Genomic DNA, 126,453 nt, shown 5'->3' with positions numbered 1-126,453 from the left:
TGGACACAGTCAGTGGACATGGACACAGTCAGTAGACATCAGTGAAACACATTTAAAACTCATTTCACTTCAGACACAGTCAGTGTCTCTGAATCACACTCTAGATCTGCATGAGAGGCTGATGAAGATGAGGATGAAGATGAGGATGAAGATGAGGATGAGGATGAAGATGAAGATGAAGATGAAGACGACACCTAAACATGTTTCTGCTGCTCACTCAGACTAAAACTAAGCACAGCACTGTTTCACTGCCCAGGGACAACCATGCAGAGACAGTGAGGACGAGGAGGAGGAGGAGGAGGAGGAAGATGAGGAAAAAGGATGCAGAGACACTCAGAGACGCTTGTCACTGAAGGACAAAACAAACATTTGTCCTTCTCTCTAGAAAGTTAACTAAGAGGTTTAGTGCAACACATCAAAGAGTGATTTTAAAAAATCATGAACGAGTGATTTCAAAAAAATCATGAAGGAGTGATTTTTAAAACATCAAAGAGTGATTAAGAAATCATGAACGAGTGATTTAAAAAATCATGAAAGAGTGATTTTAACACGTGAAAGAGTGATTAAAAAACATGAAAGAGTGATTTGACTTTGAAACAGAATGTTTACATGTGGGTTCAGGGGTCAGGGGTCAGATTTCTGCGTAAATCCGCTTTATAAAGCAAAGCACTCCGGAGATATCAGGCACTTAAAGCCATTAAGATTAAAAGCAGAGGTATTCACTAATGGAGCCATAGATAGTGACCTCACACACAGAGACACAGACAGACAGAAAGACAGAGACAGACAGACAGACACAGAGAGAGAGAGAGAGAGAGAGAGAGAGAGAGAGAGAACACCCTCTCATCTCCACTCTCTCTCTCTCTCTCTCTCTTAATCAAAACCATGTTAAGTACATTTCAGCACCAGGTCGTGAACAGCGGTCTGACAGACAGACAGACAGACAGACAGACAGACAGACTGTGAGGCAGCAGTAGCAGCAGCAGCAGGAGGAGGAGGAGGAGGAGGAGGAGGAGCTGGATTCACCGGCTCTCCTCACACACACACGGCCTCACGAAACATGGCGGCTAAGAGAGAGAGAGAGAGAGAGTGAGAGAGAGAGAGAGAGAGAGAGAGAGAGAGAGAGAGAGAGAGAGAGAGAGAGAGAGAGAGAGAATCTCGGCCTTTGATTTCGTGACTGAGTTCAAATAAAATCACTCACTTCATTTGTTTGACGATCGTGCTTTACCGGACTCTCCTCCTGCACACACACACACACACACACACACGGAGAGAGAGAGAGAGAGAGGAGCAAAATCAGCAGTGAAATCAGCACCACGGACAGCACCACCTCCACCCCACGCACTCCCACATACACATCCACAGTCACACCGAGTCCCGCGGATCCTCGCGCTCACCGAGCAGCAGCAGCTTGACGTCCTTGGCGGCCTCCAGTCCGTCCTCCTTCAGGTTCTTCTCGATGGCCTTGCTCCGGTCCAGAGCGGCGCGCTCCTCGGCGCTCAGCGTACATCCCATGATTCAGGCGAATGAACAACAATCCGCGCTCGGTTCTCCGCCCTGCTCTCCTTCAGCCTCTCTCTCTCTCTCTCTCTCTCTCTCTGTCTGTCTGTCTGTCTGTCTCTCTCTCTCTGCCTGTCTCTCTCTCTCTGTCTCTCTGTTATTGCATTAGGCCCAGGACTGAGCCACACAAGGTCCACGCACGCACACACACACACACACACACACACACTCTCTTTCCTCCGTGACTGTGGACAAGCTCGCGCTCGCTCGCTCTCTCTCTGGAGGTTTGGGGGGTGGGGTCGTTGTGCGCGAGCCTGCGGGGTTGTGGTTGTTGTTAGGCGGGGAGCAGGAGGAGGAGGAGGAGGAGCAGGAGGAGTAGGGGGAGGAAGATGAGGAAGCGGAGGAGCAGGAGGAGGAGGGGGAGGCCTCTACAGGGCGGCGCAGATGATGACAGCAAGCGCGAGCGATTCGATCGCATGTGTCCACGCAGGAAAAAGATGCAGGGATGTCCGATGTGCGCGAGGCTCAACTACCGCAGACAATCTGCGTGACGTCAGAGGGCCGAGATTTAATCACGTCCAGTGGGAGATTAAAGAGACTGTAGTCCAGACTCATGTCTGCGTGGACAGTCCTTTTAAACAGAAATAAACTTTCACTGACAGAAGTGACTCCTGACTCCGCCTCCTGACTCCTCCTCAGAGGTCAAACCAAATAATAATATTAAAAATCACTAAATATTTAAAAAATCCTTTCAACTAAATAGCATGTAGTTATTCTGCGCCCTCAAACCTGTGCTCCAGGCTCCACCCACAAACCAATGGCCAAAGGAAGAACCAGGAGGTGGCTCTTCGTTGTATGGTCTCCAGCCAGCCCTCATCCTGGCCCACAAAACTCAGACCAGCTCCTCTCCCATCTCTCACCTTGGTACCAGTCCCTCTGTTTGCTCTGGACCCGGGACTTTCCACATGCGGGTTGACTCCAAGGTGGCACCCAGGTTTATCGGGCCCTTTAACCCGGAAGATCATCAACCCAGCGGATCCCAAGATCCCTTGCTCCACGAGGGTCTACCCCACTTTCCACGTGTCCCAGGCCAAGCCTGTTCCAGAGAGTCCACTGGTCCCCCTGCTGGTTTTTGGAGGTTCTGTCACAGTTATTCATCAGTTCACACACTCACCTGACTCCACCCCACTCTACCTGCCAGGACACACCTCCTCATCAAGCCAACACGACTCACCTGTGACCACAGCCTCTCTTAGTTCTGAGACTCTCAACGTTTATTTGCAGACTGACTCTCGTTTGCAGACCCTGCCTGAACCCTGACCTGCCTCGGCCTGAACCCTGACCTGCCTCGGCCTGAACCCTGACCTGCCTCGGCCTGAACCCTGACCTGCCTCGGCCTGAACCCTGACCACGTTTGTGCCTCAGTGTCTCTGGTTTGTGTTCCCTGGACTTTCTGGTGAGTTTCTCTGCTGTGATTCTGTTAGAAAGTGTCCTGAGCTGCATGTGGGTCAACAGTTTGTTTACAGTTGTGATGAAATATGAACAATGACCGAAAACGGACTCAGTCTCAGTTTCTTCTAACGTAACGACAACTCTGTCACAGCCGACAGAAAACCAGGCGAAAACTGTGTGTGTGTGATTAAAGCTTCTAATCCACACATCACATCTGGATGATGGATGGTCAAATTGAGTAAAATGGGGGTTGGGATTTTTTTCCGGTGGATTCTGAATGAAACGAGCTGAGAAAACATCCATCAGTGAATTTACTCTTTCACAACCAGGCTGAGATAAAACGCCGCGCGCGCGTGCGGGCGCGTGGCGTGTGCGTGCGACAGGCAGCAGGATTAACACTAAATTATACCTGACGACAAAATGATGTTTTCACTTTTAATCACATTAATGCATCAAACAGAAAAATGAAGACTTTTTTTCCACAACCATTTAATTTGCTGTTGTTCGGTCATTAGTTATGAGACCAAATATGTTGACAAAGAGGAAAATGATAAAAAACAACAGTTTAAACAGTGCATTCAACATTAAACAGTGATGACTCATCATTTTATCTGGATGAAAAACATTAATAATCGTAACAACTCCAGCAATTCAACATACGACACACACACACACACACACACACACACAGTCACAGGAATGATTTCAAACGTGAAGATGACAGACGTCAATCAAGAAGAAACGTGCAGCGACAGGTGGGGCGACCCGTCCTCGTCCACTCGTCCACTCGTCCACTCGTCCGTGCAGGACACGCGTTACTCTCGCGGCTCCATGTCCAGAACATGCTCAGCCAGGCTGGTGAGTCTGCAGTCGTCCAGAGCTTTGACGAGCCGGCTCAGTTTGGCCGCTCTGCCCTCGGCCTGGATGAAGCGGTTGAGCAGCTGATAGGCCTGCTCGTACAGCCCTTCTCTCTCATACTCGTAGGCCAGGTTGTCTATGGCCAAACCCTTGAGAGCGCGGCAGCTCTTTGCCAGAGCTCGGCCCACGTGTTTCCAGTGACGACCCGCTCCGTTCGAGAAGTTCTGAACATCTGCTGCTGTCAGCATCCGGTCCTCTGACGAGCCGAAGGAGACCGGACACAAAAGTATTGGTGTAAGTAAGTGAAGTGTGATTATTACATAAATGAAACGTCCACACAACAATACAAAAGAGCACATGATGAAACTAGTGTGAATTACACAGTGAATAAAATAACTTTAGAAAAAAGGCTTTTTAAATCATGATTCTCTCCCTGGATAAATGACTCTGTAACGTCGTCATCAGTGGGAACATGAGAGCAGAGTGCACACGCTCTTCTTCTTCTTCTTCTTCTTCTTCTTCTTCTTCTTCTTCTTCTGATCGAACCAAACGCATTTCAAAACTAAATCTTTTCACGCTCATCGCTCTCTTTCCCATGTGCGACACAGAACTACGTACAAATCTCCGTCTTCACCTTGAAAACACGACCGCTACATGAAGACCTTTGTTTATAGAACCAGATTATTTGGAAAGATTGAAAGATTCTTTCCACCTGGCTGTGAACTCACCAAACACTTTATTCTGAAATTTGAAGGAGTTCGTGGGGACGGGAGTTTCTTCCTGTGTGATGATGGTGCACTGTGGTGCCGGACCGAGAGCCTGACGCTGCAGCTGCTGCTCCAGATGATCGATCTCCTCATCACGCAGGCGTTCTGGCTGCACAGTACACAAGAACGGAACATTATTTAACATCAAACATCCACAGGCAATAACAGATAGAAAACTCATGGACTTGCTCAGACTCTGACCTCAGGAAGATTCAGGCGGAGTCAAAACCAGTCAGTGAAAACAACAGACCTGTGAAAGGTGGATGTGCTGTAGGCAAAGTTCCAGCTTGTCCAGGTGGAGGTCCAGGATGTGTGTGCTGGCCTTCAGCTGAGTCTCCACCGTCAGCTCCTGTGTCAGAGCGAGCAGTCGACAGGCGTGCTGTGAGACAGACTGTCTCACCGCTCCAGAGCTGTAGCTCTCCAGGAACTGCCGACAAGCTGCCACGTCCACAAACTTCACCTCCACGCCCAGGAAGGGATCAGCGTCGTGGACCTTCAGGATCTCATAACCACCCAGACCTCCTGCAGAGTCTGACCATGGACAGTATTCATCACTGAGTGTGTGTGCAGGGATGGTGCTCACCTGTCAGTGTGTGTGTGTGTGTGTGTGTGTGTGTGTGTGTGTGTTGCTCACCTGTCAGTGTCAGTTTAATGACTTTGAAAACGATGAACTTTCCCTCTCGGTCTTTGAAGAGCGACAGCAGGTTGACGTCGGGACAGCGAGACTGCAGGAACAGAACTGCACATCCTGTCCACCATGCACCATCCACAGTCTTGTCCGCCATTCTCTGGACACACGTGAGACATGAACAGAGAGGTGTGTGTGTGTGTGTGTCATTCCGCACCACACACACACACACACACACGCTACAAACACACTAAACATCATGCGTTTGTGTGAGACGCTGTAAATGAACCTGGAGGAAACTGTGACCTACGTGTCAGAGTTACAGATGAATCTTTTTTCCACTTCAGTCATGTTTCAGTATCAGTACAAAAGTAACAGATCAGTAAAGTGTTAAACTGAGATTATAAAAAGTGACAGCTTTTTTTTGTTCCTTTCAATACAAACATTTAGAATCTTTGAAAAGTGCAATTATTATTATTATTATTATCATAGTGTTATGTTGTAGTGATGATAATAATAATGACTACAAGATAATAAAAGTGTTTTTATTTAGCATCAACACTGACTCAATATTAATGATTATGACTGAGAAGACATTTAAAACATTTAATGAGTTCAGTATAAGAAATCATTTTCATTGACTGCAGAGTTTCTGTTAAACATTGAAAATGAAAGTGCTGTAAAGTCAAATGTGAGAATGTTTAACTCTCACTGTGCTCACTGCTTGTGTTGTGGCCTCAGTTTCCCCTTAGCTTTTTTACCCCAACCTCCTTTTCAAACCTTCATTACATAAAAACGGGCTTAATCTCAGTCGTCCCCTCCCCCAGAACCACTGAAGCTCTCTCTCTCTCCCCCTGGTCTGTCTGTCTGTCTGTCTGTCTGTCTGTCTAGGATGCACAGCGCTGTGCGTGGAAAGAGCATCTCCTGAGCTGGATTATATTCATGTCCTCATATTTCACTAATACACAGTGTGCTGGCGACCGACTTTACAGGAATCTCCACAACTTAGCCAGTATGTAATTATATGTGATCCTACCCTCTGCTGCTGTGGAAGTAAACTGTGAGATTAATTCAGCAGCTATATGAGGATTAAGTGATCATCAGGAGCTTAAAACATATCATTTAGCTTGTGCTGCCAAAAGGCAACCTCTAGTATTCCATGGAGAGCTCGTGTAACATTGAGGTGAAACAAAAACAATCAACATATTTGCACTGATTATTGATTTGACCTCTTTTGTGCTGACGATCATGTTGTCGCCTGTTTGTTGAAAGCAACATTTAAGCAACAACGACGACGACAACTGTGTATCATCATTATTATTATTATTGTTGTTGTTCATAAACTGTCATATTTTACTAGATGGAGAAAAAAATGAAACAGGGAAACATTTCAATTCTGCCAACTTGACAACTTGACAAATTGACAAATCAATTCTTAGTTGAAATTAACTGAAACAAAGTCACGAGATTCTCCGTGTGATCAGAGTCTCAAACATCAGGCTCCCGTTCGACGGTATCACCTCTACATTATCGTCCATTTCCCTCTAGATGGGAACAGAAATCTATCATCATCTTCTTCCACTGCATCCTCCAGATGAGGATCATGGGTCAGGTCGTAGAGGAAAAGAAACTCACACAAACACCAAACTAGTGACTTTCCTTCTGTGAGGCAACAAAGATAACCACTGCACCACCATCATGTTCTTCCTTTAAGGAGCAGCAGCTCGCTAAGTTACCAAAAAGACTTCCATATAATCACAAGCAGATGTTTTGGAACAATTTTTAAATTATATATGTGTGTGTGTGTGTGTGTGTGTGTGTGTGTATATGTATATATATATATATATATATATATATATATATATATATATATATATATATATATATATATATATATATATGTGTGTGTGTGTGTGTGTATATATATACATATGTGTGTGTGTGTGTGTATATATATGTATGTGTGTGTGTATATGTATATGTATACATATATACATATATACATATATATGTATATTACTCGTGTGTGTGTGTGTGCCTCTGAATGAATAAGAACAGTTGTTTGTTGTCAGGGGAGTTACGGAGGACATGTCTCACCGCGTGAGACATTATTTTCTGTTAAAATGATCAAAAGTTGAAGGGAGTGTTTGTGTCACAGTTACGCTAACCTCACGTACGGCAGACGTAAGTGCCGTAAAACCTGCTGTAAAGAGTCAAACAAAGCGCTCAGAGATACGGAAGTGAACAGACGAGCTCCGTGATTTTCATTCACGAAGATAAAATCACTTTAAAACACAAACAAAGTTTTAAAACTTACCTCAAAACTTTACGTTCAAGTTTTCGCCGACGCTTCCTCCTCACAGGCCACACCCACTGACAACCTACTTGCCTCCCATTGGCTTAGCGCAAATCAAGACGCTCTCTGATTGGTCAGAGTAATCAGCACGAGGGGAAAAAAAGTCATGACAGGAAGGAAATGTTTTTTTTACTGTAAATATTCACATGAAGGAGAAACTGTTCAGGAACAAACACAAACACGTTCATTTAAAGATTACAGGAGGAGGGAGGACAGACAGACAGACAGACAGACTCACAGACAGACAGACTCTTTCCTGTGTTTGTCCATGTCTAAATATGTGTTTATCTCCATGTTTCACAAACATATACTTGTGAATGTTTCCATGTTGTTTCCCTTCTTCATTCACATATACTCATATACTGTGTGTATGTGTGTGTGTATATGTATATATATATATATATATATATATATATATATATATATATATATATACTACTACTACTTGTACTACTTGTACCTTTTGAGTAGAAGTAAATTTACTAGTATGTTGATTTGGAAGTATTGTACTTCATCTGTTACTGTTCAGACAAATAATTTGTGTTCTTTTTGCACGACACAAGACAAAAAACAACCTTGTTAAAAAGTAACTAAGTAACTTTACTCTGATTTTACTGTTTTACTTTAACTTACATTTTTACATTTAAAATTTTAATCAGTACAATTTTAGAGCAGTACTTTTACTTGTACTCAAGTAAAATGAGATCAGAATAGTGGCATTTTTACTTATTGAGTATTTCACTACATTTTTCTAAAATATCTGCTTATTTATTAACGTTAGATTTTGATTCATTAACATGTTTTTACTAACATGTGATGATTGTGTGGCAGTGGTGATTGTGTGGCAGTGGTGATTGTGTGGCAGTGGTGATTGTGTTGCAGTGGTGATTGTGTGGCAGTGGTGATTGTGTGGCAGTGGTGATTGTGTTGCAGTGGTGATTGTGGCAGTGGTGATTGTGTTGCAGTGATGATTGTGTGCAGTATTGATTGTGTTGCAGTGGTGATTGTGTTGATTGTGTGGCAGTGGTGATTGTGTTGCAGTGGTGATTGTGTTGCAGTGGTGATTGTGTTGCAGTGGTGATTGTGTGGCAGTGGTGATTGTGTGGCAGTGGTGATTGTGTGGCAGTGGTGATTGTTGCAGTGGTGATTGTGGCAGTGGTGATTGTGTTGCAGTGGTGATTGTGTTGCAGTGATTGAGTGGTGATTGTGGCAGTGGTGATTGTGTTGCAGTGGTGATTGTGCAGTGGTGATTGTGTTGCATTGTGTGGCAGTGATGATTGTGTGGCAGTATGATTGTGTTGCAGTGGTGATTGTGTGGCAGTGGTGATTGAGTGGCAGTGGTGATTGTGTTGCAGTGGTGATTGTGTGGCAGTGATGTGTGTGTTCATGTATGAAAAGAGCAAAATGAAGGTGTAGTGAATGATGTGTGTGATATTTATATTTAAAGTGTAAAGAAAGAACGTAAATAAAGCCACATGTTGGACAAATGTTTGTGTTTATTCAAAGTAAACAAAAGAAAAGTCATGAAAGTATCTGCAGCTCAAACTTCTGTGGTTGACATGCTTGACAAACTTCAGCGTCTCTTTGTCTCTGTACACGAGGGCCAGGGAGTTATCCTCTGGAGACATGGTCAGAAGCTGTGAAGAAGATGAAGAAGAAGAAGATGAAGATGACGACGATGACACAGGTATGACTGCATGACTTCACACTCACCTCTTCATCCTCCTCATTAGCAACATAACACGTGAAGCCTCCAAACTCTGACTGCCAGTCTGTGAACACAACACACTCACAACACTGACACTGTGTGTGTGTGTGTGTGTGTGTGTGTGTGTGTGTGTGTGTGTGTGCACACTTACCTGCACAGCCAAAAGGTAAAAGCAGATCCAGAGCAAACTCTGCACGAGCTGCTTCTGCATCATGTAACAGAGTGTAGCTGCCATGAGACCATCGACGCAACTCACCACAACATAGAGGTGAACTGAGCTCTGCACAAAACACACACACACACACACACACACACACACAGGTCAACAACACCTACACACACAGGTCAACAACACCTACACACACACACACACACACACACACACACACACACACACACACACACACACACACACACACACACACACACACACAGGTCAACAACACCTACACACACACACACACACACACACACAGGGTCAACAACACCTACACACACACACACAGGTCAACAACACCTACACACACACACACACACACACACACACACACAGGTCAACAACACCTACACACACACACACAGGTCAACAACACCTACACACAGGTCAACAACACCACACACACACACACGCAGGTCAACAACACCTACACACACACACACACACACACACACCTTTGTCTGTGCTCTGGGCCTCAGTTGCAGATCCTGTGGCTTCTCCATCTCCTGCATCTTCTTCATCGTCATCCTTCTCTTCTTTCTTCTCCTCCTCCTCATCCTCATCATCATCATCATCATCATCATCATCATCAGCAGGACACAGGAAGTGGAGTCGAAGGCCAGTGAAGTTGGAGAGTAAGAGGAAGAAAGCTTCTGAGCGCAGCAGCTCCAGGCAGGAGGAGACACAGTGAGGCAGTGCGTCCAGAGAAGCTGCTTCATAACATCTGACAGAAGGAGCAGGACATCAGTGTTTAGATGAGGACACAAGGAGCAGGACATCAGTGTTTAGATGAGGACAGAGGGAGCAGGACATCAGTGTTTAGATGAGGACACAAGGAGCAGGACATCAGTGTTTAGATGAGGACAGAGGGAGCAGGACATCAGTGTTTAGATGGTGTTACAAATCATCTGTGAACTGTCACCTTTTGTTGGGTGGACCTCTCCTAGTCCACTGAATGTGAGAGAGTCTCAGAGCTTCGTCCACTTCTCTGAACCTGTCCTCCTGAAGACAAACACATCATTTATCTCAAGAACCTGTGGAGAAATGAAGCGAACACGCGCTCTTTACCCTGAGGAAGTCTTTGAGCTGAATTTCAGAGCTGTCCTCAAACTCCTGCTGAATCTGCTCTTGATAGGAAACGTCCAGGTAAAGTGGATTGATCCACTCCAGCAGCAGAGTCTCCTGTCAACACGAGCAGCAGAGGAGGACACTTCCTGTTACCTGCTGACGTCAGTGAGGGTGAAATCACACACAACAACAAACAAACTCACGTCTCTTGGTAAATGTGGGCTCCTCAGGACGGGGAGCTCCAGGTGTCGAGGAGGACGCTCCAGTGACGCTCCATGAAACCAGCCGCTCAGAGACAGACGACATCTGTCCTGTGACAAAACCTCTGACACCTGGACAACAACAACAACAACACAAATATCATTTGTTATATCTGTATTATTGTATTATAACATGTTTACTGTATTATAACCTATCATGTTTACCTTATTATACCATGTTTACTGTATTATTATATAATAACACGTTTACTGTATTATTATAACATGTTTACTGTATTATTATTACATGTCACGTTTACCTTATAACATGTTTACTGTATTATAACATAACATGTTTACTGTATTATAACATATCATGTTTACCTTATTATACCATGTTTACTGTATTATTATATAATAACATGTTTACTGTATTATTACATGTCACGTTTACCTTATAACATGTTTACTGTATTATTATAACATGTTTACTGTATTATTATAACATGTCACGTTTACCTTATAACATGTTTACTGTATTATTATAACATGTTTACTGTATTATTATATTATAACATGTTTACTGTATTATTATAACATAACATGTTGTATTATTATATTATAACATGTTTACTGTATTATATTATAACATGTTTATTGTATTATTATATTATAACATGTTGACTGTATTATTATTATAACATAACATATTAACTGTATTATTATTATTATGTTATAACATGTTTACTGTATTATTATTACATGTCACGTTTACCTTATAACATGTTTACTGTATTATTATAACATAACATGTTGTATTATTATATTATAACATGTTTACTGTATTATATTACAACATGTTTATTGTATTATTATATTATAACATGTTTACTGTATTATTATTATAACATAACATATTAACTGTATTATTATTATTATATTATAACATGTTTACTGTATTATATTATAACATGTTTATTGTATTATTATATTATAACATGTTTACTGTATTATTATTATAGCATAACATATTTACTGTATTATTATTATTATGTTGTATTATTATGTTATAACATGTTTACTGTATTACTATAACATGTTTATTGTATTATTATGTTATAACATGTTTAACACTGTATTATCACTGACAAAAAGGCATCAATGTGAAATGAATGTTAATGTATTTCAATATTTTTGCTCTTACAGTATAAAGTAATAATCCCTCATACATGTATCTCTAACATGACGTGGACACATTCATGGGTTACAGGTGAAGTGATGTCATTGTTACCTGGTGAAAGGACACTGGAGAAACCTCAAAGAGGGCGAGTGTGTTCCACGAGGGCACGATGGACTTCACTATTGTCTGTGGCTGGAAATGATCTGAGGAGGAAAATAGATGTTTGACTGATTTTATAGAGAAACAGACTTTAACATAAAGCAGCAGAGTCACCATCTGTTGTAAAAAGGTCCAGGTTTCCTCCATCGCTGCTCTGCCACTGAGGCACCAGATAGAGAATGAAAGCAACGCGTCTTCCCTCCAATTCATCGTCATGACACAACAGAACATCTGTGTGGGCGACACAATAATGAGCTCACCAGTCAACACAGATGTTTATTCCTCACAGGGAGCATTAAAAAGTCACCTGTGTATTCATATTTGGCACAGGAAATATCCACCGTGGGTTCCAGCTCCACCCCCAACACTTCACCAAGCCAGGAGCGGAACGGTCCGAACAGAGCCGTCCTGAAAACAGAGGCACAAACACTGCTCCACTGCCTCAAAGCACACTTTGACATTTTGCTGTGACCATAAATTATCACTGATTCATCCATGATCATAACAGAGGTGAAATCTCCTCCATTCTGTCCGTCTGTCTGTCTGTCTCCGCTGTGGAAATCATTTCATGTTCATCACCTCATTAAGAGACAGACGTCACATGATGTCAGAATTATTCTATCATAATGTTCTCATAAACATGTTTATTCAGATTATAAACTGATGCCTTCAGTGAGCGAGACCTGATTCTGCGACGCGGTTTAAAAAAGAAACGATCGATATGACCGACCGACCTCACTGCAGACTCACAGGTGTGAAGAATAACTTCAACAATGGCTGCATTCCACTAAATATCTCAGTAATCACAGCAGTGAACATGTCCTTGTTCTGACTCAGGGAAATGGAATGCAGCCATTGTTGAGGCTTTTAAGAAGAACTGTGAACACTGACGACGGTGGACCCTAAAAACATTGAAGGTCCAGGACGTAACATTGAAGATAGATCGAGAGAAAACTTGATTTGTCCCCGAGGGGAAACTGGGTCATCGTAGCAGCGGTACAAAGAAATCAAAAATACAAAAAAGACAAACATCTCACCTGAGTCCTGCGATGTGTGGCTCTGTCCTCGTCTTCAGGTCGTCTGACTGGACCAACACAACAGAGACCATAAATACACAAACCCTTAGCAACACTGCTGTTATTATTATTATTATTATTATTATTATTATTAGAAGTCTGGTTTGATAATTGCCTGTTTAAATTTGTAAAGATCATTTGATTTCTCATGGAAGTTGAGCCCCAGAAGTTCTCGCTGCAGGTTTTCTACGAAGGCCTCGCTGCCCAGAAAGTTCTTGATGACGCAGTGAGGGAAAGGTTGAGAGTCCAACTCCAGATCCCCTGCACAAGTTTAACAAAACCTGTTCAAAGGTTCTAGCTGGACTTATGTCCTCGCAGTCAAACTGCTACATTCACAGATCGACATTTAGAAATGTACTTGTTTACTTGTGTTTAATCACTTTATAGAAGTTGTTCTGTTTCTGCAGCGACTCTTGTTTGTGAGTTTGATTGTTGACCACGCCCCTCCTTACCCAGAATGCAGCTGCTCTTGCGGCTCCACGCCTCCTTCACGCGCTTCTTCACCTGCTCGTCATCCACCACAGAGCTAAGTTGTGCTCTCTCTTCGCTCCGCTTGTGTTTTTTCTTCGTGTTCGCGTTGCTGCTCTCGTCTTGGTTTCGCTTCGACGCCATTGTGGTTTTAAACTGCCGTCAAAAACCGAGAGAAAACGCGTTTCAAGCGTTTTTAACAACATTCAAACCACGCAGACGCGTGCGCGAGGCAGCGAAACACGGACGTCGCAGGAAGATGACGTTGCGCTGATCGGTAGCGCCCTGAGTACAAACTGACAGGCGAAGCTAACAGTTTAGCTGAGAATTGAGATTAGAGCTGCAACTAACGATTCTTTTATTTTCATGATGAAAGTAATCGTTTGGTCCATAAAACATTCAACATGTTGATCAAACCTGGAAATGATGTTCTCAAATGTCTTGTTTTTGTCATCGAATGATGTCTTTGTTTCTATGGAGCAAAGAAATGAAGAAAATGTTCACATTTAAGAATAGGAATTAGGAAAATCTTGTTTTAATCATGAATAAACCTTCAAAACGATACATCGGTCATCAAAATAGTTGACGATCAATTTAGTGATCAATTAAGCGAGTCATTGTTTCAGCTCTATTTGAGGTCATTAAAGCTGCACTCATCCATGCAAGGTTAGAATAGTTTTAGTCTTTAAAATTAGTTCAATTCAATTTTTAGAGCAGGTTTGCTCGTTTTTAGTAGTTTTTTATTTTAGTTTAGATTTTAGTGTTAGTTTGTTGTAGTTATGAGTCTTTTATGCAAATAGTGTTGTGTAAACAAACCCCAACAGAAGATGCCATTTTAAAAATGTATGAGGACAAATGAACATCCATCCCATAATCACATACAGTCTGTGTATAATACTGCTGAGGTTGATGTAGTTGGTGTGAAAGGTTTTGGTTATTTGGTTACTTTTGGTTAACTTTAAACTATAATTATTGCACTCATGGAGGACAAATATGTGATTGTGATGGAAAGTGATTAGATTTCTTTGAGGAAATGGAAAATGTACAGGATCACTGCACACTGACGTTCAGTTCTAGTCATTTACTTTTAAAAAGGCACAAATCATTACATTGTTTACAGGAAATCAAATCTTGGTTGGTTTCTATCCTGCTCCAACTAAACAGCCTGAAGACAGAGGTTCTCAACCTCGGTGTCATGGACTCAACTCGCATCAAATCCGTAAATTCCAGATCATCTTCAAGCTTCTCCTCCTCTGCTAAAAGTCTCTCCATTCATTTGCTCCACATTATCTCTCCGACCTCCTCCATGTGCACAGTTTATAGAAACAATGGATAAATCGTACAGGCTACAAACACTCTTTAATAAAACTACATTAGACACATGATCTTAAGTCTTAACGCTTGTGAAATGTCTCTTTTACAAAAGCCTTTTCACCCCCACTTCATTTCAGTGACGCGTCACAATCAGGACGCGGTGTGAACTTTAGCTTCACTTTTCAGTCTCGACAGACTGTGATGGATCTGAGCACACTGCAGGAAGTGACTCTATCACAGAACTACCAAGGCTTATGTGACTGAAATACAGCACGCATCCAAAAATAATCGAGAATCATGTTGACGAAATGTTGAACAGTTAGTGTCAACTGAAATCAAGTTAAATCTTAATAAGATAAAGTTAAAGATGTACATCACATTACATTACATGTCATTTAGCAGACGCTTTTATCCAAAGCGACTCACGATGGAATTGGGTACAATCAGCCACGAACGATGTGGTCGCACACAGGGTACCGGTCTTAACCACTGAGCCACTCATATAAAATGACTTAGTAAGTAAAGCAATCAGTCAATCACTCTTTGACACACTGAAAGATTGATTTATTTAAAAAAACAAAATGGCATCGTTACAGGTTAAAACGACAGGAAACTCAATGTTTGTAGTTTGTTTAATCAAACACAGACTTCCTGTGAAACAACATAAAATCAGATTGTGGACTCAGATACCGAAAAACAGCTGTTTCTTACAAAAACAACAACAACAGAGAAACGTACATGATACTTTCATTTTCTTCTAACAGTATAAACAGCGCTCAGGACGTCCGTAAATCTGACGACAAGCTTTTCCTCTGTGAACGTCGAGCCAGAGAAGACTCTTTGACCTCTGTTTGTCATGGGCTGCACTCACAGAGACAGCCACACTCACAGAGACAGCCACACAGACAGAGACAGCCACACAGACAGAGACAGCCACACACACTCTGCTTCAGCACGTTAGTTGTAGATGAAGTTGAACCTGTGAAAAGACATTTACACTCTTTAGTTACACGTTAGGCACTCGTTGTGTTCTTCGTTCATTTCCTCTCACTGTCATGAAAGGACGGACTGTTAAAGAGTGTGAGACAGACAAACAGCCATGTGCTTTCACTGACAGAAAAGAGTAAGAAAATATCAATATTTCAATTTCAGCTACTTATGCATGAGCACAGGAGTCAGATATAAATGTCTCCACCAAACTTCACTGGCTAATAATGATCTTTTATACGTAGCATCATATATAACAATAATAACAACAAAGCAAAGCGGACCTGCTCAGTAGCTGGGGTAGACTGGAGATGATGGGTCCATATCCAGGAGCGTTGTCGTACAGTTCGAACAACGGAGCCGCAACCAGTTTATAGTTCTTGGGAACAGCAAACAGCGCTGGAGAGAAAAGAAACAGTAAGTAACTTTACTGGTGTTAACGTTTGAATGAAACCATTTAGAGAATGACGTCGTAATAACCTTTTTCTTGCAGCTGCACCAGAAACAGTTTCTTGTGCTCCTTTGGTTTGGTGATGTGAGCTGGAATGTACGGATACTGCAAACACAAGACAAGTCACATCTGTGTCTGTTTTCTACTGTCAGTCATTTCCGTCCATTATCTTTATCTTCACAGGTAACCAATGAAAGCCGGCGACTTCAGCTCTGATCACGATATGGAAGTTTATTAAGTAAGTTCTCTTTGTGGTCTACAAACCTGTGGAGGCTCAAAGTTGGGGCGCCACCAGTTACCAATACAGTCGTCGATCACCCAGTCCTGCTTCACCCCGTCCTGTCGCCCAAGAATCTAAAGTTCCAACAAATGTTTTAACAAATGTTTTAACAAATGTTTTAACAAATGTTTAAAGAGCTCAGTCAACACAGAAACACTGTGGTGTGCTGTAGTTACCTCAGCCATCAGGCGTTTCAGACCCTCCACCTCGTCCTCTGCAGGATTCAGTTCTCCACCAGGCCTGCACAGAGCAAACACACGTCAGACAACTGTGGGGCGTTAAAACCAGGAGCCTTTTATCTGCTGTCAACTCACAGTTTAAAGAAAGTGGTGCCGAGCTGCAGCAGCAGCACGTGAGGCAGTCTGTGTTCATGGACAATGAGGACGCCTTCCACTGTCCTCCGCATTCCCATTTTATCAAACTCTTCCCGCATCCTCTGGAAACGAGCCGCCACTGAACTGTCCTTCTCATACAGAGGCTCTTTGGTCCCAAATGTGTAGTTGGTGAGAGGATATCTGGAAAAACACACATCTGTAAAATGACTAAATAAACTGCCAACACATTTTGGCCACAGGGGGAACAAGTGAGGTTTCTAACACCGTGAAAGTGGGCAGACTTTATGTTGAGTAAACAAATGATTCTATTGTCAGACGCTGCCAGACAAACCAAATGAATTCATGACTCATCTAAATGTTTTATATCCACATTTGTCTTTCCTTCGTCTAAACATGTGTGAGCCACGATCACAAATCTCAACGTAAATGTGAGTTCCGGTCAATTTCACTCTTTCACTCAGACACAGCGAACCGAGCCCCTTCGGCGTCGGTCGACGCTGCGCGGTAACTACCGGCTCGTTGTATGCGGGTGTGTGCGGCAGGTGCTGGTGGACTCACAGGTTGATGGGCCTCTCCAGTGTGAGCGGTTTAGCGGGCCCGCTGATGTATTTGTTCCCAAACTGAACGGCACCACCGCGCGGCCACCCCGCGGCCGAGCGACTGGGAGGAACCACGGACATCGTTCACCGAGAGCGCGACGAGCACAACGAATCCTCCGGGAAACAGGCGCTGGCGGCGGCTTCGGAAATCGGTGAAATGTCGATGAACAAGCGAGAAATTTGAAAATGTCTGAGAACGGTGCACAACAATCCCGTCCCCGTCGTTTCCCTCTCCTCCTTTTCCGGGTGAGCTTCGCTCTTCCGGTCAATGTTTTCTCGACAGCGACACCTGCTGGTTTATTGAACAGCAGCAGTCTGAGCTCCTGAAATGTAAGGATTTCATCTTCACAGTAAAAATGTACATTTTAAAACTTTGTTTTATTTCATATAGTTGATGAAAATGTGAAGACGTTGGTCCACATGTTATCAGCTGACGGCAGCACCAATAACACACAACACCACACTTTACTATTTAGTTATTGTTTATTTATTTCTTTATATTTTAGTTGTTAAAATGTTTAATATTCCATATTTATTTCCATGTCAGGGTTCAGTTGAACAAAAACTGTTCTACTGTTATAAACAGTTCTTACATCTTGACCCAGATACCTTCACACTTTGTTCACGCTCCCTCTTGAAAGCGTTGTAGCACCTTAAGTTTAGATTTTCTGTTAAAACAACAAACATTTGCATCACACGTGAATCACTCAATCAATTAATTATTCCATTTAATAGTCATATCTATATCACTTATCATCTATATAATGTAAACATGGTGTGGTTTAGCACAGTACTCGTCTTATGGTACATGATCATACAAAGACACTGCTGGATATGTTGATGACATCACACCGTGGATCCTCGGCTGTACTGTGGCCTCTCCTGCTCCGTCACAGTAGTTGGTCCCGTATTTAGCGATTTGTGAAATTACTTGTGGCTGAGTGACCTTTGACCCTCCTCTGCTCTCTCATCAGTGTCACACTCTCCTCTGGTGTCGTCACTCTTAGTTAGCGTTGGTTTTCCATCATTAACAACTCCTCGACTTTCATCCACCTCCGTTTGCTGCTTCTGTTCCACGTCAGGCTCGTCTTCTGCTGTCAGGAGACGAGAAAAAGCACAAACTCCTGAACTCTTGAAGCACATCAACGTACACAGTCAGAGGAACACTGCATGTGACACATACCCTTACCCTGCTCCGTTGGATCCACACTGGATGTTTGGTCAGATCTGGTCAGGACAACATTATTTTCACCTGGGCTGACGGTAGAGTGTGCTGGACTGCTCAGGTGATCAGAGGGATCATTTGTGGGCTTTGTTAGACCAGAACAAGTGGAGGGAACAGAAATATCAGTGTCTGGCTGAGTCATGTTGGGAGCTGAGATAGTGTTCATGCAATCAGTGGCTGTTGGGCTTCTAGTGGAGCTGCTGCTGCTGCTGCTGCTGCTGCTGCTGCTGCTGGTGGGAGGAGGAGCGGCAGATATTGGGGTTGAAGAGGTGGCATCAGGTGAAACTGTGGCTTTAATGGTTTCACTTAAGGTAGATGAAGATGTCGTTTCAGAAACTAAAGTCACGGAGCTAGTGGAGGTGACCACAGAGGAATCATCACAAGTTTCACTGAGTGCATCTGTAGTGATGACCGAGCCTGAGGGCATATCTGATGTGCTAGTGGTGGGCCAAACAGCTGTGGTGACAACAGCAATATTTGTGTCACCTCCAGCAGCAGCAACTTCAGCAGATTCAGCACCAGCAACAGCTTCAGTAGCAGCAGCAGCATCAGCAGCAGCAGCAGCAGCAGGGGTAGAATCAGACGGGAGAACAACATTAATCTGTGCCAAAGTGGATTCAGTTGACAGATTTGGTAATATTGTGGAAGGTGAACTTTCACTGGTGACAGCAGAAACCGTTTCCATGGTAATGCGAGGTGTAGTTAGTGTTAAAGTGACCGGGAGGCTGTGAGGGTCTGAAGTGTCAGGAGGCTCAGTGGCTGTGTTGAGGCCTGTCGGTGTTGTCGTTGTCGGTGTTGCTGGGACGGCAGCAGTCAGCTGTTGTGTTGTCGTTGTGTTTGCTGGGCGTCGGTTGTGTTGCTGGGGCGCAGTTCAGCAGTCAGCTGTTGTGCCGGTGTTGCTGGGACGGCAGCAGTCAGCTGTTGTGTTGTCGTTGTCGTTGTCTGTGTTGCTGGGACGGCAGCAGTCAGCTGTTGTGTTGTCGCTGTCGGTCAGCTGTGCTGGGACAGGCAGCAGTCAGCTGTTGTTGTTGTCTGTTGTCGTTGTCTGTGTTGCTGGACGGCAGCAGTCAGCTGTTGTGTTGTCGTTGTCTGCTGGACTGCAGCAGTCAGCTGTTGTGTTGTCGTTGTGGTGTTGCTGGGACGGCTCAGCTGTTGGCGTTGTCGGTGTTGCTGGGACGGCAGCAGTCAGCTGTTGTGTTGTCGTTGCCGGTGTTGCTGGGACGGCAGCAGTCAGCTGTTGTGTTGTTGGTGAACGACCGTCAGAGGCCTTGCTGTCGGCCTCTGTGACATGTGTGTGTGCGGCAGCTGCAGCAGGAGTTGAGTCAGGGTCTGAATCAGAGCTGGTCAGTACAGCAGAGGTGATGATGGTGGTTGGACTGTGTGTGTTGTGGCCTGATGCTGACGATGTCGTGAGGACCGGACCGGGTTTGATCACTGGCTTTGGAGGCAGAGCAGGTTTTCCAGCTGACTCGTGAGCCGACACACTTGGTCGAATTTGATGCCTCGTGTCTAAAAGAAAACGTGCAAACATGTAGTTAGTGATGACTGCACATGTAAATGAGAAGGTGTGATGTTTGCATGCTTTTTACCTGAGGACGCAGACATTGTTCGAGGTTTAGAGAAAGAAGCAGACGCCTCAGGTTTACTGTCAATGATGGTGCCTGTGGCACAGAGATAACACACTGATCTCAACATTGACTGTTTTTCTATTAGAATGATGAAGAGGTCATGACATGATGAAAATGATGTGAACAGATTTCATTTTTGTCTAAGTGCTGTAAAGGAAATGATTCAAACCTTCAGACTCTGCCTTTTTCATTTCTCCCTCCTGATTCTACAAGAATAAAAGACGTCTTTAACACTTTTGTCATGTGACTGCAGCAGCAGTACACACACACACACACACACACACACCGGAGTTTCTTCTGGTGGTGGTTTGGAGACTCCGATGCGTTGAAGCATCAGATGGAGCTTCTGTTCAAAGCTGTGCTGGCCTTCAAACTGTTTCTGAAATCAGTAAAAGCAGAGTAATGAATGAATGCGTGTGTGTGTGTGTGTGTTCCATAAACTCTGCTCACACTGACCTTTGCAGTGTTCCTGGCATTAGGAGTTCCTGTTGCTGCTGATCCAGACAGCAGAATGAGAGACTGGGACTTCCCCTCTCTGAGAGCTCGGCGTGGAGGCACCGCCTCGCCTCTGAGTGGAGGTGTCTCCTGAACAGCTGACTCTCCAGCACTGGGACCTTTGTCCTTTTCATTTTCCTTGTCATGTTCCTTCACTCTGTCCTTCTCTTTCTCTTTCTCAGCTCTCGCGACCTCCCTGAGCGGGCGTATGAAGTCGGCGATGGAGGCCTTTTTGGGCCGGCCCTCGTGGCTCGTTTCTGATTTCAAACCTCGTCTCTTTCTGAGCGTGAAGAAATCACCGAGCTTCCTCCTGAATGTTTTTGTTGGTGGTGGTAGAGGGATGGAGCTGGCTGGAGACACTTCATGAACTTTGATCGATTCTTCATCTTCTTTCTTCCTACATAAAGAAACATGTATAAACTCATGGACATGACCTACATATGAAGTGTGTGTGTGGCTGTGGTGGAGCTGTGGTACTCACAGAACATCTGTAGGCAGGACTCTCTTAGTGAAGAACTCTTCTACTCCCTCATCCACTCGCCCCATGAGCTCAAGGACTTCATTCTCACTCTCAATGATGGTCTCCTGATAACCACACACACACACACACACATATTTAATAGTGAAGATCACACAAACTTCACATCACACACCTCTGCAGGTGTCATGTACAGCCCCGCCTCCTGGGGTTCAGTTGCTCAGTAATGTCCTTACATCTGTCCAGATCGTGATTTCACCGTTGCATCAGCCTGATCATGTTAACATCTGAGCCCACGATCAAAGCCAGGAGGCTGATGCAGAGCACACACTCAGCACAAGTCATCGTTACATGACCCGCTGTCAGGGGAATCGCTCGGATTTGGTCTCCCTGGCCATTTGTGTCTACAACAACATCAGCTCAGTGGAAAATGGAGATGATCTTTGAAAATGAACAGATGCCACAAGCTTTTGTCAGTGGAGGAAAGAGAAGACATCCAAACACACAAAATACCAAGTGTGGATTCTTCAAACTGCCGGTGTTTGGTCCAAAAGCTTTGCCTTTTTCAAGCTGAGACCAGGCGTCTTTTACACAACTCCCCCTCCACCCTTCCCTTCCCCCTGCCTCTCCCTTCTGTTACATCTCTCCCTCTCTCCCTCTCTCTCTCTTACTGTTCCACCCCTTCATCTCTTTACAATCCATTTGAACAAAAACCTGTCTGAGTACCTGTGGTCTGCTGGGACGGTAGTTGAGTTTCTGTCGATGAGGTCTGGGTCTGCTCTGGGTGTAGTGCCTGAGCGCTGGTCCGCCCAATGGCAGCTCCATTGGGGAGACTCGGCACGCTGTTACCGTGGAGCTCTGTTGCCGTGGTTCTGTTGCTGAGCACCGTTGCTAAGAGCTCAAGCAGCAGCAGTATGTAATGCCCCCACAGAGGTGGGAGGGGCCAGGCTAGACTGACAGATGTGACAACAGAGCCTCGCCTTTCTCTGCTCCCTCCCCTCTGAGAGGAAAACCATGAGAGAAAGATAAAATAAGAGGAGGGTGTTTGTTTCATCTATGTTTCCTCATACAGATGCTAACAGTTAACACATGGATCATCTTCAGTGGACAGACTCACATAAACAAAAGGCTCTCGTGTTTATGTAATGAATTAATCTTTTATTTCATATGCAGAAAATGTGCAGTGTCAATTTGTCCTGGTACGTTCTTTAAATGCACACACACACACACACACAAAAAACAAAAACGGTGTGAGCCCTTAAGGATGGGTGGACACCTCGATAATGAGTTGTAAGTCTTACTGAAAAACAATCACACACCCACAAGCACCAGCGTCTGAGGATCTTAATTAATCTCCTGACTCCTTCTGGAAATCTTGTGCAGGACATATTATGTTTCACTCTTTCTCAGAATCATTTGCCTCAGGTAATTATCAATTAGTTACAAACAACAGCAGCAGTTGCTGCAATGAAACAAAGCAACCATTCAACATGCCATACATGTACTATATATATATATGTATATATATATATATATATATATATATATATATATATATACTTATAGTATGTATAATATGTATATATACTATATATATAGTATATGTATGTACACCCAATACCAGTGTATTACTGTGACTGTAAGTGTATTTTATTTTGAAAGAAATATCAATGAGATGATGTCTTTATATAAGGTTTATAAATATTTGAGGGAAATATGACCAACTCTTTCTTTTCTTAGCTGTTCAATACAGAAATAACTTTTTCCTCTTACATATGAGATGATGATATGACATCAGCTGTTCAGGATGAGTCACAGCTGTGAGAAACCACACGGGAAAAGGCTGATGTTTGGATCAGTGGTTTTGGTTTGGATCAAGTCAGAAACTAAGGAGCAAATGTTTGGAGTCTCCAATGAAATGAATGTAATATCCGCGTGTGTGTGTCTGCCCTCCTGTGGTTTGTTTTATGAACTGCTTTCTTTCTGTAATGTAACTCATTTCTAATGGAACTAATTTACCTGTATTTTTTCACCTCTTATTAATATATTTCATTATATATAATTAAACAAGTCCTGAAAAACAATTCAAAGGACAAACAGGGAGGATAATGAACGTTTAAAATGGATAAAGGTTTTTAAATATTCATAGAGTAGCATGCTTTTGGTTTGGTCAGTGTTTGAAAGTAAAGTCTCATTTCATTTTTAAACTGCTTGGTTGTGTACAACTGTGAGTATAACTGTGTACAACTGTGAGTATAACTGTGTGTATAACTGTGTATAATTGTGACAATAACTGTGAGTATAACTGTGTGTATAACTGTGTATAATTGTGAGAATAACTGTGAGTATAACTGTGAGTATAACTGTGTATAATTGTGAGAATAACTGTGTGTATAACTGCAAGTATAACTTTGTTTATAACTGTGAGTATAACTGTGTGCATAACTGTGTATAATTGTGAGAATAACTGTGTATAACTGTGAGTATAACTGTGTATAATTGTGAGAATAACTGTGAGTATAACTGTGTATAACTGTGAGTATAACTGTATAATTGTGAGAATAACTGTGTGTATAACTGCAAGTATAACTTTGTTTATAACTGTGAGTATAACTGTGAGTATAACTGTGTGCATAACTGTGTATAATTGTGAGAATAACTGTGAGTATAACTGCAAGTATAACTTTGTTTATAACTGTGAGTATAACTGAGTGCATAACTGTGTATAATTGTGAGAATAACTGTGAGTATAACTGCAAGTATAACTTTGTTTATAACTGTGAGTATAACTGTGTGCATAACTGTGTATAATTGTGAGAATAACTGTGAGTATAACTGTGTATACCTGTGAGTATAACTGTGTATAACTGTGAGTATAACTGAGTACAACTGTGTACAACTGTGTACAACTGTGTACAACTGTGAGTATAACTGTGTACAACTGTGAGTACAACTGTGTATAACTGAGAGTGTGACTGAGAGTGTGACTGAGTAGAATCATAAATCTAAAATGGAATCTTTCCGTTGCTTCGTTGTTGTTCCTCGGTCCGCCATGTTTCCACGCCCCCTGGTGAATTCAAATGTGGCGCGCTGATCCTGGCTCTGCTCCTCTTCTCCTCAGCTCGGCTCCACCACGCCCCTTCACTCCCTCCACCACGCCCCTACAGTCCCTCGAGCGCTCAGTTCGCGCAGCCGCGTCAGCTCTTACTGACCGCCATTTTGTGTTAGGCCCACTCTTGCGGGAGCGGGAGAAAAATATTCGCCCGCCGCGCACCACCAACGAGAAGAGCGGGACCGACGAGGCGGACTGCTGCAGCGGGACACCGAGCTAATATCACGGGGGAAAGAAGTCGCCAGTCGTAAGTAAAGTCGCTTGTTTGTCCCCTAACACGGAAACGTTTTTGTAGGAGCCGTCGCCGGCCTCTAGGTGTCACGGTAGGGCTTACCGGCCAGGCGGTTGGCGGGGGGTGTTTGTCTCCCTCTATCGTTATCCAAAATGCACTAAATTCATCTATAAACTGCAACTGCACGTCCCAGTCGATAATGTCGGCGTTTTGCGGCAGTTATGGGGTGATATTTGCTCAGGGATGGTTGGATTACACATGTATCTGTTTAAAGTTAGTTGGGGCCTGACGTCCATCTTATCGTGCTCTTTGTTTCCTGTTTTCACTCAGTCGCGCCTGCCGAGTTAACCAACTATCACGAGTCAAGTAGTTTAGTCCAGTTTACTACACACGAGCATTCAGACTGCGTGAAATACTCGGGTTAAACCTAACATGTTTTTATGGATGAAGAAGTTGTAGAGGCGCCGAGTGATCGATCGACTGCATATCATTTCTGATATAAGCAGAGTTAACCCAGTCGATATCGAAGGAACACATCAGTTGTTCAAAGTTGGCCTCGTTGCTGAACATTATGGGATTGCACATCTTAAAAGTAATGAGTACGTTAACTCGGTTTCTATGCTCATTGGAGCGGCTGCACTTGAGGAGTTGCAGGAGTGTGAACTTAAACTAACGATGTTAGGCCGATCCACGCTGTAGACATTTGCGACGCCTGTGTCATGGCTTCTGTAAAATCAACACACACTAGAGTTTAAAGTGTAATGTCTTTGTGCCAACATGGACCCAGACAGTGTGATAATGTCCTGTTAAAAGTTTAACCCGAGTTATTGGCCAAACCAAACTAGCACAAGGATAAACATTTATGAAACCATACATGTACATTTCTGACATTACAATTGTCCGACATTGGTATCAATTAGAACGTTAACAGAAATAACAACTGTTTCAATTATTAGTTCATTGTTTATTTAACAAAAGGTTTGTCACAGACCGTTTGTGTTATGTGAGAAGTCATTTTATATATTGATGAATGACGGTGCATTTTGACACGTTGACATTTACTTGTTGGAGTCGATTATTTATTTTTATATATTCGGTTCAATACAAGTACAAAGTGGCATCAAATGGAAATATTAATTAACAGTACGTGACAAATGTTTATATGATACCTCTGGTTAAGTTGCACTATTTCCTCTTTGGTATACTATAAGTATGTTGTGTGGGAGATCACGCTTTTAGTCACCAAGTGCATTTAACATCAGAAATGGGAGTTTCAGCCAGTTTGAAATCAACAATGTTGCCAGAGGAGGCAAATACACATGAAACTAATAAATGGCCCACAGTGAAGTATTGTGTTGCTGTAGTTTTTGTGTTGATAGAAGACCATGATGGGCAACCTCAGTCTAGGTCATTTAGAAGTGGATTGTTGCTCTGTTTTTCTCTTCTCTGTTGACACCGCAGGTGTGTGATGTTTGCAAACCTTAATTATTACTGCTTCTATTTGGACATTAGAATACTAACACGGTGCATTGGAAAGTTTTTGGCAATGTGTTACAGAATCCAATCCAAATGGTACATTTTAGTATTGACTGATGTTGATAGAGCATTAGTTAAAATATAATGTCCCTAATTCTACCACCATAGGCCTTGCTCACCTCTTTGTTCAATATTTGTCTGTTTTTATTAGGTAATTTGGCCCGTTGCCATGGAGGGCGAGGTTGTTTCCATGGATACCCCTCAGACTGCTGTCCTGACCTCGGATGGAAAGGTGCTGTCAGAGGATGGAGATGCCCTGACAACCATAACTCAACAGGGGGAGGTGGCTGGTAACATGGAGATGATGGTAATGGACGCTCTTGACCCGACTTTACTGCAAATGAAGACCGAGGTGTTGGAGGGAGGTGGCACAATGACGGTTACCAGTGGAGACGAGGGACAGATCATCACGCTCCAGGTTGGTACAGATTCAGAAATATTAGTGTGTGTGTGTGTGTGTGGCTGTAATGTTGTGAAATATGATTGCCAGTTGCTCAAACTGAAAGGATTAACCTGTTCTTTTGTAGGTGGTGAATATGGAGGAGCAGGCTGGTGCAGCATTAGGCCTTGGTCAGCTTCAACTGGTTCAGGTACCAGTCACCACGACGACTGTAGAGGGGCTCCAGGCCACCTACGTCGACGCCTCAGCTGCTAACAAGGACTCAGAGCCAGTGATCTGTCACACTCTTCCCCTGCCTGAAGGCTTCCAGGTGAGAACATGTAGACTGCGTTCAGCAAGAGTTTTCCTTTTTTGTCATGTAGTGAAAAGTGTGTTCAAAAGAGGACCTTTTGATGTTCTGTCTTCAGGTGGTGAAAGTGGGTGCTAATGGTGAAGTGGAGACTGTAGAGCAGGAGGAGCTTGGAGCAGCCCATCAGGAGCTTCACACAGTAGAAGAGGAGGAGATGGAGGAGGCAGTAGACGTAGAACCACCTGTGGCTCAGGAAGAAGACCCAGAGTGGTCCAAGGACCCAGATTTTCAGCCCATCACCGCTATCCGGAAAGGAAAGAAAGGAAAGAAGAGCCGCCTGCGCTATGCAGAGGGCGATCGCGACATGGATGTTTCCGTGTACGACTTTGAAGAAGAGCAGCAGGAAGGGCTGCTGTCAGAGGTTAATGCTGAGAAGGTCGTGGGCAACATGAAGCCACCGAAGCCCACCAAGATCAAGAAAAAAGGTTTGATTTTAATGAATTTAATTTGATTTTAGAAGGTTAGTTGTTACACTTGTAAAGATGTACCTCTCCAGAGTTTTAAACTGGTTTTGTCCTGTTTTTGTGCCCAGGTGTAAAGAAGACCTTCCAATGTGAACTGTGCAGCTACACCTGTCCAAGACGCTCCAACCTGGACCGACACATGAAGAGCCACACAGACGAGAGGCCCCATAAATGTCACCTGTGTGGAAGGGCCTTCAGAACCGTCACCCTGCTGAGAAACCACCTGAACACTCACACGGGTAATTATTACCTTTCACTTTAGACTCTGATGCACTTATCATTAAACATGAATAACCGCAGTCACTGTTTTTACTTTAATTCATATTTTCCAACATTTTTAGGCACTCGGCCACATAAATGCACAGACTGTGACATGGCCTTTGTGACCAGCGGTGAGTTGGTGCGTCATCGTCGTTACAAGCACACACACGAGAAGCCCTTCAAGTGCTCCATGTGTGATTATTGCAGTGTGGAGGTAAGTCATTTGCACCGACCTACGAACCAGTGCATCCCTGCGTCTCCCTCGCTAATCTTTCTGTTTTTCTCTTACCAGGTGAGCAAGTTGAAGAGACACATCCGTTCTCATACTGGGGAGCGACCATTCCAGTGCAGTCTTTGCAGTTATGCCAGCAGAGACACTTACAAGCTAAAGAGACACATGAGGACACATTCAGGTTAGGTCATGTCTTTAGGTCAAAACGCCGTCGCTCAGAGAAAACGACAATAAGCCCGTTTATTCACTGGATCTGCTAAATGACGTGTAATGTAATGTAATGTAATGTAATGGATCGTTGTGCTGAGGCATGTTCATCTGTGTGTTGGTAACGTCTTTCTAGACTCACGCTTGGTGTCACATGTGATGGAGGTTCAGTCTGACGTTATTTTAAAACGTTATTTTGTACTTTCTACATGTTTGAGAAGTAATTGTACTGTATGGTCATGATAGCATTGCGTAAAAAAAGCTCAGTACTGTATATTTTCTGATCGCCGTTGTAGGTGAGAAGCCGTATGAGTGCTACATCTGCCACGCCCGATTCACACAGAGCGGCACCATGAAGATGCACATTCTGCAGAAACACACGGAGAACGTGGCGAAGTTCCACTGCCCACACTGTGATACTGTCATCGCTCGCAAGAGTGACCTCGGTAAGTCCAGCATGATTTAGTTCTGTGCGTTCATAAATCTCCTCTGGTACGTGTGCGGTAATGTCGGTGCACCGCTCCGTACATTCATCGTGCTCATGCAGCTCCCTCTACAGACTCTAGTAAGACAAGAATGACAAGAATCCATATTCTTCGCATTAGTGTGACTAATGTTCACGTCTTTGCCGTCTCTGTCGTAGGTGTTCATTTACGAAAGCAGCACTCTTTTATTGAGACGGGGAAGAAATGTCGTTACTGCGACGCAGTGTTTCACGAGCGTTACGCGCTCATTCAACATCAGAAGACTCACAAGAATGAGAAACGCTTCAAGTGTGAACACTGCGACTACTGCTGCAGACAGGTGTGTTGTTGTATTCTGAGGATGTTGCAAACGTTATTATCATTTAGTAACGGCTTCATTTATCTGTTGTCTGACAGGAACGCCATATGATCATGCACAAGCGTACACACACAGGCGAGAAGCCGTTTGCCTGCAGCCAGTGTGAGAAAACGTTCCGGCAGAAGCAGCTTCTGGACATGCACTTCAAACGCTACCATGACCCTCACTACATCCCCACGGCCTTTGCCTGCAGCAAGTGCAACAAGACGTTTACCCGCAGGGTAAGACTGAGCTCAGAGCTGTCAGCTGGTTCTTCTCGTGTGCGTCACTCACTCATCAAAGTTGTGTTTGTGCTCCACAGAACACGATGCTGCGTCATGCTGATAACTGCACAGGTGAAAGTGGTGGGGAAGAAAATGGAACTCCAACGCCCAAAAAAGGTCGTCGTGGCAGGAAGAGGAAGATGCAGACCAGGGCTGACGATGACGACGACGACGACGACACAGGTGCTGGTTGGAATCACGCGGATAAATCAGATCAAGTGTTCACTAAAGCGGCGTCTTTAACTGTCGCGTGTCACACACAGTAAATGCATCAGCACACTTGGTGTTGGTTTTGTTTTATTCACTGTTTAGTTTGTGTGGTCGTCATTAAGCTTCAAAATGTTTTCAAAAGGCTTCAATGATTTTAAAAAATGAGCTTCAAATTCTGCACTAAATATTCAGCAGGAAATGTTTTTGTAAATGTGAGGAGTGGTTTTCACTCATGAATCCTGATCTTTCATTCTTTACTAAAGTGTTATGGTGGTGTAAAAGATTTTTCAAAGGTAAGCTGATTTCACGGAGTTCACGTGTCCTCTTTCAAATGTAGAGGGTGATGTGGACGAGGAGGAAGAAGACGAGGAGGACGAGGAGGACGAGGAAGAAGAGCTGTTGACTGAGATGTATGTGGAACAGGCGCCACCTGTCGTCCCCATCCCAGCACCTGTGGAGCCTCCAGTCAAGAGGAAACGTGGACGACCTCCCAAGAACAAACCAGCCGGTAAGACTTTGAGGAGATCATTGTCTCTTCTCCAACATCCACTTTGTGTCCGTCATTGTAAAATGATTTTTCCATTTAGAGGAAAATATACAACAGTCAGCAGGTGAACTTGTCACGGCGTCAATCAAAATGCAAATGTTGAGAACGTGTTGAGAATTATTATCATCATCATCATCATCGTCATCTTCACAGTCCTGACCTGACACTTTCTCAGCAGCTGTCGCTGCCGCCATCATCCGCGTCGAGGATGAAGCCACCGGAGAGGTCGATGACATCATCGTAAAGAAGGAAGTGGGAGGTGAACAAGATGACCAGGAGGACGACGCTGAGGGCGCAGTGGAGGAGGTGGTGATCGGTGGAGAGAAGTCCACCATTGAGATGGAGGAGCTGTCCCAGGAAGCAGGAAGTGCAGAGGTGGTGCAACTGTCAGAGGCTCCGCCCAATGGAGATCTGACCCCCGAGATGATCCTCAGCATGATGGACCGGTGATGGACTGGTGATGGACCTGAAAACTCAAACCCTCGACCATGTCTTCATTTTAATTCTTTGCGTTTAGAATCACGGACATTTTTATTGTTCAGCGAAACAAACATCACTCTTGTAATTTAATATTTTGATTTTTAATCCTGTATCACAGCAAAGACTTAATCGTGACCTGAAAAGTGTGTGTTGTTTTTTTTTTTCAGAACATGTGACTTTAAGTGGCTTTGATTGACTTGTGTTTTTTTCTTTGTGCTGAAGAGTTTTTCATTCCTCTCAGTTTGTACCTAAACATAAATGTTAGTTCCTGTGCGCAGGACCTCGCTGACGTGAGTCACAGCCACTTAAAGATTTAAAACTGTTTGAATGTTTTTTTATTATTCTTGTTTGGGGGGTTCTTTTCTGTGGTTAGTAGATCCTTTTTAAGCACATTTGTTTTTCAAAGCTTAAATAGAGTGATTATCCTAACCTCCTTAGATGATGCTCATGTACTAAACATTGTCTCTGATAAGTGCAAGAAAAACTCATGTATTGCTCCTTTATGTAGCCATTCCACTTTGGGTTGATGTTTTTCTTTTTTGTATGATTGGAAATGCAACATAGCAGCTTTTACCTGTGACAAACGAGAGCAGATGTGTGAATATACAACCAATAAAAAGTTGGACTTGAAGGTTTCTGCAGGTTTCTGCAGCTCTAATCTTCTCAGACGTGGAGTCACAGTTACACAAAGATGACTTTGCTCACTCTTAACCCAAATCGGCTGAATTATCAGTGTATTTTGCTTGCAACTATATTTTATTAAATTGGGGATTCGACATGGTATCGAACGACTCCTGTATTTACCTTCGGTCAGGTGTGGCTCAGGTACATTCAGATTCAATGAACAAGTCGCTCATTTTGGCTCGTATGAATAAACTCAGATATATGTAGATAATAGAGGAGGTTCATGTCCTTTATTTGGTTGTCTGTGGAGACTCCAGCGGCGGTGGTGATTCGTGCAGTTACTGTGTGATATAAACACTGTTGCCATGGTTACAGTAGATGCTCTGATGACAGACTGACATGATCTCAGGTGGTTGAAAATTGATCATTGAAGTGGAGCAAAGTTAATAAACTTATTGATCCTGTTTGAACTCCACAAACTGTTTAATATTAACAATGTATTTCTTTTCATAGCTGTGAAGTCATTTAGTGTAATAATAATATTCGTATGAACATGGTGATTCATCATCTCACATGAGTTTGCGTCATGTGACGTGCTTTGTTTCATGATATTCCATTAATCTCCATCATATTCAGTATTTTTTATTTGTGTCAACAGATGAGCAGCAAACAGCTGCTCTGTCTTCTCCAGTCTGGCTTTTTAACTTTGAGTGATGAACATTTCAACAGCTTTTCTTTTCTGTGCAGAATCAGCAGCAGCGTAATATGAACAAGGCTGCAGTCAGTGGTTTTTCATCAGTGTGTAAAGTATCATCATTTATGATTATAACAATAGTACTAATATCTGGTTCCTTTATTGTCTATGAATGAGTGAATTCATGTTTATTTTGTCCAAATATAAATTTGACCACAGTCCATAAATCTAAAGGTTTCATATCTTTCAAATCAGACTTTTAAATGAATTGTGATCGATCAATAAATCCATCACATAATTACATTTAGACTGCAATAATGCTTTAGTTCATAGACTGTTTATTCATGTCTTCACAAGGTAAGTCATAGTTATATGTAATATGTATATATTTTAGTAATAGTTATGTGTAATATGTATATACTTATGTGTTAGTAATAGTTACTGTGTATGTGGTTACTGTATATACTTATGTGTTAGTATGTAGTTATTGTATATACTTATGTGTTAGTAATAGTTACTGCGTATGTGGTTACTGTATATACTAGTTATATTAATATAATAAGTAAAGTAATAATCCCAGATTATTCTCAGTAGAACATTAAAAGCTCTTCTTTTTCAGATGTAACTTCCTGTTAGGATGAAAAACGGGAGAAAAGCGCCACATGTGTTCCTTTCTTCACCTCCTACTCCCTCACCCCCTCACCCCCTCGTTTCCTCCAGATCGGTCCGACCCCGACAGTCGCCCTGGCCTCAGCAGCAGCAGCAGCAGCAGACTCATGTAAGTGTCCTCCGTGTGTCCACCGTGTGTCCTCCGTGCTGTCTCCTCAGTTTTTCCTTCTGTCTCAGTTCAGTTCTCAGTGGTTTGATAAAATAGTGACAGAGTGCAGGGACATCCCTGTTGCCACAGCAACTAGCAGCAACACGATTTCCGGTCCTTGTAACGACGTTTCAAAATGAAAGCAGCTTAAAAGTTGTATTTAAATGTATATATGTTTATACTTTGAGTTGTTTTGTGTTGGAACTTGACTTTAAGAATGAGTGATGTCATTGATTTAAAGGTACAGCAAAAAAAAAATCAATACAAAATGCAGTCCCGTCCCCCCCAGTATGTAATGAAGATCAGGAGTTTTTGATCACATGCAGAACATCCCACAATTGATCCCATAATGTCCTTAAATCTATCCCAGAATATATCCCAAAATGTACAGTATCGCAGAGTCAAATAGATCCCAGACAGAGTGAAGGTTTCACAAATCAGAGACTGTGTTTTTACGAATCTTCAGAGTGTAGGATAATCTAGTCCAGTTTTGAGAAGTCTAGGTGCAGTGGTTTTTGATCGGGACCTGGTCTAATGAGGTCTAGGTATAAAACAAAAAGGGTGAAATCTCCCTTTTAGCATGTTTCACAAATACAATAGTGACTGTCAGGTAAAGTTAACGTCTAAAATGTTTTCACATCAAGAAGTTTCACAGAAAACAGTCAGTGGACAGTCGGTTCATTTCCCCTTAACTTTCCCCTTAACGTAGTTTCCACACACACACACACACACACATGCTAACATCAGCATCGTGTTTAAAGGTTGACACAGTTAACATTTATTTATTTACATTAGTTCCACCACAGACGATTGATGTTGTTCAGTGAGGGAGACTTTTGTTTTGAAATCCGTCCACCGGAAGCGCTCTTTGGTCACTTGTGCTACTTTGATTGTGGACACAAAAAACTGCGAAATCCAGGAGAAGAAGGACAGCGCCCAGAAGAAGAAGAAGAAGAAGAAGCGAGAGCGCGCGTCCGTGGATCTGTGTGGAAATGTTCGCTCGGTCACGCGGCGTGGAAACATCACGACACACGTAAGACTTTAAGCTTTTATCGTCAAGGTCACAGCGGGAATCCTGTGAATGTGTCTTTACATGGACATGAGGAGGAGGATGATGATGATGATGGTGGTGGTGGTGGTGGTGGGGAGTTTTTGCTGTGATGTCGTCGACACGTGAACCCACGCAGACAGCTGCTCACACACTCTGTGTCCGTGTTTTCAGCGCGAGCTGTGCTCGTTTGAGGGAGGAAAGGAGGTGAGGCTCGTGCTCTGGACTGTTTTCGTGGCCTGTGGCAGAGATGAGCTCCGTGATGAGCTCCGTGATGAGCTCCGTGGGCTGTGGTGGGTGGGATTATGTGTGGAATACTAAATCTGTGTCGACGCGGTTTCACGGGTTTGCTGTTTTCAGAGTAAAGAGCAAACGTGAAGAGTGAGTGAGTTAATCCCACGCATGGCCTCCTCCTCCTCCGTTAGGATAATCCACTAATCTGGAACAGAGGCGGTTTCTTCTTCTTGTCTTGTTTTACAAAATGATTCCCCAGATGTTTTGCTTGAATTTAGAAAAACACCAGATTATTGTCAGAATGACCTGATTACATCCCGTTGTACACTTTTACATGTGCGTGAGTGTGTGTGCGTGAGTGTGTGTCTAAGTGTGTGTGTGTGTGTGTATAGTCAGAGTAAAATGGGCTCTTGATTTACTGCCATTACTGTTTCTACAGTGGCCCAAAGTGGACAAACCAGAGTGTGTTTAGTGTTTTGAGGTTGACATCACAAATGAAGGAGAATAAGATGTTTTGTGGTTTGCAGAGGCCACCGTAGTTCCACACACACACACACACACACACACACACAGTCGTCGGATCTCACATAGTGAATCTTTAGATGTCAACGTTCATGTGACAAAGAAACAATTAAAGAGAATTGTTTGGTGTGTGCGTGTTGTGAGTCAGGACGTTGTTTTGTCTCATTTACACGATTGACAAAAGTAAGTTGTAGAAGATTGATGAATATGAATGGATGAATTGTGAGTCTGTGTCTGTGGTGAACATGCGATGAGTGCATGAAGAGAAAACTCTTGTCTTGTGAGGTGATGAAGACAGTGTTGTCTTTGTTCATCCAGTCATCTGTGATCAAAACATCTGACAGAGACGAAACTTTATTACCACAGTACAACAGCTATTTTTACGTGTGTGTGTGTGTGTGTGTGTGTGTGTGTGTGTGTGTGTGTACCATTCTGACTTATGTGTGAGTCCAGCACTTGTTTTTTCCTCTTGCTCCACTCACTCTTCCTCAGTGTTCAGATTACAGACTCATATTAGCTCAGGCTCAGATTAGTCTTGTTCTGACTCGAGTGTTGGTTCTGTGCGTCGACCAAAAACCAACAGAACCCACAAACACAGCATGGTGTTTACAGATTACCACAGATGATCCCAGATTACCTCAGCAGATGATACATGATAGATGATACCAATTATATTGTGATACAACGACTTTGTGATAATCTCATCTGTGTCAAACAGAAGAAACAAAACGTGTTTATTGACAACAAAATAGCAAAAAAGTCAAAGGTCATGAACACGCATGATCGTCTCTTAAAATCCCGCCGTAAACTCACTCTTCTTCTTCAGGTCACTTCCACACAAGTTTCACTCATTCATTGAGGAGACATGAAGTGGTGACTGTTTACTTTAGAGCGACTTCATTTGTCATAACGATGAATGAGGACGACCACAGATCGTCTCTATGTTATTATTATACTATTATAATTATACATCATATTATTATTATTAGTATTATAATAATTATCATTGTTATATATCATATTATCATTATAATATATTACTATTATCATTATAATTATCATTATTATATATCATATTATTATCATTATAATTATCATTATTATTATTATTATTATATATCATATTATGAGAGAGAATGAGCACATGATGACAGAGACAGACAGAGTGAACACATGATGACTGACAGACAGACAGAGTGAACGCGTGATGAACATGAGGACAGAGGACATGGGAATATGAGGACAGAGGACATGGAGACGACAGTGTAGTTGCTGCTTGAGAGTCAGAGAAAGCTGAAATGTCTCATGGCTCTTCAGTGACGAGGCTCTCTGACCAATCAGAGGCCGGCAGTCTGATGACATCACGTCAGAACCTCTTCAGAACAGGAACCAGGTTCTATGACTGAAACATTTATAGCTGTGATCACACATCATTTACATCATTTAAACCTTAATCTGTGTGTGATATTATTATGGTTTGACGGATTGACTTTGGTCTATAATCTCTATAATCTCTATTGTGACTGAGTTCTCACTCACCCTCTCACTCTCAGTGGAGGCATGCTTTTATATTCTGGAGCCAAACTTGTGTAGGGTTTCCTGTCCAGAGCCATGAGACTTCCTGTCCTCTGCTGTTGATGTGGAGGGGGAGGAGACTCAGGGAAGGAAGAGGAAAAGAGGAACAAGAGACTGAGCAGCTCTCACACACACACACACACACACACACACACACACACACACACACACACACAGCCAACTCAACAAAGCCACTGGTTCCTGTCCTCTGTCCTCTGTCCCCTGTCCGCTGTCCTCTGTCTCCTGTCCTCTGTCCTGGTTGATAATCACAGTGTAGGAACAGGTCCAGTGAGACCTGACGTCAGGACACTTTGTCTCTAATGTCTCTCTCTGGTATAATTACAGGACCTCTTTTGGTTTGTTAAAGACACAGTGCCACACTCAGATCTCCCAGCATGCAACAGTAGTGACCAGCAGGTGAGCAGCACTCACTCACTCACTCACTCACTCACTCACTCACTCTCTCTCTCTGTCCAGTTTCTTTTTTATTTCACATAATCAGGAAACTGATCCCATGCTGCATCTCGCTCCTGTCTGTCTCCTGTCTGTCCCTCTGTCTGTCCCTCTGTCTGTCCCTCAGTCCTCTTTGATCCCAGAGCCTCGAGCCTTGTAAGGAAGCAGGATGTTCACAGGATCCACTAAACTTCCTCCCACTAAAAGTCCTCAGCCCGAGCGTCTGGATGAAGTTTACGCCGCCTTACGCAGAGGCTTACAGTGAGTGAACACACGTGATTCCTCATGTGATTCCTCACGTGATACCTGACTGTGTGTGTGTGTGTGTGTGTGTGTGTGTGTGTGCGCGTCAGGTCGTACCTGCAGGTCCACCAGCTGGAGCTGGACAGTCTTGGTCAGCAGATCAGAGAAAACAAGAGGAACGGTCGTTTGGTGAGTGTTTGTCAAACCTGTGTGTGATTCAGTGTGTAATCCCAGTGTTTGTCATGTAAATGTTGATTCTCTTGTGTTGTCGTTGTGTGTTTGTGTTGCAGGGCTCGTTGTATGAGTTGGACAAAGTGAGTTTCATTCACACCTTTGATTCACGACATAGAAACTGAAGCACTCACACAATCATTGTTCTGTGTTTTATAGCAAGTGAAAGCCATCGAGAGATTCATGAGACGCCTGGAGTTCCACCTCAGCAAGGTCAGTCACACGTTCACGATGAACGCATGACACTAACCCCATCATATGTGTTTATTATTGTAATAAAATCTAAATGTGTTGACAGCTGTGCTGTGTCTGTGCAGGTTGAAGAGTTGTACGATGCTTATTGTATTCAGCGGCGTCTCCGTGACGGAGCGAGTAAGATGGTGGCGGCGTTTAACTCGGCCACCGGCAGCAGGGAGGCCAGAGAGAGTCTGAGTGAAGCTAACAAGGGCTACAGGGAATGTACGGAGGTCAGTGACCCGTATACAACACTATTGACCGGGGGCTTGTTTCTGCTAACGAGGGCTACTTTTATTTTTATAATAACTTGTGATATAAGTGTTTGTCCGTGTGTGTCTCTGCAGCACATGTGTTCACTTGAGAGTGAATTAGAAAGTCAGATGGGAGAATTTCACATAAAGATGAAAGGTGAGTCACTTTCTGTCATTTGTCGTTCCTGATCTGAGTCGCGTTGTCATGTTTTCAATGTGTTGTTCCAGGTCTTGCAGGCTTTGCTCGCCTCTGTGCTGGTGACCAATATGAGGTAACAAACACCAACGTACACGCCAAACACGTACGCGCCAAATACATATGTGCCAAACACGTACACGCCAAACATTACCTCATGTGCCAAACACGGCAAGCACCAAATACATATGTGCAAACACGCGCCATATTATCCAAACACCAGCCGCCAAATACATGCAAACACCGCCAAACACGCACGCCAAACAAACCGCAAACAAACGAAAACACGCGTCGCCAAACAGCTGAAACCAAACCGCAAACACGATCAAAACACGCGCCGCTTAAACACGACGCACACGTAAGCACGCGATGCCAACACGTCAAACACGTACACGCCAAATACATATGTGCCAAACACGTACAAGCCAAACACGTACACAGCAAACGCATACGCGTCACACACGTACACGGCAAACATGTACACGCCAAACACGCACGCGGCAAACACGTACACATCAAACGCGTACGCGTCGTACACGTGCTGTTTTGGCTGTTACGTCACCACAGCTGTTTTTGACCACGTTGAGGTTCTGATGCGTTACGGACGTCAGCGCTGGAGGCTACGAGGTCGTGTGGAGGTCAGCAACAAGCAGATCTGGGACAGTGAAGAGTATATTTTCCTGCCTCTTGTCACAGAGCTGCTGTCAATCAAGGTGATGAAATCAGCTTGATTTTATATTCATAAAAACATGTTCTGCCATCAGTGAATTCCCACGGTTTCTCTGTGTCCTCATGTCTCTGGTATTTGTCCTTTTCCGTTGTCAAGGTGACAGAGCTGAAGAGTTTGGCCAATCACGTGGTGGTGGGCAGTGTGTCCTGTGAGATGCTGGATCTGTTCTGTCCACTCCCACAGACGCTCGCTGTGGACATCAACGACCTGGGGACGGTGAAGCTGAACCTGGAGGTCACCTGGAGGTTTGTGTCTCACACACTTTATAACATCATCACCTGCACTGACTGTTGAAGCATTAACGTCTTTTAACGTCTTTTAACGTCTTTTAACGTCTTTTCTCTTTCAGTCCGTTTGATAAAGACGACCAGACCTCGTCCACCAGTACGGTTTCTAAACGGCTGCTGTCCAATCAGAGCCCTCCGGACACGCCCTCTATGCGGGAGCAGGTGTTTTATGTGAGTCTCACTTCACACACACATCACGTTTACCTTCAACGTTCACTTTAACCATATTTTCTACAAATGTGTGCTATGTGACTTTCTATACACTGATATTATGACTTAGTTCGATCAGCTCTGACAGACGGACGGACAGAGTGGAGGACACATGTTTCTAAACATCGTCCACACAAGCATTTACCTCATACGCGACGTTTTCCACTCCTCTTTGTTTTCAATGCACAAATAGAAAATGTGCACAAAAAACAGTTTATTTACATTTATCTCATGGGCTTGTTCTATTTCAGCTGCTCGTCCACTGCTGTGTGTGTCGCTGTAGCTCACGTGTGTGTGAGACTATTCACACAAGAGTGTGTGTGTGTGAGGACGTGTGTGTGTGTGTGTGTGTGAGGAGAATGAATGACTGCAGTGACAGTTGCTCGACCAAGGCTGTGGTCTTTGTAGCTGTTAGATCGTGGTCTAGTAGCTCCTTCATGTCCCTCCTCCTTCATGTCCCTGCTCCTCATGTCCCTGCTCATGTCCCTCCTCCTTCATGTCCCTCCCTCATGTCCCTCCTCCTTCATGTCCCTGCTCCTCATGTCCCTGCCCTCATGTCCCTCCTCCTTCATGTCCCTGCTCCTCATGTCCCTGCTCCTCATGTCCCTCCTCCTTCATGTCCCTGCTCCTCATGTCCCTGCCCTCCTCATGTCCCTGCTCCCTCATGTCCCTCCTCCTTCATGTCCCTGCTCATGTCCCTCCCTTCATGTCCCTCCTCCTTCATGTCCCTCCTCCTTCATGTCCCTCCTCCTTCATGTCCCTGCTCCTCATGTCCCCTCCTCCTTCATGTCCCTGCCCTCATGTCCCTCCTCCTTCATGTCCCTGCTCCTCATGTCCCTGCTCCTTCATGTCCCTCCTCCTTCATGTCCCTCCTCCTTCATGTCCCTGCTCCTCATGCCCCTGCTCCTTCATGTCCCTGCTCCTTCATGTCCTCACCCTGTCCCTCGTGGTCGGTCCAGAATGAGGAGCTCAGAGACGGTGGAGACGTCCACCAGAACATGAAGGACAGGACGGCGATGTCGGTGTGTTGGGACATAGCTGTTAGCTGTTAGCTTTAGTTTTTAGTAAATCAATGAACAAAAGTGACAAAAGGACAACATTTATATCTATTATTATTATAATAATAATAATAACAATAATAATTGATCTTTTATTCAGTTACAGTAGTCGATGACTTAAAATTAAATATTAACTGAAATGGTTTGATGTTTGTTTTAAATCTCACATTTAGAATAAAACCAATGCCAATGTTTTACAGAGTTCAACAAATGCATTCATAGTTTATTACATTCAAATATTCTTAGTGTGACAGACACTGACGCTCACACGGACTCAGACGCTCACACGGACGCAGACGCTCACACGGACGCTCACACGGACGCAGACGCTCACACGGACACAGACGCCACACGGACACAGACGCCACACGACACAGACGCCACACAGACACAGACGCCATACAGACACAGACGCCACACAGACTCAGACGCCACACGGACACTGACGCCACACGGACACAGACGCCACACGACTCTGACGCCACAGACACAGACGCCACACGGACACAGACGCCACACAGACGCCACACAGACGCCACACAGACGCCATTATCGGACTGACGCCACACAGACTCTGACGCCACACGCCACAGACGCCACACTGACACAAACGACGCCACACGGACTCAGACGCCACACGGACTTGACGCCACACGACTCTGACGCCACACGACACTGACGCCACACAGACTCTGACGCTCACACAGACTCAGACGCTCACATGGACACTGACGTTCACACAGACTCTTGACACTCACACGGACACTGACGCTCACACGGCCACAGACGCTCACACAGACGGGGATTTTCTGCTTTCCTGGTGTCCTGAACTCTGTATTCTGCTTGTTTCCATGGTAACAGTAACTCTGTAACATTGCTGTGTTTCATGTCTAGTCTCTGCTGAAGCGTCAGGGAGAACTGGAGAACGGGACAGTTTGGTCAAACTCGTCTGAGTCTTCAGACGACTCGTCCAGTCCTGCTCTGGCTCCTCACTCGTCCAGTCCTGCTCCTGCTCCTGCTCCTGCTCCTGCTCCTCACGCTCACAAACTCAGCTCCTCTCACCTGCTGCAGACCACGCTGAACAGTCCGCTGTCCTTCACTCCACACAAGTCCAGCGCGTCAACACCGTCTCTGTCCTCTAATCAGGAGGAGGACGAGACAGAAGCCGCTGAGGTCTTCTCTCGGACGGAGACGGTTCCTAACGGCCACGTGCAGACTTCGTGTTCTCACGGTCTGGTGGGCGAGAGCAGCACAGACTCTAATGTGAGCGACAGAGCGTCTCTGCAGTCAGCTGACCTCACTCTCAGCTGCTCCTGCACCGACGTCTCTGCTGCACCTCCTGCGTCTGCGGAGGTGACGGCAGGCGACGGCAGCAGTGTCTCAGCTGAGGACGTAAAGGACGCTGAAGCAGAGAAGGAGGACAGCGGTGGACACCAGGGAGAGGAAGCGTCAGACAAACACAGTCAGACGTCTGAGTCGACACAGGAACTCAAACAATCAGAGGTGAAGTCGACTTTCTTCTGATTTTATTCAAACGTTGATGCTGATTTAACTCCGCCTTTCATCTGCCACAGGTTCCTTTTCCTACTTCCACCAGTTTCATCCAGGAAGTGGAGACAGCTCTCGAAAGTTTTGACTTCCTCAACTGTTCTGACCTTGATGAAGAGGAGGAGGAGGAGGAGCAACAAGAGAAGGATGAAGGAGAAAAAGAAGAAGAGGATGAGCCTCATAAAGAGAAGGAAGAACGTTTCTACTGTGGAGGAAGGTCAGTGATGATGACGATGGTGATGATGTCACTGCTCTGTGGCTCCAGTGAAACTTTAGTGACTGAGGTCAGAGTTCAAAGGCTTCACAGGTGGAAACAATGATTGAACTCTAACGTTATTTTGTCTCTCAGCAGTGATGATGACGATGACGATGATGATGATGATGAGGAAGCAAACGGTCTTGAGATCCTCATGGAAGCTCCTGAAGGGTTTAGGAACTCAGACGAAGACCGTTTCTCTGAGTCACAGGTAAACAATGAGTTGAACTCTTTCTGTCTTTTTATGTTCAGTAAATAATGTTATAAATAGTGTTATAAATAGTGTTATAAATAGTGTTATAGTGTTATAAATAGTGTTATAAATAATGTTATAAATAATGTTATAGTGTTATAAATAGTGTTATAAATAATGTTATAAATAGTGTTATAAATAATGTTATAAATAGTGTTATAAATAATGTTATAAATAGTGTTATAAATAGTGTTATAAATAATGTTATAAATAATGTTATAGTGTTATAAATAGTGTTATAAATAGTGTTATAAATAGTGTTATAAATATATGTTAGTGTTATAAATAATGTTATAGTGTTATAAATAGTGTTATAAATAGTGTTATAAATAATGTTATAAATAGTGTTATAAATAGTGTTATAAATAGTGTTATAAATAATGTTATAAATAATGTTATAAATAGTGTTATAAATAATGTTATAAATAGTGTTATAAATAGTGTTATAAATAATGTTATAAATAATGTTATAAATAGTGTAGAGCTGAACGATGAATCGATTATTAATCGATTACTATTTTGATAATCGATGAATCAGTTTGAAGCTTTTTTCATGATTAAAATAATAGATTTTTAATTGTTTAAATTGTTAAAATATTTTCTTCATTTCTTTGCTCTAGAGAACAAAGAATTAAAAAAATCATTAAAAGTCAATCATTTTGGTTTGTGGACAAAACAAGACATCATCCTTTCCAACGATCAACATTTTTTAAGGTTTATTATTAAAATAATCGTTAGCTGCAGCTCTAAAATAGTGTTATAAATATGTATAATTAATATTATAAATGGTGTATAAATAATGTTACAATGTTATAAATAATGTTATAAATAAGTAAATAATTAAAAACTTTTCCTCTGAAGGAGTCGAGCGTAGAAGACGTGCAGGATTTGGGACAGATTGATGTCCCTGAGGACAAAGAGGAACCTGGTGAGGAACAGAGGCTGATCATGTGACCACATCTGGATTCAGGAGTCTGTTAATGAGCCCTGTTTTCAATCTTTCAGGAGAGGATGCGTCACATGATCAGAAGGGGCGTGACCATTTAGCCACAGCTGTCTTTTAAACCGCTTTTCCCTGATTGACTCATCTCCCTCATACTCTGAGTCTCCAGGAGCCGGGACCATGTCCCACGTCCCATGTCCCCTCACCGCTCAGACAGAGCCTGGACCACGTCCCACGTCCCCTCACCGCTCAGACAGAGCCTGGACCACGTCCCATGTCCCTCACCGCCAGACACCGCCAGACAGAGCCTGGACCACGCCCCACGCCCCTCACCGCCAGGACCGAGCCGGGACCACGCCCCACGCCCCTCACCGCCAGACAGAGCCTGACCACGCCCCACCCCGAGAGCCAGGACCACGCCCCACGCCCTCACTGCTCAGACAGAGCCTGGACCATGTCCCACGCCCCTCACCGCCAGACAGCCTGACCACGCCCCAAGTCCCCGCTGCTCAGACAGCCTGGACCACGCCCCACGCCCTCTCACTGCTCAGACAGAGCCTGACCACGCCCCACGCCCTCACCGCCAGACAGCCTGGACCACGCCCCTCACCGCCAGACCACCACGCCCCACGCCCCTCACCGCCAGACCGGCCGACCACGCCCCTCACCGCCAGACAGCCTGACCACGCCCCACGCCTCACCTCTCAAACAGAGGCTGGACCACGTCCCTCACCGCCAGACAGAGCCAGGACCACGCCCCACGCCCCTCACTGCTCAGACAGAGCCAGGACCACGCCCCACGCCCCTCACCTCTCAAACAGAGCCTGGACCACGCCCCTCACCGCCAGACAGAGCCAGACCACGCCCCACGTCCCCTCACCGCTCAGACAGCCTGGACCACGTCCCCTCACCGCTCAGACAGAGCCTGGACCACGTCCCACGTCCCCTCACCGCTCAGACAAACAGGCTCAGAGTCTGTGCACATATTTGCCTTCTTTTGACCAAGAATGATAAACACAATTTGTTGCAGGTCAGTTGTGTGTGGAAGGAGGCGTGTCCTCCTAAAGTGTTTGTACATTTGACACACACACACACACACACACACACACTTATCCCCATGTTGCCTGGGTTACAGTGGGCGACCACTGAAGTTCACTCATTCATAAACTGTTCACGTAAATGTAAACATGTCAGGATCAGCTGAGCGCGGCCTTGTTGGTTTTGTACGTTAACGTGTCTTTGACGTACGATCAGTTTGTTCAGTGTTAGACGCAGCGTTCGTGACTGAACCCTGAAAACCACCAGGATATTTTCACATGAGCATTAAAGTCATGAAAGAGTCCGAGCTGTTGAACCAACGTGTGTTTTTATAGAAGAGTCAAAGGATTTCAGCCTGAGTTTTGTTGTAAACTATAATATTTAAAGCTGCACGTGTCGCTGCCTCACACTGCCAGCATGTCTGTACAAAAAGCTGGGCTCCATTGTAAGGACGCCATCAGTTCTGTAGCTGTGTACAAAAGCTGCCTCACGGGGGCGCTGTAGTCCATCAGCATCGTGCTTTACCATTGTTCTAAAAGCCTCATCATTCAGAAAGTGCCTCATGAGACAGAGATGTTAGGACAGCAGAGAACAGTGTTTATTTTCTGAATTACTTTGAAGAGTGTGCACAATAAGAGATATTTACCGTTTCATATAAATAATTGTATATGTCTTGAAATGTTTATGTTGACAAAAGTTCAATCTTTATAAAGCTTTCTTTAAAAGTAACACGTCTTGTGTGGATGTTGTGAGAGTGAATGAAGTTAGAATTAGGAAAGAAAATCCACTTTATTCAAAGTAACAACATCTGAAGGTTTAACGAGCCAATCAACAACCAGGTCAATAAATCCACACAAAAACACCCGTGTTCGTTATTCAAATCATATTCAAATGTGTCTTTCAGTGCAAAGAAAACATCACACACTGCAGAGAAAATGGTCTCACTCACTCACTCACTCACTCACTCATCACATTTAATATACATTCATTTCTAATGTTAAAATCTCACATCAAACATTTCAGTACTAAAACTGTAAAACCTTTTTTATTCTGCATGAAAAACAAAACAATTGAATGATGATGACGATGATGTGGCAGACAGACGAGTAAAGGATCAGTATCTGATCTATGCTCATGATGATGTCACTGATCTATGATGACATGATGATGTCATGAGGCGTGTGTCTGTTACAGAAGAAACTGTCACATTTAAAGAGAAGAAAGTCTTTGTCATGGTTTATTATATTTGTCTCTAATGGATTATAATGAGTTTATGTGCATTCTGCTGCTAAAGCTAAAACTAACAAGACAACAATGCCCGTGTGCGTGTTGACACCTAAAAGGTCAGTGGTTGCTCCACTGATCCTCCCATCTGCAGTAAAACGGTCCTCAGTCCAGATTTGAGCTCAGAGTAATCAGGCTGTTCACTGAACTGCAGACACATCACTGCACTCAGGTACGTCTGCAATGCATCTACACACACACACACACACACACACACACACACACACACACAGCAACATGAGCAGATATCAAACACCATTGTTGTTATGCAGCATATTATCATCATTATATTATATTAGATTTATTTGAACTCACGAGACACGTTTGTTTTCCCAAAGCAGTGATTTAACAGAGCGGGGACGTCGTCCATGAACCTACATGAAGTCATCAGAGTACTGGATCAGAGTACATACACTCAGGAAACTAAGGAGTTTCAAATGGGACGTCTCTCTCACCTCTGTTTGCTGGCGGCGACCTGATCCGGTCTGCTGAGGTCTTTCCACGGCAGCGTCCCCGTGTGCCATCGCAGCATGCAGTAACCAAGAGACTGAAGGTCACTGCGCCTGGAGGGAGCTGAAAACAGAGAACACACACACACACACACAGAGCTGATAATAGAGAACACACTGCAGACAGAAGAAGGAAACATTTCTATAGAAGCTGTAAATTGTTGGAGGGTTTGAGCGACTTCTTTACACAAAATATTATTGGTAAAATAAGAAAAGTGACTCACCTGCTCCTTTGTGTGCGTCCAGGCTGATGAACTCAATGCTGCCCTCGTGTGGTGTCCTGCTGTTTTCGCGGTACTCTACATGCTGGCCTCCTGGACAGTACCTGTAGGCGTGGCAGTATCCTACAAGGTAAACCTGACACACACACACACACAGGCAGAGTGAGTCAGCGTATATAAAGTATACATATAGTTCTCAGGTTCACAGGTGTAGTTGAGTAAAGGTGTCACCTGTGCTGTGTTTCCTGCTGCGATGTAAATGTTGTCTGCGTTAATATCAGCATGAACGTACTCGTTTGAATGGACGTACTGCAGGACGTCTAACTGCGACGACACACAGACACACAGACCATCACTTACACAACTAATCAATCATGTACACAACTAATCAATCACGTACACAACTAATCAATCACTTACACAACTAATCAATCATGTACACAACTAATCAATCATGTACACATGTAAGTGAAAGCACTCACTAATCTACAGGCGAGCTGCAGAACAGTTTTCTCAGACAGACAATCGTCTTCATCAAGGACAGACTGCAGAGACTGACCCATGTTTGGGAAAATCAGAAACCTGGGAACAGAAAAAAGAGATAGAGCAATGGAAAGTCTTTATATAGACTATGTATGTATCAGAGGTGACAAGTAACAAAGTACAAATACTACAAATACTACTACGTTACTGATTTTTCAGGTATCTGTACTTTACTTGAGTATTTATTTTTCTGATGACCTTTTACTCTACCCGACATTTATACACAAAAATATGTACGTTCAACTCCTTACACTGTAAAAACAGGCTTGTTACTTCTTTTTTTTTCTTAAAACTCCACAGATGACAACACGACGTAAAAGAGGGAAACATATATATATACATACACACACACTGTATATATTGTGAGAGATACATCTTTCCACACCTGTAAGAATCTGCATGAAGACCAAAGCCAACACACGATGGAATTCCCAGGAAATCCATCTTGTTTTGTTTGATCCACTTCTCGACTACAGGAGACAAAAACACACATGGAAGAGGGTTAGAGTTATTAAATATATACTACCTACGTACGCGTTTATGTACACACACACACACACACACACACGTGTGTATAATATGTGCTGCAGATGAAAAGATAAAGTGGTGTGAATCAGTTGAGCCTGATTCCTTCTGTAGTTTCTTCCACTGTTAAAGCTCTACTGTGTAACTTCTGTTGGCCCACACACACACACACACACACACACACACACCTTCTGGGATCTAAGTCACGTTTCAGAGAACCACGGATCATTCCTTAACCTAAGGATGGTTTGCCTCCACCTCACTTTGGTTGTGATGTGAACGATTTGAACGTAACGGACGTTTCTTTACATTAAACTAAGAAAACAAACATCAGCCTCTCACCGTTTGAAGGTTTAGCAGCTCTCTGCAAAAAGTTCTGCTCATTGAAGATTTTCCCGTCTTTCACTCCCTGGGAAGAAGGAGAACTTTAGTGATTCCACTCAGATTAGGGAATAATGATTAGAGATTAGAGATTAGAGATAGGAAGTAGAGAAGAAATAAAAAGCCACTCACCAGTTTGAGAATGTGATTTGATTCCTTTGATCGTGAACCTGTTTGCAAAACTGACACCAAACATTCATTATTAATAAAAGATAAAAGAAAAGAATCGGCTACATTATTTTAAGTAAATCTATCTTCTACTAATAAATAATACATTTATTATTCTTCCCTTTAAAATAGAACTTTGATCTCAACATTTTTTTGTAAGCTTTATTTACTGTTGTGTCGTCATTTAAAAATGTAAAAGTTAATCAGTTCATCATCACTGACATAGAATCTAACTGCGCCTCATTATTAATAATTCAAGTCTCGCGTGTCACCTTCATAAATGACGTCGGTGATGGTTTGATAGCTCAGCCTCGTCAGTGTCCACTTCCTCCCCGTGGTGTCCGTCACCTCCTCTCCTTCCTGCAGCGGCTCCACAGTCGCGTTCTTTGCTTTTTTGGCTTTACTTTTTCCACTCGCTGCACATTTTCACAACATTGTTCATTAGTGTTTTAGAGAAAAGGGTCAATCCTGAGTTCATAAATGAACTATTGTTTTAATAACTGTTGTTTGAACACACTTGACAAAAATATGACTAATTAAGGACATAGGTTACATTTAGTGTCTGAATGAATGAATGAATGAATGAAGCACCTTTTAAAGGAGACCTGGAGTTGGATGAGGGAACAGGAGAGCGGTCAGGAGAGTCAGCGACAGTTGACTCGTCTGCTCTTGTTCTTGTTCTGGCTGTTAATTTCTTTCTTTCTTCCACTGGCATCGAAGCAGGACTGGAGGGTTTTGCCTTGGCCCTGACTTCACAAGAGAAACAAGACACATGGTCAGAGGAGGGGCCCTGCACTTTCTACTAAACAAATGATGTCTGTCTGTGGTTCAGCTCACCAGGTCGGGGGCTTTTAACAGAAGGAGAAGTTGAAGACGCTGTTGTTGGCTCGACCGGGGTGTTGAAAGTTACCGTGTGCTGCTTCACTGGAGATCTGTGGAGTCCAGCGCTGTTATCTGTCGATAAAAGAAAACAGGTGGAGTTATCTGCTGTTTTTGTATCTGCTGAAGTAAACACACACTACACAGACATGTCGACAGTGTCTACTCATCATCACTGAAGTCAAGGATTTAAAAGTCACGTGAAGAGTGTAACATCCTCATGTCAATATAAATAACTTGACTTCATGCATGCTAAAATATAGAAACATACATGAACACTTATCATGAAAGTAAGAAGAAGTTAAATTACCTCCAATCTTGTAATTTTTGACAGGATCAGCGGCGGGAACCACAGCAGCAGGAGGAGGAGGAGCAGCAGCAGCATCTCTGATGTCAAACCCAAGACTGTCCCTGTCCAGACGGAGGGAGTTGCAAGTCTTTTGCAGTGCAGGACGAGTTGTTACTGTGTTTGAGGAGATTTGTGCATGAATGTAATACAATATAACCCAGTGAGTGCTAAAGTAAACAGATATCTACCTGTGCTTTCTCTGGGCTCACAATATCGGCTTGAGGAAAGTTTTTCTTTAGCGACTTCATCCCTTTTGTGTGGGGAGACATTTAAAGAAGCATTCAAGCTCACAGGAGCGGAACCATCGATGAGAGAGGGAAGCTTTACCCCACACGACGGGCAAAACCTGAAATCAGGCTCCAACTTTGTCCCGCACTGGGAGCAGAAGTGGAACGGCATTCTGAAAGAATGAGCACAGCGTCAGTCTCTGTGGATCCACACAAACCAGCTATTATTGCATCACTGCACATTACTGGACACTACTGGACATTACTGCACATCACTGCACATTACTGCACATTACTGCACATTACTGGACATCACTGCACATTACTGCACATTACTGGACATTACACATCACTGCACATTACTGCACATTACTGGACATTACTGGACATCACTGCACATTACTGCACATCACTGCACATCACTGCACATTACTGCACATTAGTCACACAGTAGCTGACGACTCAGTTAATAATAGAATTGTTATAGGTTATGTTTCTGTCTGTCTGTCTGTCTGTCTGTCAGAGCAGCATAATGTTAAATGTTCAATGGACGAAGGAACAAAACCACATTAGACTTTGGTGATAAAAAGGCTTAAATTCAGGGAAAAATTTGAAGATTTGATTCACATTTGAATGACGTTTTACACAAGTTATATATATATATGTATATGTATATACATACATACTCTTTGCTGTTGTAACGCATCCTATTTAATGAGAACGTGTTTATTAAAGTGACCTTTCGTGTTGTATAAACAGTATTTTTAGGAGCTTATTTTATTTTTTCTCCTGTCATTCAGGTGAAAGAAGTAAACGTGTTTCAGCAGCAGTATCTTGGTGTTTTTGTATAATGTTAATGTTGAAAATAATGACATTATATTATTTGACTTACGAATGAACCGCTTCACGTTAGCAAGCGAGCTCAAGTCTTTAAAATAAAAATACAGCGAACGCGATTTATGCCCAAGTAACGACGTGAAGCCGTTTGTTTAAACTTTAATAAAACTGTTGCCTGTGAGGAAAAATGAATGTTTGACAGTAATGAATAAAACAAAAGTAGAGTTTCATGTTATGAACTTACACCGTCAGGTTGTTGTGGTTCTTCACCGGAAATAGGATGCTGATGCTTCTGCTGCTACTGCTGCTGCCCCCTGCAGGCGTGGATGATGATTAATATTATTATTGTTATTATTATTTTGTGTTTTTCATGTGTTTTTGCATCATGACTGAGTTTATGCCTCCTGCCTTTGATCTGCACTCTCATGGAAGCCCATTTCCACCAGAAGAAAAAAAAACAGGTAAAACTTGATAATAAAAATAAAATAATAATAAAAATATCCCTACGTTATTTTTTTATCTCATAACTAAAAGTCATAGTTTTTAGTATGTTGTCTAACAATGACTTTTTTGACAGATTTTGGACACCTGACTAAACTATGACATTTTTAACACATTTTCTTTGCTCATGTCTTGTTGACATTAGTTAACAAAAAGCACCAGTTAGCACTGTTGAGGCTTTTTCAAGCCTTTTCAAGGCTAACTCTTTCCTCCCATTATCGCAGAGTCCTTGATGATGATGATCAAGTTGAAATCCTCGATGAAATTCAAATGACGCAAACGAACGAACGCACGCGACGGAGTGGTTTAGTTTGAGAAAGGTTTTTGGAAGTTGTTTTGTTTTGTTTTGACACTTTTTAGTTTGGTTTTGTTGTTTTTGAAACACCCAGACAGACACACACACACACACACACATATATATTCACATACCTCCAGTGGGATTTGAACCGCTGACGTCTTGAATCGTGATACGACGTCCTTGTCCACTGGACTACCTTCAGCGCTGGTGATTATCCCGACAGTGACAGAGGGTTACGTGAAACGAGTTAACTGATGAAGGATCAAACAGTTTGTGATTCAATTTTTGAAAAAACCTCTGACCAAGATGAGAAACCAAGAAATTCAGAGTAAGAGCATGAAGTATATCAGTCCACCAGAAGATGACTTGTATCTCTGAGGTTATAAGTTCTAATCTTACAATGACGAGAAGTTCTAAATCTTTTAAATCTGTAGATCAAAAACTGAATTTAAAATCAACAAGAAAGTGTTTTTATGCAGCTCAATAAAAGTAGCTTCAGCTGTAAGAGTTATACTTGTGTGTGTGAGGTTGTGAGTTCAACTCCTATGATGAGGTGAAGTATACTATGACTTTGTTGTCTCATTTTGGACCACTTACTATACGATGACTTTGTTGTCTCATTTTGGACCACTTACTATACGATGATTTTTTTGGCTCATTTTGGACAACATACTTTACTATGACTTTTTTGAGTGGTTGTGGACGAAATACTTTACTATGACTTTTTTCACTGATTTTGGACGACATACTATACTATGACTTTTTTGACCAATTTTGGACCACATACGATACTATGACTTTATTGACCAATTTTGGACAACATACTATACTATGACTTTTTTGGGTGATTTTGGACCACATACTGTACTATGACTTTTTGACCCAATTTTGAAGACACGACATGCTATACTACTGCATGACTTTTGGAGATTTTTGCTTTATACTGTGCCTGACTTTTGACCAATTTTGAAGAGTTTATTGCCAAGCCCAAATGAATTTGATGCTTGTTTTTGGTCATAATTTTTCTTAACCAATTGCAAAAGATATATTTTAAGAAAAAAAATATTCTGGCATTCAGACTATGTGGTGTTGACCACTGACCCATTGACCTCTTAGTAATCAAATTACAGTCTCCTCTTTACAGAACATTCACCTGTTGTAGCTATGCAGTCAATCAGCTGTCCGAAAACATTTGCTGTAGTCTAAATTTGTGCCTTGTGCATTCAATGGCATCAGTAAAAACCAATCAATTTTAAAGCACTGTGTCTAATCCTAAAAGAGCAACTACATATGCATGTAAACACAAGCTGCTACAACTGCACATGTACACAAACCCCAGCCATACTACCAAGATATGAGAGCTTGAACAGCACATGCAAATTGCCAACAATCAAGAACAACAGAAGACAGTTTAATAACAGTGCAGCCTTTGTTTCATAGCAACATGGCTCTGAACACAGAATTCAAGAATTCAAATTGATGACAGACTTGCGTCCTTCTCTACACCCCCACTTCTCCCTCTCCCATCTTCCCATTCACTTGCACTTTGCATTGCATTATCACTGGACACAGATGCAGAAAAAGCAGAGGGTGGGCTAAACAAATCAGCAGATAAGTATGCAATCAAGACACTCTTAGACATTTGTGTCTCATTCAGAAGACTGCTAATGGCCCCTAAAGGGATATCAATGAACAGACAAAAGAAAAAAGACCCATATTATTGCAAAGATTACAGCCACACACTCATTGGGCTGAATTCCTGCATCTAGGGTTTATTTGGAGAGTGGCAGTAAACCAAGGTCTCTGCAATCCAGTTTAAAAAATATCATTGTTCAGGGGCTTCATCAAAACAGAGGTGACCTATTTTCCCCAGAGATGAACCAAAGCAAAGCCTGAAGATTTCTTGCATGTCTCACCTTGAGCAGTTGAGTGAATATGTAACTGACACTGAGAGACAAAGTGTTAAGATAGGATGTAGGTTTACTGATCACTAGACAAATTAGGCCAGTGCCGAAACAATATTCATGCAAGACTGACAACAATTCTGCAATTGCAGCTTTAAATTGTTGCTGCTTAATCAAGACAGTCAATCAATATCAATACTGTACAACGACATCACTCGGCATTACTGATCATGTATTATTAGAGAGACATGGGAAGAAACAGGTGTCAACAAAAGTAATGGTCGGTAAATTAATATTATCAGGTTGCCCTCATCTCTGTGACCGTGTGTGCTGGCAGACATTAGTGTATGACTCAGAGAGTGGGAGGGTGTGACAGTGGGGGGTGGCAAGCAGAGTGACGTTGGCAGCTGTGCGGGTGGTGGTGAGCTAGGGCTGAGGATCAAGTGGCACAGGAGGTGCAGCATGAATCCCGGCTGGCCAACAGCCCCGACGGTCACTTAGAAACTTCTCCCCCACCTGATTACGTGTCTGCAGATAAAGTGCGCTGAATCCACAGAGATAGTTAAGCACAATTAGAGGCCGAACATGGGGGAAGAGGTTAGGGGATGGGAAGAGGTCACTTTTCAAACAGCAGCAAATGCCAGTGGATTTTGGCAAAGCTGGAAAAAAGCAGCAGCTTCTGACAAAACATAATATGTCTTAGTTTTTTTAGGGAGCCAAAAAACAAGAATATCTTGTAAATACATTTTACCTTAAAGTGCGGGTAAAACAAATGCAGAGATTGTACTTTTAACACGTTATATAATAGGGTTACAGTTTCTTCTTTAGGTGCGTCTTGCTGTACCTGATTGTAATTTGAAATTTGAAAGGTGTATTGTCACATAGAGAAAATTGATAAAGCCAAGTCTTGACAGTTTACTAGTCTTTTTTAAGACGGAGGTTTATAAAGTACACATAGATCATGTTTGTTTAGCATTGTAACAGTCTGTTTTTTCCCCTGGCCAAATAGTACAATGCAGCATTGCAGTGCTGAATGTGCTGTTCTCTAAACTGATTTTCCTCATATTGGAGTTTCACAGTAGCTCACAGCAGCTTTGGAGTGAATACACCATAATCCATATAAATAATTGTTTTGGGACCTGTATCAACCCAGTGCATTCACTCATCATGACAGCTGAGTATACAATAAAGTACTCAACTTTGTTTTATTAATTCACCCAAAAAACAACATAAGTGTGTCGTTGGTGAACAGCAAAGCACACATGTCCCCCAGTAGACAAACTTCTTCCTCATAATGGCAACAAAACTGTGCGACACATAAGCAAGGTAACATTTGGGTACAAAGGTGCAGCAGCAAGTTTATAGCACAAGGTGATAATAACGATGGCTGTGACGGATAAGAGACATATGAGGCTAATCATTTTTTTTATATATATTAAAAACAAAAGAATAGAAAATAGGATTTTCTTCAATCATTTCATGTTAGATGAAAAAGTTATCACACTTGGTTCACACTGTTGACAAAGAGCAAGAGTCAAAAGTGCTGATGTGCTACTCTACTAATTGTGTCACCATCAGCGATTCACCCAGCCACCAGACTGATGAATATAAACTGACAGTAATCTCATAGTTAGTGTGCACAGCAGCACAGACTCCTAGACACAGACCTATTCTCCTAGACATCTCCCACAGCCAGTGTACAAACTACAAACTATATTTAGCACCCAAGCAAAGAAAGTGGTGCAAGGACCCGATTGAAACTGAAGTTCTGATTATTTTTTTCTTTAGCTCGTTTCACATTTATCTCCAAATGAATTACTTGCTTGACCACTTAACATAACTCAACTCTCTAAATGTGTCAGGGGTCATGAAAATCTACATATTTTCAAGGCCATGGATGTAGTGAAATGAATTGTGACAGATGCAACTCAGCTGTTACAGTTACAGCAGTGTTGTGGTGTTTGTAAGAACTTTACAACATTTAAAAATGATTCACGTTGGTTGCGGTTGCTTCACACCATGACGTGCATTGTCGGGTGCAAAGGCCCATCCAGTGATGCTTGCAGCCCTAGTTAACATGTTATTTGTTACTTTTCCTCACTTTTCTGTCTTTCATGTCTTTAAATTTTTTTTTTATATATTTATATCTCAGTGTAGCTGCTGTCTGCAGAGATTTAATGACAAATACTGTCTCAAGGTTGCCAGAGCGTAAAGAGACAGGAGAACAGCAGAGTGAGGAATCCTGGCCTTGACAATGACAACACCATAAAACAGAAATGACTGGAAGTAGATTTCCAATCTCATATCTAATAAAGAAAACAGATTTTTTCTTTTGATAGGGGAATTGAAAGAGAAAACATGCCTTTACTGTCAGCTCTATAAGTGCTGCTTGGTGACATAACAGATTAGAGTCTAGTATCTCTGCCTTGTAGCTGTGGGATGAGAGATGTTTTGAAGCTAACCGAGCTTGACTCAACGTGAACAGGAGAGCAAAGCTTTGTAGTTTTCTAAGATCAAATCTTGGATCTTTTGGGGTGTGTGTGTGGACAGGCGTTCAGGTTGGGCGACTTCAAAGGAAAAGGGTTAGGAACCACTGCTTCAATGCATAAACTTGATATGAATGGCTAGCGCTTGTATTGGTATATTTGCATAGCGTGATATTAATGGCCGCCCGTCGTCCTGCTGCATGGAAAGAACATTTCTCAACATCTGCCATACGCAGCACAAGCAAAAGGGAAGCACCAAAAAATGCAGTTTGACAACAGTTGAAGAATTTTAGCCGCACCTCACCCACGTATGTGTATGTACGGCTTTTACAGTGCCAACAATCAAGCAGGCTTTTTGCATTGTGAGGCCAACAAAACGTTGCCAATTTTGTCTATCCAAACACACATATACAGTACATTGGGTTAGCACTGATTTTTCACTTTCACATCATCCCTACAAGATTGTCTCTATGTGGCCTTGTGATGGACTGGCGACCTATCCAGGGTGTACCTATGTCAGCTGGGATTGGCACCAGCAACCCCCAAAGATGGAGGGATGGACTTTCTAACATCAACAGAAAATGCTTGTAAGGCAAACATGGTGCATGCACAGTCAGGACAGTATCTCTATTGAGTTAATACCCACCACAGCAGCTGGGTTTGTAATCCTAGCACTTAAACAGAGTGTGGAATAAAATGACCAAACATGAGGACAAAAGCAAATGTGAGCAAATGCCAACCTGCTCACCCTCTGAGGAGTCTCTGCAGGTAAATCTGATTTGAGAGTGTGGAGAGGTGATTGCCTGCCATCAGAGGGATACCACCATCATAACTATCCCACAGTTTTCACACAGACAAAGAGACTCTGATTGCCATGGAAACACATAATCTACTCTTATAGTTAGCAGAGGAAGAAGATGTCAGGTACGGTATATATCGGCATATTTCATGTGGTTTCCATTATCACATGCATGATTTAAACTTAACCTCATGCTGTTTTCCTGACAACTCAAAATCACTTTGGAAAAATCTGCTGATTTTTACTTGACAGTGTTCACAAACCCTACATATTCTACACTGAAGCTATTCATCATTCCATAACACACTCAGGTGAAAAATAATTCAAAGGAAATCTATTAGATTTGACTGAGAGTGAATGCTGATCCACAGGGACCAGCATTTAAAAGCTCTACAGTCCTTGATGGTGATTACTGTCAACTGTTTGTTGATGAGAGCAAATTACAGATAATGATTATAACAGGAACTCGACAGGCATCTTATTAATTTGTTAGAGGGGTTGTTGATGAAACTCGTACACTTGTAAGACCTTGAAACCAACACATCCGTTTTAAAGGGGACCATTAGACCTTTTTCACAGCAGCCATTTTGACATGAAATATGAGCTCAACACAGGTGTCACTTCATCACATAAATTAAAGGTCTGCACAAAGAACAAACTCATTTCGTCAACAGTAAAGCAAGTGTTGACTTACTATCTCATGTCAAAGTGGCTGCTGTACTCAAGACACTTTGCCAGGATGTACACAAATAATTCTGACACTTGTCTGTTATTTATATGGCTTGAGTTGTTTGTTGATGCATTGAGTGGATGTATGTAGGACAGCAATTAATGATCATTTAATATCAATTAATCTTTTGATTAGGGCTATAACTAACAATTTTTTTCATAAACGATTAAACTGTGGATTATTTTCTTTATATGGAAACCAGAAAATATTCACATTTAAACAGCTTAAAAATCAGAAAGAATGTTGTAATTGCTACAAAAAATAATTGCGTAATTGTTTCAGCCCTACTTTTGATTATTTATTTGATTAATCAAATAATTGCTTGGTCAATAAAAAAAAATGTTGATCAGTATTTTCTAAACCTGAACAAATGTCTTACTTTGCTAGTAATCCACAAATAATTGGGTTAAGGTTAAATTGTCTGTGTTGGTGCAATAAAGGTCGAAAGGTCATTTGAATTAATCGTCGTTGAAACTAAAAGTTGATTAATCAATCAAAGATAAATTGACAGTGATTCTAGATTTAGATTAGATTTTCAAATGTGAACATTTGTTGGTTTCATGATTCATTCAACATTCAAAAATGTTTTTGTGTTTTTGTTAGGTTAATGTGGCAAGAGCAGCAAATTGAGAACTTTTTAAGAGATCCTACATCTCGTGAGAGCCGCTGAACGATTCCAGTCACCTGCTTTTGAAACAGTAGCCTTCTCAGACACACATACCTTGGATCCATCCACGCTGATAATGCGATAGCTGTTGCGTGTGCTGTCATAAAAATAGGAGACAGTGACGGCCTGCTTGCTGGCAGGAACCCAGTTCTTCTTGGTAGTTGGGTCGATCTGGAAGACATGGGCCCTGGTGGTGTAGATCGGCTGTTCCCTGGAGAGCAGAGGACAAACGAGAGACACAGAATGAGGAGGAGGTATGCAGGTTAAGAGGCGCAATATGTGATATTAAAGCAACGGATCAATCAGCCACGTTCCACAATTTATGTCCATGATGTTCACACTTTAAGTGCATACCATGTTCTTAATGCCCCTTTATCACATTACAGCTGGTGTGTCTTCAAAGAATCAGGGTCCTTAGAGTCTCAGCATGGACAACACTTGATAAAATAACACAAACCATAAACCCTCACAGTAACCCAAAGCTATTAGCACATCAACGCCCTCTCTGTCTTCTCATAGGTGACAGTAACATGTATCTCTTGTTTGTGTGAGACAATTCTATGTATCTGTTGTTTGATGGAAGATTTCCCCTGAGCACCAAACACTGACAATAACATAAATCAAACAAGACTCACTGTCTCCTCGGAGCAAAAAAAAACAACAAAAAAAACCCATGATCTTCAAATTCAAGTTTTTGTCAGTGGAGTGAAGACATGAACATGTAGACAGAGTTTCCTGACATACACTGTATATATAAAAAAAAAAAACATGTGTCCATCTGTGGACTGGTTTAAAATATTTCATACCAGTAAAACCATAATTAAGAATTAAATACTGCATTATACAGTATTTTGGTACAGAGATCTGCTGTATCCGTTTTCTATAACACAGCAGTTAAACAGATAAACAAACACAATCATCAGCAGTGAAGATGTGGTTTTGTGCACATATTCACTGTTGATGATTTTTGCTTGTTTGAAAAGGTGTAGGCTGAAGCTGCAGCTTTCTGCACCTACACTTTGTCACAACACACTAACTTTCTGATCAAAGAGTTTTTGTCTTTGCCTACACTATTGTACATTCTAACAGGGAGCCTCAGTCATCTTTACAGAGGAAAATGCAACTGTACTGGGAATCTTCATGTTAACATGACTTTCATTCATCATGACAGTGGTAGGATTTCATGGTTGTCACATCATCTTGGTAAATGCAAATTGTTTTGAAATCCTTCTATCTAGGGGATGGTTTCAACTAACATTCTGGGTATTTTACCAAAATTGAGCTAAGCCCAAAATAGAAGTGGCTATAAAAACAGCTCAACAATGAAGACAGTGATGGGCAAAAGTTCAAAATTAGACCATGTCTCTTGGAGAGGGTGAAGCAAAGTGCCTCTCCCAGCTATGAGCAGCCTGTATGATTCAGAAGAGCATCATCATAGGGATAAAAAGAGGAGGATTGGGCTGACGAATACAGTGCAGACAACGCTTCTAATCTTAGTGGCATCCTTACAAACAAGTACTGTCAATAGACTGTGATCGTGAAATACCTTCACCAAGCACTTTATTAGGAATATCTGTACACCTGCTAATTAAATTACACAATCACTCAAAAAAAAAACTGGCAACAGTGGAGAGCCTATAGTCATGCTGATACTATGCAGTCACCTTTGTGCCACATTGTTGAGCAAATACGTTTGTACGTGCATACTTTGTTTTGCTGATAAAGAATGTTGTATAGGTGGCTACACTGAGCAAATACTAATCCACTTTGATAGACCAGCACCATCTCTTGGTGCTATTTTAGTCAATATTTTTTACAGAGTTCACACAGTACAGCCTGTAGCTGGTCCATCAAGTGATGTGATTACAGGGACAGTCAGTGCTGGGCCGAGCGAGCAGACAGGGGAAGAGTTGAGAGTACAACAGAGTGCAAGAGCAGATCACTTTTGCCAAGTAAGAAACCTTAAGAATGCATGTACAAAACAAAGAATTAACATACCATTGGGAGTATGCATGTACAAAACACACTTGTCCAGATCCAGATCTTAACATAAACATTGAAACAGGGAAAGAAGCTATGGGGAGCAGTAAAGCAACTTGGAATGCAGTACATATATTGAACTTTGCGTTAGATAGGCTAAAACAGCAGAGGATGACATCAAGTTTCACTGCTGTCAGCTAGTAATGGAGATCTGAGGCTGCAGTGGACTCAAAAAACCTGAGGAGTCAAAATGAAAAACACAGTCTAATCTGCAGTTTTGGGATTTCTGCTGGGGCAGGATGTAACTCAATGAACCTAGACTGCCATGCAGCAACAGCTAAACATGGTGGTATTGGCAGTAATGTATTGATAAAGAGATCTTTAGCACACACACACACACACACACACACACACACACACACACACACACACACACACACACACACACACACACACACACACACACACACACACACACACACACAGCAGCCAGTGTGATACAGAAACCTGATTGTCAATTCCAATTTTAGTCATCAGTATGTGGTCTTAGGTTGGATATATGCAAATACATGCAGCTTTTTTTATCTGTAGAGTTCCAGTAGCTGCCATCATGCAATGACGGTCACGGAATTTGGTCATGCAATACTCAGAATCAAAACACATAGGTCTACCAGCAGCATAAAACCAAGGCAATATGCCAGGCATTTTATTGCTTCACTGGCTCTATCCATAAAAATGTGAAGATGGTGGATCGCCACTGTATCCTGAAATGTCAAAACAGTCGAGGACAAGCAAACAGAATGGCATTTCAACAGATCATGAGGGAGGTGGATCACTGACAAAAAACATTAAAGACCATTAAAGAGCATTAAAGACGACACAGTGATGGAAATCCAACAGATACCACTTGTTTTGTGTAATCCTACAGTAATTAACTGTAATGGTGTAGAGAAAATTTACCAGATAATTGACCGAAGACGTTGGGTCAATGTAGGTCTGGAATAATGTCCACTCTGGCCAATTCAACAGCATGCAGGGGCATTATATGGGCTGGATATATTCACTCTGTCAGGTTCAGAGATATTTTCCTTGATGTCTGAGAATTTCAAGTGCGCAGTGAACTCTGACGGCTCTGACAGTTTTTCATACCACCGCGGCGGAGTAACCAAACTGAGTCGCTTGACGTCAAGAACTCCATACACCTGTGCACAGTATTATTGTCATCGACTTTCACCAGAAGCCAAACAAACAATGGAGGAGAGTCGGCATTTCTGGAGTATTCACATGAAAAATCAAATGCAATACACTGTATAATGCGGGTAATGTGAGCGTAGACTTTCCTGCTCGCTACACGCAAAAGCTACATGTGTAGTTAACTTGTATTCTCAGTACATACTAACACTGGCAGTGCTCCACTGCTGAAAAAAACAAAACATTTGCACTTCCCTTTAACTGTAGTGCCTCAACAGTAAAGGTCTGGACCCAGCAGGTTTAAATCACCAACAGGAAGGTTTAGTTTCAAAAGGCATTAAGTGGTTGCCCTGCTCTTCTATAAAGTTTGAAGAGCGAGGAACAATTATGTGGAGGGGCTGAATGAAAGGGATAAGAGGATGCCTTCATTATGAATGTAGAAAAAGAATATGCAGAAAAAGGATGTCAAGTACTTTCTACTAGTCATCAAGAATGTGAATGAGTGAGTTATTTGGTCAGGGCAAAGTATCACTGCTTGGTACGGCTTGGCCTTAACCAACTTACTTGAAAATGTTGACGCATCAGCTTTGTTGTTCTGTCCAAGTTTCTCTTATCTTCTACTCTCTGAAATTAAGCTTTTATTGGTTTTTACCTCAGACTATCTGCAGGTCCAACAGCCATTCACACCAACATTCACACCTGCAGGCAATTTAGAGACTCTAGTTAATCTAACCTCATAAGGTTTGCAGATAAAAGTGGTCAGTCAGTCAATTACTGAATTCATCGTCAGCAAAATTATAATAAATACTAAAAATGAATACAAGGTCCCTGATTGTTCAGGTTCTTAAATATAAATATGTTCTGGTTTCTTTGCTCAGTATAACAATCAAAATCATTTGAGGCTTGGGAAACACCAATTAACATTGTCTGACATTTTGAGGACCAAACCAATTAATTGGTTATGGAAATGATCAATGGGTGCACGCATCTACTTATGGTAAAGATTATATAGAAATAACCTTAGCCTTTGTTACATCAGTTAGATCAAATAGATCCTCTTCAGGTGCATTTTTTTACTTTGCTTTGGAGCATCATTTTGGCCATTAATAGTAAGTAGGATTTTTGCAAGGGTCATTCTAAAAGTTTCAAAGTCTCCGATGCTTAAGATTAGGTGCAACTGAAACAAGTGCTCACTCACAGATTGTTTATTTCCACACAGATTTCTCACATGCACTGAGGAGGATGCCTTTAGCAAAATTCTTACAACATCCATTTTCTGTTACACACCTTGTGAAAGCCGCATCCTTTCTTTTTCTACATTTGCTTCCCCTTCTTAGCCTGGGTTGACATTTACTGTCATGAAATGACAGGTTTGAAAGTTAAAAAGAAAAAGTCTTAAGTTGGTTCAATAGTGTTGAGCTAGATATCAGCACATACAGCCAATTTTCTAGAGCAGAACTTTTGGTATAAAAAAAGGACCCACTTTTTTGTAAAGATGACTAACTATCACGACCCAATTCTCAATATGAATCAGGACAGGATTCATATTGCACACGACTATCATTTTGAATAGGTAAACCAGCAATTTTAACAGACATGTCTGATAAATGGTTCGCAACTTCACATTATGCATGCATTATTTAATAAACCTTAAATAAAAAAGGTAGATAAGCTGCTTATTCAGTGGTAGATTGGGCTGGGTTTTAATTCAGTAACAATGTATATCGTAATATAATTTTTATACTTTGCAAACTCTATATCTGTGTTTAACAAGCATTTTTTGTTTTTTGCCTATAAATAATTTTTATTGCAATAAGATCCCAGCCCTATTTGGCAAGCGCAACCTAAAATACATCCAACTAGCAGAGTTGCCACCTGGTGGCTACTGAATATATTCTTACTTGCTGAATGACTTTACTAAGAAAACATAAAACAAAAAAAAATATGTACAATCTATTTTCTCAGTCAAGTCTTTTAGAATGATTGCTCTAAAACAATGATTCCCAAAGACTGGGTTGGAACCCACAGAAAGTTTGAACTTATTTACCAAACATATGTTGGATATTATTCATTTACATATTCAAAATTATATTGGAGCTATGGGTGTAAATTCACTACAGATTTTCTCTTGTCATGATTTCTATTGTGATTTAGGTCACACAATAGTTTCCCATCTATAAAAATGTGGGTCCTCATCTAGAAAGTTTGGGAAACACTGCACAAGAGCAAGAAATCATCCATGCAAACATGAATGTGCTTAGCACAATAAGCCAAGATTCAAACTTCTGAGGGCATATTCCCAACAACTCAGTAAAATTAAATGTCTTGTACAACTAGCAGAAACATCTTCATATAGCAAGACGAGAGGTTTTATGATCCTGGTACAGATGGTGCCACTGGTGCTCTTATGCTTAACAGTGTTTTAGAAAAAATAGTTGTCACACAACAGTCAGTTCAGTATTACAGTAAAGCACTATGAGGTCCCAGTTAAAATAATGTTGAAGAGACAGGCTTGCAGTAGGGAGCAAAAATTCATGAGCTAATAAAGCTTTTACCTCCCTTGGGATTATGTGTCTCACAGAAATCAAAGCCTAATAAATTCACTGTACCATTCTAAGCCTAATCTCAGTCTTCATCTGCTTTGGGAACAACAAAACCCATTACACAGATCACTGTTGTCGCTTCACATACTGTACATGCACATTAACACACATGCTGACCTCTGCAGTGGCAGTGTCTGGAGCCAGCACATACTGGCTGAGGGAGGCCACTGCTGAACACACAGATGCACTCACACTCCGCTGATCTGCTTTTCTGAGATAAAGGAAACATTAGGTTGATTGGTTTTAGTGGATTTAAAATATAACAGCGAGGAGATATTTGGGTCCTCTGAAGTGAGTTCTTTGTACCACTCACTGTTGGGTCCACTCTGTCCCCATGTGGTGCTTTAAATTATTAACAGGTGTGCGTTTCTGTGTGGGGGAGCAGGTTTGAGTTTGTCTTCACTGTGCCTACGCACACCTACACGTCCACTTCAGGGCCATACACGCTCACGACTCAGCATTTGTGTTGTGGAATATGCATCACAAACACATCTAGATTTTAGTACAAAGCAAAACACTACCGACAAAAAACTGCTGGACCTCAGAGCAATATAGAGTAGCAATATTGTGATTAATGTGTTACTAATCCTTTAAAATGTCTGGCTGGTCATTATCTATGATTTCTTTCACCGCCGAGTCTGAAGTTTGCCAAGAGAGGGAATACCCTGCTGCGTAAAGAAGATGTTTCAAGATGACTGACAACACCACGACGAACAGCTGGTAGCCTGTGTCATTAACAGCATGTGTGGATAGTGATTTTTAATTGCTGTCACATTGCATCCGTGTTCTGCTACACCTGCAGCATATAGGTATGTGTGTAAAGCAAGTGGAAAAAAACCCCAGCCCTTTCCACATTCCTCTCCTCTCCAGCCGCATTGCTCTCACTAGTCAGTTATCTACCTTGTGGCAGTGGTTGGGATATCAAAGAGCGAGTCTGGAATTCAAGGTCAAACCTTTAGTGTCAAAACTCAAACTGTTTTTGTTGTCGGTTTCACAGAAATCACCAACATTCCTCATCTTCCGACATGCATGAGAACATAATGTGACTTTACCAGCTCCAACACAACCATGTGCTGTACACTAGTACCCTAGTGTATTTCTTTTTTATACAAACTGGCAACTTTCTGCTGCACAATCTTGTTTTTTCATTGTTTCCACAGTGGTGTCATGTCCCCCTCTAAATGGGACAGCAGAGAGATATCATCAACACACAAAGTCTGGGTTTTTATACCATATTTGGAGTGAAAAATGAGCAGGGGACAAATAAGCCCATCAACTGCATATGCAGGTACAGCTGGGTGCAGAGCCACAGGCACAGTGATACGAATGGGCCAGTTACACTATAATTGGATCTTTTTTTTTTTTTGAGGTGAGGTGAGGCAGCATCTCTCTGCCAAAATGACAACACTGGGTCACTGGCCTGTTCATGCAGAGGTGAAAAACTGCCACATGCCTTCACAAAAGGAGCAGCTTTGGGAGTGTTAGCCTTGTTGAGTGCCTAATGTGCAGGCAATGCACACATTACATAACCGACTTGATTGAGAATGTCAGGTTTTCATCAAGGCAGAACAACCACTGGGCTACAATTATTATCTAAATTAATGGTGTGTTCCAGTTGTAGTAGGAGGTCGGAATTTCCGAGAACGCCCCCCTCAAGATTTCCTACTCGGAAAGTCACATCACAAGCCTCTATATAGTTTTCTAAGATGGCTGTAAATAATAAAAACACACTAATATTTTAACTGTTAATTGTACTTCTGTTGTATTTGGTAATTAGTCAGTTGTACACATAGTACATCAATTTTTATCAGTGATGCTACACTGTGTATGCAAAACACTAACCCTAATCCTGCACAGAGCATCAATATCGACTGGTATAAGGTTTGCATTCATGTGTCCTTATGACTTCCCAACTGGAACGCTGCTGACTGGGAGGTTACGTCACTCCCAGTTCCGAATTCTGATCTAAATGCAACACACTGTCAAAGTTACGGTTCAATATATTGGTTCAGTGTATGTCAATATTATGTTAATGCACCATGCAAACACTATGAGATGCAACACAAACGTGCTATGAATGTTTCACTTCAGATTAGAGACATTTTTCTGTTTTTAACAAGTGTTTGTTATACAAAAGTCAATCTTCAACTGTCTGACATTTTATCGTGATGCTTGATCAATTGGCTGATTTAAAACTTGTGGGTTTTTTTGGCCAAATCCAGCTCTACTGAGAAAGTTTATTTACTTTTCTCCGACCACCTGTGCTTCCTTACTTTTCAAGTTGGTGCCGACAACACAACAAGGCTTCTCTGTGGAAACAATGAAAAACTCATATCTTTGTAGTCACAAGGTGAACCAATCTGGTTATTCTGAAAACAAATATGTTGTGACTACCAAGCACAATTCTGTTCTGTGAACATTAATACCAGAATTTAACAACGTGGATGCTCATTAGCCAGGGTGGTAATGTTCAGAAGTCAGGTGAATGCTCATTTTTGTATCTAACCTGCAGAGCAGAGCTGCCTTATTAGGGAGAGTCATAATTTGTCTGTGTGAATGAACATAGTTGGTAGGAGGGGGAAATCGCTGTGGGATCATTACTACAATATCACCTGGGCTTCTATTGCAATATATACTGTACACTGCTCTACAAATGATATTTAGAGGTCAGAAATGGAACAACATATTTGCCAGCTTGCAAAAACCTGGACTCTCAAATAAGTGGAATAATTCAGTTTTGGTACGGTACATATTTACATATTTTTAACCGGCCCATCCATTCTTTGGTACACTTCCATTGGGGTACCAGAGTAAAACGGTACAGTATGGTTAGACTGGCTCCGCCCAGTCAGCTGATTGGGTAACAGAATGCCTATTAATATTACCAGTTTTTGTTTCAAATTATATTGTTTTATACGTTTGATTTGTGCCTGCTTTAACTGCCATTACTGAAGATGACCTTAATATTACCTCAGTGTTTTGGCAGTTTACAGTGCACAGTGCTTGATGCCAGTACAGCTCATTAAAACGGGCCAAAGCTACTATATCCTGTGCAACAAAGGCAGCGGGCCAGAGTGAAACCAGCAGCTACATCAGGTCCTCATCCATCACACAGAGGTGATAGGATATATTGTGCCCAGCTCAATCTCAGAGGAAAAAGGAAGTGAGGAAGTCACCTCAGAAGCACAGCATGGCAGCAGATGGCCTCCTAGGCCTCAACCATCTGGTATGGAGACATCCAATCCGCCATGAGTCTGTCCCCTTTCATTTACACATGATTCTTTAAGAGCGAGACCTGCTTCTACTGCTTTACTACAACACAGCAACCTTCCACTCTGATCTATAGCTGCATGTGGATTAGGCTTAGATCACTTCAGATCAGATCGCTTCCACAGTACACATCCTGGGCAGCTAAGAGACTCACGGACGTTACATGTCACACAACCTAATCAATAGGCATTAAGCCTTTAGCCGTCACTCTCTGCCTAACCAGGAGATTATCATCTATTCATGTGTTAGGGCTTCTCCCAGCATGGCTTACTTTAAATAGTAGTATGCTGATTGCATTGCTGTCTCTGTGAGACAGGGCTTTCAGGGCAATCTGAGCTTTATTTTGGAGATGCAGCACTTCAGTTGTGAAACTGTACATAAAACTACAATTACCATCACTTTTCTTTGCTACAGAAATCTTGAAATATATGTTTGATTTACCAGGCACACGTACAATGTTATAATAACATGGACAAATATGTACAGGATTGGAAGTCAAAAATTGTGCGTAAATGACACGGCGCATAGTGTCAAGGATAAAAGGGCACTGATAGATCACATGATCAGAGATATGATAGGAAAGTGACAACAGGTGATAGTTAAGTAGGCTTTTTGTGTGTGTGTGTGTGTGTGTGTGTGTGTGAGAGAATAGTACTTATTCACACAGGCCCAGCAAGGACTAAAACCTGGTCCTAGTGAGGCAGAACCTAATTTCTGAGGAGCTGGTTTGATTTGATTTAGGTTAAGGTTAGGGGTAGACATTAGCTAGTTGTGGTTAGAGATAAGGCTTTGTCCAAATGAATGGAGGTCAATCCAGTGACGTGTAGTTAATCTATAACCCTATTTAGTAGCCAAGTGCTTTAGGGACAAAGCGACACACAAATCCGCCAGCGAAAAACAATCTATATTTTCCACTATAAAGTTACATACAGTCAGACACACAGTCAGACACACACTCATCTGCCTGGCTAGTCACTAAGGACAAGACATATATCATCAGAATTATATATAATAATGACCCTGTTTACATTATACATTGGACCATGAGTGTGAACTTGCTCTTAATTTATATGTTTCTGTAAAAACTTTATCAAGCATAACCTGTTGGTTCAATCAAAGCTAAAGGTAAAACATTTGTCACAACAATTTAATAACTATTTAAGTCATATATTTAATCTTAAATACTTAATTGTGACTGGTTCCAGTTTGTCTGCTGTGATTATGCGTTGGATTCTACAACACAACAGTTCATCATCTTTGAGTTTTGGATTGTTGGTCAGACAATCATCCAGTGGGAAGATTTCATCACAATCAAAATCACCTAACCAGGTGTTTGTCACTGACTGAAACTATGAACTCACTGCATAGGTGTGACCTCCTGTGTTAAATTGGAATACAGTTGCCATGCTGGTGTTCGTCTACCAGCCACTTCTAATGAAACACTACTGACAGTTATAAACCTGCTAGGTGACCACGCCAAACTCTTGAGGAGCTGTCAGGACTGTCAGACGGGTTTGTTACACAATATATTGCAAAAAGAGAAAACATGTCTGCTCAGGGAAAACAGACACTATGGCAGTTTCTCCCTAATCTGAACATTAAGCAGCTTATTATTCACACTCGGCTCTATATTGCTTTCACAAATGTATAACCCCTCATAAGGATTACATACATATTTAGATTTTGTAAGAATTTATTTACACTGAGCTGTTACCGCTGTGATTTCCAAGTCAAATAAAAGTCACACAAACAGGAACTTTAGAGAGAAAACGCAGACACATTTGTAGAAACTCGTGATTGCATGTGGTGCTGAGCCACAGAATCAACATTCACACCATAGATTATGCAGGCAAAATAACATTCTGCACCCTGTAAACAACTGTGGGAGTACACACCACAACCTCCTGCCTTGTAGGCAGCACACACACCACACTAAAATACACACATTACAAGCACCGTCTCTTCTTATCAGTCAGCGGTGTTGACCGACACCTTCATACCATAACCCTCTCAAGGCCATATTCATAAAGACAAATGAGAATACGCCATAAAGTCTGCCAACGTGACACAAATAAATAATAACCTGTGTCATACCACACATGAAATCAGAGGTACCTGAATTTCCAAACAAATCTGGCTGTGAACAGTGATTAAAACAATATATTGGGACAAGCATGAATGACAGCACAAGAGGGAGTCTCCAAAAATACAAAAGCATAAGTTTACAGTTATTACAATAATCCCACAAATTACAAACATTTTGGTCAGAACAACAAATGTTAACATCGTCCCGAGCCTAAATCTTTTGATTTTTGCTTTAGATCGTTCACTGGTAACTAAATTTTCTTCTAACACGGCAACATTCCGTAACTTAAAAAAAAACAACAACTATAAAGCATATTTTACCATTATGGCAAAAATGGTGCATACTTGCCCACTTCACTGATAGATTTTTTACTTTCAAGTTGCACACATACTTTACTTCTTTATTTTTGAAGACTCAATGGGAAAAAAAGTGTAAATCTGTTTCCTCTGCATCTGTAAGCTTTACACAACATTTCCACCAACTCATTAACACATTTTTGTGAAACCTATACAGACCAAATGAAGTTCATTAATAAATCTAAACAATAATTAAAAAAATAACAATAATGATATGATAATAATAATAATTAGCATCACAATATTATCACAAATCGTAATTATTTTTGGCAGGATAATCGTGACAGGACATTTTCATATCGTTCCATGCCTGGCAATAAAGTAGTACATTGTAATCTTTCTTGGTTTCACATGTATTAAGATGGGCTTTAAGTACACTAGAGGTATTTTTGCTGTATTTTCCACACACACTAACACACACAGAGAGATAGAGAACATATCAGTCCGTGCAGGTGTCATGAGAGAAGCTGCAGGGAAAACGCTCTCTATAGACATTTCCAGAGATTAATAAGACTTTAAGGACTTTGATGTTACTCACCCCATTTCCGCGGATCTTGAGGAACAACTCCCTGTCAATGTGTCGCTTTTACTGACAGTGGATTAAGAGGGGAAATAATGTTTATAAAGACGCAGTCAAAAGTCCACAGATGACTCGCAGTCCACAGAGTTCACTCCCCGTGCACCAGCTCCTTGCTACTGACAGACAGCTGAAATATGAGAGAGCACTTCTTGGCAAACTCGATTCACCGGGCTGTCAAGCTGAGTGTCACATCAGACAGGCAGACCGAGCCCCGGTCAATTCTGGAAGTTTTCTCTCTTCGCCCGTTTGTTTTTTCTCTTCACATGCGCGACAGAATAAATCCCACTTCGGAACGGCTCCTCCCTCGCTGTCTTCAAACAATCGGCGCAGATGAATTAAGTTGATGTTTGCATTTTCCCTGCTTGCTCGCCGCGCAGTTTCTTCTTCCCCAGCGGGATTGTTGTGTGTGTATTGAAGGCAGCAACGGCAGCAGCAGCGACACGGAGCGGCTTCCACCTGCCCACGCCTCCACCCACTCATTTAATTTAACCCCGCGGTATCTGCGGTTTCAATCTTAGTCACTCTTATTTATTTTATTTTATTTTTTGGTCAAAATGTGTCATGAACTCACCCCATAAAAATGCAACAACGAAAGATTTTCTAATGTCGGGTACACTTACATTTTTAAGGCTCCCAGCAGTTGTCTTTTTCCTCCTTAATTTAACCAAATTGTGAGTTGTTCTAAATTCGTGCGTTACGAATTCGTATTTTGAACTCAATATGCGTCTCCGTAACTTCACTTTTTTAATGTCGACGCTGGTTAAATTCAGGTCATATTAACTGTTGCTGTATCTAAGTGGCTAGCAATCAGCGGCAGGTGCGCGCGCGCTCGGAACCATTGCACAGCGTTTATGTGATCGCGGAGGGAAGCATTTCAGCGACGTACCAGCTGTTACTAGGATCTTTCGGATAACACTCGTTTGAATCACGCTTTTCAGATTAATTTATCGACATATACGTGTTTTACAGGTACGTCCATTCTACGTAAGCGTTTAAAATGACATTTTTGTGTGTTCATTAGTTGTTTTTGTCCTTCAACGCAAGAGTCCTGCTACAATCCTGAACAGCGTCACTTCTGTGGGTTTTTTTTCTTGCAGCAGTTTTGTTGTTGTTGTTGTATCTAGTGAGTGGTTTCCCTTTGTACAGAATGACAGAGAGCACGGAGAACATGCAGAAGTACGAAGAGCTGTTTGCACACAGGTTTTCATCCGAGGACCAGGAATATCAGCAGTACGTGAACCGACCGACTGACTCTCCACCTATTGTCGAGGACTGGGCGCGTCGAGGTGGTTGGAACCAGAGAGGCAGGGACAACAGGTAATAATAATAATAATAATGAGTCAGTGGCCAGAGACACTTGGAAGTAATATACACTATATGGAGAAAAGTATTTAGTCTTATCTAATCTAACTCTAATCACCTTTCTTCCTCATTCTGATCCTCAGCAGCTCATCTTGACAATGTCTACATGCTTAAAAGCATCGAGTTGCTGCCAATGGATTGGCTGATTAGATAGTTACATTTGCTCATATTTAAATAGTTGTACCGAAACAAGTGGGAAGCTCAGTGTATATAGAGTTTATATAACACAATGTTTTGCCTGGGATTCTGAGAATAAATGTTTGGTTTTCTTTATAGAAATAAAAAAAACAGCACAGTTAACTGGTTTCTTTTACTTAGGAGCAAAATTGACCAATACTCTTGAAGGTAAATGGCCCTCAAACAAAATTGACCTTTATTTGTCTAACCCACTGTCAAAAAACGAGTAGAGCACTAAAAAAACCCTGAAAAGTAGCACAATATCATCTTTGAGAAGCTGGAATTAAAAGCCCTACTAAATTTAACAACATTTCCTTTTTTCATATACCATACAATTCATGCATTATGACCTGTTGTTAAAGACGAATCATTCATTTATAATCTGTCTAGGTACCAGGACCGCCATGGCCACAGAGGTCGTGGATGGGGAGGAGACCAAGGCTGGTCCCGCCAGCAGCACTGGCGGGACAGAGACCGGTCCTGGGGTCATGGAAGTCAGTCAGGCCCTCCAAGCGCCAATCAGGGATACAACTCCCATCACCACAGGCCACGTTATAACCCTTACTGATCTCTGTAATCTCTCAAGTGTTTTCAGTATTTGTGTCCACACTCTTATCACTTGCATTGCAGCAGAGCGAAGCAACGTGCAACCGTTTGTTTGTCGAACTACAACAGTCTCGTAAGGAAGTATTGTAATAATAATAATCATAATAATTAATATTTCAGCAGCGTAATTACCTCCAACACAAGGAGGCCAAGTCTTCAGTGCTCTATTTCTGTGTGTGTGTGTGTTCTTAGTAGCATTATGCAAAAACTATCAAACAATTTATCTCGAAAATAAAGGTGGTCTTTGGGTCAAGGATGAAACGTAGACTACATATAAAAAAAAAAAGCTCCTGAAGCTAACCAGGAAATAAGAAAATGTTAAATAGCCACTAGGGGGCATCTCTGCAGGTTGAAATAGAGCTCAATTTGAATGAGAAACTAGCCTGCGTCTCACTTGAACTAAAATGTCAGTTTCTTGAGAAGTTAAATCTCTGTTTTCAGTAGAGCATGATCTTGATTTTGTAACTTTATGTTGTCGTTTTGAAGAAAAAGTTAATGCTAAAGCACAACAGCTATGTCAACAGCTGGAAATATCCAATAGGAGCCACTGGTTACAGGTGAAATTATGTTCAAAATGTCAAAATAGCGCTGCCCCAAATTCCAAATCTTGAGGCTTAAAAAATTATCCTTATGTGTGACGTCAAAACAGCAGGTGTACTTTCACCGTCTTTTAACCTATAAACTCAGATTAGAGCAGTTTGATCATCTCCAAAATTTAAAAAGTTCTTCCTGAAGTCATACCCCGACCTTTCACAAAATTTACTGGAAAGCAGGTCATTAAAAAACAGTCAGACAGGGTGTAATGACTTGGTAAAAATATCCAAGTGTCATAATGGAATTCAAATGTTATGTAGCCTTACCACATGTCCTACCATCAAAATATGAACTACTAAAAACATTAAAAGTCAAATATGAAGCCTGGGTCAGATATGATTCATACCACATAAACTAAACTGCTGCTTTTGTTATTTGCTACTCGTGTTGTTTTAAAAAGTCTCTCAAAATCAAAATACTTCAGTTGACACATTTTTATTGTCGGAATGAAAACAGATCCTAATGACTTCCAGAAAAATAGTGAGAGAAAAATGAGTTTCATATGTCAGTATGATTTTTTTTTTTTGTCTTCATATTACATCATACTTTATTGCTCACACTTTGAATTATATATTTTTTTTAATGCCATTTGTGGGATTAATTTGAAAATTATGCTTAAAATGACTGCAGTATTTCAGATTTGTGAACTGTTTTTAGTAAAACCCTCATTATCACATTGTTGTTGTCCACATCTTATGTCTGCTTAGATGTTTTGACATAGTTTGATATGATATTGTTATGCATTGTGTTGCAGGTGAGTCACCTGAGAAAATCATGCATTCATTGCAGCTGTATTTTCTTTCTGTGTGTCACTGTTTCATAAGGATATAATTGAACCATCAATAAATGTGTATTTTCTTAGCGAGTGGCTTCGGATTTGTCAAGTTATTGGGTTCAACAGGAAGCACATTTTCATTGTAGACACGACTGTCGTTGAGTTTAGAAGCAGATTTACCATGATGTGAAGTTTCTTCATCAATGTTGCTAGTAAAAAAATCCCTTATTTCCTCTCTGAAGTACATTTATTCTGTTATGTGAGGCTGTTGAGTGTTTGGTGTAATCCCAGGGCAAACATGCAGCACTGGCATGTTATCCACTTTGTTTTTGTTTTTTAATCATCGGAGAGAAAAGCTCCAACTGCAACATCTCTGGCTTTATTAGTTCTGAGATGTTAAAAAGCCTTAATAAGAAAGTTATTAGCTGTTTTCTTTCTTTTTCTCTCTCTTGCCTTTAGCCAGAAAGACAAATGTACTTTCTGTCTTCCTCAAGCCTCCTAAAAAAAAATCCTGTTACTGAAACAAAAACAAATTTGTTTCACAACTTGCCACGAACAGGATTGCAAGTTCAGTTGACAATAGTTTGTTCTAACAAGTTAGAAGCCAAAATGTTTGGATTACAATCCTACAAGAGGAATTCATGTTAAGAAGGTTTTTTGAATTGTGATAAAATAACTTATTGTGTACGATCATAAATGCCCTACAGTTTGTTCATACTTTAATTTTCTGCAGCTAAAAGGAGTCATATTTCATTAGTTTAATCATATAAATATGCCATTATAGGCTTTAATGGTTTGCATAGCAATAAATATTCTACGTGCTATAACAAATAGCTTAAATCTTAAATGTAAACTTTCAGTCTCTGTCATGGATGTTAATTTTCAACTATAACAACTATAAAATGTGTCATGTGTGCTTCGTTTGGGCAGGTGTGAACGCAGGAAGGCCCTTTTCTATTCCAACATGACTGTTTCCCAGTGCACAATGTAAGGTCTATAAAGACATGGTTTGACTTTGAGTTGGTGTGGAAGAAGTCTCGTCTCAACATCAGTGCCTGACCTCATAAATGAGGAAAGTCTTACATGAAGTGTGGAAGCTGTAAAAATATGTATTTGATTATGTCATTACAGGCCCTGTTGTTGTCCAAATCACTCTTAAACCTTAATGGTTTGTATAGTAATAAATATTCCATGTGGTGTATTAAATGACTTTAAGTCTTTCAGTTTTTCATTTTCAACTGTACCAAATATTAAATGTGTCAAATAAGGCTCCGACTCCATGCCTTTTCAATCTAAAACAAAAATGATCCACAAGTCATAAGTCAACCACATTTCATTGGGTTTTAATGGACGCCACTGTAGTGTAATGTGAAGGGAAAGCAGTGAATTACTCAGGATAAGCCCCACGCGGACCAATGGATCACATTTGGGAAAGCAACTAAAATATTCATGTGCATCATTAATATATTATTGCTCCACACATCTGTGGCACGCACAGCCCCTTGGCCTTGTGCTGTTACTCAGTTAAGAAACAAATGGTGACTTTGGGGCCACATGAGCCCACAACACGACCCAGAATCAGACTTTGTTTCATCACTGCCTCGGTCGGTGCCAGCGTGTGTGGTTTTCTATTTCTGGCCGCAGTGAAGTCGGGGTTAACAGTTAATTTGGGTCTGCCACAGTCAGCGGTGCAATCAGCTGTGATGATAAGAGAAGGAGGGAGAAAGTGTGTGGGGGATGTGCCGAAACTGAAAGTGGCTCACAGCAGGAAAAGCTGCAATCACTTCAGATCAGACAAACTTCACCCGAGAAGAAGAAGAGGGATGAATGACACTCAGAGTTAAACTGTTGCACTCCAGGGAATATAATTGATGGTGTAGATTAGTTTCTAGGAAACAAACACAAATTTATTTTTTTTTGCAAATAAATAAATAATTTTTAGAAACATCCTCCAGCTGTTAGAGGAGAACTCTCATCTGACTCATTTACGGACATTTAAGCCCCAGTGTGTCTGTGACATTCACACCAATGTCAAACAGGAGACAACATTTAATGGGAACATATTTAGCTGATTACCTTCTCACAAAAAAAATAAATTCAGATTCATTTGTCAAAAACTGTTGACAGGAAGTTAAGAGCAGAAGGACAAACTTACAGATAAACCCACGGCAATAAAAATATAACCTCCTTATTGTATATTATGTATTAGATTATTTCATGTTATATAATCTAATTGTGTCTTCTATTATCTGATCTTATTTTATCGTATAATATCTCATCTTATATTATCTTATCTAACCTTAACCTTGTTATTTTATCTTCTAACAATAATTTCTACACTGGGAAGTATAATATTGCCTTTCATAATTTACTTGTATTATCTTATTTTATCTTATAATATCTCATCTAATAATATTTAATCTTGACTTGTATTATCTTATCTTATTTAATCTTGACTTGTATTATCTTATTTTATTTAATCTTGACTTGTATTACCTTATCTTATTTAATCTTATCTTTGATGATCTTATTTATTATTACTATTATTATTATTACCTTGTTTTATTTAGTCTTTTCTTTATTTATTATTTCAGTTAAGAGTGTGTATATTCAGTTTCTTGCTGAATAGGACCTCAGGGTCAATTGCGGCCTATTCCATTACAGATTATTGTGCTTTCATTAATAATGTTTAATAAATGACACAGTGAGTCTCGGAGTGTGTAAAACAACAGTGTGAGACAGAGTGAGCGTCCTGTGAGAGAGAGTCTCGTGGCTCTGGTCTGCCACGCTGTCAGGCTTCATGTGGACTGTTGGGTGACAATGTAATGTGACAGCAATGGAGACACTGGGCCGGAGGCCATGTCCTTGACAATGAACTCATCCACTACAACCATGATTCTAAACCCTTCCCCTCCTCTGAGTGCATACATATATACATGTGTGTGTGTGTGTGTGCACAAAACACACACACACTCTCACAGAGGGAGAGAGAGAGACACACACACACACACACACCGCATCCTCCTCTGGCCCCTGCAGCACTGAGCGACCTACATCTGGTGTTGTAGAGTTGGGTCCAGACCAGCCACAGCCTCCAGCAGACTGTTAGTGCAACATGTGACATGTGTGTGAATGGTGGAGTACTCATGTTATGCAGTCTCTGCTGAAGTGAAAGTGTTCCAGGTTTGTTAGGCACAATCTGCACATGAAGCACACACGTGCAGACAGTAACCAAGCACTCTTATGTAAAGCAATAGTAGCGTATAATTACTGCTGCTGCTGTAGCTGCTGCTGAAGATCACGTTTGATGACATCGCGTCTGCTCATCCAACTGCACGTTGTGTAAGTTAATAATGAAGCCACTTTGGTCATTCATGTGAAGACAGTGGACTCTGTGGATGTTGTTTACGTGTTGCCTGATTAAATCTTTTTGTTTTTCTCCTTTGTCACATGTGGACAGCAGAGCTGTAGTCTATGTCACTCGCTCACTCATCTTCTACTGCTTTATCCTCCAATCTCAGCTGACATAGGGCGAAAGACGGGGTAAACACTAGACAGGTCGTCAATCCATCACAGGGCCACAAATGACAATATCTGATGTGTTCCATTGTTCTACTATTATAAACATAGTAATAATGTATCACATTTGATAGGTGTCTTGTCTCACATTATCCCACTGCAACGTTATGGTGTAGATTAGCGTACAATGTTTTCTGTTAATATTTTATTCTGTTACGTTTCCATTTCATACATTAAACATCTTTAATGTGCCGTTTTATGATAAATAATTGAACAAACAGATGAATATAAAGTTTCAAAAAGAAACACAATAGTTACTTTCCCTGGTAACTGTTTACTTTTACAATGCAATAACTCAGTTACTAACTCTGTTACTTTTTGTGAGAAGTAAATAATAACTATAACTAATTACTGTCACTCTTGTTAAAATAACTTAAGCTCAACATTATTTACATATTTAAATATGTCAAAGGATATCAAAAATGTTTTAATATGTTATGTAAGTTTGCTTATGCCTTGGGCATCCATATATGTTTTAAATAATATGCATGAAGGTGCAATCTACCAAACATTATACCGTCTCCTCCTGTGAAACCTCTGCTTCCTGCAGGGAGAAAACAATGATCCTCAGCTCTTTCTTTCTACTTTAAAATCAGAGAAGTTACAAATTAGCAGGTTCGTTTGAAGTGAACAAAGCTCAACACCCACTGATTTTTGTGGCACAGAAGAGGGAGAGCAGTGGGAACACGGGCCCTCATATACGCAGTATGTAGTAATTACCCAGCATGCAACACTCCCACCAGCTGGACTTTGTCTCTCTCAGTCTTGTTGGTGGATGCTGTTGTCAAGTGGTCTAGACACACACACACACACACACACACACACATACTGGTTTCCAAGACTTCAGAAGACATTGCATTGACTTACATTCATTTCCTGGAGACTGAATCTAACCTTAACCATAACTACTACTGGCCTAATCTTAACCCTGACCTAACTTTAAAACATGTCTTCACTTTAAAACTTAGTGACAAATCCCCATAATGTGACTGTGTAAAAAGATGTGGGTCCCCGCAACACAAGGAATACCAAGTACACACACACACACACATACTTTTGGTACATCATCCTTAGTGAGGACACTCACAGACATAATGCATCTGCATTTATGACCTTTAAATATGTGTAACATGTCGATAGATAGATGGATGGATGGATAGATGGATAGATAATGTATTTTACACTGCATCACAGATGAGGACAGAGACTTGTTTGGTCTTCTTTGTCCTCCTGTCTTTGGAGCATCCACAGCCTGGTGGGTGGTTAAAATCATTCTTTCACTGATTTTCATGTTGTTGTTGTTGTCTTTTTTTCTTGTATGGGTTGTGTAAGTGGGCAGTCGGGAGAGACTCTCAGGTTCCTGGTGACTCACCATCGGCCTCACTCTCCTTGTCAAAGCCCACTCACTCACTCATTCATTCACTCAGTCACAGACAGCTTAAGTGGCCTTGTTGCCACTGCCTGTCTCATATTCATGTTCACATTATGCATTTCATCCAGACACTGCAGAGCCATTTGTGTTTGACAAAGAGCAGTATGAGAGAGAAAAATTTAAAATTTAATTTCTTTAGTGCTGTGTCCAAATAACCTAATCTGCGGAAGGAAACTGGAGAATACACAAATCAACAAAGAAGATGGAATAAATGCCAAAGAGGAGTGCAAGAGTATTCACATCCTTTCTGGAATGTCAAGGCCACCATCGAAGAATTCCTAAATTAGTTACTTTTCAAGGAATTCTCAAAGAATTTCCAGGACTAACTGGACTAAGCTGCTGATCGGACAAGTGATTGTCCTTGGGATCTTGGTCAAAGTCAGTCTTAGTCATTTTCTTTGGTGATCTTGGGATTTTCATTTCCCAGGCATCACGTCATCATTTGCTCTCTCTTGCTTAACCTTATTCGCTCATTGTTCTGCATGGAATCTCATGTCAACGGCGGAGAGAGAGAGAGAGACAGTGGACAGTGTCCACAACAGCGCTACTAAGTATGACTTGATGTTTGTTAGTCTACGTACATCAAGCAATGCCGGGCATGAAACAGTAGATGGCGTCGTAACAAACAAGGGAGACGTTTATCTAAATATCAACTTAACTTCTTTCTTACACACAATTCAAGCACTTTCAATGACCAATGTCTAATCAAGGCAATATTTCTTAAACTTTCAAGGGCCTTGAACATTTTATTTTTCAAATTCACAAACTTTCAAGGATTTCAAGGACCTGTGGGAACCCTGTGTCACTAATTCTTACACAGTGTACCTTTAATCCTTCTGTATTTGCTTTGTATCAGCTCTGACCATATGCATTTCCTTTTTTTGATAACAAAGCTTAACTTGAATTCTGCTTCACTTTACTTATGATTCAAGTTTACTGTATTTTAGCTCACACTTGAACTGAGCTACTTAATTAACTAGATTAGATGAACTGGTCATTTATATTGAACACGTAAATTGGACACTCTAAATTGACCGTAGGAATGAGTGTGAGTGTGAATGGTTGTTTGTCTCTAGCAGTGTGGCCCTGCGATGGACTGGCGAACTGTCCAGGGTGTACCCCGCCTATCGCCCGATGTAGCTGAGATTGGCACAGCACCCCCCGCGACCCTCTCGTGGAGGATAAAGCGGTTAGATGATGACTGACTGACTGACATTTTACAGGGAAATACCATATTTTATTTTGGAGCAACAGTTACTTGTTTCTCTTAGATTTATTTAAGATTTTTACATAAACACAGATTGTATGAATTTACTGAACTCAAGTGAAACAGACATCTTAGTTTGTCAACACTAGACTCTACTGTGGGCAGGTGAAGTTGACGGATGTGAAGTTCTGCTTCTGGGATTTAAATACCTCAATATCATGTGGTTGCAATAATACTTGACATAAATAAATAAAAGGATCTTCCACCACAGCTGTAACTCCAGATGTTCAACCAAAAATGAATTGCTTCCCGTTTATTTATTTACTGAATGCCTGAAGAGGTAAAAATACATACCTGTGCAGCAGAAACTGTTACATAACGTCTCACCATCTACTTCTTTGATAGCGTGCCGAGTCTCTAGCAGCCTCTAGTGACAAAAAGTGGAATCAAAGGATATAAGATAAATTTACCCAAGACAACTGAACTACACCTGGCCACATTTTATTGCTAAAAAAATGCTTCATTTATTTATTTTTGACTCATTTTATTTCCCTTTTTTTAACATTTGAATTAAGTGCTAAGCAAACATGACGTGAGAAACTACAGCATGTACCATTGGCGAAGTTACACAACACACATGGAGTCTTCTTAACACAGTGCACAAAGAAAGTACACCTGCTTCATGAATGACAATGACAGTGCACCATAAAAAATATTGCCGATATTAAACTTCTTGATAAAAAGAATCGACCAACAAATGGAAGCCGTCCCTGTCGTTTCTGTTTCTGGCAGCTTATTGCTAACACCACGTAGAAAGGACAACAGAATCTCCATGAGGTAAAAAAAAAAAAAGAAGAAGAAAAACGGGGATACAGTTCATGCCCAATAAGTGTTTGATCAGACCAGAGCTGTGGTCTGTTGGCGTGTTACGAATCATGTACATGTCTATTCTACAGACAGATGCACACATACACACACACACATTCTTTATTCCAAAAAGGTTCATGAGGCACTACGTCCGCGTACGTGTCCAGCAAAAGCCAGTTTTCACAGCAGTCTGAGGTCTCACCGGTTTCAGTGTACCTGTAACACCACCGGGTCAAGTCTAGTTGTAGTAGATGATCTCCGGTATCTGCCCGTCCTCCACCGACGTACCGTTGTTGTTTCCAGGTGAGCTAAAAAACAAAAATGTCGTTTTGGTCCCGGTGGCCGTCTCCTGCGTCACTTTCTTCAGCCCTTTTGTGCCATAATGGGAGTCTGAGCCCTGAAAAAGAAAAAGGTCGTGTTCACTCGTGTTTATTTATTTATTTAAAAACACCAACTCTGGACTGACCTTTAAGGTGGCACACGCAGTGTAGCTGACGTTGGGAAGGATTTCCACCGGCTCTTTGAACATCACTCTGAATGTGCTTGCCGTGCCGTCGCAGCTGAAACCAGTGTCGTTCTGGCCCAGAGTGATGCGTTTGTCGCTCTCTAAGATCTGCACAGGGACAAAGAGGATTTTCTACATTATTCCGTTTAAGGATTTCTTTATTAGATGGAGCAAAATAAACCTAGAAAATATTCACATTCAAGAAGCTTGTTTCAATTAAATGAAATACTCGAAATACTTGACGGCTAATTAAGTAATCCACTAATAATCGATTAATACATGGTACACACATAAAAGAGGGAAACCAGCATCGAAAACACTTTGACATATTCAAAAAAATAAAAACACAAATGTCCAGTGCTACCAAAACTTCAAATCCCATCACAAACGCAATGTAAACATCAGTCGTATCAGTTTGAACTGTCACTATATGAAGTTACCTGTATGTTGACCTGATAGTCAGTGGGGCCATGAATTGAACCATATAAGCCAAAACCCACAATGGAAATCCTTTTGTTTACATTGAATCTTTAAAAAGGAGAAAGACAAAGAGGGGGGGAAAAAGGAGACAGAGAAATAATGTGACTTTGAATTCCTTAAGGAAGGAGGAAGAGATCAATCCCTGCTCACTGAAGATCGCTGTCCATCACCATCTTCATCATCATCATCTCACCTGATTCTGTCGCTGGTACCACTGTACCCCCAACGACTCTCAACCTGCTGGAACCTATTAATGCTGCACTCCTCCCCCCTGAGGCAGCAGCGGGGTCTGTCAATGTAGTCGACTCGTGGTTTGGGGTTTACTGTAAAGTGTAAAAACAGATTTACCACCTCCCGATCGAACAATATTCCAGACTGGGCAGGCCCTGTTGCACAAGAAAGAATATCAAACTGGTTTCTGTGGTTTGACTTGTTTGGACACAGCAGGAACATGATGAATGTGTAACTGGTCAGTGTAGCGTTGCAGTATTCAGCACACACACACACACACACACACACACACATACAAACAGTGGGATTCATAAGAATTTTTGCTGTGTTGTTTTTGGTGATTTGCTTACCTGCAGCAAACTCCTCAACAGTCATGAGTGGGAAGCGGATGAGGGGGAGCGCCTTCCCCAAAACCTTCTGTTTGTTCTCGGAGGTCGGGGGAAGCTGTTGTCTGTAACACTCGGCCTCGGCCCAGCGCACCACCGCCCCGAACAGACGGTTCTCCCTGATGCTCAGCGTGTCTCTTTCTAGCACTGCACACAAGGTGTCTGCGCACAAAGTAAACATTCATCATTTCACGTGCACACATGGGGTGCGGAAAACAAGAATATCAGGTCGGTGGGGCTCACATACCGAGGTCAATATCTGTAAATCCCTCTGCGTTTATTGCATCTGCAGTGCTTTTGTCTATGATGTCCAAGCAGAGACTGGCAAGTTGAGGCTCGTCAAATAACCTCGCCTGTAATCAAAGAACAGTGACCATGAATCAACATGTACAAATAAAAAAAACAGTTAAAACAAGGAAAACCAAAATCTTTGTGGGCAGAACTGACGTCTGAGGGAGTGTATACAGCAGTAGTGCAGGGGTGGGGCGGGCACAAGAAGTGTTATTCTCATTCAAATATTGAACAATCTGGGTTTTTTGAGCAGTAGAATTCACTACTTAAACTGTTCATGGGCTCTCCTGAGTGTTTTCATCATACTCCAACCTGTTTGCAGTTGTCTCACTTCACTAATACAATGTTGCTCTTGTCTCAGTCTGTTTTGACATAAAACAAATTACTTCCACTGAGTGCAGGAATGCTGCCAAGCGACAAAAGGTCTAAACATCACAGAGGATTAAAAAAATTAATAAAAGAGGATTAATCGACATTGTATGAACTCATTTGACAATGGTTTGACTGTAACACATTTATTTATATTTAAAAGTTCCACACATCAGTCCAAGACAGTTTCATGGGCAGTAAATGTTATATTTCAATTATATCTTGAATTAATTATATCTTACATCATCCGATTTGGAAAATCTTAGACTTCAAGCACATGCTGCGGCTGTAACACGGCACGATGAAAGCACATGATTGATGATGGCTGAGTTTATTTGTCTGACGTCAGTTTAGTTTTTACTCCAACTCAGTTCAGTCATTAGCTGTTCCTGGCAGCACACACTTCTCTTAGTGTTCCTACTCGCTCAGTCACCAAAATTACTGTGTGTAAAGATAGTGTTAGAAAAACTTAAAATGTCACAAAAATGATTAAGAGAATAGATTGTACTGCTATTTAGAAATACACAGCAGTGCAGTTGTCTTGATCTTGAGGAATAAATGTAGGAGGATCCTGTAGCAGGATCCAAAAATGACCTGATGGCTGCGAGATGATCGGATATGGACACTCAGAGAGAAAAATTATGTTGTCCTGTATTTTAAAGGCTGCTGTCACATACTTTGCAAAGAACAATGTAAACCTGTTGTTAGATTATTTTGTATAATGCCACAGGAAAAATCTAAATCACATTAGCTTTTGTTGAAACCTTCAATTTCTAACATGCTTTAATTTTTTTTGTTTGATTACCCTGTGTCTACTGTATTTTCCAACTTTCTCTTGATGGTGTAAGGCCAAAAAAGGGGTATAGCTATAAGTGTCAAATGGCATTTTTTTTGGAAAATATCAAAAACATTCAAATGAGTTCATTTAAACGCGTCAAAATATCCAAACTAAAATGTGTTTTCATTGACCTAATTCCTTTGAAAACGGTAGAACGGTGAACACATGTGCAGTGCGTGTTTGTTACCCATCTGATGCATTTTGGTTAAAATAAATAAGAAATCACAACTACACAGTAGTGAGAATAACCTGAGTGAGGAGCATGAGGGCGTTGTCAGCTCTGAGGTGCTTGGTGAGGAATTCCACACAGTGACCCTCCAGAGCAGGTACCGCGTACTTCTTTGCTGTGTACAGAGTCGTCATCACAGTCTCTGGACCAATGTGGATCTCATCAGAATACAGGAACCTACATACAGGAAGAACAAACAAGATACTAGATTAGTCAGGGTTCCCACACCTTGGCTGACATCAAATTCAAGGACTTTCCAAGGAATTTCCAGGATTTCAAATAATCAATAATTTAACAATTTAGGTGGTTTCATTGCCAAAAACGCTTTGGAGTGAGGCAAATCACTAATTTTATACTTAAAGGATTTTTTTTTTTTTTTCAGATATTCAGATATTCAATGCAGTGCTTTTCATCAACAAATGACCAACCAACAGGTACTGAATATGTAATCGGCTCACCGATACATATTCAAATAAAATACAAATCAAAAACATTTACACCTGTTATTTTCTTGTCAAAATGGCTGCTCTGGGAGAACCACTCTGCTGTAGCTACGCTGTTAAATTTAAAACTGTCATCTCATTCTTCCATATTCTCAGAGTGCAAGAAAAACAAACCACCGGTGATCACCTAAGGTTCCTCCTTACCTGAGCAGGGCGAGGAAGGCTGCCGGCTCCACATCCGGCAGCTCGATCTCGGCCGAAGTGGTGGCCATCCCTCCGTTGAACATGGCATCGAACACTGCGCTGCCGGCGGCCAGGACGAACTTGTGGGCGGGTATCCTCTGGGCCTGCCTGCCTTTCCCCACGATGAACCTGACGTCGCTGAGCAATTCGTTGTTGAACAGAAAAGCGAAGCGCTCCTTCAGGGAGCTCTTCGTCGCCTGCCAGTTGTACACGGGCTCCCGGTGGAGGCCGAGGACAGGCGGGGAGCCTGGTGGAGCAGCAGAACCGGAGCCTGGCGCGTTGCACATCGCTGCTGCTGCTGCTACTGCGGCTCCGGACTGAACCGAGTTGGACGCTGCTTCCTGGCGGCCATGGTTCGACACTAAGCCGCCACCGCCGCTCCCGGTCGCCATTATGACACACTTATTTAATTTAATGTCCCGCCACAGTGGATCTTACTGTTTACTTACATAAACATGCACGCGCCTGATGTTGTTTATTTACGTCGTATCCATCGCCGTGGACGCCATCGTTGTCCTATAGTTGTGTGTGTGCGTTAGCCTGCTGCCTCGTCTCCCCGGATGTGACGAAGCATTCACTTCCTTCAAAACAACAAATTGTTTCATGGCAGCACATTACTGCCCCCTACTGGACAAGAGGACAGATCAGAAGATACTACTACTACTACTACTACCAATGATGCTACTATATTCCAGTGTTGTGTAGTACCTAAAAGTGATACGTGAGTAAAGGTACAAGTGTCTTACCAGAAAATAACTTTAAAAAGTTGAAGCCAGATATGAGATGTGCTAGTACTAAACTGTCATAGTTCAAACTGTCGTCACAATGAAAATATTTAATATTGTCTTGTACAATACAGGCAGAAGGATGTCCTTCGAAAACTAATTTTTAAACCTCAATCGACCGCTAGGTGTCAGCATGTGCAATTCTACCCTAACATGCATGCATATGCGTGTGTGTATGCATGTTTTTTGTCGTCGTAGGGACCACAGAAACCATACAAAACTATCTTCGTGGTCATTTTGACCTTGTGGGGACATTCTGCCTGGTCCCCACGAGGTTAAATGGTTTTAGGGTTAGGGTAATAACTGTATTGAGGTAAGGTTAAAGGTTGGACATTAACTGGTTATGTGCCGTCCGTGAGTATTTGATTTGTGGCCTCTTTAGGACCTTTCTCGCACTAACCTTGTCATTTGTCAGGACCAGTATTCCACATGAATTCCACCTGAACCTGGTCATAATGAGGCAGAAACAGATTTCTGAAGAACGTTTTTGAATTTAGGCTAGGTTAATGGTTTAGAATTAACTGGTTATGTTTGTTGGTGTGCGCGTGTGTGTGTGAATCAGAGGGAGAGGGAGGGAGGGAGATAGAGAGATAGAGAGATAGAGAGAGAGAGAGAGAGAGCAGCAGTCAGACCATGAGCCAGCATGCTGCTTCTGCTGTGTCGCTGACAAGTCTGCACCTTGTTCACATCGACAGTTAAACTTTGGATAACATTTTACTTTTCTTTTTTTTTTCAAATATGACATAACATTATTTTTTTGTGATTATATCATTTTTAATCCGTTGGAAACCATCAATCTAAAAAAGCAATGAGCGCGTCTTCAGGAACAGGAGTGTTCGTGTTCTCGTTGATGTCCATACCCATTTGTTATCTGTCCAACTCCTTCATCCACAACAGCAGGTGAGTCGGAATGAGCTAACTCCTCATCCATTTTTCATTTTTTTAGCCCTTAAATTAATAAATATTGTGGAAACTAATCATACTTTTTGATCAGATTTTCTATTTTAAATATATAAACGTCTCCTACATTACATTCAGTGCTGATGCTTTGCTCTTCGCTGGATGCACGTCACTCCTCATCCTGGCGGTTTCAACCCGTTTCATGATTAAGAAGAAAGCTCCAGTAGATCCTCTGTTCTATGGTAGGAATTCACATTTCTCTGCATTTGTCTGTACTTGTCTGTCTGCTGTTAAATATGTTTATGTGGATATCTTATGTATGACTGTTTCCTGCAGCAACAAGTCATCTTATCTTTAGGGCTGCAAATACATGATGTAGATAGTCAGAAAATGTGTCAGTGTTTCCTAAAACTCAAATTAATGACGTTCTCAAATGTTACTGTTTATTTGTTATACGGAGCAAAGGAACAAGAAAATATTTACATTAGAGGACTCAACAACCCAAAACAACCCACTGATAAATAGATTATCACAATAGTTAGATTTAATAGATTAATAATGGATTAATCATTGCAGATCTACTTATGTTATCTTAAATTATCTTATCTGCGGTGACCAAATTATTTTAAAAAAATGTATCACTTATTGTTACATCATATTTTTATTAGCACACTGTCCATCTCAGACTGGAATTTGGAGGACTAAAAGTATCTGACCAGAAAAAGTTGAAGTCACTTTTTTATAATGTAACTTAAGTAAAAGTCTTAAAGTATGTGACATTTACTGTAACTTAAGTATCAAAAGTAATTTTCTGATATAAAATGTACTTAAGTTTTAGAAGTAAAAGTATTAAAAAAGTGAGGAGTTAGTAGTGAGCCATGGTAGCTCAGTGGTAGGGTGAGTTATCTTTTAATTGGAAAGTTGTGGGTTCAATTCCTGGCTCTACTAGTCCACACTGTATATATCCTTGAGCCAAACACTTAACCCCATGTTGAAGCATGTGAATGGGTGAAAACTATAGTGTAAAGCAGTTCATCAAGACTAGAAACTCTCTATATAAATACAGACCATTACCAACTCTTCTTCCTCTGATTTTATTTGGTAGTAGTGAGTAACAAAGTTAGTTAGAGGAAACGTTGTGGAATAAAAGAAAAGTACAGATATGTAAATTGTGTACTTAAGTGTAGTATTATATTACAACACTGAAATAATCTCGACGTGTGCATCTATCTGTGCAGTGTACGCTGTGTTTGCGTTCCTCAGCGTGGTCAACCTGATCATCGGGCTGGAGCAGGACAACATCATCGATGGATTTGTGACGTTTTACCTCAAAGAGGCAAGTGTTTTTGTGTCACGTGTCATGTTTGTTGTGAGTGACCCACAGCCTCCTCTTTAAACACTTTTACTGATTAAATGACGCTGTGTTTCAGGCAGATCCACATATTAACACGGCACACGGACACATGATCTCGTACTGGGACGGCTGTGTGCACTATCTCATGTATCTGCTCATGATTGCTGCCATTACTTGGGGGTGAGTCCAGAATTATTCACCACAACTACCACAGTTTCCGTGATTCATTTCTATACAATAGTATTTACTAAAGGTCCAGTGCGTAAAATCTAGGTGAAAATAATTTCCATTCATTGTCTACCACTTTATTCTCCACATGAGGATCGCGAGGCCGCAGGAGCCAATCCCTGCTGACATAGGGCAAAAGGCGGGTAAACCCTGGACAGGTTTCCAGGCCATTGCAGGGCAAAACACAGAGAGTCAAACAACCATTCACTCTCACACCTACAGTCAGTCTTTTACTGTCCAATTAACCTCTGCATATGTTTGTACTGTGGGAGGAAACCGGAGAACCTGGAGAAAACCCACACCACACGGGAAACACATGGCAAACTCCACACAGAAAAAGCCCTCAGTTGAAACAGGGTGCGAACCCAGGCCTTTTATTTTTGCTGTGAGGCAACATCACTAGCCACTATGTTGCCATGTGGCCCTGAAAGTGTTTTCATTTGGCAGAAATTCAATTCAGTTTTAAATGAGTGTACAATCACCTGATTTCATAGATCCATGGTTCTCTGAGGAGCTGAGGAGTTTTGACCGGAGTGTGTAGAAAATGAAATAAATAAATGAAATAATAATAATTATAGTCACCATATCGCCTGCTCCATCTTAATCTAATTTCACTATAACCGTGTGTGAAGTATATGTGAGGAAGAGGAGGATGATGAGAGAGCAAATGATCTTATTGTCTGTAGCTGACTTTGCACCACGGTATTTTAACATTAGTGATCATGGCGTTACTTCAAGAGCTCAATATTTTCTCAGGTGGTACTTGGTATAAAAAGATTGAGTACTTGGTATATAAAGATTATTGTTTTGTCAATGGACAAATTAAACATTCTTTGAGTTTTGATTAAAACTGAAAGTTCTCCAACACTCTTGAAAGAGAAGAGTGAGGTGAGGAATATTCAGTTACAACCTGCAACTTCCCCAAAAAGAAAAATGTTGCTAAATTTTACACACTGTACCTTTTTAAGTTGAACTTCCTCATCCTATTAGGTAACTGAAGTTCAAGCTTTTACAGTATATTTGTCTTTGAACGTGTGATGTATTCATGTGGCTTTGACAATGGCAGTGTTGCATGGTTTGCACAGGGACAGTTACCGAGCCATTGGACTCTACTGGATGGGATCCTTTCTCATGCGTGCCATAGTCTACATTCTTGGGAATGCTGTGGGTGAGTACACTAAAAATAATGGGTGATGGGATGATTTTAGATGACATATTATGTAGGGTCGCCCATGTGATCTCTCTCCCCCCCTGCACACTCCCTCTGAGAATCACGATGGTTCACACTGCTCTTTTTTCTAGCAGCAAAATGTTTTGGTCTGTTTTTTTTTCCCCCACAGTAAAGTTCAACCTTGTTCTATTCTTGCGTTCACAGGGAAATATGGGACCCATGTTAGTCCTCTCTTTTTCCTCCACATGCTGTATATCTTGGTGGCTGTGTGGGCCTGTTTCCGCGTCTTCAGTCAGCCACAATCACAAGATGTTCAGGTGAATGTAAGTCACGATCAAGTTTTTTTTTTTTTTATGGTAATCGTCCTAAATAGACATGGGTCATTGAAAGGTGCTTGAATTTTGTGCAAGGAAGAAGTAAAGTTGATATTTAGGTAAATGTCTCCCTTGCCACCCACTGTTTTATGCCCTGCATTACTTGATGTAAATAGACTAGGCCTACGCACGACAGACGTCCAGTCATAATTCATTTGGGCTGCTCTGGAATCATGGTGGTTTTATGTACACATGATGCTTATGTTAAACTTTTTTAATAGCAGTTTTATTTTCAAACATACATAGAATGTCTGCTTATAAACAATCTGTCCCCTTTAACTCAATATTTCCAGTGGATTACATGATGATGAATCTCTTTGGCTGTGCTTTAGATTCTGAACAGTCAAGAACTACAAGCTCATCTGCAGGTGTAGTGTCTTTGTCATGCACCTGTCACTGTGCGGCAGAGCTGGGATGAAGCTGTTAGAGAGCCCAATTTGAACATCTCACTCCTTGCTTTACTTCTGTCAGAGCATCCAGGAGGCCCAAAGACAGAGTTTACTCGACAGACCTCTGGACTTACTCTTTGTCCTGTACCTCATCCCTGCTTTGGCTTTCAGCACCTTCAGAGGCCTGGTAAGAAACCCTCAGATGATCTACTGCTCTACACACACACACACACACACACACACACACAGAGTCATTTGACATCTCTCCTTTAGGCATCTCTGTTTTTGTTCAGGTTGTTCTGGACTGTTCCAGCAAATACTGTCAAGACTACACACAGATGTATGAGCCTTACCTGAAAGATCCCTCAGCCTACCCTAAGATCCAAGTAACTCTGTGACATTAAACAAACCAAAAGTTCACCCTCACACTGGAATGAAACAAATCAGTGGAGCAGAAATCTGTGTTCTTGTGTGTCAGATGCTGGCGAGTATGCTGTACTCTGGCCCATACTACATCATTACGCTCTACGGGCTGTTGGTCCCAGGATGTGAGTGGATGACCGACCTCACGCTTGTACACTCAGGAGCACTGGCACAGGTACTGCTATAGACCCACAGGTCACTTTATTAGGTACACTCAATCACTCACTCACTCATCTTCTACCGCTTTCTCCTCCACTTGGGTGCTGGTGCCATTCCCAGCAGGGCGATAGGCTGGGTACATCAAGTACCAAGTCCATCACAGGGCCACATAGAGGCAAATAAGCATTCACTCTTACTCTCCCACCTATGGTACAGCCAATCTTTTACTGTCCAATTAACCTCTGCATACTTTTGTACTGTGGGAGGAAACTGGAGAATACCCACACACACAGGGAGAACATGAAAACTTTTATTAGGTGCATATTACACCTAATAAAGTGGCAGTTGTTGGACCCAGTGTGTTCTTCTGCTGCTGCTGTAGTCCATCTGCTTCAAGGTTTTCATTTATTGTGAAAATATTCACATTTAAGTAGCTGAAAAATAAGAGAACTTGTTTTAATTAAAGAAAAAAACACTCAAACCGATTAATCGGTTATCAACATTGTCGATTGTTGATGTTAGTTTCGTGATTGATTAATAATCAAACAATCCTTGCAGCCCTGAGGAAAACCTATGATTGATGTAGTCTTTAATCTATTCATCTCCATTTCTATGGAATAATTGCTGTGGTCACCAGGCCTTTTACGGGGTTTCATCTTCTAGAAAAGTACTGTGCAAAACATCGACACAGTTATTTCAGGTAGATTAGATAGATCGATGCACCTTCCAAACTTTCTCCTCTGAAGCGGTTGCATATGTGGTCTGTTGAGGTCTCTTCTCTCTGTGTCGTCAAACACCGGCAGCACATATGAGATCTGTTTACACATGAAGGTGGAAGCTCTGCAGAGTGGTGGGAACAGCTAAGTGCCAAACACAAAGCAGCCATTGTGTTCCTGAGCTGCAGCATGTGGCCTCGCTCGCCGGCAGACGCTGACTTCAGACCAGGAGGAACGGTGGTATTCGTGTAAATGTCAGCTGTTCAGAGTCAGCTGGTTATAAATAGGAACGTTGATGCTCTAACAGGTGTGTGGTTGCTAAGAGACACTTCATGTGTCTCTTTTCAGTGTTTTTCTTCGAATTGGTAAAGGTCGAATGTTGGAAATATTTAAGGATGAACAGAACGGAATTTGGTTTTATATTTGATGTTTCCCTTGTGTTTTCTTTTATTCTTTCATCTGTATGACGTGTTAAAGTTAAACTTTGCAAATTATTTGACATAATAAGAAGCATCCAGAGAATGTCCTTTTAATCTCACAGCCTCTCAAACATGATCTCATTAGACCAGAATACAAAAGTGGCTCCATGACACAATGCATTTTAAATTAGGGACGTGATGATTCTAGAAACAGGCAAATATTAATTACACATGCACAATACACACTTGTGGATCAGTGGTAGATTCAAACGGAAGGTTGAGGTTTTAATGATTTATTTGTTAAATATAGAGCAAAGAAACCAGAAAATATTCACATTTTAGAAGAACACTTGATTTGTGGGTTGTTTTTTTAAAGGTGTGTTTGTTTGTGTATGTATATTTAAATATGTAAATAGAAATGTTGGTTTATTATTCTAAGCCTTTCTACTTTTGTACTTTTGCACTACAATTTTTGTTCTATTTCTATTTGATTGTGTTGTATTTTTATTCTCTGTCCTTTAACTGCTGCAACATGTGAATTTCCCCAGTGTGGGATCAATAAAGTCCAATCTAATTTAATTTAATGTATCTTTTTATGGCTATGACCATATTTTAAATGCTAGTGTGTGTTAAGGAGGATATAAGTGCTGACAAAAAAAGATATTCCACCAATGTGCGTCATAAAATAGGACAGAACATTTCATTACAGTATGTGAAAGTAATAAGAAAGTGCTTTAATGTTGTTGTCTGTGTTCATATATTAGTAGTATTTTTTTTTATACTAACTGAAACATTTATTAGCCACTGCTGTCATTTTGTGTCGAATCCACAGGCCCAGTTCTCTCACATCGGCGCGTCGCTGCACACTCGGACGCCGTTCTCCTACAGAGTGCCTGCTGACAACCAGCTGCTCTTCTTGTTGATCAATGTCCTGTACGCTCTGGTGCCTCAGGCTCTGTGCTACCGCTGCTGCAACAGGCCTGTCTTTTTCCTCAGGCCAACGCCGGAGAAGAAAAGTGATTGACTGGTTGAGTGTCAGCTAGGGAGAGGAAAGCAGAAAGTAAGAGAGATAGAAAAAAGAAAGAATGCCAGGGATGTGGAGGATTTGAATGAAAGACTGAACTGCTAGAGTGTTCTGCTTCTGTTATTGGCAGTTGCTATTTTTGGAAACATTGTCCCCTCATATAAATATAGTGGGGGCTAAGTGGACAGTATTGGAAAATGGACAAAAATACTCAGGTGTTGGCAAAGATGCTGTCATCTGTCATCATTTGTTTTGTTGATTACTTTCAAAATAAAAGCACCAACAATAATGATGCAGTGTCAGGGCACAGATAATAGACCAGGTTATGGGTTTGAAACTACCTGACATTACTTATTGTTCTTATATTTTCTTAAAGGTTTTGGTTCCAAAACCTGGTTTGTCAAATAAAGAAATAATTCAAATGTCTTTGCGTCTCATTTATACAATAGTTATGTACAAAGACAGATTTTTAACCAATATTTGTCACTGTATTCATCACACATTAGTGAACTAGAGATGGCACTAATCTGCCCTGTCAGTTCATTTCCAATGGAAACTAATGAAATTATGCATATTCATGACCTTGTGATGTATGAATCATTGACATCGGTTGTTGGTGTCAAGTCCATGGTCTAGACCAGAGGTCTCAAACTGTGGTATGTGTACCATCAGTGGTATGCGAGCTTCCTCTGGTGGTAAATCAGAAATACTGCATGGGGATATCATAATAATAATAATAATAATGATGATAATACATTTTATTTATATGCCTTTCAGGACAGTAAAAAATGCAAAAGTCAAATAAAATACAAGAAACAACATCACAAAAGCTCAAATTGTTGCATACAAGTCGGTTGAACCGGAAGTATTTTTCGTGAACTCTACCCCTTTCCGCTGACAAACAAAATATTATCAGACTGAGCTAACTCACGTTTAACACAGTCACTCTAGAGGCTAGAGTATCTTGTTCTAACAGCACTTTGGCGAATTAATCTACTTCTAGTGTACTAAAATTTTGTTTGCGATCAGTGAGGATTTAGAACCTACAGTTTGCCCGAAATTATTATTAATGTTCGAAGAGAAACAAACGTGGTCGTGTTAGCTCGCTAGCTAACATTAGCAGTGATGGCAGAGCCCGCTCCACCGATGTCAGTGCCTGTGCAAAGGTTTGTTTTTCTGTTTCTCTGTCGTTGTTAAGCAGATTGCACGTTTAAAACAGATGGATTACAGCATTAGTATCTGTAAAATAATTAAATATTACTTTAGACACTTCCGCTGAAGGAGCGGTGTTGCGGGTCAACCAAGTCCACAGCGATGGATATGCACACAGTACAATAAAAGTTGTCTTGTCTCAGGACGTTGACGTTACTTACATTATCACCGGTAGTACGATATTTACATTGTGTTGAATAAGCAGCCATTCATTCAGATTAGTTGTTTACATGAGTTACTGTTCAAATATTCCATTCATGTTGCTGTGTACAAACTTCAGAGCATCATTTGATTATGACAAGGCTAAGTCAACGCAGAAAGTGTAAATGTCCACATAATATAGCTAAATATCTGAATAGTGCATGGAAGTTGATCTGACATATTTCTGGTTAAGGTGATCATCAGAAAATGCTGTTTAATGTGGCAGTTTTTCTACCTTTGTCTTGGCGTAGTAAAAGTCTGAATCTTGCAGTCAATGTGGTCAGACTGTAAACTCTCATCTCTTTTCATCATAGTCGAAAGCAACATCGAGCTGCAAAGAGGAAGGAGAAAAGAAAACGGAAACGTCAAGCTGTTGCCCAAGCCAGTGAATGTGGTACTGTGTTGCAGCATCTGTTAAACTGATTGTGATATGAAATGTGATGATCATCTATCACCATTTGCCAGATGAATACCAACATTTCCCTATGTTGTAGGATTAAAAAATGGAGGAAGCTCTACACCTGAAGAAGGACTTGGTGATGGAGATGAGGAGAATGATTTGGCTGAGGAGGAAAGGCAAGTCACCCCTAATGTCACTGCTCTCATGCAGCTACACATTTAGTGATTAAACGGCACAGGAACCTTGATCACACGATTTTATTTATCTATGTTGTGTCTGTGTTTTCTTAGACTGCGGCTACATGACGAGTGGCTGGAAAGGGAGAGGATTGCTCAGGAGGAGTTCAGGCTGAAGTTTGAGAAGGAGGAGGCTGCAAGGAAGAGAAAAGAGGACGAGGAGGTACAGTTTGTATACATCACATATACACTTATTGAAGATATTACTTCCGAAACAGGAGTTCAGGTTGTCATGTCTTGATTTTATAAAGCTTTATTATGAAAGCATGCACTATGTTTTCAGTGGGAAAGAACAACACAAATAATTTGTTGATCTTACAGGGCTTTTTCATGTAGGCTTTTTTTCTCTTTAAATAGACTTTTATTTCATCAGCTCCTCCGTGGGGCTGGTCACTTTGGTTGTTGCGCCTCTTTGACCAATAACTCAAAATAAAATTATAATATGCTGACACATAAACTCACTATTTTATATTTGGTTTTTTTCCACAGCGGTTGATAAAGGAGGAATGGGAGGCTCAGCAGAGGAGAGAGCAAGAAGAAAAAGAGCAGAAACAGCAGGAGAAACGAGACAAAGAGGTGAAACTGGCCCTTGGAGGATAGAAAAAAAAGAAACATATCCTCTTCTACTTAAGCATGAGAATATATATTGTGCGCTTACAAGCGAAGATCTACATTATTCCTTTGGTTGAAACGTGTCTTGCCAGTGGGGAGTTATCATTTGTGAAATGTGTATTTGCTTTATGTGTGGTTCTTTTAAAAACTTTTCCTTGACTGAGTGGTACAAGGAACCATCCTATTCCTTAAGTAACCGTTACAGGACCTGCAGCCATCACAGCAAGGATGTATCTTTTACTTTGTGTGATTAAAAAAAAAACCTGTGAAATTCCTCTGCCATAGTTCAAAAATGTCCCTGTTAAATGCGATTTTATGTTTTGTGTCTACGAGTTCACGTGAACGTGGTCTTAACCCACAGAAACAGACATGCTGCAGAATGTTGACCTGTGCACATTTTCACCAGCCGTGTCTTTACACCATTTGTAGGAGGCTGTTCAGAAAATGTTGGACGAAGCTGAAACTCAGGTACAGACACTCATGTGGTTTTATTATTTATGCGGGTGACAGCCATCTTGGAACAAATAAAGGAAATGAGAAATTCCAAACATAATTGGAATGCACCGTAAACATGACAGCAGTAACTAACTACTTATGACCACTGCTGGACAAGAATGGACAATGCTTGCACATCTCCTTCTAGTTTAAAGTCAAAACTATCTAGTATAAATGTTGTTATTGTTTGTGTTCTCACTTTAGCTTGAAGAAGGCCGACCATGGATGAATCCTGAGGCTCCAGTGAAGGAAAAAACTGAAAACTTTGGAACGGAGCGCGACGTAGCCAACTGTCCGTTCTTCCTCAAGACTGGAGCGTGTCGATTTGGAGACAGGTGCTTCTTTTAACTGATTTGCTGTGTTTTTTTTATTCATAATATGCTTTTTGAATGGTGTTTGAATGCATGTCCAGATAACTTTCCATAACAAATCTTTATCATCTGTTTCCTCTGGTGTTTCCAGATGTTCTCGGAAGCACGTGTATCCCACAGCCAGCCCAACCCTGATGATCCGCGGCATGTTTACAACGTTCGGCTTGGAGGAGTCGTGCCGTGACGATTATGACATCGATGCCTATTTGGAGCACAGCGAGGAAGACCTGCACGAGTCTTTCCTCGAGTTCTACCAAGATGTCCTGCCAGAGTTTAGGAGTGTCGGCAAGGTGATTCAGTTCAAGGTAAGATGAGATCTCGACAAGCTGATGGATCTTTGTATTTTGAAATGATCAGATTTAGAACCAGTCAGGATAAAATTGAAGTTGATATAAAGTCTGAATAAGTTGCTTTATAGACTTCTGTCAAAGTCACAAATTCTGTTAAATTTGAAGTGAATCAACCAACATATATGAAATAATAACTGTACATTGTTTTATGTTATTAAACGTGTATATTTTCTTTATTTTTTTTAGGTCAGCTGTAATCATGAGCCACACCTGAGAGGAAATGTTTACGTTCAGTTTGACACGTAAGTCATCTCACAATCTGTGTTGGACTCTGAACAATTGCCCATACTAATATTGTGGCTATAACCTATAATTTGTAAGTTATCTAGCTTAATTTCTGCCCCTTTCTTCTACTGTAGCAGCAGAAAATGTTCTTGAAAATGAGTTTAAGAAAAGAGTAGGAACCCTGACCAGGTCTGAATGGACATTAAAATGTCTTGTCCTCCTATCTGTGTAGAGAGGAGCAGTGTAAAGACGCTTTCATCAGATTTAATGGGAGGTGGTACGCAGGCCGGCAGCTTCACTGTGAGATATGTCCTGTCACACGATGGAAGAATGCTATATGTGGTGAGTAATGTTTGTCCAAAAATGTTTTTTTGCAGCAAAGATGTAAGGTGTTTACTGTCTTGTTTGCGCCTCAGGGTTGTTTGACAGACGGACGTGCCCCAAAGGGAAGCACTGCAACTTCCTTCACGTGTTCCGAAACCCTGACAATGAATTCCGGGACGCTGACCGGGACCTACACTTGTCACCGGACCGCAGCGTCAGGGGAAGTCGCAGAGACGGAGCGTTCTCGGAGCGATACGGAGACCGATCGTGGAGACAGCGTCACAGCAGCAGAAGCCCACCGGGATCAGAGAGATCTCACAGCAGACGAGAGGATGACCGGAGGAGGAGCAGGAGTCGAGAGAGGAGAGGCTCTCTCTGGGAGAGGGAGGAGAGATGGTCGTCTAGATCCAGACACAGTGACAGGAGGAAAGACAGGAACCTGGGCAGAGACAGAGTGCGGAGCAGGAGTCGAGACAGATTGCGGAGCAGGAGTCGAGACAGAGAGCGGAGCAGGAGTCGAGACAGAGAGCGGAGCAGGAGTCGAGACAGAGAGCAGAGGCACAGGAGTAGAGACAAAGACAGGGAGTCCAAGTGTAGTGACGATCGAGACAGAGATGAAGTTGATCGCAGAGAATCGAGAAAACGGTCAAGGAGCACAAGTACAGAGAGGGAAAATAGACAAGAGAAAAGTAAAGAATTAAGCCCCAAAATACCAGAGAAAAGCAGCAAACACTCCCGCCACAAACGTTCGAAAAAGAATAAGAAAAAGAGCAAGAAGAAGCATAAGAAGAAAAACCATCTGTCGGAAGCATCCGCTTCATCAGGAGAATCAGACAAGGAGTCAGAGGAAGAGACCAAGAATTGTCCTCCCAGTGGACAGACAAACGAAACAGAGCTTATCGCTAAGAACGGTGATGTAGATGTGAACGTTGATACAGATTCAGTCCCGACTGAACAACCGATAACTAAAATACTAACAAGTCAGCCAGAAACTGCGACATAGTGTTAATGCACATATGAATATTTTGCTTTGAAATCTGTGGCACCACGATTGTTGTTCCCCAAGAGTAAAAACAAAAAAAGCAAAGAAAAAGATCCACTCGTTTTCCTTTTTAAATACATTTATTTGTTATTGTCTTTCAAATGTAAGAAGACAGAAATGTCAGCAGACATGTTGGCAGTGTTCAATACAAAAGGAACTGATTTATTTTTTGCACAAATCAAAGATGAATATTGAACAATTGTTCATAAATGCTCAACAGAAACGTGTTTTTTTTTTAAAAGAGTGCAGAGTGAAGAGTTCGTAGCTTAGTCAAAAGTGGTGAATATGAATGATGTACCCTGATATGTGCAGTTCATCCTCTTGTGTTCCTGTTCCACAAACTCAGGATACACCCACCTTTTAATGGACTGTAATTATTACATAATACTGATAATAATCTGGCCAAATCAACTCCACATCCCTTTTTTTCCATCAAACATCCTGCAATCCCTTTTGTTCTGCCATGTTCGCCTTCAGTACACCTTTAAGAAGGTAAAACACAGTGTTCTTTGGTCATATGTTAAGTCTTTAAGCCAAAGTGTCATAATACACAAAAAGCATCTCTTTTATTTGGATCACTATGCAATTTCTGACCTGCGACTACAGGAGACGTATCCTACTCCAATGTCTTTGACAGAAAAATAAAACGTAAATCACCTTTGACACCAATTACACACAAACTGCTGTTTAGAAAAAGGGTAAAAAAAAAAAAGAAGTAATTAAATTGTTAATTTCTGGAGAGGAATCAAAACAAACATTTATGAACCTGATTTTTTTGTGTTTAATTTCAATGAATTGCTGAAGTGAATGTAACCATGTAGAAGTGATTGTAACAGTGTCAGTGTTTCTCATAACAGAAGCCACAAATAGTAACAGTGATTGAGCCACAGAGCTGAGCAGTAGATCTTTGAAACAAAACCCACTTAATACTGTTTTTAACTCGTACATTCGCACATAGCTTCACTCCAGGTATCAGTATCGGGACTGAAAAATGGGAATGGGGCATCCCTAATTTGATTGATTGGTTAATTCCCAAATAAACCAATCAACAATGGTTAATATGTAAATAGTGCAATTGCACAAATGGCAAGAAAAGAGGATGTGAGGGTTTGTATACATCTTATCACCAAAAGGTCAATACCAATGTAGATTATACGATGTAAACTATGCTTAGAAAGTACATTTTCTTCATAAGACAACGTCCTGTAAACTTTCAATCTGTGAATGAAACCTGTGTTCTTTCAGGCTTTTATTTTGAAGTATAGTCTAGCCCTGCTCCAGCACACCTCAGATCAACAGCTCGGGCAACATCTAAAACATGCAGGACAGTGTTCCCTGAGGACCAGGGTTGGGAAACACTGGTCTAATAGACACAGAGGAAGGTAGAAGCAGTGTTTTATGACATGCAACGCTCCAGAGGCTAAAATTCAGCTCCTGGCTGAATATCTGGTTTGACTTCTTTCTTATTACGTGTAAATATTTCATAAATTATAACACAGGAATGTCTGTGCTGTGTTTAAATCACAACATCATCATCATCATCAGCAGCAGCTTTAAGAGTAAGTGTTAGTCATGCTTGCTTGTCCATGTGATTGTGTGGTTTATTCATTTTATTTTGTCTGTTTTATAACCTTGTAAGCTTGTATGTATTTGTCCTTTAGCTCTTCTGGTGTTTTCCAGAGGAATAGTTTGAATGTTTGAACATAAATAAGAGCTTTTGGAGGGTTACGGTTTTCCTCTGTGCAGAGGGACAGAAACAACATTAAGGTCCCTCCCCTTATCCTCTTATTGGATAAACTGGTGTAGGTAATACTAAATGATCTGGGATTCCTTTTTCACGAGTCTAATGCTTAGCTCTGTGACGTCATGAATACTTGTACATAAGGAAGAACCGACCACAGCTACAGCAGCACCTTTAAACAAATACTTTGAAGCCAAACAAGCACAAACAACGCGTCGATCAGTGATGATGCATGATCTTAATATAAGGCTAAAGATTTTATGTTGTTGCTACATTTCTTTTCTCTCTCTCTGGAGTTTTTAAGATGGTGTCTGCTTATAGCTCAGCAGAATACAGCGAAAGGGAAACTGGCACAATACGGAGACACATCAAAAGAACCACAGTTGGCACCACATTTAAAAAGGGACATTACAGCATAATACAGTACAGAGTAATACAGTACATGGAGGTGGTGATTATATACGTACAACACTGACACAGTGAACGGGAGAAGATGGGGGGAGGGGGGGTAAATTGGTGGAGGTTGCCAGACCTAAGTTGGAAGAAAGAACTTGACGCTGCAGAGTCAAGATTTATGTCAGTCCAATTTCCTCCAAGACGCTCCGTGGTGCCTCGGCCTCCTGCAGATGAAGAAGAGTTAATTTCTTTGTGGTCATACTGTTTTGTTTATTAGTCACACAAACACTGAACACAATGCTATTTAAATCATTTTAAGCTCTTGCTGCATCTGCCCTGAGGCACATTTTTGGTATTATACAGTATGTTTATGCATCTAACTATTTCTGGTGTTAGCATGCTGGTGAGATAATATTGCTGCAACTCTTTTGTCACATATGATCCATTCTTGTTTGTATCGACTGAGGTGTGTGAATGTTTCTGGGTGGGTAAATGTGTAATTGGGCAGGGGGATGTGTTTCTGTAAAGCCCAGATTGATTGATTCATAGATAGATGAAGGTTCATGGCTCAAGAGTGAAAGGGGTGGTGCTGGTAAGGAGCTTCATTAACCCACAACACTTGTTCCTGTTGAAAACCATTAAAAAAAAACATCACTGGCAGTAGCTCAAAATGTAAAACCATGTGCTGTTGTAGGTAGATCTGTTCAACCGGCAGTTAATATCTAATTGAACATGGCCAAGACAACCTGCTGAAGCTCAAACTAAAGAAAAATGATTTGTTGCTGTTGGTGCCTGAGGGGCTGAAACTGCCGACTTACTGGGATTTCACATGGTAGGGTTTACAGAGAACGGTTAAAATAGAAAAAATATCCACTGAGCTCTAGACTAAAATGTGTTATTGATGCCAGAGATCAGAGGAGAATGACCAGTAACTCAATTGACAGGAACAGGAGTTGATCCGGTTACAGGGCCTACTCCATCAGGCTCTAACAACAATAGCGCTTGCGTGCTTTGCTAAAAATAAATCACAGAGTACCGATTCTGTCGACTGAAGATGACAAAAAGCCACGCGGCAACGCAAAAGTGCAGGCTGGCACTTTTTGCTGTAGCTCACTGGCAGTATTTATCATCCAGTGCTGCAGGCTTAAAATAAACACGGTGGCAGGTGCAGATGGTCGAAAGGTAGCTTTAAGAGAAGCTGTGAAACAATTTGTCCCTCATGGATGATAAAGACACCTTGAACCTGTTCACCCGGGTGTCAGGTGGGCTGAACTACGGTATCTGTACGTACCTCCTGCAGCAGGTCAGCCTGCTCGATGGCCTTCAGCACATTCTTCTTTGACGTCTCCTGAGCCTCTCCGCCCAGCAGGAACTCGTCCAAGATAAAGTAGGCCTTCTCAAAGTTGAAGATAATATCCAGCTCACACACCTGTGTAGCCGACAACAACAACACAAACGAAAAGAGAAGCAGATCAGACGAGATACAGCCTTGTTTACTCCCCCCGTCTAAATAAGCACAGGTATGAAATCAGCGAAACTCACGCTGCCAAAATATTTATCCAGCAGCTCCACATATCTGTGGATGATCTCCAAAGTGATCAGCTCGTTGTCCTGATCCTCTACTGCACAGCAGAAATACAGACTTGCATATCTGCAACAAAGATCGATCATTATCAGTGACATCAGCTCACATTCAGAGCATCAATGTTCAATAACATCACAGAGACTTATGTGACCGTATGCAAGTTGTTCATTTGTCATTCCATCTGGTAATGTTTTATATTTTGTTATTGTGTTTTAAATTGTGTTTCTAAAAACCTTATTAGTTTTTAAATGTTTTACACATCTTTGAGCACAATATCTAAAAAAAGAGCAAAACATGCCACAGCTCAACATTCAGCATTTTCTTTAATTTACCTACCTCTTGTACACAATCTTGAGATCCCTCCACTCCAAGAAGCTGCACATCTTGGGTTTCCTAGCCAGTATAGTCTGGACCAGGTCTCTGGAGATCTTCTTCCTCTCCTTATCGGACAGAGGCACATACCATTTCTGCAGCCGCAGCTTTCCCTGACGGCTGAAAAGCAGCATGAACTGCATCTGGGGGAGGAAATTCAGGCCAATGTTATTCTTGGTAAACATTAAATACTTTTTCATGAAAGCAATATTTAACCGCTACATCAAATTAAAACAAATTACACCCCATTAAGGCTGAGTCAGAACTACTAAATAACTAAAACTAATGAACTACTATACTCAATTTAAATTGGCTTTACACATAGACCAATCAAAATATAATGACTGAACTGGAGTCTTTGCAATGTGCTAATAGATTTGTTTCACATTGTGTTTTCAATTCGAAATATTACTTTGAAATTTAATTTGTATTTTTTTTTTATAATCCAAATGACTGTGTACAAAACTTTTACTTCCTCTTTTAGACTTTTGATATCACCTGAGAGACTAAAGTGAAAATAAAAAATGACATGAAATGAAATGACATGACATGTAATGATATTTTGATCTTAGTGATTCATTTATTGTGTGTCACAATGGGGAGCCACATATTTTTTTAAGATCTTATTTAAAATTCCTTATTTTATACTATCAGGATGTCCCCGACCACAGTCAGTGCACGCCCTTTTATGTTTAATAACCTAAAGAATTACAGTAAAACATAATTCTCCAGTCATCGCAATAATATCGCGAACCGTAATTATTTTGGTTAGGATAATCGTGATGAGGAAACTCGTCCCATGCATAGTTCAACGTGACTTATATTCTATCTCAGAATGTTATCATGTTAACGAAAGAAAAGAGAAGACATGTAGACGCATGCATTATTAACCGTGGCTACAAGACCCATCCGTGTCTTCGTAAGTATTAAACCTGAGTTAATTCAATCTCCCGCAGGCGTTTTTCACGTTCCAAAGTTCCATTAGCTTGTGTTAGCTAACCTTGCTACATAGACACATATTAACATCAACAACACATAATTTGTGTAATTTGCGCCTCCTCCTGCGGCGCTTAGCTAGCCACACCGTAAAAGATAAGTTATTTACCTTACACCGGTTCTTCGCTTTAGTCTCTCAGGTGATTTTTAACCCCAGTAAAATCAAGTGATGCACACATAGACCGAGAGGAGCGGACAGTTGTACGTGTGCCTCCGAGGGGTTAGCTTCTCCCCCACCGTAATGCTAACTAGCGTAGCGGATGCTGGTTGCTGATGAGACAACCGATGAGGAGTACAGAGCTGTGATTGGCTAGAAAAGCTCTAGTGAGGGAACGTGATTGGCTGAAGGATTCCGTTATTCGTGACGGTTTTTTTTGACAGATATGGCTGTTGTCGTTTCTCTACGTGTGATTTTCGAAACGAGATTTCTGTAACTTGTTCAAAGATAGAAGAAGTACACCGATATTTGTGTAAAGATAAAGTTCTGCTATGTTGAAAGTACTGCTCATATTTTTTAATACAAAACGTAAATAAGTTTATGTCTTCTTCTAATGATTTCCGGTACACTGAGAAGTGCTGCCCCCCACAGTTAGAAGTTCTTCATCACAGTTACAAATTAATGTACATTTTCTGCTGCTACATTACTGTTTGATTTCAAAGAGGGTGATTCCATCACATGTGCTTGTTTTTAGTAATCCACTTTTTTTTATTATCATACCTTGCTTCTGTATTTGTCATTATTTTCATTCTGTGTTTTAATTGTCAATTGTCATTTGTGTTTTTATCTTGGCCAATTCTCCCTTGGAAAAGTATTCATAATCATTTGAATTATGCTTCGTGGTGCATTAACACTTTTGCACAGTACTGTTTGTATATACTGTATATAAGCAGGTGTAATTAATTGGTTTGGCCCCATTCACTCATTACTTTCACTCCGGAGGACCAGCTCGCGACTGCCCTCTAGGCGAATTACAATCAATGACCGACAATACGATGGACTCTGTTAGTGGAGCTTTGGCGCCCCCTGTCTTCAAATAGCCGAACAGCAGGGACATAGTCTATGCGTTTGACAGAATGGATGTCACTGTGGAACCACCTCGCGGAACTTCACCTGTAAGTCGTGTCTCCACTCCTCGAGCGCCGTGAACGTGACGTCTGCGCGCGCGCGTGTGTGCATGCGTTGTGTGTGTAGTGGTGTGTGTGTGTGTGTGTGTATCTCTCTGTGTGTGGGCATACACACACCGGCTGTGACTTTAACGTTACATGTTGTCAACGTAGCTAACTAAGCTAACGGGCTTTAGCCGAGAGCTGCCTCTGCAGAGAGAGAGACCGAGACAGAGAGACACAGAGAGACACAGGGAGACACAGGGACAGACGGCGAGAGAGAGAGAGAGAGAGAGAGAGGGAGAGTCACGCTGCTCCAGGACAAGAGGAAGGTTTGGCTCTTTGCATGGTAGCTTCAGGTAACCTCAGGGATTAAGCATATAATCTGTCAATATACGTATGTATAGGTGTGCTGCACACTTGACTAGCCATAATCTGCTCTCTTTCTCTCTGTATGTGTTTATGTTTGTGTGCGTGTTATTCAGTGATCATCAGTGAGGATGAGGAGCCGCAGTAACTCAGGGGTGAGGCTGGATGGATATGCCAGACTGGTCCAAGAGACAATCCTGTGCCACCAGGTGAGTCCAGTTCATACAGGTTTGAGGAGGAGGAGGGCAGTGGCATGTCTGAGTATTCTCAGATTACTAACCTTAACCAGGGTGTCTAAAATAAAGCCCACAGAGCCTTGCAGTTTGGATTTACATAATTTGATGAATCCCTCATTTTGTTAAAAGCCTGCTGCAGTGAAGCGCGGCATCCGCATCCCCTTCAGTCTCTCATAACAACAACAACAACAACAGCAGCAATAGTACTACTAACAGTCGGTATTATGAAATCATTAAACACTAAACTATGAAATTTTTGGTAAATAAAAGATACCAACATCTTTTTATTCAACTATTTACTTTATTATATTGAAATAACCAAAAGCTACACTTGTTACAAGGTTTTATTTGATGTCCTCGAATTAAATATGACCTTTTTTAAAAACATGTGCGATAGATATTGTGTACAATAAAAGTTAAAACTGTAGATACTATAAACAAATAATAGAACATTTCAAAATAGGTGAAGCCTTGGAAATGATTGTACTGTGTACAGAGACAGTACCAGCCCACTTCGAGTAATATAGTAATAATAATAACGATAGTAATAATAAAAATAAGAAGAAGAAGAAGGAGGACGAGGAGGGATGAGCTGATATGATACATGGTATCTATGACACTGGTTAAAATCCTTTTTTTGGATTACAAAAAAGAACAAAATCTGATATGAAGATTAAATCCTACATATGTTGCAACATGCTTCACTTAAAGCAGGTAAACGCTATAAAGAGAGATGTTTGCCACCACTGCTGTAGTCAGGTGGTAATTACATCAGCACAAATGTCTTATTAACAGCTAAGTTGTTAAAAAGAGGTGAAAGGCTAATATCAGTATTGGTAGATACTTGAGGTGGTTCTATCAGCATCATTCAGGCACAGAAATATTGTATCCTGCCATCCCTAATAACAATGAAAGTAATAATAATTGACTTATGTAAATATAAAACATAATACAAATTAGGGCTGAAACAATTACTCTATTATTAATTGATTACTAAATTAATCAAGTATTTTGATTATCGAATGTTGTTGTTTTGTTTTGTTTTAAATCATTAAAACTGAATATTTTTATATTTATATGTTTGTGGACAAAACAAGACATTTGAGAAACACTTCCTTACATTTTATGTACCCAACGATTACTCGTGAAAATACGTGATTAATCAATTATTAAAGTTACTGATACACTATGTCTCACATTTGTTTTCATCAATAAATAATAAATAATAATATATTAAATGCCAGGAATAGACATGACATTTTGAGTCTAAACAAATACTAGATTAGATAGAAACTTTAATTATCCCCCTGGGAAATTCCTCCAGGGAAATGTAGGCCCCAGTGGTGTAGCAACGTAAACCTATACATCACATAATTGGAAATCTTGAAAAATGCAATAGATTACTAGTTATTGTAAAGGCCTGTACATACGCCACAAGAACAGAGACATTTGTTCTCTCTCCCACGGCTGCAAGAAAAGAATGACGTCATTATGTTGTTGCAGCATGTTTTTGAGTTCCCAGGAATTCTGCACTTGAGTTTCTCGTGAAATGAGAAGTGTCCTGGCCAGAACTAACTGTTGTCCACCTCGAGAAAAAGAACACATTTCTCTGTTCCTGTGGAGTATTTACAGGCAATACTTAAGTAGTCAATACTTATTAAGTAAAGGTCAGTTCAGTTTAGTTAATCCACCATTGGATCCATGTGTTGGAGCAGCTATTCATTCTGGATTCAATGCAAGGCAATGAAAAACTTAAAATGTCATCATATCATATTGTGTACAGTGATCACAGTTACACATACACACCCCATATGCACACACAAGTGCCTGGTGTTGCGTCATTATAACAATGGGCAACATAAGATCTGAACATAGAGAAACACAGAGGTAACACAGAGTTATATAGAGGTAATAACTTAAGGAAGAAAAACGTTGTTTTAAAACATTTAAATGCAAAATTAATCCTGGATTAAAGCTGTTGAACATCTAAACTGTGTAACTGGTGACGCTCAACCAGATTCCTTGTCTGCAGCACTGGAGTTGACCAGTACAGTTGGATGAATGCTCTCAAATTACACATGGAAATACTTGTCTTAGGAGCCCATATGTAGAAGACACACACACACACTCACACACACTGTACAAGTTTCTCAAATTTGTCTGTTAACACATTAAACACGTAAAACACAAAACATATGTCCCCTTCTCCTGCAGAAGGTATGTTGGTAATGCATACTGTATGTTCTGTAGGCTATATAAGGTCAGGGAGGTTCACCCCCTAGACTGTGCTGCACTAACATAAACAAGACGTGTCCAAAGTTCAGCCCCCGGAATAGAATGAGGACCAGGGAACTATGCACCTTTATCTATCAGCGGTGGAGTTCACACTGAGGCGCAGTCACCAGCTCATTTTAACTGTGTCCCACAGTTTCCATAGTGCAGAGAAAAACAGCGCAAGACTCGCCTTCAAAGCATGTGTATGTGGTTTACTCTCAGAGGAGGGAAGACTCAGTGAAGTGTTGTCATCTTCAATATCTGAATATCAGAATTTGTTACTGTTGATCTAACAAAGGCACAGTATTTCTTTCAGGTCTGGAATTAGTGCTTAGCATATTCGTTCTACCTACCTACCTACCTACCTACCTACCCACCTACCTCTATCCATCCATCTAACAATCTCTTATCGTAGCTTTCTCCACCATTATCCCGCTATAAACTCCCTCCTCTTCCAGGTAACTTCTGCCCAAGTTTCCCTCATTCATTTAAACAGCACCACTGTAAAGAGACATTAAGTAACGATGTCCAGCACCTTCATTTATTAATTAAAATGTTGATATTTTCCCTTATTGCACAAGGAAGGACGACGATATATCACCATATCGATCCATCCATCCATCCTTTTTTGTCCCATAAGGAAATTTGTCTCGGACTCATACTGTGCATATGGATGCCCTCATAATACTATAGAAGCAGTAATAATATAATAACACAATAGAAGCAATCAAAAAACAATCACAACAACCATTAAAAACACCATGAAACCACTGCACAATCCCTACGGTCTCGAGAAGCATTATTTAAAAGATGAAGGAACAAAGGACAAATGATTGTCATATAAATTGAAAATATAAAACGTTAGCTGCAGCTATAAAATAATTCTTTCCTGTGTGATATCTGCAGATGGTTAACGGTTAGCGAAGCAAAACCGTATAAGGATAAGAAATGCAGAGCGTGTAACAACATATGAACTAGAGAAAGCACAAGGCTGCTCAGTTTCCCTCCTACAATGTTAATACAGGACAAGCTCAGGAAGTAGACAGTAACACAGACCTATATGTGGTTCAGTTACCATAGACTGTGTATAAAAATATCCGTAGTTTTCCTCCCTCGTGACGCCTCAGGTTTCACAACATAAGCATTTCTGCAACTGGAAATTCAGACGTCACTACTGGACGATGGCGGTGTCAGTCACACTGCTGTCCACTCATATGTGCCATGGTTCCCAAAGAGTGTGTTGGGACCCACAGATTGTTTACCCGAGAGTTATTTTGGGTCCCCAAACAATTTGAAATTGCAACCAATTTGATAGTTTGTCATCTTTGGTTTGGCAAACACTGGTTTATTGTCTACTTTCTTCCGTAATGGGAATATAATTTACAAAAACTGACGTCATGTTCTATTGAAGAGCTGAAACTAGTGAGACATCACAAATGTTTACTGATGCTATAAATTAAGTGTGAAATAGGCTAATTTTCTCATAGCCGTCTGTAGAATCGCCCCCTGGTGGCTAATCCGTCCTACTTCCTGGGTTTCACTTTTCAGAAGTGGAAAACTAGGTTCCTTTTTTCCATGACTATTGGGTTTTGTTTTTTCAAAGGAATACTGATATTATTAGCTGAGTTATTAATGAAAATGTTGAAATCTCCCTTATCTCACAAAAGGTAAATAATCATTTTAATACGCATCTGTTGACAGATCACCACTAAAATTTAATAATTTAGTTTTTGGGGCAAAACCAGTACATCCCCAGAGGTTTTCATCAAAATCTGTCCTCTACTTTGTGCCTTATGCTGCTCTCAGACAGACAGGCTGACTGTATCATTATCAGAGATAAAAACTGTATCAGCTCTTCAGTAGAAAGACAGTTTACATTGATGTTAGTGAGTAAATCAAACAGAAATTGTAAATGAAAGGGTTTGAGGAATGTGGTCCAGGACAAACAGGGAGGTAAAAGTGTGAGGATGATCATGCTCTGAGTGAAGAATCACATGTGTGAGTGTGTACTTATATATTTCTTTTTACCTTTTTAAGACCCTTTCTGACCTTGTCACGACCACCAGTGGTCCTCATGGACACCAAAACCTGGTCCTAATAAGGCAAAACATCATTTCTGAGGAAGTTTTGGGTTAAAGTTAGGGTTACGCATGAACTAGTAATAGTTAAGGTTAGGGATTATGCTGTGGTCCGGCCGTCCAAATCAATTAAACTGCAGACTTCTTAAAAGAATAGCTGCACAAACGTGTGTGTGTGTGTGTGTGTGTGTGTGTGTGTGTGTGTGTGTGTGTGTGTGTGTGTGTGTGTGTGTGTGTGTGTGTGTGTGTGTGTGTGTGTGTGTGTGTGTGTGTGTGTGTGTGTGTGTGTGTGTGTGTGTGTGTGTGTGTGTGTGTGTGTGTGTGTGTGTGTGTTTCAGAACCCAGTGACAGGACTCCTGCCTGCCAGTGCCCAGAAGAAGGACGCCTGGGTGAGGGACAATGTGTACAGTGTCCTGGCTGTGTGGGGGCTGGGCATGGCCTATCGCAAGAATGCAGACCGCGACGAAGACAAGGCCAAAGCCTATGAACTGGAGCAGGTGTGTTTGAGACACAGTCACACAGAGAGAGACGTTAATGTGTAGTTGTTGTACATAAACTCACACAAATCAGCTAGTTAATGTGTAGACAAGACGGCCAAGTAATTCTGTCAATATAAAAATTGTTTTTGAAAATGTGGTCTTATTTGGTCTCAGATTATTCATACATTATTTATTACCCATGTTATACTTAAATGTTATTATTATCTTAGGAAAATGGTGAAAAACCACCACACAACAACCAGAACCCACATGTTTTTTGGCTGTGCAGCGAGGTTTCATCTTTTTTATTATTTGTTTTTATCAAAGTTTTCTGAAAGATACAGCTGATGGTCCTGAAATAAATTGAAGCCACACTGCTTTTACATGAAATCTAATTAAAATAGTGAAAATAAACAAAGCCATAAAGGATTATAACAGACTTATAGTCTGCAGCTCTCCTCAGTTAATCACACAACACAACCACAGAGAGCAGTTTAGTGACGTTCTAATTACTTTATTCATTATTTTTATAATGAGGTTTGGTTGTTTTTTTTGTTTGACAGAGTGTGGTGAAGCTGATGCAGGGGCTTCTGCAGTGCATGATGAGACAGGTAAGGTTTGTGTTCACACTCGTTAAAAAAAAAAAAAAGTCACATGCTCACAGCAGAAAAATGTGATCTGGGCTCCTGTGGAGTTTAAACAGATTACTCATGTGCAGCTACCATCAGCTTCCAGACCTACAACCTACAGTGTGTGGTTAGCTATTCAGGAAAAAAGGATAATCCCTAAAACAAATAATGAGAAAGGTCAGCAGCAGTAGTGATGAGTTCAAAAAGCTGTTTATTTTTCAATTTATATTTATTTATTTAAATCTAGAGTCTGATTCATAAGAGGGAGTGGTTTTGAAGAGACGTGCAACAACATCCTCATACAGACAGACTTAATATTAGTGCCAAATAGAAGCAGATAAACACACTAAAACCAGGAACAGGATTCCAAAGAGTCCCACTTCTTAGTCAAGACTAACTTTAAAATCCCCTATGTAACTTTAGATCCTGCTGCACGTGGCGATTTACAGAAACACAGAAAAGGAGCAGAGGTTTGTCCAGAGTGAGAGTGAAGAGAGGAATCCATGAGAGCAGGGAGATTTGAGCAAACAGCACAGGGAGCAGAGTTCAGGGAATCACAGCAGGCGAGTATAAGAGGAAAATATAATTACCCACATGAGGAACAAACAGGAAGGCTAAAAAAAAGAAATAAAAAAAGAAAATCAGTGGCTGTAATCTGGCAGCGTGAAGACAGGCAAACCGTTACCTTTACATTTGTGATCCACACGTGCAGGAGAAAGTGAGAGTGAAAGCCACACTGTCGTTTAACTCTTACTTTCCATTAGTTGAATTAAAGATGAAGTTGAACATTAAAATGCTGCAGTGCTGAGGGAGCTATCAAACAGACAGGCTCCATTCTCTGCTGCTGAGAGGTTTATGTTGATTTAAGAGTTTGGAAATATGTCTTGTTTGGATGGTTTTTTATATATATATATATCTAGGGTTAGGGTTATATGTGTGTGTGTGTGTGTGTGTAACATATATATATATATATATATAGGGTTAGGGTTACGGTAAGGGTTAGGGTCAGATCCTCTTGTTTCTTCTCCTTTCAAAATTGTTTAAAAGTTTCAGTTGGCATTTGACAGCTGTCCTCTGCTTGTTGTTGAAGTGCTGCCACCTGCGTTAATATGTCTTAATATGATCAGTATCTGACATGCAGACACAACACAAATGCAAATATAGACAACAAATGTGTAGCCCACGAATAATGTGCCCTTTTTGGTGTGTTGCATGCATTTATAGGTGGCCAAGGTGGAGAAGTTCAAACACACTCAGAGCACAGGGGATTGCTTACACGCTAAATATGATACTCCCACCTGCGCCACTGTGGTCGGGGACGACCAGTGGGGACATCTACAGGTGGATGCCACATCCATTTACCTGCTGATGCTGGCAGAGATGACAGCCTCGGGTACAGCTCTGCTGCTCAACCACACCGAAACAGCAAAATGCAACAAAGTCACTGAGCTTGTCATGTTTTCCCGCAGGTCTCCGTATCATCTCGAACCTGGATGAGGTCGCCTTTATCCAGAACATGGTCTTCTACATAGAAGCTGCCTACAAAGTGGCGGTGAGTTAAATTTCAAGAGGTTTCTGGAAGTTGACTCGCACAATACGTGATCTTGTGTGAAACAGCTGCTGTCTGCAGCAGAAACATAGATGTCTGTGATTCTACTGCATTTGCTGTTGAAGATAAATGAGTGGGTTAAGGGTTTAGAGACTGGAGAATGTGTCAGGAAATCATACAGTGATTTGTTTTTGTCCATCTCTGTAGGATTATGGGATGTGGGAGCGAGGTGACAAAACCAACCAGGGAATCCCTGAGCTCAACGCCAGCTCTGTAGGAATGGCGAAGGTACAGTAGCAACAGATACCATTTATTATTGTCTGTGTTTATAATGCAAATACATTTATTTTTATTTTTATATTATAATATAATGTATATATGTATGTATATATATATATATATATATATATATATATATATATATATATATTATATTGCACTATTATATATATTATATATGTATATACATATATAATATATATAATAGTGCAATATAATATATATAATAATGCAATATAATAATGATACTATTATTAAATATTAAAGTACGTATATGTTGCTGCATGGATGTGTGTGGGTTTACAGGCAGCTCTGGAGGCCATAGATGAGCTGGATCTTTTTGGTGTCCATGGAGGACCAAAGTCAGTCATCCACGTTTTACCTGATGACGTAGAACATTGTCAGGTACTCCTGGTTTTTTTTTTTATCCCTTGTAGTTCAGTCTCTACTCCTCCTTTCTTTCCCTGCTCACTCGGCATATTTGTGTGTGTGTTTCTTCCCTCAGTCCATCCTGTGCTCCATGCTGCCACGAGCTTCTACTTCAAAGGAAATAGACGCCGGCCTTCTGTCCGTCATTTCCTACCCCGCCTTTGCTGTCGAGGATGCTGACCTGGTCGCCATCACGAAGTCTGAAATCATAAACAAGCTGCAGGTACGGTCAAAGGTGCACGGATGATGTGTTTACACGATTATTCAGGTTAAAAAACACCACACTGTGTGTGCAGGAGTACCAGGTTTGATTCAGTGCCCTTCTGGGCGGAGTTTTGTATTTTCTCCCCGTGTCTGCTTGGGTTTGCTCCGGGTTCTCCGGTTTCCTCCCACAGTCCAAAAACATACTCTGAACTGACCGTAGGTGTGAGTGTGAGAGAGTGAATGGTTGTTTGTCTCTGTGTGTTTGCCCTGAGATGAACTGGGGAACTGTCCTGAGCGTGAACCCGCCTTTCATGCTATGTCAGCTGGGATTGGCTCCAGATCCCCCTCGTGTGGAGGATTAAGTGGTTGAAAAGAGTGAGTGAATGTTTGAGTAGTTTATGTGAATATGGTAACAGAAGTGAAAAGCTAGAACATTTTTTTGTCAACATTTAAGTCTGAAGACATAGAGAAACGTGAAGAAGGGACTGGGCTTGATAAATTTACACTTACTACTACTTAATAAAATTACTACTTTTGTTGTAATGTTTAAGATTTCTTTGTATTATTCATTTTATTCATATTCCCATTTTCTCATTCAGGGTCGCTATGGCTGCTGCCGCTTCATCAGGGATGGATATCGCTGTCCTAAAGAGGTAAGGTACACAAAAACCAAAAGTAATTGCAAAGAAAATAAAAGTCCAGTTGCTACTGATTCAGTGACTTTTGTAGATCTCGATCTGAAGGTTTTTCTCTGCTGTTTTGGAGAGAACATGGATTTCTGAGAAGTCTGCCATGTGGTGTTTGTGTATAATTTGAGCTGGAAGTGTTCACGATTTCTGCTGCTGTTTCACTAGGATCCATCTCGGCTGCACTACGATCCCGCAGAGCTCAAACTGTTTGAGAATATTGAATGTGAATGGCCAGTTTTCTGGACCTACCTCATCCTGGACGGTATCTTTTCTGAAGACCTTGTGCAGGTAAAAAAAAAAAAAGATCCATATGCAATTTTCACTTGACTTGTATGTTCAGTTCATCTTCAGATTACGTTGAAACATGTGACTGTGTTGCTGTTTCCAGGTGCAGGAGTACCGAGAGGCCCTGGAGGGCATTTTGATCAGAGGGAAGAACGGCATTAAACTGGTGCCGGAACTTTATTCTGTACCACGTGACAAGGTATCGTACTCTTTTAAGATGGATGTAGCAGTTTTAGCCACATAATAATAATAATTATTGCAATAGTTAAGTATCAAACAGCACTGGCTTAATGTACTTACATTTCACTCATATTCTATTTATTACTCAGTTATATTAGAATTTAAACGGTCGTGTTTCTTACAAAGTGCACATTTCTTGTCATGTGAGACTGAAACATGAGATCAAACGTTTTTAAATTTTGCAGTTCTTTCGTGAAGTAGCTTGATGATATCAGCTTGGATCCACCTCGGCACTCTCACCCTCTATCAGTCCACTGTTCCTACTAGTGGAGTTCTTTGGAGTTCTTTCCAAGACTACTTCTATGTAGCTTATTCCTCATTTGTTATTCGCTTTGGATAAAAGCGTCTGCTTCGTTTTCTGAGGGATTTAATTAGTGTTACAAGGAAGAAATGATTCAGTTTTGATGGTGATCTGGACATTAATCACTGTTTGAGTTTACATGCAAGTTTCCCCATGTATGTGTGAGTTCTCTCTGCATACTCTGGCCTCCTGCCGTGGTGCAAAGGCATGTAGACAGCGGTTAAATATAGACGTTTGCATAAGTGTGAGTGTGAATTGTTGTGTGTTGGCCCTGCTATGGACTGTCAACCCTCAAAAGATAAACCATAGATTGATATACTTTCTACTGAATTTCTTCATCAGAAAATGTCCAGGCTAAAGTGTTTCTTCACATCTTACAGGTGGACGAGGAGTACAGGAATCCTCACACAGTGGACAGAGCGGCGATGGGGCAGCTGCCGCACATGTGGGGACAGTCACTCTACATTCTTGGCTGTCTTCTGGCCGAGGTATTCACTGGATATTTGTACACTGCAGCATGGATAAAATGATTGTAGTAATAGTCATTTCTTAGTAAGTTGTTTTAGTGAAACAGAGTAAAATAATGATGTAAACAATTAATAAAGTGATTGACCTAGGGTTTCTGTTTAGAAATGGGGTTTACTGTTTATGACCGCACATTATTAGTACTGACTACTACTGAAAGTAAAGCACAATGTTGGATTATTTACTGAGGTACTAGGTGTGCGGCTTGTGTGTATCTGTGTCTTTTCTATTGCCATAAATGAAACCACCGAGTATGTTTCAACTTACTCTAACTGTGTTTGGCTCAGACAAAATAAAATACAGCACACATGTCGAGTTTGGGTTGGTTTTGGTCAAAATTCTCCCAAGCTTGGTTGAGTTTGGATAGAAAAACGTGTCCCAAGCTGCAGTACAAATCTGTTGCCAGTGTGATTGTGACATATCAGGAATAATGTGGGGGGAAAAAGGCATTGCTACCTCATGATAGACAATCTTTTTTCTAAAAAATAGTGTAAAAACACATCTAAATCTTCTTTTTGTATCCTCTCTTTTTGTTTCTTCTGTCAGGGGTTTTTAGCACCAGGAGAGATCGATCCGCTCAACAGGAGATTTTCGACACAATTCAAGCCAGATGTTGTGGTACAAGGTTGGTCACCAGTGAATCTATCAGTTTTTCTTATTTTACTCAATTTTTATTTGGAGAATTTTCTGTTTATAGTTGTATTTCATTGTGAAGTTTTCACATTTTTTTTTACCTACATGTGAGAAAAATGATTTTACAGATGCCACTAGCTAAGTTGACCTTTGATGGTTTGGGTGTAAAGTGTTATTGCTCGATGGTTAGTCCTTGACGCTGATGCCGTATTTCTTCTGACATCTGTGTATCAGTTTGTATCCTTGCCGAGTCTGAGGAGATCCAGCAGTTGTTAAATGATCACGGGATAACTGTCCAGACGATGTCGGAGGTTCTGCCGATCCGGGTCATGCCTGCTCGCATCCTGAGCCATGTCTATGTCAAACTGGGTAAATAAGGAAAAACACTATTTAACTTAGTGCACAGGTACACGTGTGTGTGTGTGTGTGTGTGTGTGTGTGTAGTGAGTGACATTTTGTGTCATCGCTCCAGGAAATTGCAAGAAACTGAGTTTGAGCGGGAGGCCCCACAGACACATCGGAGTTCTAGGAACCTCCAAATTCTACGAGATCAGAAGTCGCTCCTATATATTTACCCCTCAGGTAAAACACACGTTTTAGATGATGTTCAAAATCAAAACCAAGATGAATTCTCTGTTTTCTGACTCCGTTTCTTTTCTTCTTCGGTGTGCTGACTGTGCAGTTTCTGGATCAGCACCACTTCTACCTGGCACTGGACAACCAGATGATTGTGGAGATGTTACGAACGGAGCTGGCGTATCTCTCCTGCTGTTGGAGGATGACGGGACGACCCACGCTCGCGTTCCCCGTCACCCGGAGCATGCTGGGTAATGGCGCTCTTTACCCAGCGTTTATTGTACACAGTAGCAGTTTCCACAAAAGGTTATAAATCAAACTGACACATTTTTGGACGATTTTGCCATTTAAGCTCAGTGTTAAATCTTAAATGGCCTATGGCTTTGATTCCACATTGTGTGACCCAGTCAAAGTCTTTGAACATTGATGATGAAGGAGGGAATGTTTAGGACATGGCTGTGTTGTGATTGACTGTGGATGTCATGCACAATGATCTGCTCAAAATCACCCCCTCACTTATTCCCTAGTTCCATCTCCTCATCCCGATAAGTTTCTCACTTCACATCAGTAGGTGACATCATAGTGGGTTGTCACTTTGATAAATTGGAAAGTCCTAGCATCATGTTGTATTTTTTTCTTTTGAAGCTTAATTCCTCGACAACAATTTCTAATATAACACAATTATTTGCTGGGATAGGACGAATTTGAGGTGTCCTTTTTAACAAAGGTCTATAAAAGGCCAACAATAATGAAAATCAGGACACGACTGCAACTTCTCTAGTGTGGAGATGAAGATATGTGGTGTCCGTGTTTGTGGCTGTGACAGCTCATTTCCACATTGCCATTTTGTCAAATGATTAACCCGCAATTAAAATGTGTTTGTTTTTACATCCAGTTGAAGACGGAGATGCGATTGATCCTTGTATCCTAGCAACGCTCAGGAAACTACAGGATGGCTACTTTGCTGGAGCGAGGTCTGATTCCCTCTGTAGTGTAGAACATCATCATTTCTATGTATTTATAACGTAAAACAAATTGAATGCATGAAAGGTTTCTTGTTAAAAGGACATTTTCACGTGTGTCACTTTTGTTTGGACGTCACGACAGGGTCCAAATATCAGACCTGTCCAGCGTCCAGACCACGTCGTTCCACACTCGCCTCAGCTTCCTGGAGGAGGAGAACGACGACAGCTTGCCTGACGACGAAGAAGAGGATGAAGCTTATGAATATGGAGAATATAACCAGTGTGGACCCTCAGGTAGATACAACTTTGAACAAAGTGTGTGTGTGTGTCTGTCAGTCATACTTGATTAGTTATACTGAACAGTAAGTGTTTTTATTTCACTCCAGAGGACTCAGAGAACGTCTTTGATCAGTACCTCACGCAGCTGCTCCACAGCACCAGCACCAAGAGCCACCTTCCTCCCATCCAGAAGGGGCAGCATGACCACATCTTTAGTGCTGAACACACAACAAGAGACATCCTGTCTTTCATGGCTCAGGTCCAGGGCCTGAACATCCCCAGTGAGTTCTCCTTAATATAATGTAATGAGTTCATTAATGTGTGTACATGTGGTGCTCGTGCTCCAACTCCAATTTAAGGTTTGATACTCCTGTCAAATGTACCAGCACTTTTTAATTTTACTATTTTATTATTACTTAAACAAGGGAACATTTATAAGGCTGATGATTTGCGGTGACCTTTTCAGGGGGAAGCTGAAATAATAAGAAGAAGTGTCTCACTAATGTTTAGTGATATTCACTGACTTCAGCATGACACCAAATAAAATGGACTTTGTGTTTGAATTTTAAATCATTATTAGAAATGTTGAGGATAATCTGAATATACAAGTTGGCAAAATGTGAAACGTAAACCCAGTTTTTTGCTATTTTAATATGGAATAAATGTGAATTTACTGCAAAAAAAATACCTCTAAAAACAAGAAAATATAACCACTATTAATGGAAAATGACTTGTTTCAAGCAAAATATTCTGCCAGTGCAGCAAGAAATTGGCACTTGTTAAGTTTTCTTGAAACAAGTCATCAAGTATCTTCAGCCTTAATAAGTAAAGTCCAAAATATGGTGTGATTAGATAAATACACTGAATTCAAGTCATTATTGACAGTAAATGTCAATGAATCATAAAGAAATGCATTTAGACAGTTTTCTATGTTCTCACATTGTTATAAGATGGGTGTGGTTTGCAAGGAGTAATGGGGAGGACCCCTCTGTCTTCACTGCATGGCACTGCAGCATTAAAGCATTAAAACAGACTAATGCTGGATTGAGGCCAGTCATAACGACAAAGAAGAAGTGTGTATGCCACAGCGACAGTGACATGCATGCGTTTGTTTCAGAGTCGTCCATGTATCTGCCCGTGACTCCTGTCATGAGCAAACACCGCAGGTCTCTCAACCTCCTGGAAGTTCCTCATTCTCAGCCCACTCCACACGTAAAGCAACACAAGGTAGAGACCAGCACCCGCCACCCCCCCCACCAGCAACTTTGTTTCTGTTGTGACCTATTTGATTTTTTTACACTGACATACCTTCACAAGCCCCACAGTTCTGCTGATCTGCACCTGCCCCGGGACTCTCATGGAAACACAGACTTCGCCGAGTTAGTGAGGCAGCTGAAAGAGTGTTCCACTCTGCAGGACCAGGCCGACATCCTCTACATTCTCTACTTAATGAAGTACGGACATTGAGACTTTATTTGCAGCTTTGGCACAGTTAACAAATTAACAATGTGATTTTCCTCCCGTGACCAGAGGAGCTAACTGGGTGGTGGAGCTCTCAGGTCCTGGCCAGGGTGGAGTCAGCGTGCGCTCTCTGTTGGAGGAGCTCTACGCACAAGCTGGAGCCTCTAAAGAGTGGGGTCTCATCAGATACATCTCTGGAATGCTACGCAAGAGAGTGGAGGTCCTCGCTGAGGTGAGTGAGTTCTGAGTAACACACAGCTGGCTCTGAATACGCTTCGACACATTGTGTGAGGAGGAGTTATAATCTCTGAAATACGTGCTCGCTCGGGACACTACATAAATACAAAATTGTCCAAAAGTCTCTTTTTTGTTTTGTACGGTACGGTACTGTGATTTCACCCTGATGGAAACACGGATGCTTAAGGGTTGTAGTCCTGTCGCATCTGTGGTTACTAGGCAAACAATACCTGGGGGCTGCTGAGATGACAAGCCTCACTGAATGATTTAACACATCAAACATCTCGTGTCTGTGTGCATCCTCTCCTTCACCATCTGGTTTTTGAGCTTAGTCTGGATAAAGAAGGTTCAACGTGTTTGACCCGCTTCTTTGGCATCAAAAGACACTGTCGCTTCGTTTAGTTCATACGCAAAGACAATAAAAGCAAATTCTGACTCTGATAAGTTTGATTTAATTTTGTTTATTCCGTCTGTATTCATTTGTTCTTCAGGCCTGCACGGACCTTATTTCCCATCACAAGCAGCTGACTGTGGGTTTACCTCCTGAACCCAGGGAGAGAGTCATCACTGTGTAAGTCATAGAAACACACGTGGCTGGAAATATTACACGCAACCATGAAGATCACAATATCAGAACTCCAAATGTCAAAATAAGTAAAAGCAGGAGAAGGTTTTAAAACACTTTGATTGAAGATGAAAAGAAAAATAGAAAAACCACATCATATTAGGTTTCTCAGTGATTGTGTTTCTTTCACATGTAACGAGCATCCATGTTTATGTATCAATGTAATGAGTATTTAATGAGTAAGGGGCAAGTTTAATAAGATTTTGTTCTCCCTACTCCTTTACAAGCAACTTTATTCATAAATGGAATAAATGAAATGAAAAAAAGTCGTGGTGCTCTGACGGAAAACACATCTCCTTAGATAGATGGAGAACAGAGCTCCTCGGGTCAAATTTTTAAATTTAAATTATAAAAACCCATGAAAAAGATACCTTTTTTTTTTGTCTTTTAAAGAAAATCTACTTTGTCACTGTTTCTTCTCAGGCCTCTTCCTCCAGAGGAGCTGAACACTCTCATCTATGAAGCCAGCGGTCAGGACATCAGTATAGCTGTGCTCACTCAGGTCAGTCTCCTCAGCCTTTGAACCGCTCACATGACTTCTCTTACAGCTGTGTAACATCTCGTCTGTCTCGTCACTCCTGCAGGAGATCATGGTGTATTTAGCCATGTACGTGCGCTCGCAGCCTGCTCTGTTCGGGGACATGCTGCGACTCAGGATAGGACTCATCATGCAAGTGATGGCCACAGAGCTGGCTCGTAGCCTGCACTGCTCTGGTGGGATGCTGACAAAAATACGCACAATCATTCCACACAGGAACTAAACCATTTCCTCCCGCCTTTGTAGGGGAGGAAGCGTCTGAGAGTTTGATGAGCCTGAGTCCGTTTGACATGAAGAGCCTCCTGCATCACATCCTCAGTGGGAAGGAGTTTGGGGTGGAAAGAAGCAGTGAGTTTGTTTGTTTTCCTCTTCTCCCTGTGTGTGTTTAGTACACTGTACATGAACAGTAAACATCCGTGTATTCATGGCTGTGTGTTGCTACTTCAGTTTTGATTAAGAGGTTTAAGAGACTGAAAAATGTCTTAATGAGCCAGAATTAAGAGACTGAGAAATAACTGTTGAGAGGAGGGAAGAGATTTACAGTTTCAATGTCCCTTCAGTAGCTGCGGTTGAGACCAGTGAAATAACTTTAGTCCTTCAGAAGTGTTCAATTTTGTCTGTGTTCATCAGTGCGCCCAGTCCAGTCCACGGCCACCAGTCCTGCCATCTCCATCCATGAGTTAGGCCACGCTGGTGTCACCAAGACAGAGCGTGCAGGAATACACAAACTAAAGACTGAGATGAAACAGGTGAGGAGCACAAGTAGAACTCTGGTTAAGTCATATATTGTGGCATCTACCTTCCTAATTACTTCCTTATACCTGCCTACTTACCTATGCACCTACCTACCTATGTACCTAACTATATAGGTACTTCCATACTTATGTACCTAGCAACCACCTACCTGCCTACCTACTTATCTATCTACCAACCACCTATATACATACCTATCAGGTACCTAACTAGCTTGGTACCTACTGTTTATGTATCTGATTACCTACCTACCTACCTGTCTGTCTGTCTGTCGGTCTGTCAGAACAGAATAACAGTGTTCTTGCTTTTACTTGCAGCGGGATGACTCTCGGCCTCTCAGTGTGGGTTGGATTTGATAACCTCTAGCATGTGACTGTTTTCTAACCTCAGTCTCAAACTGACTGCTCATGTCATTGTTTTATTTGGAGCCGCAGCGCCCTCCATAGCAGGAGCATCTTCCATCTCATGGCTCATCAGTAGGACAACATGCTTTGTGCTGCCGTACCTCAGGCTCACACAACAACAGTGTTTTTGTAGTAGAGTAGTCATACTGAAAATAACTCTTCTTTTTTTTTTCAAGTTCACCCGGACCATTTTTTTTTTAAGCTGCTTTTAATTCAAGCGCCTTTTGTATTTTGTGAAAGCATCTCTTCACAAATTGGGATGATCCGATGAACAGTATCAGTATTTGTCCGATACTGGCTTTCACACTGGATTAGATATTGGAAAAGGAAAGTCTGATATGATCCATAAACAAACACTGAATATGATGTAAATGCTTCACTATTAACAGCTCAGTTGTAGCTGAAAGACAAAGGGTCATGGAGCCATCCGAGTTCATGGAGAGTTAAACTGTCTGTCTTGTGATCAGTCGCGATGAACTGACGCTTTTCACTTCACAGATCGTAACAGTGCGCTTGTGTGTGTGGCTGCAGTGTCATCATGGCTGACGTGTGATGAAAACCATGTGACCCATCTCAAACTCTTCTCTGTCATCTGTCATCCATGTCCATGTGTAGATCGTCAGCGGTGGTCATTCCCTAGGTAGCAATGTCACCTCTCCTCGCTCCACGGTAAACCCCTTTCACCCTCATCCTCCTCCCTACATTAATTCACTCAAGACTTTGAATTTTAGATATCTATGTGCTTTTTTTGCATTCAAGGAGAAAGTTGGTGGTATTTTTTAAAAATTATTATTTTTATTATTGTCCACAATTTCTCTATGGAGGCCCAAACTGACAAGAGCATGAGTGCTATAATCACATTAACAATGGCTCTGTCCCGTTCATAACAGGGTTCCCACACATTGGTTTACGTTAACATCAACGTTTTTTTAAGGATATTCCAGGACTAAATTCCCTGAAATTCAAGGACCGAATGTGCTGACACACGCACGCTCTGCATCTGGACAAGTGCTTGTCCTTGGGTTCTTGGGACCAGTATTTGTAATTTTCCTTGGTGAGACAGAGATCTTGCAGTAGGTGGAAACAGTAGTTGGTGTCGTAACAAACAAAAACATTTACCTAATTATCAAGCACTTTTCAATTTCCATGTATATTGAGGGTCATTTTCAGAAACCTTCAAGGGCCTTGACTATTCTTTTAATTCACAGACTTTCAAGGATTTCAAGGACCCACAGGGAACCCTGTTATACAAGTCAGGAGGCTAAATGGAACTAGCCATTATTAATTTCATTATCATTATCGTGATGAAACTATTGAAATTAAGTATGTCATCCAAGTAGTGATGTAGCTTGTGTCCGCGCTATAAAAATCCATAATTTTTTGCAGAAATGTTTACAAACAAACACTTAATACAGTAAATAGCACGTTATGGCAAAACATTATATTAATTCCTCCATTTTTTATTTGGACAATAATTTATTGAGACATGTAAACAGTCAGTGTGATAAGCACAGGCTGTTGACAACAAGTTGTTGAAAACACTTCACTGAATTGAATTGAATTGAAATGAATGACTTTATTCCTCTCCCAGGGGGGAAACACACATTCACAACAGCTCAGTTAAGAAAATGAGAATAGGATAAAAATAAAAATAAAAATAAAAATAAAAATAGAATAAAATAAAATAAAATAAAATACAATAGTAAGAAAATTTCAAAAAATAAAAAGTAAAAAAGACACACAGACATGATAACACCAGCCTTGTCCTCTCATATATCCTGTTTAAGTATCCTGTCATGGAGTGACACAGCATGGGTGATTGCATGGACAGACAAGTGTTAACATAGTAATTTTGTGTCTTTGTGTTTTTGGGGGAAATGGCACAGACAAACCTGTCTCTGCTGTCACTCTTGTCTGTTTGTTGTATCTTTATTTATACGCCTTAACATTCACCACCTGCAGTGTCAGGTGTATGGAACCGAACAAGGTAGGTAAAGCATGCAATTATCTGGGGTCTCAAGGAGAGGTGCAGTGCCCCTCATGTCAAGGATACAAATCTGTGTAGAGTGTGGTAACATTCGGGACGCCAAGTCTTAAAGGTCCAGTGTGCAAATCACTTTTCTCATTTATAAATCAATAAATGGAATAACACTTTTTGATAGACACTATTTTAATTGAACTCTCATTTTTTACTGCATTGTTTATTGTATGACACTGTTTCTTTGTTTCTATGTTTCTATGTTTCTAAATTAGCATTGTGCTAAATCCGGCTGAAATGTATTGGACGTTCATTAATACTCACTGTCCCATCCAAAGAAACGTGAGTTCATTCATAATAAATGATCTGTTCGGGCCTCTGTCAAAACATGGCAAGCAAGTTCAGCACGTTCAATTTCTGCCATTAAACATTTACACACTCAACCTTTTATTGGGGAATTGAAAAAGACATTGATTCGTTTTCTCCGAAGACGACAAGGACCTGTGCATCCTGGGTGATGTAAGCTCTACCGGCAACAGGTTTCCTGGTGTTTCACTGTGCTGATCTTTTTCAGTACAGTGGCCCATTAAATACATATCTCACGTTGTGTGTCTCTCTGCTCTCGCACCACAGCGCTGCAGCAGCCCGTCCACCCCCAGTGGGATGCTGTCCCCAGTGGGCCCCGGTTCAAGTGATGGACATCTGCAGTGGGAGACGACACAAGGCCAGTGGCTGAGGAGGCGAAGGCTGGACGGTGCAATCAACAGAGTACCGATGGGTTTCTACCAGAAGGTCTGGAAGATCCTGCAGAAGTGCCACGGCCTGTCCATCGATGGATATGTGCTGCCTTCTTCCACCACGAGAGAGGTAGCAGCTGAAGTTTATTCTGTGTGTGTTTGAATCCCCTGTTTTTGTCACCTCTTTAGAACCCCTTCTGGTATAAACAATGACTTTGTCTGCCAGATCCTGGTCCAAATGAGGGAGATTTATGAGGCTCTGTCTAAAGTCAGGGATAAATCATGGTTAGGTTAAGGGTACTGAGACATTAATAGGTTGTAATTAAAGTGCCGGTGTATAAGAATGAGTGACATCTAATGGGGAGGATACAGATTGTGCATTTGCAGGCAAAATAAGGTCCTTGTTTTAAAGCACAAATAAGAAGTTTATTCCAAGGCTACAAGAAAACAAAGGATTTTTATGATCATATAAGTAGTAGTTAAACCTGTGTGTGTTTGTACATGTCGTTAGTAAGCTGTGTGGACCAATTGTCAGGCAAACCTATCTTTGTGAGGACATTTTGGCTGGTCCACACAGATTTAACTGGCTTTTTTGAGGATTAAGACCCAGTTTTGGGTTTGGGTTAGGGTTAGACATGGGTTAGGATAAGGGTTATTTCTATGAGTGTAAGAGAATTGAAAACCAGCATGTGTGTGTTTGGACCAAAAATGTGTAAACCATAAGGAGTGAAGACATTTTGGGAAAGTGAGAAATTCACAACTTTAAAGAGCTATTTTGGGGGTTAAGACCTGGTTTTAGGGTTAAAATTGGGTTTAGGGTTAGGCATTTAGTTGTGATAGTTAAGGTTAGGTTAAGGGTTATGGAATGCATTATGCCTATGAGTGTCCTCAGTAAGAATGTGTGCGAGTGTGAGAGTGTGTGTGTGTTCTTGGACCAGATCAAAACCTGGTCCTAATGAGGCATAGTTTAAGTAGCGGGCTAAGCTGTGAATCATGTTTAGGTCAAGCAGAATAGCTGCACTTAAACCCTGTTCTCTGCGTAGATGACAGAAGGTGAGATCAAGTTTGCAGTGCAGGTGGAGTCCGTCTTGAACCACGTCCCTCAGCCAGAGTACCGGCAGCTGCTCGTGGAGACTGTAATGGTTCTGGGTTTGGTGGCTGACGTGGAGGTGGACAACATTGGTGGCATCATCTACGTGGACCGCATCCTGCATTTGGCCAACGACCTCTTCCTCAACGACCAAGTACGACAGCTGCAGAAAGAAGCTTTTTTGTGTGTGTTTTCTGTTTTCTGTTTGTTCACCTTCTTTTCTCTCTCTTTCTCTCTCTCTCTGTTATTTCCCAGAAATCTCACAGTGCCAGTGATTATTTCCTTGAGAAGGATCCAGCGACTGGAATCTGCAACTTTTTCTATGACAGTGCCCCCAGTGGCAGCTACGGAACCATGACCTATCTGTCCAAGGCGGTGGTGACGTACGTTCAGGACTTCCTCCCAAGTTCCAGCTGCCTAATGCAGTAAAGAAATAAATACAGGGTGTCTTTCTGTCCATGAAAAGACTGGAAACACTTGAAGAGTACGACTAAACGAAACTTAACCAAGTATCTCATGATGTGCTCATACGGTTTGTGGTGGCACTGATGTTGTTTTAGTGTTTTACTCTGTGAGAAACACTCTTGTGTGTCTCTTCCACGAATGCATCCATGGCAGCTGACTGCAAACCACTATGTACAAATGTCTTTTTATTTCAGGGTCCAGACTCAGACTTATTTATGACTTAAACGTGCTCTTTCTCTTAAAGACGCACGCTCACGGGACATTAACACACATTTTATTTAAGCTAAACCATGCAAAGAGTTACTTCATCTACTGTACTTTCCAGTGTGTGCTCAGTGTTACTCGTGAGGGTGTTGCTATAAAACACTCGTCTTGAATTTAATATCTCGCCCCCAGCAGTTAATATTTTTGATCTTTCTGCAAGAATTTTATTTCCAAAAAATCCTTTTGTTTAGTCTGGTTTTACAAATGTAATGTAATAATTTATTCCATAGTTTTAACAGATGATCTTAGCATGTGGGAACAATAAATATATATGACACAAGACAAGAGTTTTCTCTCAGTGACTATTGTTTTTATTTGAATTAAGAAAACTATTTAACTGGCACTTAATATAAGTCATTGCTGATGATACTGAAATTTGACGTCTTGTCTTAGTTTGTTTAGATTTGTAAGTCTACTATTATAAACATTAAGCCAGTTAACTAAATAACATTAAAAGCTATTTTATCCTTATAATATAATCGTGTTGCCCATGATTTCTGTCAGAAAATGTTCAAACAATGTTCATAGAAAAACATTCATACACATAAAGAACTTTATCAAGAAATAATAAAAAAAGACATTATTGTTATTTTCAGATCAGCCAGCAGTGTGCGCTGTTGTTCTTGGTAAACATTTCTTCCAGCTGTAGGGTGAGAGGCGATGGGACGATGGGCAGGCGCACCTATATCCTCCCTTCTGGTTCACGCACCAGTGCGAACAACCTCCATTCTTGCGAGTGCACTCATTAATGTCTGAAGGAGAAGAGGGAATTAACTTTACGTTCACATTCTATACGGATTTATTAAGATTCCTGGGCTCCACCTTCAAAAAAAACACCAAGTAGACATGAAGTAGAGAAACAAATAGACATGAAAATGAGTCATGATGCACTGAAAAAATAACAACACACAATAATCCCCAATGGATTCCACAGGGATTAGCCACAGAATTAAGCAGAAACTGATTTGAATATTAGAGTTGAGTCTCAACCATCAATTATTTCATTTAAACTTACTTTTGTAGTTTCAGTAACGACACAATGATATCCTGCTTTCCATTGTTCTGATTCTCTGTCTCTGCTTGTGTGTGTGTGATTGATTGATTGATTGATTGATTGTGTGCAGGTGTTGCCCTGTGAGCTGATGGATCACAGAAGGCTTCAGCTCAACAGTCCAGGTTCTCTCAGCTGCAGTGGATTGCCCTCACCACTAATGACCATGTGAGCAGATATTTTGTTTGTTTTTTTAATATTCTTTAAAAGTGTTTGATTTTTTTTG

The 126,453-nt window shown here is 41.3% G+C and overlaps 15 protein-coding genes and 2 long non-coding RNA genes across 31 annotated transcripts in view; 7 read left to right on the top strand and 10 right to left on the bottom strand.

The window, feature by feature from the left end:
• The window catches only part of gnao1b (guanine nucleotide binding protein (G protein), alpha activating activity polypeptide O, b), a 7,799-nt gene extending 6,552 nt beyond the window's left edge, over nucleotides 1-1,247 (bottom strand). The window contains exon 1 of the mRNA XM_044029909.1: nucleotides 1,202-1,247. Within this exon, the coding sequence (XP_043885844.1) occupies nucleotides 1,202-1,206 (5 nt within the window). The 5' untranslated portion in view covers nucleotides 1,207-1,247. The remainder of the gene's footprint in view (nucleotides 1-1,201) is intronic.
• Nucleotides 1,248-3,385: 2,138 nt separating this feature from the next.
• tradd (tnfrsf1a-associated via death domain) lies at nucleotides 3,386-7,596 on the bottom strand. Its single transcript, XM_044029910.1, has 5 exons — nucleotides 7,523-7,596; nucleotides 5,212-5,365; nucleotides 4,828-5,108; nucleotides 4,539-4,686; nucleotides 3,386-4,066 (listed from the first exon to the last, which is right to left on the bottom strand). Exons 2-5 carry the CDS (start codon nucleotides 5,360-5,362, stop codon nucleotides 3,768-3,770), a joined length of 879 nt encoding a protein of 292 aa, XP_043885845.1. The 5' UTR covers nucleotides 5,363-5,365; nucleotides 7,523-7,596; the 3' UTR covers nucleotides 3,386-3,767.
• Nucleotides 7,597-9,039: 1,443 nt separating this feature from the next.
• Nucleotides 9,040-13,918, bottom strand: ogfod1 (2-oxoglutarate and iron-dependent oxygenase domain containing 1). The gene is made up of 13 exons (XM_044029452.1): nucleotides 13,622-13,918; nucleotides 13,285-13,430; nucleotides 13,131-13,177; nucleotides 12,401-12,501; nucleotides 12,208-12,324; nucleotides 12,046-12,137; nucleotides 10,758-10,886; nucleotides 10,555-10,668; nucleotides 10,409-10,488; nucleotides 9,942-10,210; nucleotides 9,421-9,549; nucleotides 9,275-9,333; nucleotides 9,040-9,198 (listed from the first exon to the last, which is right to left on the bottom strand). The coding sequence occupies exons 1-13, from the start codon at nucleotides 13,779-13,781 to the stop codon at nucleotides 9,058-9,060; spliced, it is 1,584 nt and encodes a 527-aa protein (XP_043885387.1). The 5' UTR covers nucleotides 13,782-13,918; the 3' UTR covers nucleotides 9,040-9,057.
• A 1,580-nt stretch (nucleotides 13,919-15,498) lies between these two features.
• Nucleotides 15,499-17,857, bottom strand: nudt21 (nudix hydrolase 21). Its single transcript, XM_044030519.1, has 7 exons — nucleotides 17,563-17,857; nucleotides 16,984-17,184; nucleotides 16,846-16,909; nucleotides 16,654-16,743; nucleotides 16,419-16,494; nucleotides 16,223-16,337; nucleotides 15,499-15,930 (listed from the first exon to the last, which is right to left on the bottom strand). The coding sequence occupies exons 1-7, from the start codon at nucleotides 17,682-17,684 to the stop codon at nucleotides 15,909-15,911; spliced, it is 690 nt and encodes a 229-aa protein (XP_043886454.1). The 5' UTR covers nucleotides 17,685-17,857; the 3' UTR covers nucleotides 15,499-15,908.
• On the top strand, nucleotides 16,291-17,373 carry LOC122772451. The gene is made up of 2 exons (XR_006360780.1): nucleotides 16,291-16,355; nucleotides 16,573-17,373. It is a non-coding gene; the product is annotated as an uncharacterized LOC122772451 (long non-coding RNA).
• Nucleotides 17,858-18,314: 457 nt separating the features above from the next.
• LOC122772449 (putative protein TPRXL) lies at nucleotides 18,315-19,663 on the bottom strand. 4 transcript variants are annotated; one of them, XM_044030514.1, is made up of 2 exons: nucleotides 18,787-19,663; nucleotides 18,315-18,697 (listed from the first exon to the last, which is right to left on the bottom strand). In XM_044030514.1, the coding sequence occupies exons 1-2, from the start codon at nucleotides 19,511-19,513 to the stop codon at nucleotides 18,531-18,533; spliced, it is 894 nt and encodes a 297-aa protein (XP_043886449.1). In that variant the 5' UTR covers nucleotides 19,514-19,663; the 3' UTR covers nucleotides 18,315-18,530. The 4 variants fall into 4 exon arrangements, with proteins under 4 accessions (XP_043886449.1, XP_043886450.1, XP_043886451.1 ...); XM_044030515.1 differs by having other exon boundaries at nucleotides 18,315-18,694; XM_044030516.1 differs by having other exon boundaries at nucleotides 18,793-19,663.
• Nucleotides 19,664-19,818: 155 nt separating this feature from the next.
• On the bottom strand, nucleotides 19,819-22,349 carry LOC122772596 (capping protein, Arp2/3 and myosin-I linker protein 2-like). Its single transcript, XM_044030777.1, has 8 exons — nucleotides 22,156-22,349; nucleotides 21,433-21,536; nucleotides 20,913-21,348; nucleotides 20,743-20,835; nucleotides 20,626-20,662; nucleotides 20,418-20,489; nucleotides 19,986-20,337; nucleotides 19,819-19,918 (listed from the first exon to the last, which is right to left on the bottom strand). Exons 1-8 carry the CDS (start codon nucleotides 22,252-22,254, stop codon nucleotides 19,819-19,821), a joined length of 1,293 nt encoding a protein of 430 aa, XP_043886712.1. The 5' UTR covers nucleotides 22,255-22,349.
• A 2,275-nt stretch (nucleotides 22,350-24,624) lies between these two features.
• On the top strand, nucleotides 24,625-31,462 carry LOC122772452 (transcriptional repressor CTCF-like). Its single transcript, XM_044030520.1, has 13 exons — nucleotides 24,625-24,788; nucleotides 26,461-26,727; nucleotides 26,837-27,019; nucleotides 27,117-27,483; nucleotides 27,591-27,761; nucleotides 27,864-27,997; nucleotides 28,076-28,196; nucleotides 28,519-28,668; nucleotides 28,866-29,026; nucleotides 29,104-29,286; nucleotides 29,367-29,517; nucleotides 29,876-30,046; nucleotides 30,264-31,462. Exons 2-13 carry the CDS (start codon nucleotides 26,479-26,481, stop codon nucleotides 30,533-30,535), a joined length of 2,313 nt encoding a protein of 770 aa, XP_043886455.1. The 5' UTR covers nucleotides 24,625-24,788; nucleotides 26,461-26,478; the 3' UTR covers nucleotides 30,536-31,462.
• A 2,116-nt stretch (nucleotides 31,463-33,578) lies between these two features.
• LOC122772304 (rho family-interacting cell polarization regulator 1-like) lies at nucleotides 33,579-43,247 on the top strand. 3 transcript variants are annotated; one of them, XM_044030235.1, is made up of 17 exons: nucleotides 33,579-33,733; nucleotides 36,425-36,496; nucleotides 36,660-36,793; nucleotides 36,886-36,964; nucleotides 37,066-37,089; nucleotides 37,166-37,219; nucleotides 37,324-37,473; nucleotides 37,588-37,651; nucleotides 37,723-37,766; nucleotides 38,278-38,403; nucleotides 38,517-38,665; nucleotides 38,770-38,878; nucleotides 40,870-41,478; nucleotides 41,550-41,740; nucleotides 41,876-41,990; nucleotides 42,894-42,960; nucleotides 43,038-43,247. In XM_044030235.1, exons 3-17 carry the CDS (start codon nucleotides 36,702-36,704, stop codon nucleotides 43,094-43,096), a joined length of 1,932 nt encoding a protein of 643 aa, XP_043886170.1. In that variant the 5' UTR covers nucleotides 33,579-33,733; nucleotides 36,425-36,496; nucleotides 36,660-36,701; the 3' UTR covers nucleotides 43,097-43,247. The 3 variants fall into 3 exon arrangements, with proteins under 3 accessions (XP_043886170.1, XP_043886168.1, XP_043886169.1); XM_044030233.1 differs by having other exon boundaries at nucleotides 41,873-41,990; XM_044030234.1 differs by lacking the exon at nucleotides 33,579-33,733 and adding an exon at nucleotides 33,869-33,955 and having other exon boundaries at nucleotides 41,873-41,990.
• Nucleotides 43,248-44,783: 1,536 nt separating this feature from the next.
• Nucleotides 44,784-50,250, bottom strand: vrk3 (VRK serine/threonine kinase 3). Of its 3 annotated transcripts, none has more exons than XM_044030236.1 (15): nucleotides 50,181-50,250; nucleotides 49,061-49,272; nucleotides 48,834-48,986; nucleotides 48,482-48,598; nucleotides 48,236-48,394; nucleotides 47,917-48,060; nucleotides 47,609-47,658; nucleotides 47,438-47,504; nucleotides 46,956-47,040; nucleotides 46,510-46,609; nucleotides 46,259-46,351; nucleotides 46,031-46,163; nucleotides 45,753-45,870; nucleotides 45,613-45,692; nucleotides 44,784-45,486 (listed from the first exon to the last, which is right to left on the bottom strand). In XM_044030236.1, exons 2-15 carry the CDS (start codon nucleotides 49,269-49,271, stop codon nucleotides 45,350-45,352), a joined length of 1,647 nt encoding a protein of 548 aa, XP_043886171.1. In that variant the 5' UTR covers nucleotide 49,272; nucleotides 50,181-50,250; the 3' UTR covers nucleotides 44,784-45,349. The 3 variants fall into 3 exon arrangements, with proteins under 3 accessions (XP_043886171.1, XP_043886172.1, XP_043886173.1); XM_044030237.1 differs by having other exon boundaries at nucleotides 45,613-45,671; XM_044030238.1 differs by lacking the exon at nucleotides 50,181-50,250 and having other exon boundaries at nucleotides 48,834-48,960; nucleotides 49,061-49,122.
• A 19,980-nt stretch (nucleotides 50,251-70,230) lies between these two features.
• LOC122772857 (RNA guanine-N7 methyltransferase activating subunit-like) lies at nucleotides 70,231-72,991 on the top strand. The gene is made up of 3 exons (XM_044031172.1): nucleotides 70,231-70,356; nucleotides 70,534-70,704; nucleotides 71,317-72,991. Exons 2-3 carry the CDS (start codon nucleotides 70,535-70,537, stop codon nucleotides 71,492-71,494), a joined length of 348 nt encoding a protein of 115 aa, XP_043887107.1. The 5' UTR covers nucleotides 70,231-70,356; nucleotide 70,534; the 3' UTR covers nucleotides 71,495-72,991.
• Nucleotides 72,992-79,405: 6,414 nt separating this feature from the next.
• Nucleotides 79,406-84,576, bottom strand: LOC122772772 (BTB/POZ domain-containing protein 1-like). 2 transcript variants are annotated; one of them, XM_044031033.1, is made up of 8 exons: nucleotides 83,963-84,576; nucleotides 83,336-83,492; nucleotides 81,836-81,941; nucleotides 81,553-81,750; nucleotides 81,165-81,357; nucleotides 80,932-81,019; nucleotides 80,453-80,599; nucleotides 79,406-80,383 (listed from the first exon to the last, which is right to left on the bottom strand). In XM_044031033.1, the coding sequence occupies exons 1-8, from the start codon at nucleotides 84,391-84,393 to the stop codon at nucleotides 80,225-80,227; spliced, it is 1,479 nt and encodes a 492-aa protein (XP_043886968.1). In that variant the 5' UTR covers nucleotides 84,394-84,576; the 3' UTR covers nucleotides 79,406-80,224. The 2 variants fall into 2 exon arrangements, with proteins under 2 accessions (XP_043886968.1, XP_043886969.1); XM_044031034.1 differs by having other exon boundaries at nucleotides 81,165-81,294.
• Nucleotides 84,577-85,395: 819 nt separating this feature from the next.
• Nucleotides 85,396-92,365, top strand: LOC122772704 (transmembrane 6 superfamily member 1-like). 2 transcript variants are annotated; one of them, XM_044030921.1, is made up of 10 exons: nucleotides 85,396-85,686; nucleotides 85,825-85,928; nucleotides 86,925-87,022; nucleotides 87,117-87,220; nucleotides 88,354-88,436; nucleotides 88,644-88,756; nucleotides 89,285-89,389; nucleotides 89,496-89,588; nucleotides 89,681-89,800; nucleotides 91,752-92,365. In XM_044030921.1, exons 1-10 carry the CDS (start codon nucleotides 85,595-85,597, stop codon nucleotides 91,941-91,943), a joined length of 1,104 nt encoding a protein of 367 aa, XP_043886856.1. In that variant the 5' UTR covers nucleotides 85,396-85,594; the 3' UTR covers nucleotides 91,944-92,365. The 2 variants fall into 2 exon arrangements, with proteins under 2 accessions (XP_043886856.1, XP_043886855.1); XM_044030920.1 differs by having other exon boundaries at nucleotides 88,644-88,762.
• LOC122772708 lies at nucleotides 91,623-93,672 on the bottom strand. Its single transcript, XR_006360805.1, has 2 exons — nucleotides 93,592-93,672; nucleotides 91,623-91,958 (listed from the first exon to the last, which is right to left on the bottom strand). It is a non-coding gene; the product is annotated as an uncharacterized LOC122772708 (long non-coding RNA).
• On the top strand, nucleotides 92,829-97,461 carry zrsr2 (zinc finger (CCCH type), RNA-binding motif and serine/arginine rich 2). Its single transcript, XM_044030923.1, has 11 exons — nucleotides 92,829-93,109; nucleotides 93,671-93,750; nucleotides 93,851-93,932; nucleotides 94,047-94,155; nucleotides 94,482-94,568; nucleotides 95,034-95,072; nucleotides 95,304-95,434; nucleotides 95,562-95,775; nucleotides 96,007-96,062; nucleotides 96,278-96,387; nucleotides 96,462-97,461. The coding sequence occupies exons 1-11, from the start codon at nucleotides 93,069-93,071 to the stop codon at nucleotides 97,370-97,372; spliced, it is 1,860 nt and encodes a 619-aa protein (XP_043886858.1). The 5' UTR covers nucleotides 92,829-93,068; the 3' UTR covers nucleotides 97,373-97,461.
• An 11-nt stretch (nucleotides 97,462-97,472) lies between these two features.
• Nucleotides 97,473-102,760, bottom strand: LOC122772705 (AP-1 complex subunit sigma-2). Its single transcript, XM_044030922.1, has 5 exons — nucleotides 102,611-102,760; nucleotides 101,470-101,648; nucleotides 101,091-101,199; nucleotides 100,840-100,977; nucleotides 97,473-99,772 (listed from the first exon to the last, which is right to left on the bottom strand). The coding sequence occupies exons 2-5, from the start codon at nucleotides 101,646-101,648 to the stop codon at nucleotides 99,725-99,727; spliced, it is 474 nt and encodes a 157-aa protein (XP_043886857.1). The 5' UTR covers nucleotides 102,611-102,760; the 3' UTR covers nucleotides 97,473-99,724.
• A 789-nt stretch (nucleotides 102,761-103,549) lies between these two features.
• Nucleotides 103,550-125,461, top strand: phka2 (phosphorylase kinase, alpha 2 (liver)). Of its 6 annotated transcripts, XM_044030916.1 has the most exons (33): nucleotides 103,550-103,614; nucleotides 104,091-104,183; nucleotides 108,901-109,059; nucleotides 109,605-109,652; nucleotides 110,895-111,063; nucleotides 111,140-111,222; nucleotides 111,427-111,507; nucleotides 111,805-111,903; nucleotides 112,004-112,150; nucleotides 112,731-112,784; nucleotides 112,986-113,108; nucleotides 113,209-113,304; nucleotides 114,027-114,134; nucleotides 114,718-114,796; nucleotides 115,039-115,173; nucleotides 115,277-115,386; nucleotides 115,487-115,631; nucleotides 116,276-116,354; nucleotides 116,488-116,639; nucleotides 116,732-116,905; nucleotides 117,742-117,851; nucleotides 117,942-118,078; nucleotides 118,155-118,317; nucleotides 118,814-118,893; nucleotides 119,371-119,449; nucleotides 119,532-119,661; nucleotides 119,732-119,833; nucleotides 120,116-120,234; nucleotides 120,556-120,579; nucleotides 121,258-121,311; nucleotides 123,254-123,487; nucleotides 124,401-124,601; nucleotides 124,703-125,461. In XM_044030916.1, exons 2-33 carry the CDS (start codon nucleotides 104,106-104,108, stop codon nucleotides 124,874-124,876), a joined length of 3,726 nt encoding a protein of 1,241 aa, XP_043886851.1. In that variant the 5' UTR covers nucleotides 103,550-103,614; nucleotides 104,091-104,105; the 3' UTR covers nucleotides 124,877-125,461. The 6 variants fall into 6 exon arrangements, with proteins under 6 accessions (XP_043886851.1, XP_043886852.1, XP_043886853.1 ...); XM_044030917.1 differs by lacking the exon at nucleotides 120,556-120,579; XM_044030918.1 differs by lacking the exon at nucleotides 121,258-121,311.
• Nucleotides 125,462-126,453: the final 992 nt, after the last annotated feature.

The sequence above is a fragment of the Solea senegalensis genome, linkage group LG7, assembly GCF_019176455.1.
Source record: "Solea senegalensis isolate Sse05_10M linkage group LG7, IFAPA_SoseM_1, whole genome shotgun sequence".
NCBI lineage: Eukaryota > Metazoa > Chordata > Actinopteri > Pleuronectiformes > Soleidae > Solea > Solea senegalensis.
This window is presented reverse-complemented; position numbering and strand designations above follow the sequence as displayed.

Coding starts and splice junctions, on each gene's coding strand:
- tradd (XM_044029910.1), bottom strand. CDS start 5,362: ATGGCGGACAAGACTGTGGATGGTGCATGGTGGACAGGATGTGCAGTT. Junction 5,109..5,211: donor CATTAAACTGACACTGACAG/GTGAGCAACACA, acceptor GTCCATGGTCAG/ACTCTGCAGGAGGTCTGGGT. Junction 4,687..4,827: donor AGCACATCCACCTTTCACAG/GTCTGTTGTTTT, acceptor TGTACTGTGCAG/CCAGAACGCCTGCGTGATGA.
- ogfod1 (XM_044029452.1), bottom strand. CDS start 13,781: ATGGCGTCGAAGCGAAACCAAGACGAGAGCAGCAACGCGAACACGAAG. Junction 10,887..12,045: donor CTCCAGTGTCCTTTCACCAG/GTAACAATGACA, acceptor GTTGTTGTCCAG/GTGTCAGAGGTTTTGTCACA. Junction 9,334..9,420: donor TTTACCTTTTGGCTGTGCAG/GTAAGTGTGCAC, acceptor TTGTGTTCACAG/ACTGGCAGTCAGAGTTTGGA.
- nudt21 (XM_044030519.1), bottom strand. CDS start 17,684: ATGTCCGTGGTTCCTCCCAGTCGCTCGGCCGCGGGGTGGCCGCGCGGT. Junction 17,185..17,562: donor CTGGAGAGGCCCATCAACCT/GTGAGTCCACCA, acceptor GTGTTTTTCCAG/ATATCCTCTCACCAACTACA. Junction 16,338..16,418: donor GGTGCAGCTGCAAGAAAAAG/GTTATTACGACG, acceptor TTTTCTCTCCAG/CGCTGTTTGCTGTTCCCAAG.
- LOC122772449 (XM_044030514.1), bottom strand. CDS start 19,513: ATGGAAACGGTTTCTGCTGTCACCAGTGAAAGTTCACCTTCCACAATA. Junction 18,698..18,786: donor TCCAACGGAGCAGGGTAAGG/GTATGTGTCACA, acceptor GTCTCCTGACAG/CAGAAGACGAGCCTGACGTG.
- LOC122772596 (XM_044030777.1), bottom strand. CDS start 22,254: ATGGAGCTGCCATTGGGCGGACCAGCGCTCAGGCACTACACCCAGAGC. Junction 20,836..20,912: donor ATGCCAGGAACACTGCAAAG/GTCAGTGTGAGC, acceptor TACTGATTTCAG/AAACAGTTTGAAGGCCAGCA. Junction 19,919..19,985: donor GTCCCAGCAACACCGACAAC/GCCAACAGCTGA, acceptor TGCAGTCCAGCA/GACAACGACAACACAACAGC.
- LOC122772452 (XM_044030520.1), top strand. CDS start 26,479: ATGGAGGGCGAGGTTGTTTCCATGGATACCCCTCAGACTGCTGTCCTG. Junction 27,484..27,590: donor CACCAAGATCAAGAAAAAAG/GTTTGATTTTAA, acceptor TTTTGTGCCCAG/GTGTAAAGAAGACCTTCCAA. Junction 27,762..27,863: donor CCACCTGAACACTCACACGG/GTAATTATTACC, acceptor CAACATTTTTAG/GCACTCGGCCACATAAATGC.
- LOC122772304 (XM_044030233.1), top strand. CDS start 36,702: ATGTTCACAGGATCCACTAAACTTCCTCCCACTAAAAGTCCTCAGCCC. Junction 37,652..37,722: donor ATTTCACATAAAGATGAAAG/GTGAGTCACTTT, acceptor GTGTTGTTCCAG/GTCTTGCAGGCTTTGCTCGC. Junction 41,479..41,549: donor AGGAACTCAAACAATCAGAG/GTGAAGTCGACT, acceptor CATCTGCCACAG/GTTCCTTTTCCTACTTCCAC.
- vrk3 (XM_044030236.1), bottom strand. CDS start 49,271: ATGCCGTTCCACTTCTGCTCCCAGTGCGGGACAAAGTTGGAGCCTGAT. Junction 46,164..46,258: donor CAGCAGGAAACACAGCACAG/GTGACACCTTTA, acceptor TGTGTGTGTCAG/GTTTACCTTGTAGGATACTG. Junction 45,871..46,030: donor GGACGCACACAAAGGAGCAG/GTGAGTCACTTT, acceptor CTCTGTTTTCAG/CTCCCTCCAGGCGCAGTGAC.
- LOC122772857 (XM_044031172.1), top strand. CDS start 70,535: ATGACAGAGAGCACGGAGAACATGCAGAAGTACGAAGAGCTGTTTGCA. Junction 70,705..71,316: donor CAGAGAGGCAGGGACAACAG/GTAATAATAATA, acceptor TAATCTGTCTAG/GTACCAGGACCGCCATGGCC.
- LOC122772772 (XM_044031033.1), bottom strand. CDS start 84,393: ATGGCGACCGGGAGCGGCGGTGGCGGCTTAGTGTCGAACCATGGCCGC. Junction 81,020..81,164: donor GGTACCAGCGACAGAATCAG/GTGAGATGATGA, acceptor TCCTTTTTAAAG/ATTCAATGTAAACAAAAGGA. Junction 80,600..80,931: donor ACTATCAGGTCAACATACAG/GTAACTTCATAT, acceptor GTCCCTGTGCAG/ATCTTAGAGAGCGACAAACG.
- LOC122772704 (XM_044030920.1), top strand. CDS start 85,595: ATGAGCGCGTCTTCAGGAACAGGAGTGTTCGTGTTCTCGTTGATGTCC. Junction 87,023..87,116: donor TGACGTTTTACCTCAAAGAG/GCAAGTGTTTTT, acceptor GCTGTGTTTCAG/GCAGATCCACATATTAACAC. Junction 89,390..89,495: donor TCAGCACCTTCAGAGGCCTG/GTAAGAAACCCT, acceptor GTTTTTGTTCAG/GTTGTTCTGGACTGTTCCAG.
- zrsr2 (XM_044030923.1), top strand. CDS start 93,069: ATGGCAGAGCCCGCTCCACCGATGTCAGTGCCTGTGCAAAG. Junction 93,110..93,670: donor ATGTCAGTGCCTGTGCAAAG/GTTTGTTTTTCT, acceptor TTTTCATCATAG/TCGAAAGCAACATCGAGCTG. Junction 95,073..95,303: donor TGGACGAAGCTGAAACTCAG/GTACAGACACTC, acceptor TTCTCACTTTAG/CTTGAAGAAGGCCGACCATG.
- LOC122772705 (XM_044030922.1), bottom strand. CDS start 101,648: ATGCAGTTCATGCTGCTTTTCAGCCGTCAGGGAAAGCTGCGGCTGCAG. Junction 100,978..101,090: donor TGGATAAATATTTTGGCAGC/GTGAGTTTCGCT, acceptor TCGGCTACACAG/GTGTGTGAGCTGGATATTAT. Junction 99,773..100,839: donor AGGCTGACCTGCTGCAGGAG/GTACGTACAGAT, acceptor CTTCATCTGCAG/GAGGCCGAGGCACCACGGAG.
- phka2 (XM_044030914.1), top strand. CDS start 104,106: ATGAGGAGCCGCAGTAACTCAGGGGTGAGGCTGGATGGATATGCCAGA. Junction 109,653..110,894: donor TGCAGTGCATGATGAGACAG/GTAAGGTTTGTG, acceptor ATGCATTTATAG/GTGGCCAAGGTGGAGAAGTT. Junction 111,223..111,426: donor AAGCTGCCTACAAAGTGGCG/GTGAGTTAAATT, acceptor CCATCTCTGTAG/GATTATGGGATGTGGGAGCG.